We start from the raw sequence: 101,685 nt of genomic DNA on the forward strand, positions 1-101,685 counted from the left end.
GGGGAACAGAATCCGACGGCAAAAAAACAGCCGTCGGAATCCGTTCCCCCTGTATTTTTTACACAAGGAGGATCTTATAATATCTATCAAAGTGCTTGATCATTGTGCTCTCCTGTAGCTCAAACAGTAGAGCCTTGGTGCTTGCAATGCCAAGGTCATAGGTTCGATTCCCAGGGAAAGTGAAATTTGTCCAGTGGTCAGTCCGTTGACATATAGAGCTGTTGACACAAGTTCAAGTCCCGGTTTCTAGAAATTTTTTTAATCCCATATTTTCCTATCATAATAAAAGTAAAAACTCCTAAATATATTTCTTTAGACTGGTGCCAGATAAGCTCCATCCCCACACAAAATAAAATATGATTTTTTTTAAGCCAGTACATCAACACCTCTCATAAAGGGAGTGGCGGAACGGATTCCGTCAGATTTTATTTTTTTAACAGGGGGAACAGAATCCGACGGCAAAAAAACAGCCGTCGGAATCCGTTCCCCCTGTATTTTTTACACAAGGAGGATCTTCTAATATCTATCAAAGTGCTGCCAATTATAAAGCCCCCACAGCCTAGTGGTCAGTTCGCTGACATATAGAGCTGGTGACACAAGTTCAAGTCCCGGCTTGTAGAGTTTTTTTAATCCCATATTTTCCTATCATAATAAAAGTAAAAACTCCTAAATATATTTCTTTAGACTGGTGCCAGATAAGCTCCATCCCCACACAAAATAAAATATGATTTTTTTTTAAGCCAGTACATCAACACCTCTCATAAAGGGAGTGGCGGAACGGATTCCGTCAGATTTTTTTTTTTTTTACAGGGGGAACAGAATCCGACGGCAAAAAAACAGCCGTCGGAATCCGTTCCCCCTGTATTTTTTACACAAGGAGGATCTTCTAATATCTATCAAAGTGCTGCCAATTATAAAGCCCCCACAGCTTAGTGGTAAGTTCACTGACATATAGAGCTGGTGATTTTTAGGTGAGACAAGTTCAAGTCCCGGTTTGTAGAGTGTTTTTTAATCCCATATTTTCCTATCATAATAAAAGTAAAAACTCCTAAATATATTTCTTTAGACTGGTGCCAGATAAGCTCCATCCCCACACAAAATAAAATATGATTTTTTTTTAAGCGAGTACATCAACACCTCTCATAAAGGGAGTGGCGGAACGGATTCCGTCAGATTTTTTTTTTTTTTACAGGGGGAACAGAATCCGACGGCAAAAAAACAGCCGTCGGAATCCGTTCCCGCTGTATTTTTTACACAAGGAGGATCTTCTAATATCTATCAAAGTGCGGCCAATTATAAAGCCCCCACAGCCTAGTGGTCAGTTCACTGACATATAGAGCTGGTGATTCTTAGGTGACACAAGTTCAAGTCCCGGCTTGTAGAGTTTATTTAATCCCATATTTTCCTATCATAATAAAAGTAAAAACTCCTAAATATATTTCTTTAGACTGGTGCCAGATAAGCTCCATCCCCACACAAAATAAAATATGATTTTTTTTAAGCCAGTACATCAACACCTCTCATAAAGGGAGTGGCGGAACGGATTCCGTCAGATTTTTTTTTTTTTTCAGGGGGAACAGAATCCGACGGCAAAAAAACAGCCGTCGGAATCCGTTCCCCCTGTATTTTTTACACAAGGAGGATCTTCTAATATCTATCAAAGTGCTGCCAATTATAAAGCCCCCACAGCCTAGTGGTCAGTCCGTTGACATATAGAGCTGGTGACACAAGTTCAAGTCCCGGTTTGTAGAGTGTTTTTTAATCCCATATTTTCCTATCATAATAAAAGTAAAAACTCCTAAATATATTTCTTTAGACTGGTGCCAGATAAGCTCCATCCCCACACAAAATAAATTATGATTTTTTTTTAAGCCAGTACATCAACACCTCTCATAAAGGGAGTGGCGGAACAGATTCCGTCAGATTTTTTTTTTTTTTACAGGGGGAACAGAATCCGACGGCAAAAAAACAGCCGTCGGAATCCGTTCCCCCTGTATTTTTTACACAAGGAGGATCTTATAATATCTATCAAAGTGCTTGATCATTGTGCTCTCCTGTAGCTCAAACAGTAGAGCCTTGGTGCTTGCAATGTCAAGGTCATAGGTTCGATTCCCAGGGAAAGTGAAATTTGCCCAGTGGTCAGTCCGTTGACATATAGAGCTGGTGACACAAGTTCAAGTCCCGGTTTCTAGAGTTTTTTTTAATCCCATATTTTCCTATCATAATAAAAGTAAAAACTCCTAAATATATTTCTTTAGACTGGTGCCAGATAAGCTCCATCCCCACACAAAATAAAATATGATTTTTTTTAAGCCAGTACATCAACACCTCTCATAAAGGGAGTGGCGGAACGGATTCCGTCAGATTTTTTTTTTTTTTACAGGGGGAACAGAATCCGACGGCAAAAAAACAGCCGTCGGAATCCGTTCCCGCTGTATTTTTTACACAAGGAGGATCTTCTAATATCTATCAAAGTGCGGCCAATTATAAAGCCCCCACAGCCTAGTGGTCAGTTCACTGACATATAGAGCTGGTGATTCTTAGGTGACACAAGTTCAAGTCCCGGCTTGTAGAGTTTATTTAATCCCATATTTTCCTATCATAATAAAAGTAAAAACTCCTAAATATATTTCTTTAGACTGGTGCCAGATAAGCTCCATCCCCACACAAAATAAATTATGATTTTTTTTTTTAAGCCAGTACATCAACACCTCTCATAAAGGGAGTGGCGGAACGGATTCCGTCAGATTTTTTTTTTTTTTACAGGGGGAACAGAATCCGACGGCAAAAAAACAGCCGTCGGAATCCGTTCCCCCTGTATTTTTTACACAAGGAGGATCTTCTAATATCTATCAAAGTGCTGCCAATTATAAAGCCCCCACAGCCTAGTGGTCAGTTCACTGACATATAGAGCTGGTGATTCTTAGGTGACACAAGTTCAAGTCCCGGCTTGTAGAGTTTATTTAATCCCATATTTTCCTATGATAATAAAAGTAAAAACTCCTAAATATATTTCTTTAGACTGGTGCCAGATAAGCTCCATCCCCACACAAAATAAATTATGATTTTTTTTTTAAGCCAGTACATCAACACCTCTCATAAAGGGAGTGGCGGAACGGATTCCGTCAGATTTTTTTTTTTTTTACAGGGGGAACAGAATCCGACGGCAAAAAAACAGCCGTCGGAATCCGTTCCCCCTGTATTTTTTACACAAGGAGGATCTTCTAATATCTATCAAAGTGCTGCCAATTATAAAGCCCCCACAGCCTAGTGGTCAGTTCGCTGACATTTGGAGCTGGTGACACAAGTTCAAGTCCCGGCTTGTAGAGTTTTTTTAATCCCATATTTTCCTATCATAATAAAAGTAAAAACTCCTAAATATATTTCTTTAGACTGGTGCCAGATAAGCTCCATCCCCACACAAAATAAAATATGATTTTTTTTTATGCCAGTACATCAACACCTCTCATAAAGGGAGTGGTTGAACGGATTCCGTCAGATTTTTTTTTTTTTTACAGGGGGAACAGAATCCGACGGCAAAAAAACAGCCGTCGGAATCCGTTCCCCCTGTATTTTTTACACAAGGAGGATCTTATAATATCTATCAAAGTGCTTGATCATTGTGCTCTCCTGTAGCTCAAACAGTAGAGCCTTGGTGCTTGCAATGCCAAGGTCATAGGTTCGATTCCCAGGGAAAGTGAAATTTGCCCAGTGGTCAGTCCGTTGACATATAGAGCTGGTGACACAAGTTCAAGTCCCGGTTTCTAGAGTTTTTTTTTATCCCATATTTTCCTATCATAATAAAAGTAAAAACTCCTAAATATATTTCTTTAGACTGGTGCCAGATAAGCTCCATCCCCACACAAAATAAAATATGATTTTTTTTAAGCCAGTACATCAACACCTCTCATAAAGGGAGTGGCGGAACGGATTCCGTCAGATTTTTTTTTTTTTTACAGGGGGAACAGAATCCGACGGCAAAAAAACAGACGTCGGAATCCGTTCCCCCTGTATTTTTTACACAAGGAGGATCTTCTAATATCTATCAAAGTGCTGCCAATTATAAAGCCCCCACAGCCTAGTGGTCAGTTCACTGACATATAGAGCTGGTGATTTTTAGGTGACACAAGTTCAAGTCAAGGCTTGTAGAGTTTTTTTAATCCCATATTTTCCTATCATAATAAAAGTAAAAACTCCTAAATATATTTCTTCAGACTGGTGCCAGATAAGCTCCATCCCCACACAAAATAAATTATGATTTTTTTTTTTAAGCCAGTACATCAACACCTCTCATAAAGGGAGTGGCGGAACGGATTCCGTCAGATTTTTTTTTTTTTTACAGGGGGAACAGAATCCGACGGCAAAAAAACAGCCGTCGGAATCCGTTCCCCCTGTATTTTTTACACAAGGAGGATCTTCTAATATCTATCAAAGTGCTGCCAATTATAAAGCACCTACAGCCTAGTGGTCAGTTCACTGACATATAGAGCTGGTGATTCTTAGGTGACACAAGTTCAAGTCCCGGCTTGTAGAGTTTTTTTAATCCCATATTTTCCTATCATAATAAAAGTAAAAACTCCTAAATATATTTCTTTAGACTGGTGCCAGATAAGCTCCATCCCCACACAAAATAAAATATGATTTTTTTTTAAGCCAGTACATCAACACCTCTCATAAAGGGAGTGGCGGAACGGATTCCGTCAGATTTTTTTTTTTTTTACAGGGGGAACAGAATCCGACGGCAAAAAAACAGCCGTCGGAATCCGTTCCCCCTGTATTTTTTACACAAGGAGGATCTTCTAATATCTATCAAAGTGCTGCCAATTATAAAGCCCCCACAGCCTAGTGGTCAGTTCACTGACATATAGAGCTGGTGATTTTTAGGTGAGACAAGTTCAAGTCCCGGCTTGTAGAGTTTTTTTAATCCCATATTTTCCTATCATAATAAAAGTAAAAACTCCTAAATATATTTCTTTAGACTGGTGCCAGATAAGCTCCATCCCCACACAAATTAAAATATGATTTTTTTTTAAGCCAGTACATCAACACCTCTCATAAAGGGAGTGGCGGAACGGATTCCGTCAGATTTTTTTTTTTTTTTCAGGGGGAACAGAATCCGACGGCAAAAAAACAGCCGTCGGAATCCGTTCCCCCTGTATTTTTTACACAAGGAGGATCTTCTAATATCTATCAAAGTGCTGCCAATTATAAAGCCCCCACAGCCTAGTGGTCAGTTCACTGACATATAGAGCTGGTGATTCTTAGGTGACACAAGTTCAAGTCCCGGCTTGTAGAGTTTATTTAATCCCATATTTTCCTATCATAATAAAAGTAAAAACTCCTAAATATATTTCTTTAGACTGGTGCCAGATAAGCTCCATCCCCACACAAAATAAATTATGATTTTTTTTTTTTAAGCCAGTACATCAACACCTCTCATAAAGGGAGTGGCGGAACGGATTCCGTCAGATTTTTTTTTTTTTTACAGGGGGAACAGAATCCGACGGCCAAAAAACAGCCGTCGGAATCCGTTCCCCCTGTATTTTTTACACAAGGAGGATCTTCTAATATCTATCAAAGTGCTGCCAATTATAAAGCACCTACAGCCTAGTGGTCAGTTCACTGACATATAGAGCTGGTGATTCTTAGGTGACACAAGTTCAAGTCCCGGCTTGTAGAGTTTTTTTAATCCCATATTTTCCTATCATAATAAAAGTAAAAACTCCTAAATATATTTCTTTAGACTGGTGCCAGATAAGCTCCATCCCCACACAAAATAAAATATGATTTTTTTTTAAGCCAGTACATCAACACCTCTCATAAAGGGAGTGGCGGAACGGATTCCGTCAGATTTTTTTTTTTTTTCAGGGGGAACAGAATCCGACGGCAAAAAAACAGCCGTCGGAATCCGTTCCCCCTGTATTTTTTACACAAGGAGGATCTTCTAATATCTATCAAAGTGCTGCCAATTATAAAGCCCCCACAGCCTAGTGGTCAGTTCACTGACATATAGAGCTGGTGATTCTTAGGTGAGACAAGTTCAAGTCCCGGCTTGTAGAGTTTATTTAATCCCATATTTTCCTATCATAATAAAAGTAAAAACTCCTAAATATATTTCTTTAGACTGGTGCCAGATAAGCTCCATCCCCACACAAAATAAAATATGATTTTTTTTAAGCCAGTACATCAACACCTCTCATAAAGGGAGTGGCGGAACGGATTCCGTCAGATTTTTTTTTTTTTTACAGGGGGAACAGAATCCGACGGCAAAAAAACTGAAGTCGGAATCCGTTCCCCCTGTATTTTTTACACAAGGAGGATCTTCTAATATCTATCAAAGTGCTGCCAATTATAAAGCCCCCACAGCCTAGTGGTCAGTTCACTGACATATAGAGCTGGTGATTTTTAGGTGACACAAGTTCAAGTCAAGGCTTGTAGAGTTTTTTTAATCCCATATTTTCCTATCATAATAAAAGTAAAAACTCCTAAATATATTTCTTTAGACTGGTGTAGAGGTCTTCAGGTGAACCCGTTGACCCGTTGACCCGGGACCCGACCCGGGACCCGTACGGGTTCGGGTCTATATTTTAAATGATCAGCCGGGTCCGGGTCGGGTCGAATCTATTACTTCGGGTCCCGGGTCTGTTTAACATTGTGTGTAATACCCGTGCGAGTCATCAAATCTCAAAAATGCGTCTTGTCACACTCATATTTAATATATTTTAAATCAGTAACATAATCTGAGGTGAACTGTCACATGAATGTTTACTTTGACACTCAAAATAAATTGCGTTAAAAAGCATATTTTAGGTTGATCCATCCAGCTAGCGTGCATTTGCAGTCAAGCGCGTGTCATGTTTCTATGGCAACCAGTTACCAGAGGCAGAGCTTCAGTGAGGGACAGCCAAACCGCGCTTTAGATTTTACAATGTCAATTAATCGTTTTGTTCAATCTTAAAGTTTTAGTGGTCAGATTCAGACTCGATGATGCAGAGCAGAGAGCACGGAGATGATATAACGTCAACGCAGCGGCCATGGCACTGAACGAGCAATCGTTATTATAGTTCAAAAAGGCAAACAGCCAAAAGTTATTGTGCGAGTTAGCAGCTAACGTTAACTCGTTTAATTTGTCATCCGTCACCGTGAGTCCGTGACATCATGTGGACTTTTGAAGCTGAAATAACAAGGATTAAGCTTGGACTTGGTGGAATAACGAGAGGAATAACATGGATAACTTTCTTGTCGGAGCCGAAGGATTGTAATGCATCACAGCCAGGTAACGTAACGTTAACGTTACAAGGAAAGGATGGAGAGACTACTAACTTTACGCTGCTACGGCTCCTTAAATTAGGTAAGACAAAAAGTTGTAATTTTTCGCAACAGGTTTATTGACTTGTAATAGCAGTTTAAGGTGGAAAATGTGACAATCGGGTCCAGTCGGGTCTGTGTCTTCCCGGCAGTTTCGGGTCCAGCTTACAAAAATAATCGACGGGTCCAGGTAGGGTCTTGTTAGGCATTTATCGGGTCTGCACGGGTCCGGGTCCAGCTTTTGAAATAATAGTCGGGTCCGGGTCGGTTCGGTGTAGCAAATTACGGGTCCCTTCCGGTTCGGGTAAGAATTTTTGGACCCGTGAAGACCTCTAGACTGGTGCCAGATAAGCTCCATCCCCACACAAAATAAAATATGATTTTTTTTTAAGCCAGTACATCAACACCTCTCATAAAGGGAGTGGCGGAACGGATTCCGTCAGATTTTTTTTTTTTTTACAGGGGGAACAGAATCCGACGGCAAAAAAACAGCCGTCGGAATCCGTTCCCCCTGTATTTTTTACACAAGGAGGATCTTCTAATATCTATCAAAGTGCTGCCAATTATAAAGCCCCCACAGCCTAGTGGTCAGTTCACTGACATATAGAGCTGGTGATTCTTAGGTGACACAAGTTCAAGTCCCGGCTTGTAGAGTTTATTTAATCCCATATTTTCCTATCATAATAAAAGTAAAAACTCCTAAATATATTTCTTTAGACTGGTGCCAGATAAGCTCCATCCCCACACAAAATAAATTATGATTTTTTTTTTTTAAGCCAGTACATCAACACCTCTCATAAAGGGAGTGGCGGAACGGATTCCGTCAGATTTTTTTTTTTTTTACAGGGGGAACAGAATCCGACGGCCAAAAAACAGCCGTCGGAATCCGTTCCCCCTGTATTTTTTACACAAGGAGGATCTTCTAATATCTATCAAAGTGCTGCCAATTATAAAGCCCCCACAGCCTAGTGGTCAGTTCACTGACATATAGAGCTGGTGATTCTTAGGTGACACAAGTTCAAGTCCCGGCTTGTAGAGTTTTTTTAATCCCATATTTTCCTATCATAATAAAAGTAAAAACTCCTAAATATATTTCTTTAGACTGGTGCCAGATAAGCTCCATCCCCACACAAAATAAAATATGATTTTTTTTTAAGCCAGTACATCAACACCTCTCATAAAGGGAGTGGCGGAACGGATTCCGTCATATTTTTTTTTTTTTTACAGGGGGAACAGAATCCGACGGCAAAAAAACAGCCGTCGGAATCCGTTCCCCCTGTATTTTTTACACAAGGAGGATCTTCTAATATCTATCAAAGTGCTGCCAATTATAAAGCCCCCACAGCCTAGTGGTCAGTTCACTGACATATAGAGCTGGTGATTTTTAGGTGAGACAAGTTCAAGTCCCGGTTTGTAGAGTGTTTTTTAATCCCATATTTTCCTATCATAATAAAAGTAAAAACTCCTAAATATATTTCTTTAGACTGGTGCCAGATAAGCTCCATCCCCACACAAAATAAAATATGATTTTTTTTTAAGCCAGTACATCAACACCTCTCATAAAGGGAGTGGCGGAACGGATTCCGTCAGATTTTTTTTTTTTTTACAGGGGGAACAGAATCCGACGGCAAAAAAACAGCCGTCGGAATCCGTTCCCCCTGTATTTTTTACACAAGGAGGATCTTCTAATATCTATCAAAGTGCTGCCAATTATAAAGCCCCCACAGCCTAGTGGTCAGTTCGCTGACATATAGAGCTGGTGACACAAGTTCAAGTCCCGGCTTGTAGAGTTTTTTTAATCCCATATTTTCCTATCATAATAAAAGTAAAAACTCCTAAATATATTTCTTTAGACTGGTGCCAGATAAGCTCCATCCCCACACAAAATAAAATATGATTTTTTTTTAAGCCAGTACATCAACACCTCTCATAAAGGGAGTGGCGGAACGGATTCCGTCAGATTTTTTTTTTTTTTTACAGAGGGAACAGAATCCGACGGCAAAAAAACAGCCGTCGGAATCCGTTCCCCCTGTATTTTTTACACAAGGAGGATCTTCTAATATCTATCAAAGTGCTGCCAATTATAAAGCCCCCACAGCCTAGTGGTCAGTTCGCTGACATATAGAGCTGGTGACACAAGTTCAAGTCCCGGCTTGTAGAGTTTTTTTTAATCCCATATTTTCCTATCATAATAAAAGTAAAAACTCCTAAATATATTTCTTTAGACTGGTGCCAGATAAGCTCCATCCCCACACAAAATAAAATATGATTTTTTTTTAAGCCAGTACATCAACAACTCTCATAAAGGGAGTGGCGGAACGGATTCCGTCAGATTTTTTTTTTTTTTACAGGGGGAACAGAATCCGACAGCAAAAAAACAGCCGTCGGAATCCGTTCCCCCTGTATTTTTTACACAAGGAGGATCTTATAATATCTATCAAAGTGCTTGATCATTGTGCTCTCCTGTAGCTCAAACAGTAGAGCCTTGGTGCTTGCAATGTCAAGGTCATAGGTTCGATTCCCAGGGAAAGTGAAATTTGCCCAGTGGTCAGTCCGTTGACATATAGAGCTGTTGACACAAGTTCAAGTCCCGGTTTGTAGAGTGTTTTTTAATCCCATATTTTCCTATCATAATAAAAGTAAAAACTCCTAAATATATTTCTTTAGACTGGTGCCAGATAAGCTCCATCCCCACACAAAATAAAATATGATTTTTTTTAAGCCAGTACATCAACACCTCTCATAAAGGGAGTGGCGGAACGGATTCCGTCAGATTTTTTTTTTTTTTACAGGGGGAACAGAATCCGACGGCAAAAAAACAGCCGTCGGAATCCGTTCCCCCTGTATTTTTTACACAAGGAGGATCTTCTAATATCTATCAAAGTGCTGCCAATTATAAAGCCCCCACAGCCTAGTGGTCAGTTCACTGACATATAGAGCTGGTGATTTTTAGGTGACACAAGTTCAAGTCAAGGCTTGTAGAGTTTTTTTAATCCCATATTTTCCTATCATAATAAAAGTAAAAACTCCTAAATATATTTCTTCAGACTGGTGCCAGATAAGCTCCATCCCCACACAAAATAAATTATGATTTTTTTTTTTAAGCCAGTACATCAACACCTCTCATAAAGGGAGTGGCGGAACGGATTCCGTCAGATTTTTTTTTTTTTTACAGGGGGAACAGAATCCGACGGCAAAAAAACAGCCGTCGGAATCCGTTCCCCCTGTATTTTTTACACAAGGAGGATCTTCTAATATCTATCAAAGTGCTGCCAATTATAAAGCACCTACAGCCTAGTGGTCAGTTCACTGACATATAGAGCTGGTGATTCTTAGGTGACACAAGTTCAAGTCCCGGCTTGTAGAGTTTTTTTAATCCCATATTTTCCTATCATAATAAAAGTAAAAACTCCTAAATATATTTCTTTAGACTGGTGCCAGATAAGCTCCATCCCCACACAAAATAAAATATGATTTTTTTTTAAGCCAGTACATCAACACCTCTCATAAAGGGAGTGGCGGAACGGATTCCGTCAGATTTTTTTTTTTTTTCAGGGGGAACAGAATCCGACGGCAAAAAAACAGCCGTCGGAATCCGTTCCCCCTGTATTTTTTACACAAGGAGGATCTTCTAATATCTATCAAAGTGCTGCCACTTATAAAGCCCCCACAGCCTAGTGGTCAGTTCACTGACATATAGAGCTGGTGATTCTTAGGTGACACAAGTTCAAGTCCCGGCTTGTAGAGTTTATTTAATCCCATATTTTCCTATCATAATAAAAGTAAAAACTCCTAAATATATTTCTTTAGACTGGTGCCAGATAAGCTCCATCCCCACACAAAATAAATTATGATTTTTTTTTTTAAGCCAGTACATCAACACCTCTCATAAAGGGAGTGGCGGAACGGATTCCGTCAGATTTTATTTTTTTTTACAGGGGGAACAGAATCCGACGGCAAAAAAACAGCCGTCGGAATCCGTTCCCCCTGTATTTTTTACACAAGGAGGATCTTCTAATATCTATCAAAGTGCTGCCAATTATAAAGCCCCCACAGCCTAGTGGTCAGTTCGCTGACATATAGAGCTGGTGACACAAGTTCAAGTCCCGGCTTGTAGAGTTTTTTTAATCCCATATTTTCCTATCATAATAAAAGTAAAAACTCCTAAATATATTTCTTTAGACTGGTGCCAGATAAGCTCCATCCCCACACAAAATAAAATATGATTTTTTTTTAAGCCAGTACATCAACACCTCTCATAAAGGGAGTGGCGGAACGGATTCCGTCAGATTTTTTTTTTTTTTACAGGGGGAACAGAATCCGACGGCAAAAAAACAGCCGTCGGAATCCGTTCCCCCTGTATTTTTTACACAAGGAGGATCTTATAATATCTATCAAAGTGCTTGATCATTGTGCTCTCCTGTAGCTCAAACAGTAGAGCCTTGGTGCTTGCAATGCCAAGGTCATAGGTTCGATTCCCAGGGAAAGTGAAATTTGCCCAGTGGTCAGTCCGTTGACATATAGAGCTGTTGACACAAGTTCAAGTCCCGGTTTCTAGAGTTTTTTTTAATCCCATATTTTCCTATCATAATAAAAGTAAAAACTCCTAAATATATTTCTTTAGACTGGTGCCAGATAAGCTCCATCCCCACACAAAATAAAATATGATTTTTTTTAAGCCAGTACATCAACACCTCTCATAAAGGGAGTGGCGGAACGGATTCCGTCAGATTTTTTTTTTTTTTACAGGGGGAACAGAATCCGACGGCAAAAAAACAGCCGTCGGAATCCGTTCCCCCTGTATTTTTTTACACAAGGAGGATCTTCTAATATCTATCAAAGTGCTGCCAATTATAAAGCCCCCACAGCCTAGTGGTAAGTTCACTGACATATAGAGCTGGTGATTTTTAGGTGACACAAGTTCAAGTCAAGGCTTGTAGAGTTTTTTTAATCCCATATTTTCCTATCATAATAAAAGTAAAAACTCCTAAATATATTTCTTCAGACTGGTGCCAGATAAGCTCCATCCCCACACAAAATAAATTATGATTTTTTTTTTTAAGCCAGTACATCAACACCTCTCATAAAGGGAGTGGCGGAACGGATTCCGTCAGATTTTTTTTTTTTTTTACAGGGGGAACAGAATCCGACGGCAAAAAAACAGCCGTCGGAATCCGTTCCCCCTGTATTTTTTACACAAGGAGGATCTTCTAATATCTATCAAAGTGCTGCCAATTATAAAGCACCTACAGCCTAGTGGTCAGTTCACTGACATATAGAGCTGGTGATTCTTAGGTGACACAAGTTCAAGTCCCGGCTTGTAGAGTTTTTTTAATCCCATATTTTCCTATCATAATAAAAGTAAAAACTCCTAAATATATTTCTTTAGACTGGTGCCAGATAAGCTCCATCCCCACACAAAATAAAATATGATTTTTTTTTAAGCCAGTACATCAACACCTCTCATAAAGGGAGTGGCGGAACGGATTCCGTCAGATTTTTTTTTTTTTTTACAGGGGGAACAGAATCCGACGGCAAAAAAACAGCCGTCGGAATCCGTTCCACCTGTATTTTTTACACAAGGAGGATCTTCTAATATCTATCCAAGTGCTGCCAATTATAAAGCCCCTACAGCCTAGTGGTCAGTTCACTGACATATAGAGCTGGTGATTTTTAGGTGAGACAAGTTCAAGTCCCGGCTTGTAGAGTTTTTTTAATCCCATATTTTCCTATCATAATAAAAGTAAAAACTCCTAAATATATTTCTTTAGACTGGTGCCAGATAAGCTCCATCCCCACACAAAATAAAATATGATTTTTTTTTAAGCCAGTACATCAACACCTCTCATAAAGGGAGTGGCGGAACGGATTCCGTCAGATTTTTTTTTTTTTTACAGGGGGAACAGAATCCGACGGCAAAAAAACAGCCGTCGGAATCCGTTCCCCCTGTATTTTTTACACAAGGAGGATCTTCTAATATCTATCAAAGTGCTGCCAATTATAAAGCCCCCACAGCCTAGTGGTCAGTTCGCTGACATATAGAGCTGGTGACACAAGTTCAAGTCCCGGCTTGTAGAGTTTTTTTAATCCCATATTTTCCTATCATAATAAAAGTAAAAACTCCTAAATATATTTCTTTAGACTGGTGCCAGATAAGCTCCATCCCCACACAAAATAAAATATGATTTTTTTTTAAGCCAGTACATCAACACCTCTCATAAAGGGAGTGGCGGAACGGATTCCGTCAGATTTTTTTTTTTTTACAGGGGGAACAGAATCCGACGGCAAAAAAACAGCCGTCGGAATCCGTTCCCCCTGTATTTTTTACACAAGGAGGATCTTCTAATATCTATCAAAGTGCTGCCAATTATAAAGCCCCCACAGCCTAGTGGTCAGTTCGCTGACATTTGGAGCTGGTGACACAAGTTCAAGTCCCGGCTTGTAGAGTTTTTTTAATCCCATATTTTCCTATCATAATAAAAGTAAAAACTCCTAAATATATTTCTTTAGACTGGTGCCAGATAAGCTCCATCCCCACACAAAATAAAATATGATTTTTTTTTATGCCAGTACATCAACACCTCTCATAAAGGGAGTGGCTGAACGGATTCCGTCAGATTTTTTTTTTTTTTACAGGGGGAACAGAATCCGACGGCAAAAAAACAGCCGTCGGAATCCGTTCCCCCTGTATTTTTTACACAAGGAGGATCTTATAATATCTATCAAAGTGCTTGATCATTGTGCTCTCCTGTAGCTCAAACAGTAGAGCCTTTGTGCTTGCAATGCCAAGGTCATAGGTTCGATTCCCAGGGAAAGTGAAATTTGCCCAGTGGTCAGTCCGTTGACATATAGAGCTGGTGACACAAGTTCAAGTCCCGGTTTGTAGAGTTTTTTTTAATCCCATATTTTCCTATCATAATAAAAGTAAAAACTCCTAAATATATTTCTTTAGACTGGTGCCAGATAAGCTCCATCCCCACACAAAATAAAATATGATTTTTTTTAAGCCAGTACATCAACACCTCTCATAAAGGGAGTGGCGGAACGGATTCCGTCAGATTTTTTTTTTTTTTACAGGGGGAACAGAATCCGACGGCAAAAAAACAGCCGTCGGAATCCGTTCCCCCTGTATTTTTTACACAAGGAGGATCTTCTAATATCTATCAAAGTGCTGCCAATTATAAAGCCCCCACAGCCTAGTGGTCAGTTCACTGAAATATAGAGCTGGTGATTCTTAGGTGACACAAGTTCAAGTCCCGGCTTGTAGAGTTTATTTAATCCCATATTTTCCTATCATAATAAAAGTAAAAACTCCTAAATATATTTCTTTAGACTGGTGCCAGATAAGCTCCATCCCCACACAAAATAAATTATGATTTTTTTTTTTAAGCCAGTACATCAACACCTCTCATAAAGGGAGTGGCGGAACGGATTCCGTCAGATTTTTTTTTTTTTTACAGGGGGAACAGAATCCGACGGCAAAAAAACAGCCGTCGGAATCCGTTCCCCCTGTATTTTTTTACACAAGGAGGATCTTCTAATATCTATCAAAGTGCTGCCAATTATAAAGCCCCCACAGCCTAGTGGTAAGTTCACTGACATATAGAGCTGGTGATTTTTAGGTGACACAAGTTCAAGTCAAGGCTTGTAGAGTTTTTTTAATCCCATATTTTCCTATCATAATAAAAGTAAAAACTCCTAAATATATTTCTTCAGACTGGTGCCAGATAAGCTCCATCCCCACACAAAATAAATTATGATTTTTTTTTTTAAGCCAGTACATCAACACCTCTCATAAAGGGAGTGGCGGAACGGATTCCGTCAGATTTTTTTTTTTTTTTACAGGGGGAACAGAATCCGACGGCAAAAAAACAGCCGTCGGAATCCGTTCCCCCTGTATTTTTTACACAAGGAGGATCTTCTAATATCTATCAAAGTGCTGCCAATTATAAAGCACCTACAGCCTAGTGGTCAGTTCACTGACATATAGAGCTGGTGATTCTTAGGTGACACAAGTTCAAGTCCCGGCTTGTAGAGTTTTTTTAATCCCATATTTTCCTATCATAATAAAAGTAAAAACTCCTAAATATATTTCTTTAGACTGGTGCCAGATAAGCTCCATCCCCACACAAAATAAAATATGATTTTTTTTTAAGCCAGTACATCAACACCTCTCATAAAGGGAGTGGCGGAACGGATTCCGTCAGATTTTTTTTTTTTTTACAGGGGGAACAGAATCCGACGGCAAAAAAACAGCCGTCGGAATCCGTTCCCCCTGTATTTTTTACACAAGGAGGATCTTCTAATATCTATCAAAGTGCTGCCAATTATAAAGCCCCCACAGCCTAGTGGTCAGTTCACTGACATATAGAGCTGGTGATTTTTAGGTGAGACAAGTTCAAGTCCCGGCTTGTAGAGTTTTTTTAATTCCATATTTTCCTATCATAATAAAAGTAAAAACTCCTAAATATATTTCTTTAGACTGGTGCCAGATAAGCTCCATCCCCACACTAAATAAATTATGATTTTTTTTTTTAAGCCAGTACATCAACACCTCTCATAAAGGGAGTGGCGGAACGGATTCCGTCAGATTTTTTTTTTTTTTACAGAGGGAACAGAATCCGACGGCAAAAAAACAGCCGTCGGAATCCGTTCCCCCTGTATTTTTTACACAAGGAGGATCTTCTAATATCTATCAAAGTGCTGCCAATTATAAAGCCCCCACAGCCTAGTGGTCAGTTCGCTGACATATAGAGCTGGTGACACAAGTTCAAGTCCCGGCTTGTAGAGTTTTTTTAATCCCATATTTTCCTATCATAATAAAAGTAAAAACTCCTAAATATATTTCTTTAGACTGGTGCCAGATAAGCTCCATCCCCACACAAAATAAAATATGATTTTTTTTTAAGCCAGTACATCAACACCTCTCATAAAGGGAGTGGCGGAACGGATTCCGTCAGATTTTTTTTTTTTTTCAGGGGGAACAGAATCCGACGGCAAAAAAACAGCCGTCGGAATCCGTTCCCCCTGTATTTTTTACACAAGGAGGATCTTCTAATATCTATCAAAGTGCTGCCACTTATAAAGCCCCCACAGCCTAGTGGTCAGTTCACTGACATATAGAGCTGGTGATTCTTAGGTGACACAAGTTCAAGTCCCGGCTTGTAGAGTTTATTTAATCCCATATTTTCCTATCATAATAAAAGTAAAAACTCCTAAATATATTTCTTTAGACTGGTGCCAGATAAGCTCCATCCCCACACAAAATAAATTATGATTTTTTTTTTTAAGCCAGTACATCAACACCTCTCATAAAGGGAGTGGCGGAACGGATTCCGTCAGATTTTATTTTTTTTTACAGGGGGAACAGAATCCGACGGCAAAAAAACAGCCGTCGGAATCCGTTCCCCCTGTATTTTTTACACAAGGAGGATCTTCTAATATCTATCAAAGTGCTGCCAATTATAAAGCCCCCACAGCCTAGTGGTCAGTTCGCTGACATATAGAGCTGGTGACACAAGTTCAAGTCCCGGCTTGTAGAGTTTTTTTAATCCCATATTTTCCTATCATAATAAAAGTAAAAACTCCTAAATATATTTCTTTAGACTGGTGCCAGATAAGCTCCATCCCCACACAAAATAAAATATGATTTTTTTTTAAGCCAGTACATCAACACCTCTCATAAAGGGAGTGGCGGAACGGATTCCGTCAGATTTTTTTTTTTTTTACAGGGGGAACAGAATCCGACGGCAAAAAAACAGCCGTCGGAATCCGTTCCCCCTGTATTTTTTACACAAGGAGGATCTTCTAATATCTATCAAAGTGCTGCCAATTATAAAGCCCCCACAGCCTAGTGGTCAGTTCACTGAAATATAGAGCTGGTGATTCTTAGGTGACACAAGTTCAAGTCCCGGCTTGTAGAGTTTATTTAATCCCATATTTTCCTATCATAATAAAAGTAAAAACTCCTAAATATATTTCTTTAGACTGGTGCCAGATAAGCTCCATCCCCACACAAAATAAATTATGATTTTTTTTTTTAAGCCAGTACATCAACACCTCTCATAAAGGGAGTGGCGGAACGGATTCCGTCAGATTTTTTTTTTTTTTACAGGGGGAACAGAATCCGACGGCAAAAAAACAGCCGTCGGAATCCGTTCCCCCTGTATTTTTTTACACAAGGAGGATCTTCTAATATCTATCAAAGTGCTGCCAATTATAAAGCCCCCACAGCCTAGTGGTAAGTTCACTGACATATAGAGCTGGTGATTTTTAGGTGACACAAGTTCAAGTCAAGGCTTGTAGAGTTTTTTTAATCCCATATTTTCCTATCATAATAAAAGTAAAAACTCCTAAATATATTTCTTCAGACTGGTGCCAGATAAGCTCCATCCCCACACAAAATAAATTATGATTTTTTTTTTTAAGCCAGTACATCAACACCTCTCATAAAGGGAGTGGCGGAACGGATTCCGTCAGATTTTTTTTTTTTTTTACAGGGGGAACAGAATCCGACGGCAAAAAAACAGCCGTCGGAATCCGTTCCCCCTGTATTTTTTACACAAGGAGGATCTTCTAATATCTATCAAAGTGCTGCCAATTATAAAGCACCTACAGCCTAGTGGTCAGTTCACTGACATATAGAGCTGGTGATTCTTAGGTGACACAAGTTCAAGTCCCGGCTTGTAGAGTTTTTTTAATCCCATATTTTCCTATCATAATAAAAGTAAAAACTCCTAAATATATTTCTTTAGACTGGTGCCAGATAAGCTCCATCCCCACACAAAATAAAATATGATTTTTTTTTAAGCCAGTACATCAACACCTCTCATAAAGGGAGTGGCGGAACGGATTCCGTCAGATTTTTTTTTTTTTTACAGGGGGAACAGAATCCGACGGCAAAAAAACAGCCGTCGGAATCCGTTCCACCTGTATTTTTTACACAAGGAGGATCTTCTAATATCTATCCAAGTGCTGCCAATTATAAAGCCCCTACAGCCTAGTGGTCAGTTCACTGACATATAGAGCTGGTGATTTTTAGGTGAGACAAGTTCAAGTCCCGGCTTGTAGAGTTTTTTTAATCCCATATTTTCCTATCATAATAAAAGTAAAAACTCCTAAATATATTTCTTTAGACTGGTGCCAGATAAGCTCCATCCCCACACAAAATAAAATATGATTTTTTTTTAAGCCAGTACATCAACACCTCTCATAAAGGGAGTGGCGGAACGGATTCCGTCAGATTTTTTTTTTTTTTACAGGGGGAACAGAATCCGACGGCAAAAAAACAGCCGTCGGAATCCGTTCCCCCTGTATTTTTTACACAAGGAGGATCTTCTAATATCTATCAAAGTGCTGCCAATTATAAAGCCCCCACAGCCTAGTGGTCAGTTCACTGACATATAGAGCTGGTGATTTTTAGGTGAGACAAGTTCAAGTCCCGGCTTGTAGAGTTTTTTTAATCCCATATTTTCCTATCATAATAAAAGTAAAAACTCCTAAATATATTTCTTTAGACTGGTGCCAGATAAGCTCCATCCCCACACAAAATAAAATATGATTTTTTTTTTAAGCCAGTACATCAACACCTCTCATAAAGGGAGTGGCGGAACGGATTCCGTCAGATTTTTTTTTTTTTTTCAGGGGGAACAGAATCCGACGGCAAAAAAACAGCCGTCGGAATCCGTTCCCCCTGTATTTTTTACACAAGGAGGATCTTCTAATATCTATCAAAGTGCTGCCAATTATAAAGCCCCCACAGCCTAGTGGTCAGTTCACTGACATATAGAGCTGGTGATTTTTAGGTGACACAAGTTCAAGTCAAGGCTTGTAGAGTTTTTTTAATCCCATATTTTCCTATCATAATAAAAGTAAAAACTCCTAAATATATTTCTTCAGACTGGTGCCAGATAAGCTCCATCCCCACACAAAATAAATTATGATTTTTTTTTTTAAGCCAGTACATCAACACCTCTCATAAAGGGAGTGGCGGAACGGATTCCGTCAGATTTTTTTTTTTTTTACAGGGGGAACAGAATCCGACGGCAAAAAAACAGCCGTCGGAATCCGTTCCCCCTGTATTTTTTACACAAGGAGGATCTTCTAATATCTATCAAAGTGCTGCCAATTATAAAGCACCTACAGCCTAGTGGTCAGTTCACTGACATATAGAGCTGGTGATTCTTAGGTGACACAAGTTCAAGTCCCGGCTTGTAGAGTTTTTTTAATCCCATATTTTCCTATCATAATAAAAGTAAAAACTCCTAAATATATTTCTTTAGACTGGTGCCAGATAAGCTCCATCCCCACACAAAATAAAATATGATTTTTTTTTAAGCCAGTACATCAACACCTCTCATAAAGGGAGTGCCGGAACGGATTCCGTCAGATTTTTTTTTTTTTACAGGGGGAACAGAATCCGACGGCAAAAAAACAGCCGTCGGAATCCGTTCCCCCTGTATTTTTTACACAAGGAGGATCTTCTAATATCTATCAAAGTGCTGGCAATTATAAAGCCCCCACAGCCTAGTGGTCAGTTCACTGACATATAGAGCTGGTGATTTTTAGGTGAGACAAGTTCAAGTCCCGGCTTGTAGAGTTTTTTTAATCCCATATTTTCCTATCATAATAAAAGTAAAAACTCCTAAATATATTTCTTTAGACTGGTGCCAGATAAGCTCCATCCCCACACAAAATAAATTATGATTTTTTTTTTTAAGCCAGTACATCAACACCTCTCATAAAGGGAGTGGCGGAACGGATTCCGTCAGATTTTTTTTTTTTTTACAGAGGGAACAGAATCCGACGGCAAAAAAACAGCCGTCGGAATCCGTTCCCCCTGTATTTTTTACACAAGGAGGATCTTCTAATATCTATCAAAGTGCTGCCAATTATAAAGCCCCCACAGCCTAGTGGTCAGTTCGCTGACATATAGAGCTGGTGACACAAGTTCAAGTCCCGGCTTGTAGAGTTTTTTTAATCCCATATTTTCCTATCATAATAAAAGTAAAAACTCCTAAATATATTTCTTTAGACTGGTGCCAGATAAGCTCCATCCCCACACAAAATAAAATATGATTTTTTTTTAAGCCAGTACATCAACACCTCTCATAAAGGGAGTGGCGGAACGGATTCCGTCAGATTTTTTTTTTTTTTACAGGGGGAACAGAATCCGACGGCAAAAAAACAGCCGTCGGAATCCGTTCCCCCTGTATTTTTTACACAAGGAGGATCTTCTAATATCTATCAAAGTACTGGCAATTATAAAGCCCCCACAGCCTAGTGGTCAGTTCACTGACATATAGAGCTGGTGATTTTTAGGTGAGACAAGTTCAAGTCCCGGCTTGTAGAGTTTTTTTAATCCCATATTTTCCTATCATAATAAAAGTAAAAACTCCTAAATATATTTCTTTAGACTGGTGCCAGATAAGCTCCATCCCCACACAAAATAAATTATGATTTTTTTTTTTAAGCCAGTACATCAACACCTCTCATAAAGGGAGTGGCGGAACGGATTCCGTCAGATTTTTTTTTTTTTTACAGAGGGAACAGAATCCGACGGCAAAAAAACAGCCGTCGGAATCCGTTCCCCCTGTATTTTTTACACAAGGAGGATCTTCTAATATCTATCAAAGTGCTGCCAATTATAAAGCCCCCACAGCCTAGTGGTCAGTTCGCTGACATATAGAGCTGGTGACACAAGTTCAAGTCCCGGCTTGTAGAGTTTTTTTAATCCCATATTTTCCTATCATAATAAAAGTAAAAACTCCTAAATATATTTCTTTAGACTGGTGCCAGATAAGCTCCATCCCCACACAAAATAAAATATGATTTTTTTTTAAGCCAGTACATCAACACCTCTCATAAAGGGAGTGGCGGAACGGATTCCGTCAGATTTTTTTTTTTTTTCAGGGGGAACAGAATCCGACGGCAAAAAAACAGCCGTCGGAATCCGTTCCCCCTGTATTTTTTACACAAGGAGGATCTTCTAATATCTATCAAAGTGCTGCCACTTATAAAGCCCCCACAGCCTAGTGGTCAGTTCACTGACATATAGAGCTGGTGATTCTTAGGTGACACAAGTTCAAGTCCCGGCTTGTAGAGTTTATTTAATCCCATATTTTCCTATCATAATAAAAGTAAAAACTCCTAAATATATTTCTTTAGACTGGTGCCAGATAAGCTCCATCCCCACACAAAATAAATTATGATTTTTTTTTTTAAGCCAGTACATCAACACCTCTCATAAAGGGAGTGGCGGAACGGATTCCGTCAGATTTTATTTTTTTTTACAGGGGGAACAGAATCCGACGGCAAAAAAACAGCCGTCGGAATCCGTTCCCCCTGTATTTTTTACACAAGGAGGATCTTCTAATATCTATCAAAGTGCTGCCAATTATAAAGCCCCCACAGCCTAGTGGTCAGTTCGCTGACATATAGAGCTGGTGACACAAGTTCAAGTCCCGGCTTGTAGAGTTTTTTTAATCCCATATTTTCCTATCATAATAAAAGTAAAAACTCCTAAATATATTTCTTTAGACTGGTGCCAGATAAGCTCCATCCCCACACAAAATAAAATATGATTTTTTTTTAAGCCAGTACATCAACACCTCTCATAAAGGGAGTGGCGGAACGGATTCCGTCAGATTTTTTTTTTTTTTTACAGGGGGAACAGAATCCGACGGCAAAAAAACAGCCGTCGGAATCCGTTCCCCCTGTATTTTTTACACAAGGAGGATCTTCTAATATCTATCAAAGTGCTGCCAATTATAAAGCCCCCACAGCCTAGTGGTCAGTTCACTGAAATATAGAGCTGGTGATTCTTAGGTGACACAAGTTCAAGTCCCGGCTTGTAGAGTTTATTTAATCCCATATTTTCCTATCATAATAAAAGTAAAAACTCCTAAATATATTTCTTCAGACTGGTGCCAGATAAGCTCCATCCCCACACAAAATAAATTATGATTTTTTTTTTTAAGCCAGTACATCAACACCTCTCATAAAGGGAGTGGCGGAACGGATTCCGTCAGATTTTTTTTTTTTTTTACAGGGGGAACAGAATCCGACGGCAAAAAAACAGCCGTCGGAATCCGTTCCCCCTGTATTTTTTACACAAGGAGGATCTTCTAATATCTATCAAAGTGCTGCCAATTATAAAGCACCTACAGCCTAGTGGTCAGTTCACTGACATATAGAGCTGGTGATTCTTAGGTGACACAAGTTCAAGTCCCGGCTTGTAGAGTTTTTTTAATCCCATATTTTCCTATCATAATAAAAGTAAAAACTCCTAAATATATTTCTTTAGACTGGTGCCAGATAAGCTCCATCCCCACACAAAATAAAATATGATTTTTTTTTAAGCCAGTACATCAACACCTCTCATAAAGGGAGTGGCGGAACGGATTCCGTCAGATTTTTTTTTTTTTTACAGGGGGAACAGAATCCGACGGCAAAAAAACAGCCGTCGGAATCCGTTCCCCCTGTATTTTTTACACAAGGAGGATCTTCTAATATCTATCAAAGTGCTGCCAATTATAAAGCCCCCACAGCCTAGTGGTCAGTTCACTGAAATATAGAGCTGGTGATTCTTAGGTGACACAAGTTCAAGTCCCGGCTTGTAGAGTTTATTTAATCCCATATTTTCCTATCATAATAAAAGTAAAAACTCCTAAATATATTTCTTCAGACTGGTGCCAGATAAGCTCCATCCCCACACAAAATAAATTATGATTTTTTTTTTTAAGCCAGTACATCAACACCTCTCATAAAGGGAGTGGCGGAACGGATTCCGTCAGATTTTTTTTTTTTTTTACAGGGGGAACAGAATCCGACGGCAAAAAAACAGCCGTCGGAATCCGTTCCCCCTGTATTTTTTACACAAGGAGGATCTTCTAATATCTATCAAAGTGCTGCCAATTATAAAGCACCTACAGCCTAGTGGTCAGTTCACTGACATATAGAGCTGGTGATTCTTAGGTGACACAAGTTCAAGTCCCGGCTTGTAGAGTTTTTTTAATCCCATATTTTCCTATCATAATAAAAGTAAAAACTCCTAAATATATTTCTTTAGACTGGTGCCAGATAAGCTCCATCCCCACACAAAATAAAATATGATTTTTTTTTAAGCCAGTACATCAACACCTCTCATAAAGGGAGTGGCGGAACGGATTCCGTCAGATTTTTTTTTTTTTTACAGGGGGAACAGAATCCGACGGCAAAAAAACAGCCGTCGGAATCCGTTCCACCTGTATTTTTTACACAAGGAGGATCTTCTAATATCTATCCAAGTGCTGCCAATTATAAAGCCCCTACAGCCTAGTGGTCAGTTCACTGACATATAGAGCTGGTGATTTTTAGGTGAGACAAGTTCAAGTCCCGGCTTGTAGAGTTTTTTTAATCCCATATTTTCCTATCATAATAAAAGTAAAAACTCCTAAATATATTTCTTTAGACTGGTGCCAGATAAGCTCCATCCCCACACAAAATAAAATATGATTTTTTTTTAAGCCAGTACATCAACACCTCTCATAAAGGGAGTGGCGGAACGGATTCCGTCAGATTTTTTTTTTTTTTACAGGGGGAACAGAATCCGACGGCAAAAAAACAGCCGTCGGAATCCGTTCCCCCTGTATTTTTTACACAAGGAGGATCTTCTAATATCTATCAAAGTGCTGCCAATTATAAAGCCCCCACAGCCTAGTGGTCAGTTCGCTGACATATAGAGCTGGTGACACAAGTTCAAGTCCCGGCTTGTAGAGTTTTTTTAATCCCATATTTTCCTATCATAATAAAAGTAAAAACTCCTAAATATATTTCTTTAGACTGGTGCCAGATAAGCTCCATCCCCACACAAAATAAAATATGATTTTTTTTTAAGCCAGTACATCAACACCTCTCATAAAGGGAGTGGCGGAACGGATTCCGTCAGATTTTTTTTTTTTTTCAGGGGGAACAGAATCCGACGGCAAAAAAACAGCCGTCGGAATCCGTTCCCCCTGTATTTTTTACACAAGGAGGATCTTCTAATATCTATCAAAGTGCTGCCACTTATAAAGCCCCCACAGCCTAGTGGTCAGTTCACTGACATATAGAGCTGGTGATTCTTAGGTGACACAAGTTCAAGTCCCGGCTTGTAGAGTTTATTTAATCCCATATTTTCCTATCATAATAAAAGTAAAAACTCCTAAATATATTTCTTTAGACTGGTGCCAGATAAGCTCCATCCCCACACAAAATAAAATATGATTTTTTTTTTTAAGCCAGTACATCAACACCTCTCATAAAGGGAGTGGCGGAACGGATTCCGTCAGATTTTTTTTTTTTTTACAGGGGGAACAGAATCCGACGGCAAAAAAACAGCCGTCGGAATCCGTTCCCCCTGTATTTTTTACACAAGGAGGATCTTATAATATCTATCAAAGTGCTTGATCATTGTGCTCTCCTGTAGCTCAAACAGTAGAGCCTTGGTGCTTGCAATGCCAAGGTCATAGGTTCGATTCCCAGGGAAAGTGAAATTTGCCCAGTGGTCAGTCCGTTGACATATAGAGCTGTTGACACAAGTTCAAGTCCCGGTTTCTAGAGTTTTTTTTAATCCCATATTTTCCTATCATAATAAAAGTAAAAACTCCTAAATATATTTCTTTAGACTGGTGCCAGATAAGCTCCATCCCCACACAAAATAAAATATGATTTTTTTTAAGCCAGTACATCAACACCTCTCATAAAGGGAGTGGCGGAACGGATTCCGTCAGATTTTTTTTTTTTTTACAGGGGGAACAGAATCCGACGGCAAAAAAACAGCCGTCGGAATCCGTTCCCCCTGTATTTTTTACACAAGGAGGATCTTCTAATATCTATCAAAGTGCTGCCAATTATAAAGCCCCCACAGCCTAGTGGTCAGTTCACTGAAATATAGAGCTGGTGATTCTTAGGTGACACAAGTTCAAGTCCCGGCTTGTAGAGTTTATTTAATCCCATATTTTCCTATCATAATAAAAGTAAAAACTCCTAAATATATTTCTTTAGACTGGTGCCAGATAAGCTCCATCCCCACACAAAATAAATTATGATTTTTTTTTTTAAGCCAGTACATCAACACCTCTCATAAAGGGAGTGGCGGAACGGATTCCGTCAGATTTTTTTTTTTTTTACAGGGGGAACAGAATCCGACGGCAAAAAAACAGCCGTCGGAATCCGTTCCCCCTGTATTTTTTTACACAAGGAGGATCTTCTAATATCTATCAAAGTGCTGCCAATTATAAAGCCCCCACAGCCTAGTGGTAAGTTCACTGACATATAGAGCTGGTGATTTTTAGGTGACACAAGTTCAAGTCAAGGCTTGTAGAGTTTTTTTAATCCCATATTTTCCTATCATAATAAAAGTAAAAACTCCTAAATATATTTCTTCAGACTGGTGCCAGATAAGCTCCATCCCCACACAAAATAAATTATGATTTTTTTTTTTAAGCCAGTACATCAACACCTCTCATAAAGGGAGTGGCGGAACGGATTCCGTCAGATTTTTTTTTTTTTTTACAGGGGGAACAGAATCCGACGGCAAAAAAACAGCCGTCGGAATCCGTTCCCCCTGTATTTTTTACACAAGGAGGATCTTCTAATATCTATCAAAGTGCTGCCAATTATAAAGCACCTACAGCCTAGTGGTCAGTTCACTGACATATAGAGCTGGTGATTCTTAGGTGACACAAGTTCAAGTCCCGGCTTGTAGAGTTTTTTTAATCCCATATTTTCCTATCATAATAAAAGTAAAAACTCCTAAATATATTTCTTTAGACTGGTGCCAGATAAGCTCCATCCCCACACAAAATAAAATATGATTTTTTTTTAAGCCAGTACATCAACACCTCTCATAAAGGGAGTGGCGGAACGGATTCCGTCAGATTTTTTTTTTTTTTACAGGGGGAACAGAATCCGACGGCAAAAAAACAGCCGTCGGAATCCGTTCCACCTGTATTTTTTACACAAGGAGGATCTTCTAATATCTATCCAAGTGCTGCCAATTATAAAGCCCCTACAGCCTAGTGGTCAGTTCACTGACATATAGAGCTGGTGATTTTTAGGTGAGACAAGTTCAAGTCCCGGCTTGTAGAGTTTTTTTAATCCCATATTTTCCTATCATAATAAAAGTAAAAACTCCTAAATATATTTCTTTAGACTGGTGCCAGATAAGCTCCATCCCCACACAAAATAAAATATGATTTTTTTTTAAGCCAGTACATCAACACCTCTCATAAAGGGAGTGGCGGAACGGATTCCGTCAGATTTTTTTTTTTTTTACAGGGGGAACAGAATCCGACGGCAAAAAAACAGCCGTCGGAATCCGTTCCCCCTGTATTTTTTACACAAGGAGGATCTTCTAATATCTATCAAAGTGCTGCCAATTATAAAGCCCCCACAGCCTAGTGGTCAGTTCGCTGACATATAGAGCTGGTGACACAAGTTCAAGTCCCGGCTTGTAGAGTTTTTTTAATCCCATATTTTCCTATCATAATAAAAGTAAAAACTCCTAAATATATTTCTTTAGACTGGTGCCAGATAAGCTCCATTCCCACACAAAATAAAATATGATTTTTTTTTAAGCCAGTACATCAACACCTCTCATAAAGGGAGTGGCGGAACGGATTCCGTCAGATTTTTTTTTTTTTTACAGAGGGAACAGAATCCGACGGCAAAAAAACAGCCGTCGGAATCCGTTCCCCCTGTATTTTTTACACAAGGAGGATCTTCTAATATCTATCAAAGTGCTGCCAATTATAAAGCCCCCACAGCCTAGTGGTCAGTTCGCTGACATATAGAGCTGGTGACACAAGTTCAAGTCCCGGCTTGTAGAGTTTTTTTAATCCCATATTTTCCTATCATAATAAAAGTAAAAACTCCTAAATATATTTCTTTAGACTGGTGCCAGATAAGCTCCATCCCCACACAAAATAAAATATGATTTTTTTTTAAGCCAGTACATCAACACCTCTCATAAAGGGAGTGGCGGAACGGATTCCGTCAGATTTTTTTTTTTTTTACAGGGGGAACAGAATCCGACAGCAAAAAAACAGCCGTCGGAATCCGTTCCCCCTGTATTTTTTACACAAGGAGGATCTTATAATATCTATCAATGTGCTTGATCATTGTGCTCTCCTGTAGCTCAAACAGTAGAGCCTTGGTGCTTGCAATGTCAAGGTCATAGGTTCGATTCCCAGGGAAAGTGAAATTTGCCCAGTGGTCAGTCCGTTGACATATAGAGCTGTTGACACAAGTTCAAGTCCCGGTTTGTAGAGTGTTTTTTAATCCCATATTTTCCTATCATAATAAAAGTAAAAACTCCTAAATATATTTCTTTAGACTGGTGCCAGATAAGCTCCATCCCCACACAAAATAAAATATGATTTTTTTTAAGCCAGTACATCAACACCTCTCATAAAGGGAGTGGCGGAACGGATTCCGTCAGATTTTTTTTTTTTTTACAGGGGGAACAGAATCCGACGGCAAAAAAACAGCCGTCGGAATCCGTTCCCCCTGTATTTTTTACACAAGGAGGATCTTCTAATATCTATCAAAGTGCTGCCAATTATAAAGCCCCCACAGCCTAGTGGTCAGTTCACTGACATATAGAGCTGGTGATTTTTAGGTGAGACAAGTTCAAGTCCCGGCTTGTAGAGTTTTTTTAATCCCATATTTTCCTATCATAATAAAAGTAAAAACTCCTAAATATATTTCTTTAGACTGGTGCCAGATAAGCTCCATCCCCACACAAAATAAAATATGATTTTTTTTTTAAGCCAGTACATCAACACCTCTCATAAAGGGAGTGGCGGAACGGATTCCGTCAGATTTTTTTTTTTTTTCAGGGGGAACAGAATCCGACGGCAAAAAAACAGCCGTCGGAATCCGTTCCCCCTGTATTTTTTACACAAGGAGGATCTTCTAATATCTATCAAAGTGCTGCCAATTATAAAGCCCCCACAGCCTAGTGGTCAGTTCACTGACATATAGAGCTGGTGATTTTTAGGTGACACAAGTTCAAGTCAAGGCTTGTAGAGTTTTTTTAATCCCATATTTTCCTATCATAATAAAAGTAAAAACTCCTAAATATATTTCTTCAGACTGGTGCCAGATAAGCTCCATCCCCACACAAAATAAATTATGATTTTTTTTTTTAAGCCAGTACATCAACACCTCTCATAAAGGGAGTGGCGGAACGGATTCCGTCAGATTTTTTTTTTTTTTACAGGGGGAACAGAATCCGACGGCAAAAAAACAGCCGTCGGAATCCGTTCCCCCTGTATTTTTTACACAAGGAGGATCTTCTAATATCTATCAAAGTGCTGCCAATTATAAAGCACCTACAGCCTAGTGGTCAGTTCACTGACATATAGAGCTGGTGATTCTTAGGTGACACAAGTTCAAGTCCCGGCTTGTAGAGTTTTTTTAATCCCATATTTTCCTATCATAATAAAAGTAAAAACTCCTAAATATATTTCTTTAGACTGGTGCCAGATAAGCTCCATCCCCACACAAAATAAAATATGATTTTTTTTTAAGCCAGTACATCAACACCTCTCATAAAGGGAGTGGCGGAACGGATTCCGTCAGATTTTTTTTTTTTTTACAGGGGGAACAGAATCCGACGGCAAAAAAACAGCCGTCGGAATCCGTTCCCCCTGTATTTTTTACACAAGGAGGATCTTATAATATCTATCAAAGTGCTGCCAATTATAAAGCACCTACAGCCTAGTGGTCAGTTCACTGACATATAGAGCTGGTGATTCTTAGGTGACACAAGTTCAAGTCCCGGCTTGTAGAGTTTTTTTAATCCCATATTTTCCTATCATAATAAAAGTAAAAACTCCTAAATATATTTCTTTAGACTGGTGCCAGATAAGCTCCATCCCCACACAAAATAAAATATGATTTTTTTTTAAGCCAGTACATCAACACCTCTCATAAAGGGAGTGGCGGAACGGATTCCGTCAGATTTTTTTTTTTTTTACAGGGGGAACAGAATCCGACGGCAAAAAAACAGCCGTCGGAATCCGTTCCCCCTGTATTTTTTACACAAGGAGGATCTTCTAATATCTATCAAAGTGCTGTATTCATTGTGCTCTCCTGTAGCTCAAACAGTAGAGCATTAGTGCTTGCAATGGCAAGGTCATAGGTTCGATTCCCAGGGAAAGGATTCCGTCAGATTTTTTTTTTTTTGCAGGGGGAACAGAATCCGACGGCAAAAAAACAGCCGTCGGTATCCGTTCCCCCTGTATTTTATACACAAGGAGGATCTTCTAATATCTATCAAAGTGCTGCCAATTGTAAAGCCCCCACAGCCTAGTGGTCAGTTCACTGACATATAGAGCTGGTGATTCTTAGGTGACACAAGTTCAAGTCCCGGGTTGTAGAGTTTTTTTAATCCCATATTTTCCTATCATAATAAAATTAAAAACTCCTAAATATATTTCTTTAGACTGGTGCCAGATAAGCTCCATCCCCACACAAAATAAATTATGATTATTTTTTTTTAAGCCAGTACATCAACACCTCTCATAAAGGGAGTGGCGGAACGGATTCCGTCAGATTTTTTTTTTTTTTACAGGTGGAACAGAATCCGACGGCAAAAAAACAGCCGTCGGAATCCGTTCCCCCTGTATTTTTTACACAAGGAGGATCTTCTAATATCTATCAAAGTGCTGCCAATTATAAAGCCCCCACAGCCTAGTGGTCAGTTCGCTGACATATAGAGCTGGTGACACAAGTTCAAGTCCCGGCTTGTAGAGTTTTTTTAATCCCATATTTTCCTATCATAATAAAAGTAAAAACTCCTAAATATATTTCTTTAGACTGGTGCCAGATAAGCTCCATCCCCACTCAAAATAAAATATGATTTTTTTTAAGCCAGTACATCAACACCTCTCATAAAGGGAGTGGCGGAACGGATTCCGTCAGATTTTTTTTTTTTGCAGGGGGAACAGAATCCGGCGGCAAAAAAACAGCCGTCGGAATCCGTTCCCCCTGTATTTTTTACACAAGGAGGATCTTCTAATATCTATCAAAGTGCTGCCAATTATAAAGCCCCCACAGCCTAGTGGTCAGTTCGCTGACATTTGGGGCTGGTGACACAAGTTCAAGTCCCGGCTTGTAGAGTTTTTTTAATCCCATATTTTCCTATCATAATAAAAGTAAAAACTCCTAAATATATTTCTTTAGACTGGTGCCAGATAAGCTCCATCCCCACACAAAATAAAATATGAATTTTTTTAAGCCAGTACATCAACACCTCTCATAAAGGGAGTGGCGGAACGGATTCCGTCAGATTTTTTTTTTTTTTACAGGGGGAACAGAATCCGACGGCAAAAAAACAGCCGTCGGAATCCGTTCCCCCTGTATTTTTTACACAAGGAGGATCTTATAATATCTATCAAAGTGCTTGATCATTGTGCTCTCCTGTAGCTCAAACAGTAGAGCCTTGGTGCTTGCAATGCCAAGGTCATAGGTTCGATTCCCAGGGAAAGTGAAATTTGCCCAGTGGTCAGTCCGTTGACATATAGAGCTGGTGACACAAGTTCAAGTCCCGGTTTGTAGAGTGTTTTTTCATCCCATATTATCCTATCATAATAAAAGTAAAAACTCCTAAATATATTTCTTTAGACTGGTGCCAGATAAGCTCCATCCCCACACAAAATAAAATATGAATTTTTTTAAGCCAGTACATCAACACCTCTCATAAAGGGAGTGGCGGAACGGATTCCGTCAGATTTTTTTTTTTTTTACAGGGGGAACAGAATCCGACGGCAAAAAAACAGCCGTCGGAATCCGTTCCCCCTGTATTTTTTACACAAGGAGGATCTTATAATATCTATCAAAGTGCTTGATCATTGTGCTCTCCTGTAGCTCAAACAGTAGAGCCTTGGTGCTTGCAATGCCAAGGTCATAGGTTCGATTCCCAGGGAAAGTGAAATTTGCCCAGTGGTCAGTCCGTTGACATATAGAGCTGGTGACACAAGTTCAAGTCCCGGTTTGTAGAGTGTTTTTTAATCCCATATTATCCTATCATAATAAAAGTAAAAACTCCTAAATATATTTCTTTAGACTGGTGCCAGATAAGCTCCCACCCCACACAAAATAAAATATGAATTTTTTTAAGCCAGTACATCAACACCTCTCATAAAGGGAGTGGCGGAACGGATTCCGTCAGATTTTTTTTTTTTTTACAGGGGGAACAGAATCCGACGGCAAAAAAACAGCCGTCGGAATCCGTTCCCCCTGTATTTTTTACACAAGGAGGATCTTATAATATCTATCAAAGTGCTTGATCATTGTGCTCTCCTGTAGCTCAAACAGTAGAGCCATGGTGCTTGCAATGCCAAGGTCATAGGTTCGATTCTCAGGGAAAGTGAAATTTGCCCATTGGTCAGTCCGTTGACATATGGAGCTGGTGACACAAGTTCAAGTCCCGGTTTGTAGAGTGTTTTTTAATCCCATATTATCCTATCATAATAAAAGTAAAAACTCCTAAATATATTTCTTTAGACTGGTGCCAGATAAGCTCCATCCCCACACAAAATAAAATATGAATTTTTTTAAGCCAGTACATCAACACCTCTCATAAAGGGAGTGGCGGAACGGATTCCGTCAGATTTTTTTTTTTTTTACAGGGGGAACAGAATCCGACGGCAAAAAAACAGCCGTCGGAATCCGTTCCCCCTGTATTTTTTACACAAGGAGGATCTTATAATATCTATCAAAGTGCTTGATCATTGTGCTCTCCTGTAGCTCAAACAGTAGAGCCTTGGTGCTTGCAATGCAAAGGTCATAGGTTCGATTCCCAGGGAAAGTGAAATTTGCCCAGTGGTCAGTCCGCTGACATATAGAGCTGGTGACACAAGTTCAAGTCCCGGTTTGTAGAGTGTTTTTTAATCCCATATTTTCCTATCATAATAAAAGTAAAAACTCCTAAATATATTTCTTTAGACTGGTGCCAGATAAGCTCCATCCCCACACAAAATAAAATATGAATTTTTTTAAGCCAGTACATCAACACCTCTCATAAAGGGAGTGGCGGAACGGATTCCGTCAGATTTTTTTTTTTTTACAGGGGGAACAGAATCCGACGGCAAAAAAACAGCCGTCGGAATCCGTTCCCCCTGTATTTTTTACACAAGGAGGATCTTATAATATCTATCAAAGTGCTTGATCATTGTGCTCTCCTGTAGCTCAAACAGTAGAGCCTTGGTGCTTGTAATGCCAAGGTCATAGGTTCGATTCCCAGGGAAAGTGAAATTTGCCCAGTGGTCAGTCCGTTGACATATAGAGCTGGTGACACAAGTTCAAGTCCCGGTTTGTAGAGTTTTTTTTAATCCCATATTTTCCTATCATAATAAAAGTAAAAACTCCTAAATATATTTCTTTAGACTGGTGCCAGATAAGCTCCATCCCCACACAAAATAAAATATGAATTTTTTTAAGCCAGTACATCAACACCTCTCATAAAGGGAGTGGCGGAACGGATTCCGTCAGATTTTTTTTTTTTTTACAGGGGGAACAGAATCCGACGGCAAAAAAACAGCCGTCGGAATCCGTTCCCCCTGTATTTTTTACACAAGGAGGATCTTCTAATATCTATCAAAGTGCTGCCAATTATAAAGCCCCTACAGCCTAGTGGTCAGTTCACTGACATATAGAGCTGGTGATTCTTAGGTGACACAAGTTCAAGTCCCAGCTTGTAGAGTTTTTTTAATCCCATATTTTCCTATCATAATAAAAGTAAAAACTCCTAAATATATTTCTTTAGACTGGTGCCAGATAAGCTCCATCCCCACACAAAATAAAATATGAATTTTTTTAAGCCAGTACATCAACACCTCTCATAAAGGGAGTGGCGGAACGGATTCCGTCAGATTTTTTTTTTTTTTACAGGGGGAACAGAATCCGACGGCAAAAAAACAGCCGTCGGAATCCGTTCCCCCTGTATTTTTTACACAAGGAGGATCTTCTAATATCTATCAAAGTGCTGCCAATTATAAAGCCCCCACAGCCTAGTGGTCAGTTCGCTGACATTTGGAGCTGGTGACACAAGTTCAAGTCCCGGCTTGTAGAGTTTTTTTAATCCCATATTTTCCTATCATAATAAAAGTAAAAACTCCTAAATATATTTCTTTAGACTGGTGCCAGATAAGCTCCATCCCCACACAAAATAAAATATGATTTTTTTTTATGCCAGTACATCAACACCTCTCATAAAGGGAGTGGTTGAACGGATTCCGTCAGATTTTTTTTTTTTTTACAGGGGGAACAGAATCCGACGGCAAAAAAACAGCCGTCGGAATCCGTTCCCCCTGTATTTTTTACACAAGGAGGATCTTCTAATATCTATCAAAGTGCTGCCAATTATAAAGCCCCCACAGCCTAGTGGTCAGTTCACTGACATATAGAGCTGGTGATTCTTAGGTGACACAAGTTCAAGTCCCGGCTTGTAGAGTTTTTTTAATCCCATATTTTCTTATCATAATAAAAGTAAAAACTCCTATATAAATGGTATATTTATAAGTGATGTATACTTGTTATTTAGATATTAAAGTGAAAAACGTCTTTTATTCAGATGTGCAGCAGGTTTACTTTTACAGGTAAAATAAGCCATAAAAGGGATTTAACTCGCACTGAAAATTCAAAAATGATTAAATGTCCATGAGAAGGATGGAATATAGAAATGTCCTTTGTACAAGATATGCTCATTGGGGCAGCGGGGTCACATACACAAACACGCTCAAATTTATGGACTGCAAAAGATTAAGGTGATGAATTAGGTTTGAAATTCTGCTAAGGTAAAGGATCCTGAAACGGGTCCGGGTAGATGGACTTACTGCCAGATTCTGGAAGATAAAGTCTTCAAACACAAGAGGATGTGGTGCTGGTCCTTTAAGAGTCACTCTCAACCTATCGGTCTATAAAGCTTTTACAAATATATGATCAGAATATCGACTTGCATAATAATTACGCATGCACTGTAGTTTCAGTGATGGATGTGATTCTGCTACTGATGTTGAAGTAGACAGTGATGATCTGATACTGTGGATGTTTGCACTGGTGCTTGTGTGATATTGTTTAGTTAATATATCTTCCCAAATGATGTGGTATTTGTGCCTTTATTGCTGTTCTAAACTAGGAGGACACCAGATGGTACCCTATTTTTTTGGAAAGTCAATTAAAAATAAAGTCCATAATAACATCATCTCATAAACCATTATGTCAGGGTAAATTGTATTTGAGGGTAATGAGACAGTTGTTCAACAACTATATTGTATCAGTGAGGGAGTGATGGTGATGTTCATGTGCTCTCCTTTCCTGATTCATTTTATTAGATCTGATGTCATAAACCAGCACAGCAACAGTAGCCACGCCCACCAGAGCAGAGACGACCAATCGGATCACAGCTTCAGTGAAACCACAACACTGGACAGAGTCTAAATAAAAATAAGAAAACATTGTGCATATAGTTGTGCTTTTAAATAAGCGTAGACTATTGTACTTTGACACTAAAGTAAAGGCAATAATGCCAATGATGTAGGCTACTTGTTTATCATAAATATGGCAACACCTCACTTACCTTCACATGTGTGACAGAGTCGACTGATGTCCAGATGTGTGCTTTGGTTCGTGATGGTATTGTTCAGCACACAGCTGTAGGTGTTGTTATCCTGATATTCCACCTCCAGAGGTAGAGAGAGACTGATGCTGAGATCAGACACACTGATGCTGGACAATACACTGATTCCTGCGTACCAGGAGAGAGTCACATCACTCACATTCAACACTGAACACACCAGTGAACATCTGGACTCTGATGATGATGATGAACACTGTGAAGAATCACTGGTGATGACAGGAATGGGCAGAGGAGCTGGAGAAGAGAAGGGAGATTGTTAATAGGCAGTATCAGTACAAATCAAGTTAAATATTGGGTTTTATTGCCTTTACATGCACATGACCTTTAATGACATCCCATTCTTAATCTGTAGGGTTTAATATGGAGTTGGCCCACCCTTTGGAACTATAACAGCTTCAACTCTTCTGGGGAAGGCTTTCCACAAGGTTTAGGAGTGTGTTTATGGGAATTTTTGACCATTCTTCTAGAAGCACATTTGTGAGGTCAGGCACTGATGTTGGATGAGAAGGCCTGGCTTGCAGTCTCCTCTCTAATTCATCCCAAAGGTGTCTATCGAGTTGAGGTCTGGACTCTGTGCAGGCCAGTCGAGTTCCTCTACACCAAACTCGCTCATCCATGTCTTTATGGACCTTGCTTTGTGCACTGGTGCGCAGTCATGTTAGAACAGGAACTGACCATCCCCAAACTGTTCCCACAAAGTTGGGAGCATAAAATTGTTCAAAATGTCTTGGTATGCTGAAGCGTTAAGAGTTCCTTTCACTGGAAATAAGGGGTCAAGCCCAACCCCTGAAAAACAACCCCACACCATAATCCTTCCTCCACCAAAGTTTACACTTGGCACAATGCAGTCAGGCAAGTACCGCTCTCCTGGAAACCGCCAAACCCAGACTCGTCCATCGGATTGCCAGACAGAGAAGCGTGATTCGTCACTCCAGAGAACACATCTACACTGATCTAGAGTCCAGTGGCGGCGTGCTTTACACCATCTTACGTAAAGCGCATCTTACGCTTTGCATTGCACTTGGTGATGTAAGTCTTGGATGAAGTTGCTTGGCCATGGAAACCCATTCCATGAAGCTCTCTACACACTGTTCTTGAGTTAATCTGAAGGCCACACAAAGTTTGGAGGTCTGTATTGACTCTGCAGAAAGTTGGCCACTTCTGCGCACTGTGCGCCTCAGCATGCGCTGACCCCGCTCTGTGATTTTACGCGACCTACCACTTCATTGCTGAGTTGCAGTTGTTCCCAATTACTTCCACTTTGTTATAATAACAGTTGACCGTGGAATATTAGTGAGAATTTCCCATATGGACTTATTGCACAGGTGGCAAACTAGTACAGTACCACGCTTGAGTTCACTGAGCTCCCGAGAGCGACCCATTCTTTCACAAATGTTTGTAGAAGCAGTCTGCATGCTACTACTTGCTATTAATACAATTGAATTACCATGATTTCAACTTGCAGGTATTTGCCTGCTATAGTGCTCTGGTTGTAACCTGCTAATTTCTTGTCAAACTGTTGGCTCTTATTTTTCCTTTAATCACTGTATAAAAACAGCAGTTATTCGTTTGAATTAAAATATGTTTAACACAGTGAGCTTAAAAGAAATAATCTTCATGCTATAATGCTATGAGACTCACCTGGATAGTGGCTAACTTGTGGGATTGTCTGAAGGACAGGTGTTGAAACCGGTGCTTTATACCAAAAAGAAAACAAACAAAAAGAAGATGAAGGAACCACCAAAGTGTAAAACCACATTTAACATTAATGATGTAAAGGCACATTTATATGCAAACACCATATAAAAGTGAATTCTGTCAGGACCACTATCGTCAAATACGATTGACAATTAGCATACAGTTTGGATTGGCGGTATGGTTACGTTTTGGGCGAGAACTCCCTGTGCATCCATGCAGACTAGCATGAATAAGAGCAGGGAGAGCAGCAATAACTCCCCTTAGGGTAAACAGAACAGAACCAACATGAATGTATGAAGATATATTTAATTCAAGATTTTAAAGTACAACATAATTCGAGAATTTATTCTGACTCAAGGGGAATCAGAAAGCCAAATCCTGACCGGGCGAGAGGTGGAGCTGGGGATGGAGGAGGGTAATTCGCTCCTGAGAAACATGATATCTGCTGATAATACTGAAGGAACTTATATATGTTTATGGTGAAAGGCGTCGTATTCCTATTGGTAGATGTGGATCAGCTGACAGTCAGCTGATGGTAGCTTGACTAACGTAACCTGTCAGAACTGACCCTACGCTTGATTTTTGCATCTGATGACCCAGATGCAAAAATAATCTTTTTTTTTTAAATAATCTTCATGCGATAATGCTATGAGACTCACCTGGATCATGGCTAACTTGTGGGATTGTCTGAAGGACAGGTGTTGAAAGAGGTGCTTTACACCAAAAAGAAAACAAACAAAAAGAAGATGAAGGAACCACCAAAGTGTAAAACCACATTTAACATTAACGAGTGAGTGAGTGAACTAACTGCATCACATTCCCAGAATAGTTCCCCTCTGAAAAATAAATAAAACAAAAAATGTGATGGATGAGGTATATTTCACTTACCAAATACAGTAACTGTGAATGTTTTGTCTGAAACTCCTCGTTGGCTGAGAACAATTAGTTTATAAAGTCCAGAGTTTGCGGTTCTGATGTTCTTTATGGTGAGAGATCCCGTTTGACTGTCGAGCTGCAGTTTGTCTTTGAATCTCTCGCTTTGGTCATATATAGTGATGACCTGATCATTAATGTCAGCAATACGAATCTCTGAAGGTCCAAAACACCAAAGAATGTAATCAGATTTAAGTGTTTCAGTAACACCGGAGTTCAGAGTGATAGCATCTCCCTCCATCACTGACACTGAAATCATTTCATCTGCCTTAGCATCTGGAACACATTAAAATGAGGTTGGTGGTTAGAAACAGCAGTTCAAATGAATTGTTTAATTGTTTTTCAAAAGAACCACAAAGGAAGTGTTCAGCAACAGGATATAGTTTCATTTTGTTTCCACTATAGCCACTTGTTTGCCATTTATAAATAAATGATCAATGATCAGTTTATTATTCATGTTCACAGGTATTTCCTCTTTTACCGCAACAAGTTGTAAATACTAATGATTTATCATAGCAGAGTTGCTTACATCAGGATAAATCTCTTAACAGAGGCAAAATAACTAATGATAAATGTAATATTAAATAACTCACCATGGACACAGATGAAAAACAAGATGACAGTCCAGATGGGCATTGTATAAGACTGACTAGTATCACTTTAGTTGAGTCTCTGTAAAGTTTCGTGGCTCAGGAAGAGCAGGTTCAGCCAGTGACTCTCATTACTGCAACCATCCAGTGGGTGTTACTTTCACAGTCCTGTGGTTTAGGGGTTTTATGTTGGTGATGCACTCACTGCACATCCGTAGACACAGCTGACTTTTTATTGTATTTTCTGTGCTGATTAAAATAAGTCACATCAAGCTAATACACTCTTATTGAGATTTGAAAGCATGTTCAAATGATTCCTAATATTTATTAGAATAAAATCTCCAGAGAAGTTTTGCAGGAAGAGATTCTGCGTGGGCATATGCACGACAGAACTGAAAGTAAAAAAAAAAAAAAAAGAGGAAAAAAGAAAGGCCTGAATGAGAGTGGCTGGTAAAGGTCTATCTGTGCTTGAGTGCAAAGCATCGCCCACTGCTGTGGTTTAGACACTTTTTTTTCTGTCCAGATGTGACACAGACACATTTTTCCATTGAACAATTGTCATAGTTCTCTTACTTTTGTCACAATAATAATCCACGGATTCCTATGGATCGGACTGTCTTTTTTAACCCTCAGACGGTCTTTTTTTCGGAGTCACCTCCTGGGCCTTCCCGGTCAGAAGTGACCGGACACCTAAAAATTAAATTTCCTCCATCCCAGTAAAACCAATGCAATTTATTTTTGTTCTATAATATTTTTTCTTTTTAATTTTGTATTTTGAGAGAATTTTATTGAATTTATTAATATTTATGCAATATTTATGGTCTATTTTTGCCATTGAAAATAATACAAAATGTTTTTTTTTTTTTATGCAGTATTTTAGTTTAATATAGAGTCTAGGGCTAGGCCTTCAAAAAAAATGGTTGAAGCAGATTAGCGCCATCTGGTGAGAGTATGGAGAGAAAGCGTAGAACCATGTTGTAACCACTAGATGGCATAAACAGCACTCTATGGAGAGGCATGTGACTTCCCCAGCTGTTTATGGACACATTTACTTTTTTTTTTTTTTTGGGTGGATTTGAATAAATATATTTAAACAATCTCAAAAACTATTTCTTATCAAGTTTTATATTTTTTTTTTTAGAAATAGTGATTTAAAGCGTTAGTTTTTGCATTATGATTAGTCAAACCTAAACATTGTGTTAGAAAGAGAAGCTTGCCTATAAGAATTATCCTAGAGTGGAAATCACATAATCCACCTAATATGTCATCATGGCTTAGTGATATAATGATGTTTAATATAAATATATATATATTTTTAATATATATAATATAAAAAATAAAAATCTATTGATGTTTTAGAGTGTCACCCCTTTACTGCTGTGTACTTAAATTTTTTGTGTGTTTTTGTCAATTTCCCATTCATTTCCTATGGGGGTCATTTTTGACCAAAGACCACAAGTGTGACTATTTTTTTTACGACCACTTAGCATGCTATTTTATATTCAATGTTTGTGTGTGTTCACATACATAATGCCATAAAAGTCACCAAGTTTTGTAACATTCCGATGAAGCTGTGATTTTTAAAAATTCAAAACATATTTTTTGTAATCAGAATTTATTGGTGTGTATGTGTATAAAAGTGTGTTTGTATGTACAGTCGTGCTCAGAATTAATCATACCCCTGGTAAATTTGATCAAAAATGGCTGTAAAAAATAAATCTGCATCGTTTATCCTTTTGATCTTTCATTCAAAAAATTGGCAAAAGTCTAACCTTTCATTTAAGTAAAATAATTGAAAGTGGGGGGGAAATCACATTATTAAATAAATATTTTTCTCCAAAACACGTTGTCCACAATTATTAATACCCCTAGAATTTTTTTATGAGTAATGTATCTCTGAACTATATTCCCATTAATATTTACCTTTTTTTAGCAGACCAGGGTGACTAGGAACATGAAATTGTCCAGCCATGACTTCTTGTTCACAGGAGTTTGAATATGAGGAAACACAAAGGCCAAATTCCCTTAATCATCCTTCACAATGAGTAAAACCAAAGAATATAGTTCTGATGTGCAGCAAAAGATTGTTGAGCATCACAAAATGGAAAGTGGCTGTAAGAAAATAGCTAAAGAATTGAAAATCCTAATTTTGACCATCAGGGCAATAATTAAGAAGTTATAATCAACTGAAGATGTCACGAATCTGCCAGGAAGAGGACGTGTGTCTATTTTGCCTTAATGGACGGTGAGGATGATAGTTTGAATGGCCAAAGACTCTTCAAGGATCACAGATGGAGAATTGCTGAGATTAGTTGAGTCTTGGGGTCAGAAAGCCTATTAAAAAAAATCAAACAACCCCTACATCACCACATGTTGTTTGGGAGGGTTTCAGGAAAAATGCTCCTCACTCATCCAAAAACAAACTCCAGCATGTTCAGTTGTCAGACACGACTGGGTCTTCACACGGCACAGGTTCTGTGGTCAGATCAAACTAAAAAAAGAGCTTTTTGGCAGAAAACACGCTAGATGGGGTTGGTGCACACAAGGATAAAAAGTGCCCCATGTGTACAATTTAATATACCGTTGGATCTTTAATGTTGTGGGCATATTTTTATGCTGGAGGTCCTGGACTTCTTGTTCAGATACATGGCATCGTGGATTCTATCAAATACCAACAGATAAAAAATCAAAACCTGACGGCTTCTGCTATAAATCTAATAATGGCCCGTGGTTGGATCTTCCATCAGGACCACGATCCAAAACAAACATCAAAATCAACACAAAAATGTGTTAAGGAGCACAAAAGGAAGCTTTTGCCATGACCGTCCCAGTTCCCTGACCTGATGAGTGGAGTGAACTGAAGAAGAGAAGCAGCAACATGGATCTGGGAATCTGCAGGATCTGGAGAGATTCTGTATGGAGGAATGGTCTCTGATCTCTTGTCAGTTGTTCTCCAAACTCATCAGGCATTATAGGAGAAGACTCAGAGCTGTTATCTTGGCAAAAGGAGATTGCAAAAGGGTATTTAATAAAAGGGTATGAATAATTGTGGCCAACGTGTTTTGGAGAAAAACATTTATTTAATAATGTGACTTCCCCCCCACTTTCAATTATTTTACTTAAATGAAAGGTTAGACTTTTGCCAATTTTTTGAATGAAAGATCAAAAGGATAAACGATGCAGATTTATTTTTTACAGCCATTTTTGATCATATTTACCAGGGGTATGATTAATTCTGAGCTCGACTGTATGTGTGTGCGTGTGTCTGTTTTGCACTCTTGATGTTGTAGAGTGTCCCCCCTTTCCTGCTGTGTACTTTTTTTTTTAGGATCGTGGCCGATTTGTAGATTGTACACACAAAAATTCAGAGAATTTTTGAATTTTTGTCAATTTCCCATTCATTTCCTATGGGTCGGTCATTTTTGACCGAAGACCACAAGTGTGACTATTTTTTTTACGACCACTTAGCATGCTCGGATCATGACCTACATTTTTTTTTGTATTCACATACCTAATGCCATAAAAGTGATTATGCTGCCGCTAACCCGGACGTCGAGGTCACTTCCGTGATTTGGGGGAAATCCGTAAAAGTCCTTTGCAAAACTCACAAGTGTAAGGGAAAAGCTAGTGAATTTATAAAAAATTTGTGTTGACAAATTTGTGTTAACTAATAATTGTTGCAAACTGGTAGTACCAACAAAATATTAGTGCATTCTTGGAACTGGGCGTTGTTACACTACATCCTTATGCATCGCTTTCTGTCAGGACTTTTATGGGCTTTTCCCAAATCACTGAAGTGACCTTGACGTCTAGGTTGAGATTACTCTGAACCATCCCTAGTATAAGGGTAATCCCTTATAAAGAATCCAACCAGTAGGCTACCAGACTTGATATGAAAGTTTAAGCATTGGTCAATTTTGGCATTATACATCCATTTAAATATAATTAATAAGATTTGATGTATAATTTAATGTGTAATTGCTGTCTTCTATTGGCTACATGGGGTAACAGGCTTGTAATAACATTTATTTCTTTGTGCATAATACACAACAATGGCATGCTAATGGTATTGTCTTTTTAAAGAAAACATTTTTTGCTTGTTTTTTTGTCTTTCAAAATTGTTTAGCATGTCGGGACAATTCCAACTACTTTGAGTTTTGCTGCCATCCTAATGGAAACATTGTTCTTCAAAGAGGAAGTTGTTTGTGTGAAGCATCAATGTTTCCACTGTCACTGGAAGGGTACTGTGGAGGAATGTTGAGGCCTATGTGAGATTTTTGGGTCATATTTATTTAGTTGAGGATAAGTTACCCTGGTTTTTGCAGATGGCATATTTATGAAATGCTTTCCAATGGAGAATGGGAAGAATAATTATGTTAAGATAAAAAAAGAAGTTGTGAGTAAATTGAGTGACTGAGACTTGTCTTGAATGTTTTTCTTCAGGTGTGTTTGCTGTCGAGGCGGATGGAGTGGAGTCAGTACCAGCGACTGAGGGAGATTCTGTCACTCTATTCACTAGTGTTACTTTAAAAGACCCCAAGGATCTAATACTGTATTACTGGACATTTGGACCTAATAAGACTTGTTGGGCTAAAGTTCAGCTGCTCAACACCAATATATATGACGATATATGTAATGACACATTCAAGGACAGATTTCAGTTGGACCGTCAGACTGGATCTCTCACCATCATGAATATCAGTACCACAGACGCCGGACTTTATCAACTGAAGGTCATTGTCAATAGCAGCATCACAACGAAGACTTTCAATATTTCTGTAAAGGGTGAGTGGAGAATTTCAATATATTCATATTAGGCCAATGATTATTCAAAAGGTTTATGAGACACATTCGGATTCATTAATATGCTTTTAATAAACCCTGTTAGTTTAGTTTGCAGCCATGACCATATCTCGCTTGATATTAGATATGTTTTTGTTGCAGATATAGCAATTAATTGGACAGAAATTTGAGCCCCTCATTGCAAGATGAATGATCAATATTTATAGGCTGATATTCCCAGAAGAGAAAGAATCTACATTTTAAAATTCATTCAGTAAATAATGGGATAGTTCATTCAAACAATGCAAATTCTGTCATCATTTACTGACCCCCATGTCTTTTCAAACCTGTATGACTTTCTTTCTTATGTGGAACACAAAAGATTATATTTTTTTAAGTTTCAACTGTTAATGACTTTCATTGTATGGACAAAAAAAAATCTATGTCTTCTTTTATGTTCCACTGAATGAAAGTCATGCAGGTGTGGAACGACATAAGGCATGTAAATGATGACAGAATTTGCATTTTGTTGTAAGCCAAAATGCCAAAAAATCTCATTGGGTCTTAAACATGTCTATTTAATGAACTTTATATGAAATAAAAGCCTACATATTATATAATATATGTATCCATCTATCCAGCCGTGACTGCAGCAGGTCGTCCACCAGGTCAACGCTCGCGATGGCCGATGTATGTAGTCTTTGTTCTGGTTGGACTCACAGTAGGGATACTCCTGCACTGTTATTGGAGGAAGAGAAGACGAGAAGGCAAGTATTACCCATGACTAATAGGGTAAAAGAAAAATAACTTTTTTCCCCTACAAAAATATTGTTACATTTTTTTTTTATATTTTCCTAATTTTCAGTATTGTTGTATTGCAAACACATTTTCTAATTTAATGAATACAATTTTATTGAATTTTAAAATGAATTTTAAAATGAATTTTAAAATGAAAATGAATTTTAAAATGAATTTTAAAATGAAAATGAATTTTAAAATGAATTTAAAAATGAAAATGAATTTTTAAATGAATTTAAAAATTATTTTTTAAATTAATTTTTAAATTAATTTTTAAATTAATTTTTAAATTAATTTTTTAATTAATTTTTAAATTAATTTTTAAATTAATTTTAAGTTTATTTGCATTGTCAATACAGTCCCGAACAACCCAGAAGAAGAACAGCCGTTACAAGAGTGCAATAGAGATGGTATTGTAATACTTTGAACACATAATCTCTGCATTGTTTTTTTTAAAATGATTTGTATTTTTTTTATGAATGATTTTTTCGTTTTTTCATTTTTTTATTATCGTAAAACAGGTCCAGTTCCTGGAGTCAAGTGGAATTGTTTCAAACTAAAGTTTTGGAAGAATCAAACGTATGTATAAACAATTTCCATAGTGGTGCACTTGCAATGTTTTATGAAAGTAAATTTTATCACAGTTTTTATAGGCTACTTATATACTTTTATCTTTTCCCCTTTGCCACTCTCCCTTTTTCATAAGGAAACAGCCCAATGAGCACCAACCCCAAGTCGTCTGATGACCATACCTGTCAACGCGGTCAAAACCTTTTTCCCGGAGTCTCCCATATTTCACACTCATCTCCCGCAACCGTCCCCTTCTGTTTTTTCATCCGGGGAACTCCCGTAATTTGTATGGTCCAAACCTCGTCATGCGAATAATCACATCAAAATACTGTACTATTCCAAGGTTGTCCAGCTGCCAGATCTTGTATGAAACATCCTACTCACACAATCGACACATCATACAAACTTCAACCCATATGTGACCTCAGCCTGGCAACCTACACTACAACAGAGTTGAGCTCTTGATGTCTGCGCAGGACGCGGGAAGTGGATTTAGGCATCACTGGTACAAATGGGAGGAGAAGGTGGTGCTCCGGCGTAATATATAGGGACGTCCCGCGTGACGTCACGCCATTTGGAGCAGCCATCTTGACGGAATAGAAAATGCTAAACCGCCGGTGATACTACAGCTTGTCGCGAAATATTCCTATCATGCCCGAGCGATGCTGTGCAGTTGGATGCGATCAGATACGTGATCATACAAAAGGAATATCTTTGTACCGTATCCCAAAAGAAATAAAAGGGACAAACAAGTGGTTGGTGGCAATAAACAGGTGATTTTATTTTGTGTTTTTCCTTGTAAACTCAGTTTAAAAATTATTACAGGTAACGTTACTATAATTTGGTGATTAAAATACTTTGACCAACCTTGCGGTGGTGATTGAAAAATCCTTCCCTGCTGGTGTCCAAATCAAATAGTTGCTGACCCAGCCGGACATGATACCGATAGCCTGCTATGCTTTTAATGAAGCTCCGGTGTAAAGTTTGCGTGATGGGAAGTGAATAAGCTAGCTATAAATGTCACCGAACTCAATGTCAGGAAGTTTTACTACACATTTAATGCCTGTAAAAAAGAACTTGTGGTGCTTCATATGGATCTATGATTCCTAATTCCTTTATCTTCCTCTTGTATCTTTTTCTGATGCTAATAAGTGCGATGATATGACGTGAAGAGTTAGCTGATGGCCGCTGTGCTAATAATAGATAACGTTAGTGGTGGGGGAAAAAATAGATTCTGTTCAATATTGAGATATTTTGCGCACGCAATTATATCAATACTGTAGTGCAAAGTATTGCAAATACTTAGGCTAATTATAAAATAATTATACTAATAACTTTATTATAAGTATACTAATAATATATATTACACACCCCTAATAATAGATCCATTGCCACTGAGTAGCTGACGGATGTATTCCGTCAAAATGGCTGACACGCGGCTAGGGGTCACGTGACTGGGAGATCCCTATAGGGAAGGGGGATCTTATTGTAAATATGAGATTATTGTATCCCTTGCACTGATATATATTGAATAACGCCAAATGAAAAGCTACTTGAATTCATAAAGTGCATTAGCTTAGCCATAATGTCACGTTAGTTTGGACTTATGTTATGTTTTGTCATCAACTGAATTTGTCACTCATCAGTCACCAATCACCATCATTAAGTTCAAGTTCAAGACCTTTATTTGTCCCCGAGGGGCGATTAGTTTTGCTGCAGTAGCAAGTTAACATACAGTACATGACAACAAAGACGACAACATCGATAAAAAAACAAAAACAAGATCAAACAAATGTATGAATGAATACCACAACATTTAAAAAATGTAAGTTCAAGTATGCCTTATGTGCAGACGTTACCTATTGTTTACAGAGTTAAGCAGAGAGATAGCAGAAGGTACAAAGGAGAATTTATATCTATTTGTTTTGGCGGATGGCTGACTGAAGTGGGAACCAGAAGGCAGCATCTTAAATTCTGCATGCAGAGGGTGAGAACTATCAGACATGATGGATTCAGCCTTTTTAACCCTCTATGGTACGCAATATGATATCAGTGAGGAAATAATTGTTTGTTATGTTTTTCCTGCTTAAAAATGGACACTATAACAATATCAATAAACATTATCATTATTTTATTTATTTATTAATTAAAAGTTTGTTGCCTCAAGGCAACATTGTACCACAATGGACAAATTTAAACATTTGACATTTACATGAAGAAAAAATTTATATATTTATTGAAAACATCAATTTATTTAACTAAACACTTGAACAAACATATTTATCAAGTTTTTAATGAATTACACATTTCATATTTAATAAAAAGTAACATTTATTATCCAGTTGTTGCCCTCAGGCAACATTGTACCATCGTGGAACGCAAGTACTACAAACCATCATATCATCAAGTTATCATATCAAAACATTACAATCGGTGTTGTTTCAAGGTAAAACATTAACAATCACCATAACCTTATCCTAATATGAACCTCATCCTAACTCTGCTGTCTCTCCGGTAGAGGAGCCAGGCCTCAACAACAGCAAGATCAAACATGTGGAAGACCTCCCCGGCCGACCTAATGACCCGTGTGGGGTCAGGGGGGGCCTGAACCCCCCAGGGGCCCGACGGGAGTCCCCCGATTTACGAGACCCCCAGAAGAAGCGTCGCCTTGATCCTCAGTTTGGCGCCACTCGCCCCTGTCCCACGGACCCGCTATTTGTCCGATTGCCCACTATCGTGGCCAAATGTCCCGTCGACCCCTGCTGACCACTCACAAGTCACGCCCCTGTCCCACGGACCCACTATTTGTCCGATTACCCACTATAGTGGCCAAATGTCCCGTTGACGACCCTGACCGGTCCCAAGCCACGCGCCCTTCCCACAGACCCACTATATGTCCGATTACCCACTATAGTGGCCAAATGTCCCGTTGACCACCCTGACCGGTCCCAAGCCACGCGCCCGTCCCACGAACCCACCATTTGTCCGATTGCCCACTATAGTGGCCAAATGTCCCTGTTGACCCCCCTGACCGGTCCCAAGCCACACCCCCGTCCCACGAACCCACCATTTGTCTGATTGCCTACTATAGTGGCCAAATGTCCCTGTTGACCCCCCTGACCGGTCCCAAGCCACACCCCCGTCCCACGAACCCACCATTTGTCCGATTGCCCACTATAGTGGCCAAATGTCCCTGTTGACCCCCCTGACCGGTCCCAAGCCACACCCCCGTCCCACGAACCCACCATTTGTCCGATTGCCCACTATAGTGGCCAAATGTCCCTGTTGACCCCCCTGACCGGTCCCAAGCCACACCCCCGTCCCACGAACCCACTATTTGTCTGATTACCCACTATAGTGGCCAAATGACCCGTCGGGCCCCACTGACCACTCACAAGCCACGCCCCTATCCCACGAACCCACTATTTGTCCGATTTCCCACTATAGTGGCCAAATGTCCCGTCGAACCATGCTGAGTTTACAGTTTTACAAAAATGCAAATACATTTAGATAATTCAAACTTCTTTCCTTACTAATAAAATATACTTGTGTTCAAACCTAGTATGCCTGGTATGGCCTTATGTGATTCCATTATGGTACAATGTTGCCTCGAGGCAACATGCAGTTTTATGTAATTTCCTATGAAACATGTCATGATATATAATAATGTAAAGTTTTTGAAAATACTTCTTTACTTACCAATGAAGGTGACTGATTTTTTTGTAACTGATTATCTGGACAGAAATTAGTGAAAAATGCCCTTTTCAGTGGAGAAAATATGGACCCATGTGACATGTGCACGTGTGCTGAAAGAGGGGCCAAAATGGACCCCTGTGGGTCATGTGGCCACTCTTTTGCATTTTCATTGGTTAGTATTTGAGTTCCCCTCCCCTTAGAGAGCATTGACCAATTAAATTTTATTAAGTTTTTATTATAAAAAAGCTAAAATAGACTATGTTGCCTGGAGGCAACACCGTACCATAGATTAAGTACATGACATCAGGGATCTGTCCACTTGAAACTTAGCTTGCTTTCTGAGACAGAAGAGACGTTTTTGACTTTTCTTACTCAGCATGTCTGTGTTTAGATCAAAGGTCAACTTGTTATCAATAATGATTCCCAGATACTTGTACGACTCAACAATTTCAACCTCTTTTCCATCTAAAATCGTCTTTTCAGGAGTTAGATGGTGACGTCTAAAATCAATGCACATGTCCTTTGTCTTTGTAACATAAGTTTAAAAAAGCTTCTTTGCACCAGTTTAAAAAATATGGTATTACAGGGCCGTGAGATGTTTCAGTGTTATCCATTAGACTTACTATGACTGTGTCATCTGCAAACTTTACGATATAATTATTGGTCAGTTAGTGTACATAATGTATAGAAGAGGAGAGAGAACACAGCCTTGAGGGGAGCCGGTCCTGTTAGTGAGAAATTCCAAAATCCAGCCTACCAAGTTACAGTCCAACCCGAAGTTTTCTATGAGCTTCTGCCATACAGTAAATGGGGCTGGATGGTGTTAAAGGCAGATGCGAAATCCACAAACAGCAGTCTGACATGGTTTTTGTTACCCTCTGTCTAAGTGCTTGTATAAGAGGTTTAGCAGAGTTATGGTAGCGTCCTGCACCCCCCTATTGGCTTCTTTCTTTATAATTTTTTCAAAGGACTTCATAACTAATGAAGTTAGAGCCACTGGTCTGTAGTCATTAAACATTTTTGGTGGTTGCTTTTTTGCAATGGGAATAATTATAGATTGTTTCCATAATTTTGGTACTCTGTGTTGGTACAAATACAAGTTCAAAATATAATAAAAGATGAAACCTAATTGATCCGCACAAAGGGTCAGCAAGCGGCTACTAATGTTGTCGGGGCCAGGGCTTGAACAAGCCTTGCTAGGTTTAAAAGTGTTCACAATATTGCGTTCAGAAAAAAAAAAGAGTATAGGATCAGAGTTAATTAGACTGTCCCTTAATGCAGTCGTTTCTTTACTGTAATCGTGGATATCGAACCTAGAATAACACCTGTATATATGTTCTGTTTCAGTTCAGTATCTGGTATTGTCTATGCTAAGTATGTTGCTATCCGTTTGCCTTTCTGATAGACCTTTAGAGAATAAACCTTTTGAATTGAAATACGTCTTCATCATCTGTCTGCCAGCAACCACCCGTGACGCATACATTCACTCATTGGGATGTGGAGACAGATGTTAACTCACTTTTGTTTTGTTTCTCAAGATCAAAGCTGCTGAGGTTGTTCCAACCATATCACTTTAAACATGAAATCTCTGAGAATTCAGTGGGTTAAAAAAAAGTGTTAATTTTTTTAAGGCACTTTTTTTTTCTGGGGACAACTTTTTTTAAGGCACAAGTTGTTTTATGCTTGTTGTTTGTCTTGTATATGTATATATATATATATATATATATATATATATATATATATATATATATATATATATATATATATATATATATATATATATATATATATATATATATGTATATATATGTATATATATATATATGTTGAGTGATCAGTGGCAACCACTCACCCTAAATGCCATGAAGATAAAATAACTAAAAACAAATGGCTCATGAGTTGGTGGAAGAAAACAGTTTCTACAAGACCTCACAAGAATGATGTCCTCACTTGTGGCCCATTAAATCCACACCAATTACTGTCACAGTAAGACTTAATCCACCATTACACCACTTTTGTCCACCATGTGCACTATATGACTAAACTCTTCTTCTATAGTGATGTAAAGGATGTTAAATGCCACACTACAGCACACAGAGAGTTTTAGTTTTTATTGAAATGATCCCCATTAGCTACAGCCGTGCTGCAGCTATTCTTCCTGGGGTCCTGAAAAATATGTACAGAAAAAATAAAAAGTAAATCCACAAACACATACACACATACATATACACATGTACACACATATCAACGTACATATGTACCCTCATACGGGCATGAGATATACACACATAAAAACACATTCTACACATGTGCATGTACATACATATTCACACACATCTATAAATAAATAAATATAAACAGTCAGATGTATTATTTTGATAGATGCTGTTTTACATTTAATTTAAATTTATTAGCATTGTTAGTAAGCATGACATGTCTCGGCAGTTTATTCCATTCCTTCATACCTCTGAACATAACAGTGTTTTTTATGGCATTTGTTCTTGCTATGGGTAAGGTGAAGTTGCCTTTAGTTGCATGTCTGGTACTGTACTGATGATTGTCTACACTAAAAGAAAGATGCTTGAACAAAACAGAAGGCAATTTTGAGATGGAAATGTTTCTTATGAAAATTAACAGTGAATACAACAGTCTATCTTCGACCAACAACCAATTAAGATCTTTGTGCATTAATATAATATTTCTCCTATAGCTGCACCTAAGTACTACACGAGCTGCTCTATTCTGTATAAGTTGTAATTTATTAATATATTCACCAGTGGCATTCGACCAAACTGCTGGGCAATAGTCGAGGTATGTCAATGTTAGTGCTTTCATCGCATAATTCATAATATTTGTAGTCAAAAAATGTGCATGTCTTCTCATAATAGATATACCTCTTCCCATTTTTGCAATAATATTATTAATATGTTTTTTCCATGATAATCTAGAGTCAACTATTACACCCAGCAGTCTAGTCTCATGCACCTGTTCAATAATTACGTTATTAATTTTAATATTAATTACAGGATTTTGATTAATGTTATAATTTGAATCTAAAATCATGCAGTTAGTTTTTACTGTGTTTAATGCCAGTTTATTTATTTATTAGAGTGAGGACTGTCCTGTTAGATAAACACTGATTTCAGATCATTTCCATAAAACACACACAATCATGTTTGAAAAAACCATAATACAGCAAATAGGATAGCAAATGGTGTGATTAAGCATTATTGTGATTCAATATAAATGAACTTAACATAATCTGTCTCTCATTAAGTCTTGCAAACTTCTACAGGATCAGTTTTTGGTTCACAAAAAATAAAAAATGAGAATCTTTGAATAGCATCTGCTCCAACAGGCTTTTTCAAAGTGTTTTTGTTTTGTTACCTCATCCAATCTTCTGCATTATCTCATTTTCACCCTCCGTGTCCCGAGCATATAGTGCCGAAGAGCTTCAAAAGCAGTCTGAAGTTGTTAGGTGGTTTATAAACTGGTTTATAATATTCATGTGCTGCTGGAGGACATCTGACATATATAAACTCACAGTGGAGAAAACAGATGTAGAGAAACTATGAAATTGTCTCTTCAAATGAACACTCTGTTTTGTCCTTTGAGTGGCAGTAAAAGCACGTTTTACTTTCTTGAACGCATGTGGTTAAAAGCCAAATAGGTCTTATAATAATGTTCAATTGGCTTCATAATTATGTATGTGTTCACCATCATATCAAATAGTTCAAAACAGGTCATCTTATAGGCTGCAACACTTATAGGACAGACATCTCATATGGTTGCCTGCCTTTATATTTATTTATCAGTTCAAATGGCATGTTGAGAAAAATATGCATGAAGTTTACATTGATAAATTGCTGTCTAGAGGAGACAGGGGCAGAAAAGATAAAATCGTTCTGATAGATGCTTCGTTACACCCTGTTTTTCCTCATTAAAATGGCCTTTATACACCTACCAGCAGATTAAACTGAGCTCAGACCCCAGTATGCGTTAAATGATGGACCAAACAGCGCATGCGCTTGAACAGCGTGGCAAGTGAATATTTTAATAAAGAAATTGCATTGTCCTACTATTCTAAATATCTTCAGTCAAACCTCTTCTGTGATCTTAATAAATTCACGTATGGTTCAATAAAGGCCATAGCCAGTAATCGCTTCTCTTGTAAGGAGTTCCTCGGTTGCTGAAGATCATTAATGTGTTGTGACGTCATCACCGACACCTGGCGAAACCAACTTTTTTCTACACACATTCGAAAAGCTCTGCTCAGCGTGCAACCATTACTGTTTATTTTGTTGTTGTGTTATTGTTTTTGTCGTTATGATTCAGCGAGTCTTCTGAGGTGAGTTGCGCAGTTTACAGAGATTCGTACATTTACCATAAAACACACAGGCTACTCACGGGTCATTTCTGCATTGTTTTCATTGCGTCGTTTCTGATGTTGCAAGCTAAATAATCATTTAGTGGCAGGTTTGCATTTAGTAGTTTTGTATACTTTAAAAATATGATTCAAATAATCGGTTACCTAAATAGGCCTAGAAAATAAAGCAGATCTCGTCGTGTTTGGCTTGTTTTAGGAGTGTCACTATTAACAGAGCTGCTGATTTCTTGTTGTCATGTTTTTCACCTCGTTCATTATGTTGATGTCTTAAATCACATGAAAACTGCCACTTAAAGCTCATTTCAGTACTGACAAAAACTACACCATATCACTTTTGTAATCGACAAGATAGCCATCTCATCATTTCATTTCAGTCTGTGATAAACTTTCATGCAAAAACAACACAAATCTAAAAACTAAGCTATAAATGAAGTTGAACTGAATTGGCTTGTTATTTGTTGCTTACAACTTTATTTATCCATCTGTTTTATTTTAATGTATTATTGGTAGGCTATATTTTTATATTTGAAAATGACATATTTCAATTATGGTAGGCCTATTTATGTCCAATTTTCTATTTCATTGTCCATTTAATATGACAGATAAAATAACTTTATTTGTAACTTTATCTATATATGAAAATGCAAACAAATCATTGAATGATTAAAATATGTGCAATAACTGGTTATTTTTTGTTTTAGCTGATCTGCTGTTACAGAATGTGAAGCTCCTCCGACAGCAGTTCACCTATAAATGCTGGAATATTCCCATCAAGTGAAGAAGACAGTTGAACATAGAGAACATGAGTGATCCAGAGCCCTGCAGAATGGAAGATGAAGATACTGAAGAACAAAGAGGTTGGAGTTTATTCTTGATTCGTCATTAATGAATAATGAATATTACATTAATAAAACTGAATTTACTGAACTAAAAGAGCTGTGCAATAACATGGTTAAAGTATCAAATAATATACAAGACACTGGAGCCTGAAACTGAAACGTTCTTTTCTATCTTTTTTTCCCAACAAACTAAATAATGTTCTAAATGTCGTAAATTAAACAAGTTACTGATACACTTATCCAGTTTGTGTAAAAGCTGTGACTGGCTTAAATTGGCTCACTGATTCTTGAGAGTCGGGACAAAACATGTCCCACATAGAAAAGTCTAATTTATAGCAAAAATTAAGAAATTCATCATGATTGGCATACTTACAAAGTTAAATCTAAAGGATTTGTATATACCTATCTGATTTTTAGAATAAACTTTTTATCTTTTTGGGGAAAATTTGAAGGTTTTCTACAGGTCCATGTAGAAGGTCCATGTTATTGCACTTGTCCTCAGCAAGAGGTCACAACATTAACCATCCCAAAAAACTTTAAAAAAGCTCTACAATTGTGAAAACATATATATCAAATACAAAATAAGGGGTATACATATAAAAAACAATGCATGAAGTGAACATCAAACAATATTTTCCATAGAAATCTGCCTATTAAAGTTGTGTCCTCAGTTTCTGTCAACTCCGTCAGATATTTTCATAAAGCTCTTTAAATCAGGAAATAGCACGGTCAGCTATATCCCTGAGGACCCCTTTTCATCTCCCTGCCTGTGGTGAATGCAGCAATACCACACATGCTCTAGTACGTTTTACATTTTTTTATATTTTAGACAAACAATGTCAATATTCCTATGGTCACAGCTGCTCCATGTCAATACCATCGTTCTGTTAAGATACTTTTTTTTAACCATAGTGGATTGAATTTAAGCATTTTAGTGAGGTTATTGGGACAGCTAGCAACTGAGGAAAAACTACCTAGCTGCAGTGTACAATACATGTTTTGGTGGAAAATACATGCCCTTACGTCAACTCCGTCAGACGTCAACTCCGTCAGGTTCTGTGTCTGACGGAGTTGACCTGTACGATGACGGAGTTGACAAATCCACCAATAACCTCTTAATGTGCGAATATAATATTATTTGGGAATATAGTGAAGGGTTAAACTGTTATTTCAGGGTTTTATTTACACATAAATGCACATACATAGCATGCATTACATTATTTAACCATACGCATCTGACTTGTAGAGAATGGGCAGGCCGTGGTCTTTAAAGTGGAGCACTTTAATATATATATATATATTTATATATATAGAGACAGATAGACAAATGAGAAGCCAGTGTAGGGCTGGGCGATATGGCCAAAAAAAATTATCACGGCAGAGGGTAGCCCCTGGTTTCCCTTATTGTTTTTTTTTTGTTTTTTATAGTTGGAAACGGTTTAATTTAAAATAGTTGGAAACGGTGTATGTGCAATATGTTTATTATAGTTTGCTTTACAGTAATTCAATACTCTAATAACAAGGAGTAGTTTTAGTAGTAGTGTTTAAAGAGCACATCTGTTCAATAATCAGCAATGCACACATTTTGTGTCAACACCGTCAGTTTTTCGTCAACACCGTCAGTTTTTCGTCAACACCGTCAGATCTTCGACGTTTGGATGTATGTTTTTGTTAATTTTTTTGGGAAAAAAATATTCTTCCTTCAGTTGGTGTTGTTTTTGTAATAAAGGACCATCTGATCTACATCCTCTTAGGTTTTATTTATTTAAGGAATTTGTTTTTACAATATTGAAATTAAAATCAAAGTTTGAAAATGCAAATATTTAGAAATCTGAGTTTTCAGAATAGTGTGAAATCACAACTTAAGTTTATATATTGTATTTTGTTTACATATCAGAGTAACTAAACACTATTACAATATACTTCATAACTTTAGATTCTTGTTGGATTGGAAGAATTTAAATTGTTTACTTTTTAGTGTGTCTGACGGAGTTGACACAAATCCAGTTCTGAAGGGAAACATGTAAATTTGTTTAAAATGTGTTTTTATTTAGAACCTGTTCCTTTACATGGTTAAATAGCCAAGACCTTTCTCTGCAGAAACGTATAACTCTAATTGATATAGTGTGTATTTAAAAAAAAAGTTTTTTAAAACGTGTTTTGTCCCGACTCTCAAGAATCAGTGGGCTAATGCTTATAATGGGATAGGCCTAATTAATAACAAAAATGTAATCTATGTAAGCTCCTTGTGTTGTGACAACACAACTGAATGAGAAAAAATCTATGTGAAATAGTAATGTCCAAACAAATCAATGAAATTGCTTCCCTGTACCGGTAACTTAAGTCGGTTAAGTTTAGTGAACATGCAATAGTTTATTTAAAACCGCACTGAAAAATAAAGTGTGATGGATTTACATGATTTCTCAATTGAACTTAATCTAGACTATAGCTAGCTATTAACTAATAAGAGAACACTAATGTCTTAAATGTTGAGATTTATATACTCCTTCAGCCACAAGAGTTACACTTATTCGAATCAGTCCACATCCTAACCAAATGCTCCACTCTTCTCCACAATGATAACTGTAATTTAAATGGTTCTAATAATTCCAATGTAATTTAACATTAAACACAATTACACACTATCAAGTCTTCTTCTTTTCTAATTTTCTCAAAAACACATAAAATAACACTTAATTTTAACATTTATGTTAAAATGAATTTATATAATTCAGCTATATGCAAAGCATGCTGGGAACTAAGCAGTTTCATTTAATGCAACACAAATCATTCATGTAATCCAGCACAAATGGATTAAGTAAACTTAAATTGTACATATGTTTAAGCAGATTGAAAACAATCAAATTAAGTTTGGACAACATGTATAGCAATTGTGTTGCTTAAAGGACAAGTTCGGTATTTTACACTTAAAGCCCTGTTTACAGATCGTATCTGATGAAATAGAACGGTTAAGATAAAAATTTGGACACATGCTGCTGTCCTGAGAATTTTAGGTTTATTTAGCTTTTGTGGACCTATTTTGCCAAACGCGTCACACCCGTGATTCTTCCGTTGAGAGCCAGCCCAGTTGGTGGCGATAATGCACCTTTGCCAATTGCAAGCAAACCACGGGCATATACACAGAAGAAGCAGAAGATCGCTGTCTTCATTGAAAGCATTACAAACAGACAGCTAATAATGTGGCGAATTTGTGCAGTTCCGAATTGCGGGAAGATTTGTGGCAAAAGGAACACCACCAAGTGCCTGTAAGCCTTGAGACAGCAGCAGCTTCGGCAACAGGCGTAACACTGGACTCCGTTGTCAACTGCCGTTCAAACTCTGCCTTTCTTTGCAGAAATTCCTCCTCTGAATATTCAGGCTCAAACCTGTATCCCTGTCCATCAAAATCGATCTCAAAACCGTCATCCTCCCATATAAATGTCTCGGAATCCATTTCTAAGTTGACACAGATAGCTTCGATCTTGTAAAAATGTTTAGATAGCTAGCCTACGATACCGCGTCCGCGACTGCATAAGACTACAAAAAGCATACAAACAACCCCATTTCCGTTTCCCGCGGCGGAGTAATACCGTAACGTTACCTCACACAGCAAATCCAATACAACTTAATGGAGTTGGACAAAAACTAAGATAACTCCTGTTGGAATGCATCTTTTTCAGCTATTTTTGAGTGCACATACCAGTGAACACCCCTGACCACTCGGTGAGTTTCACGTCTTTGTAAACGAAAGTTTAATGTGTTTTAGGAAGGAATCTTCCAGTGCACATAGACAACCATTGTGGGGGTGGGGGGGGGAAGCGAACTAAACCTAAAATTCTCGGGACAGCAGCATGTGTCCAAATTTTTATCTTAACCGTTCTATTTCATCAGATACGATCTGTAAACAGGGCTTTAAGTGTAAAATACCGAACTTACCCTTTAAGCTCATTTTAATGAAGCAATTTTTAACAAGCAGCCAAAATATTTTTTTCTGTGCAATATATTAAAACTATCCCAAAACAGACTGTCCAAAATACTAACAGAAATGAAAGACTTTGCCCTTAGATTATGTTCTGGTGTTACATTAGTGTTAACTTTATGATATATTTTAAATTTTTAAAATGATAATTTAAAACAAAAAAATGTTAAGGATACACAGAAAATAAACTCCCTCGCGACTCTACATACTAACTGGTTTGGAGAACAGATGAATGCAAATAAAACTTTGTTTTAATTAATTTTAGGCTTAATTGAACAGAATGATGAGAGTGAAGAACTGAGTGAAGGAGATGAGAAACATCATAATGTCAAAACTGGAGAAAAATCTTTGAACAGAGCCAAAAATTCTTGCCCTCAGTGTGGAAAGAGATTCCTACACAAAACAAGTCTTAAACTTCACATGACAGTTCATAGTGGAGAGAAGCCGCACACATGTGATCAGTGCGGGAAGAGTTTCAGACGAAAACATCACCTTAATGAACACCTGAATATCCACACTGGAGAGAAGCCGCACACATGTGATCAGTGCGGGAAGAGTTTCAGACAAAAAAAAAACCTTAATGAACACATGAATATCCATACGGGCGAGAAGCCGCACACATGTGATCAGTGCGGGAAGAGTTTCAGACTAAAAAATCACCTTAATGAACACATGACGATCCACACTGGAGAGAAGCCGCACACATGTGATCAGTGCGGGAAGAGTTTCAGACAAAAAAAAACCCTTAATGTACACATGAAGATCCACACTGGAGAGAAGCCGCACACATGTGATCAGTGCGGGAAGAGTTTTACACAAAAACATCACTTTAATGATCACATGAAGATCCACACTGGAGAGAAGCCGCACACATGTGATCAGTGTGGGAAGAGTTTTGCACAAAAAGGACACCTTAATGAACACATGAAGATCCACACTGAAGAGAAGCCGTTCACATGTGATCAGTGTGGGAAGAGTTTTGCACAAAAAAGAACCCTTAATGATCACACGAAAATCCACACTGGCGAGAAGCCGCACACATGTGATCAGTGTGGGAAGAGGTTTGCACAAAAAAGAACCCTTAATAATCACATGAAGATCCACACTGGAGAGAAGCCGCACACATGTGATCAGTGTGGGAAGAGTTTTTCACATGCATTCAGTCTTAAATCACATCTACGTTTTCATTCTGGAGACAGATATTACTGTGATCAGTGCGAGAAAATGTATTTTACAGCATCATCCCTAAAGGTCCACCTGAAAGTTCACACAAAGGAGAAACCTCACATGTGTTCTTTGTGTGGGAAGAGTTTTAGTCGGCTGAGTGCTTTAGAATCCCACCAGAAAATACACAGCGGTGTGAAGAATTATATGTGCTTTGATTGTGGGAAGACCTTTATTAGAGGTGCTGAACTGAAGCAGCACAAGAGAATTCACACTGCAGGAAAACTGTGTGACAATGTGACAAGAGATTCAAACCTGAAAAAACTGAATAGGATCCACACTGGAGAGAAGCCGTGCATGTGATCAGTGCGGGAAGAGTTTCACATGAAAAGAAGCCCTTAATGATCACATACGGCCACGAGTACCTGGGTATTCGAAAGAGACAACCGTGATCATTTGTGAAAACACTATGAGAACACTGTTGTTTAAATTATTTGTGCTTTTAGCTTTTGGGTAATATTCTCATAATTTTAATGAACAGTGTTCATTTTTTATTAAAATCTTTTAATAACTGTTATGTTGACTTTTTAATGTTTTAGTCTTAGCGAATAAAATTTGGTATGTTTTTTTTGATCGCCTCAAGAGTATTATGTTACTACTTACACCCTCACTCACTCGAGCCGTCATTTCTTTGTTTTATCCACTGATAAAAATTATTTTGTGGTAAAGTAAATGCTACAGAAAAAACGAATGTAATTTCTATATGCAGAGGTGGACAAAGTACACAACTTCCTTACTTAAGTAAAAGTACAGATACTACTGGTCAAATATTACTCCGTTACAAGTAAAAGTTGTAAAGACCCATTTTTACTTAAGTAAAAGTACAGAAGTACTCGTTTTTAAAAGTACTTAAGTATCAAAAGTAAAAAGTTAATGTCAATGCATTGTTTTATTATTGTTGCATTGTTGCATGTAATACTTACAGTGCCTTATGCCTCTGAATCTATGCCTGCCTACCCTCATATCAATATCACATGTATTTCTATAACACAGTTCCAGTAGTGGGATTGAATAAGTGTACTCAATAACGTCCACAATGGTTTCGGACACCCAAATGGCTGTTCCCAGTTTTTTGGTGTTTAGTATGAATATGTTAGCCTTGTTATCTATAAGCTAGTGTCCTCCAAAACAATGACAAAAGTCACATTTAGAAGTCCAAACCCAACATTGAAAATTAAAATCATGTTGATGTCAGAATCCAATGTCAGATTGACGTTGTATTGTGGTTGAAAATCGTGTTGATGTCAGAAACCAACATCAGTCGAGTTCTGACGTCAACCAGACTTTAATTTCCAACCAAAATGCAACCCAAATCATCCCTGACGTTACTACTTTCTACTCAAGGCCCTTGACAGAAATGTAGTGGAGTAAAAAGTACGATATTTGTCTTTCAAATGTAGTGAAGTTAAAGTAAAAGTTTCCAGAAAAAATAATACTCAAGTAAAGTACAGATACTCAAAAAGTGTACAGTAAAGTACAGTACTCAATACACACAGTAAGTACAGTATATATCTATGGCATTGCTGTCCAGGAGTAATTAGCTTTTGAAGTGGATTTACTTAATGTAAAGTTAACGAAAGTTATTCGTTAGTGATTGTAATGTTTAAAGCAGATGTCTTAACAAATGTCAGTAGACCGGGAAGATTTTAAAACGAGCTGTTCATTCATGAATACGCAAGATCACTGTGAAAATACAGACCGGAAGACAAAAGACAACGAGCCCAGCAATAAAAAGGGGTGGGGCTACATAAAGTCTATAATAGTACTTAATTCAATATTGTGCTATTTTGTGCATTTTCTGACTGGAATACATTTAGCACTGCAGGTTATATATAAGGAACTAATGTTAAATGCATTATGATGTTAAGACCTGACCGCGAGACGACTCTTCTGTTTATAGTTAGAGCCTTACCTGGCCAAATCCAACATTGAAGAAGCTGTGTGTCGGTGTGTGTGTTATAGTCTTTTTGGTTACAGGTTAAGGAACCACTGGCATTATTGGAGATTGTCTGAGTTGTTGTTCGGGACATGCTGGTGCCCAGCAACCCAATTCTGCGACCTGGAAGGTCACGACGTGCCTAACGTCAGGGTCCGAGTGTCAGCTGCATAATCGATGGAGATATGCTTCCGTCTATCTGTATATGTGTGGAAAATTATGTTTATCTATTCTTAGCCAATCAGAAACTGCAACCTGAAGCAAGGACGTAGCTTAGACCTTGGTATAACTGCTGTTATCTTTGTAATTGTAAGCGGGGCGTCCTACAAACTCCTGTATGAGTCCTTGAGTCCAAAAACGGTTACCCCCTAACACAACCATCTCACCCTAAATGCCATGAAGATAAAATAACTAATTTTGGATGTACTGAAAATAAAATGGTTCATGAGTTGGTGGAAGAAAGCAGTTTCTACATGACCATCAATGGTGTCCTCACTTGTGGTCCATTAGAACCACACCAATTACTGTCACAGTAACACTTAATCCCCCATTCCACCACTTTGGATGTTAAATGCCACATCTAGTGTGCCCTATAAAACTGATTTCAGATCATTTACATACAACACACACAGTCATGTTCGAAAAAACATAATACAGCAAATAGCATGGCAATTGTTGTGATTAAGCATTATTGTTATTCAATATAATGAACTTAACATATATGTTGCTCTCTCATTAAGTCGTGCAAACTTCTACAGGATCAGTATTTGGTTTACAAAAATTGAAAAATGTGAATCTTTGAATAGCATCTGCTCCAACAGGCTTTTTCAAAGTGTTTTTGTTTTGTTATCTCATCCAATCTTCTGGATTCTCTCATTTTCACCCTCCGTGTCCCGAGCTTTATCATTGTCCATAGTGCCGAAGAGCTTCAAAAGCAGTCTGAAGATGTGTGGTGGTTTATAAACCGTGTTGCTGGATGACATCTGAAATAATGGCAATATAAATTCACAGTGGAGAAAACAGATATAGAGGAAATATGAAATTTACAGTTTTTTTAACCAATTTTACTTTAAAATGTAGATGTTTGAAAACCGCCGAACTGACCCCAAACCAGCCCAAATTTTGTCCACATGGCCAAACCCTTTCCGCACAATCAAATTCAAAACCGCCCAATCTGGCAACACTGGTAATCAAGTTCCTCTGTTGCTGAAGATCATTAATGTGTTGTGACGTCACGTCATCACCGACACCTGGCGAAACTAACTTTTTTTCTACACTCACAGAGCTCTGCTCAGCGTGCAGTCATTAGGCTACTGTTTCTTTTTTTGTGTTATTGTTTTTGTCTGATTCAGCGACTCACGAATCTTCTGAGGTGAGTTGTGCAGTTTACAGAGTTTCGTATTTACCATAAAAAAAACACGGTTATTAACACGGTCATTTCTGCATTGTTTTCATTGCGTCGTTTCTGATGTTTGCAAGCTGAATATTCATTTAGTGTCATTTTAGTATTCGTTTAGTAGTTTTGTATACTTAAAAAAAATATGACTCAAATCATCTTTTTATGCCAAAACCACTTACATAAAGTCAGATCTGTGCTGTTGATCGTGTAAGGCTAGTTTCTGAACAGCTGATTTTATGTCAATAGTTCCTGTTTTTTCCACCTCATTCATTATGCTGATGTCTTCAATCCTATGTAAACTGCCACTTTAAAGCTAATTTCATCGACTATCTCTTTAAAAAATAATTTCATTTTCACTCTGTGATAAACCATCTTTCATGCAAAAACAAAACAAATCTAAAAACCAACAAACAAAAACTAAAAAAGTTGAACTGAATTGGCGTGTTATTTGTTGCTTACAAATGTATTTATCCTTCTGTTTTATTTTTATGTAGCCTATTATTGATATATTTTTATATTTGAAAATGGAATATGTTGATTATGTTAGGCCCTATTTATTTACATTTTTTTCTATTTCTTTGTCATTTGTTCATATGATAGATAAAATTACTTTATTTGTTACTTTATCCATCTATGGAAATGTAAACAAAACATTGAATGATTAAAATATGTGCAATAATGAAAACATCAGTTTGCTAACTGATTATATTTTATTTTAGCAGATCTGCTGTTCCTGCCACAGAGCTTGAAGCTCCTCCCACATGTAGTACACCTATAAATGCTGGAATATTCCCATCAAGTGAAGAAGACAGTTGAACATTGAGAACATGAGTGATCCAGAGCCCTGCAGAATGGAAGATGAAGATACTGAAGAACAAAGAGGTTGGTGTTTATTCTTTTTATTCATTAATGATAAATGAATATTAAATTAATAAAACTGAATTTACTGAACTAAAAGAGCTGTGAAATAACATGTTTAAAGTATCAAATAATATACAGGACACTGGAGCCTGAAACTAAAATATTATTTTCTATCTTTTTTTATTTTTTTTCCCCGATAAAGTTACTAAATAAAGTTTAAAATAAATAATAAATAAAAAGTTATAAATTAAACAAGTTACTGATACACTTCTACAGTTTGTGTAAAAGCTGTGACTGGATTCAATTGGCTAATGCTTATAATAGGATAATTTAAAGGAACACACCGATACTTTAGCTTATTCACCGTATCCCCCAGAGTTAGATAAGTCCATACCCTTTTCATCTCCGTGTGTGCCGTAACTCTGTCTGACGCACCCACCGCTAGACTAGCTTAGCACAAAGACTGGAGGTAAACGGCTCCAGCTAGCATACAGCTCTTAATAAGTGACAAAATAACGCCATTTTCCTATTTACATGTTGTGATTTGTATAGTCACAGTGTGTGAAAATAACAAGGTCACATGAGACACAGCCATCGTCTGACCGTATACATACTGGGAACTATATTCTCAGAAGGCGAAGCACTGCTACTTCTGCGGAGTATAGTTCCCAGTAAGTATACGGTTAAAAGATGGCTGTGTCTCATGTGACCTTGTTATTTATACAGGCTGTGACTATAATAATAATAATAATCTTTATTTTATATAGCGCTAAAGAGCATCTCAAAGCGCTTCACAAAAACATAAAACATACAAGTAAAAAAACTGACAAATATGAATACATTAATAACAGAAAAAACCTGATAAAATACAAAAATTTTAAACAATGAAATGTACGATAAATAACAATAATACGGCAATTTTAAAGAATTCTATAACATTATATAAAAGCTACCCTAAACAAATATGTTTTCAAGGATGATTTAAAAACACTAAGTGATTCAGCTTGCCTAATCTCCACAGGCAGGGAATTCCAAAGTTTTGGAGCATTCGCCGAAAAGGCCCTATCACCCATGGATTTAAGTCTAGTATTAGGGACAATTAAAAGGCCATCCGAGGAGCGAAGATCACGTACAGGTGTGTAAGGGGTTAAAAGTTCAGTGATATAAAGAGGTGTCAGTCCATGCAAAGCCTTATAAATAAGCATTACATTTTTAAATCAATGTGAAATCTGACAGGGAGCCATAAGGATTCAAGTACAGGAGTAATGTGATCCCTTGTCCTGTTTCCAGACAGAATTCGAGCGGCAGCACTCTGTACCAACTGTAGTTTGTTAAGGGTAGCTTTTGAGACCCAGGCCAAGCATTACAGTAATCAATTCGAGAAAATACAAAGATGTTAATTAGCTTTTCAGCCACAGGGAGTGACAACATGGAACGCAATTTGGCAATATTTTTTAGATGAAAAAATGATGTCTTGACAGTTTATTGAGTTCTCTGAACATAGTGAACAAATGTAAGGTTACTATCAAATATTCAAATATTCATATATTAAAATGTTTCATTTTGTTTGAAATTGAAGTGTAGAACCTTCTACACTTAAAGTTGGAGACCCAGCCTTACGTAGCTGGTGGGGTGAACCAACGAGCATTAATTTGGTCTTGTCACTGTTCAGACAAAGAAAGTTACTGGACATCCATTTTTTATTATCTCAGAAGTGCATACAGAAATATAGGACACAGCCACGTTAACATCAGGTTTTGAATGTATATAAACCTGTGTCATCTGCATAAAAGTGAAAACTAAGACCAAGTGATCTTAAAAGTTGACCCGCAGAGGATAAAGGCAAGTATACGGTCCAAGATAGAACCTTGAGGAACACCAGATTGCACTATACCAATATAGTAGACCTGCAACCACTCATAGCAACAAACTGCTTTCTATCAGAAAAATAGGACTTTAACCAGCTGAGTGCAGTATCAGAGACACCACAAACAGATTCTAACCGAATCAGTAAAACATTATGATCAACAGTGTCGAAAGCGGCACTAAGATCAAGAAGAATTAGAATCGAGAGACAGCCAGAATCAGAAGCAATTAACAAGTCATTTGTGACCTTAACTAATGCAGTTTCAGTGCTGTGGAGTTTCCGGAATCCTGATTGAAGGGGCTCATAAAGATTATTTGCAGCTAGATGGGAGTGCAATTGAGTACCAACAATTCGCTCTAAAATTTTGGCGAGAAAGGGAAGATTGGAAATGGGATGAAAATGATTTAGATTGTCAACGTTTGTGTCTTTTTTTTTGTTACGGGAGTCAAAGCAGCAGTTTTAAATGTTGCTGGCACCACACCAGTGCTCAGAGAATCATTCATAATATTCAGTACAACAGGACATAAGGTAGCAAAACTAATGGAACATTGGAACAGATAAGTTGGTAGAGGATCAACAATGGAAGTGGCAGCTTTCATTTTTGAAACCTCATTACAAAGTGAATCAAAGTCCAATGTTGAAAAATGTGAGAGAAGGGTACCGGAAAATTCAGTAGTGATCGTGTGAGAAAGAGATGAAGGCAGAGCAGAGATGATACATTTACGGAGGTTTTCAATCTTCGAGCTAAAAAAATCAAGAAACTTATTACAAAGATGAGTCGAAGCAGGAGCAGTAGAATAACTGTTACATTTAAGTAGTTTGTTAATAGAATTAAACAATTGTCTTGGGTTATTCTGATTGTTGTCAATTATCTGTGCAAAATAATCAGACCTGGCCAATGCAATTTGGGACTTCTATTCAAGTAAGTGTTCCTTCCAGGCCTGGTGAAAGACAGTCAAGCCAGACATGCGCCACCTGCGCTCCCTTGAACGACAGGATGCCTTCATAGCATGCAGGTTCTCATTATACTAGGGAGAGGAACGACCAAAGGAAACCAGTCGTGATTTCAAGGGAGCAAATAAGTCCAGGCCAGATGAGAGAACATAATTAAACGTGAGAACTTTGTCCTCCAGTGCATCAGATGACGAAAACACGCTCAAGGAGGAACCAATAAAATCAGAGAAATCAGAGGGTTCAATCGATCTCCATTTACGATAATTAAGAATGCGAGAACAGGTAGTGTTTATGTCAGGCAGTTCCATATTTTAAAAAAATAGACAGATGATCAGACAGCCCTAAGTCAGAGGTGTACAACTGTGACACAAATGAGCCGTTTAAAATCACCAAGTCATGAATATGGCCTTTATTATGTGTGGGACAGTCCACGAGCTGGTTCAGATCGAAGCACTCCAATAAAGATAAAAACTCTTTTGTTGTTGTAGAATCTTTTTTGTCCATATGGATGTTAAAGTCCCCCAAAATTAAAGTTCTCTCAAATTTGAAGAATATCAAGGACAACATATCTGCAAATTCAGATAAAAAGTCTTTATTGTTGTTAGGAGGCCTGTAGACTGTAGCTATGGCAGTAGAAGTGGGGGCAGATACACTCAAAACAAGACATTCAAATGAGTTAAACTGTGGAAGAACCACAGGACTCATGTTGATTTGGTTATTATATAGTACAATAATACCCCCACCTCTGCCAGAGGAATGCATGAGATCAAATAATCCATATCCAGCAGGAGTAAGTTCATTAAAAAGAAAACCATCGGACTCTTTGTGCCAGGTTTCTTGTTAAACACACAAGATCCAGTTTCCGTTCTGTAATAATGTCAGATAGTATCATAGCCTTGTTAATGACAAATCGTGCATTGAAAAGCGCCGAATTCAACAGACGGGGAGCAGATGAAGCCAGAGAGGCCGCTTTCTTGCGCTTAAGAAGCGACAGGTTTTTGAAATTAACCCCCCTAGGCCTACACAACAGCGTTTGAGATTTGCAGAGAAATGCAGGATAAGTAACAGTGGATGCAACAGATAAGGAAAAACTGCGTCTTGAAGAGCGATGTATATAGCGCGTCGGTCTCAGTATTCCAACCTGACAGAGTGCGTGTGTGTCATTCGCCAGATAAAAGTTACCCTAAAGGTTCGACAGTTGGCGAGCAGTGTACTTTAAGGCCATGTTAGGGAAGTCCACACCAGCCGGGACTCCACAGTTGTGCAAATCCTGGGAGGGACAGCAGAAAAGGCGATTCCAGTGAAGAACAGTCAACGACAAAAGCAGTAATCCAAAGAGTGAAGCGTGATTCCACATCATACAAATCGTAATCCAACGGGTGAAGCGTAATTCCTCCTCACGATAAAATAGGCTTTCTTCGTGACGTATACTCCAAAAACTCTTAATAAATGCTTATCAATAACAATAAAATTATAAAAACAAACGGAAGAAAGGAGCGGCAGCCAAGACGTGCCAGCGTACCCTCTCAACCGGAAATCAAGTGTGGCGGACAAATCACAACATGTAAATAGGAAAATGTTGGCGTTATTTTGTCACTTATTGGGAGCAGTATGCTAGCTGGAGCTGTTAACCTCCAGTCTTTGTGCTAAGCTAGGCTAGCGGTGGGTGCGTCAGACACAGAGTTACGGGATGCACGGAGATGAAAAGAGTATGGACTTATCTAACTCTGGGGGATACAGTGAATAAGCTGTATATGAATGTAAAAAAAAATCATTACATTAATTAAATATCCAAGAGATTTAGTCAGAAACATGATATTTGTGTCTATGTTCTTGTTACATTAGTGTTAACTTAATGACATTTCCTTTTAAATTTTTAAGGATATACAGAAAATAAACTCCCTCATGACTCTACATAGGATAACTGGTTTGAAGAATAGATTAATGAAAATAACATTTTGTTTTAATTTATTTTAGGCTTAAATGAACAGAATGAGGAGAGTGAAGACCTGAGTGAAGGAGAAGAGAAACGTCATCATGTCAAAATTGGTGAAAAGTCTTTGAATAGAGCCAAAATTTCTTGCCCTCAGTGTGGAAAGAGATTCCCAAACAAAACAAGTCTTAAACTTCACATGACAGTTCATGGAGAGAAACTGCACACATGTGATCAGTGCGGGAAGAGTTTCAGACTAAAATCAACCCTTAATAATCACATGAAGATCCACACTGGAGAGAAGCCACACACATGTGATCAGTGTGGGAAGAGTTTTGCACGCAAACATCACTTTAAAGAACACATGAAGATCCACACTGGAGAGAAGCCACACACATGTGATCAGTGTGGGAAGAGTTTTGCACGCAAACATCACTTTAAAGAACACATTATGATCCACACAGGAGAGAAGCCGTACACATGTGATCAGTGTGGGAAGAGTTTTGCTTGCAAATATCACTTAAAAGAACACATTATGATCCACACAGGAGAGAAGCCACACACATGTGATCAGTGTGGGAAGAGTTTCACACGCAAATATCACTTAAAAGAACACGTTATGATCCACACAGGAGAGAAGCCACACACATGTGATCAGTGTGGGAAGAGTTTTGCTTGCAAATATCACTTTAAAGAACACATTATGATCCACACTGGAGAGAAACCACATACGTGTGATCAGTGTGGGAAGAGTTTCACACATAAAGGATCCCTTAATGGACACATGAAGATCCACACTGGAGAGAAGCCGTACACATGTGATCAATGTGGGAAGAGTTTCACACATAGAGGATCGCTCAATGGACATATGAAGATCCACACAGGAGAGAAACCACATACGTGTGATCAGTGTGGAAAGAGTTTCACACATAAAGGAGCCCTTAATGGACATATGAAGATCCACACCGGAGAGAAACCACATACGTGTGATCAGTGTGGGAATAGTTTCACACGAAAAGGAGCCCTTAATAATCACATGAAAATCCACACTGGAGAGAAGCCGCACACATGTGATCAGTGTGGCAAGAGTTTTACACGTGCATTCAGTCTTGAATTACATTTGCGTTTTCATTCTGGAGACAAATCGTTTTACTGTGATCTGTGCGAGAAGACTTATTTTTCAGAATCATCCCTAAAGATCCACCTGAAAGTTCATACAAAGCCTCACATGTGCTTTTTGTGTGGAAAGAGTTTTTCGCGGCTAGACACTTTAAAATCACACCAGAAACGACACAGTGGTGTGAAGAATCATGTGTGCTTAGATTGTGGGAAGACCTTTTTTAATAATGCTGAACTGAAACAGCACCAAAGAAAACACAGTGTAGAGAGAACTTACAAGTGTTAACACTGTGATACGAGAATCAGTCAGTCAGGAAACACGAATAAACCGAATAGGATCCACACTGGAGAGAAACCGTGCATGTGATCAGAGACAACCGTGATCAATTGTGAAAACTCTATGAGAACACTGTTGTAAATTCCTTGTGCTTTTAGCTGCCTGTGTAATATTCTCATAATTTTCATGAACAGTGTTTTTAAATGTTTCTTATTAAAATCGTTTAATTACTGCTATGTTGAATTATCAATGTTCTGGTCTTATATAGCGAATACAATTTGGCTTTTTTTTTATCGCTTCACAAGTATTATGTTACTACACCCTCTCTCACTCGAGCTCTCATTTCTTTGTTTTATCGCACTGATAAAAATGATTAAAAGTAAATCCTATATTAGTATTCAATTCACTGTTGCGCTATTTTGTGCATTTTCTGATCGGTCAGAAAACGATCAGTCAATTAAAAAAAAGAAAAATAATTATATATATAATACGATGACGTAATGCGAGGCGCATCTCAGAGATGGTACAAGACGGGCATTTGTGGTTAAAAAATATATATCTCTTTTTATATATATATATATATATATATATATATATATATAGAAAATGATAGATCGTTTCGCTAGATAAGACCCTTATTTCTTGACTGGGATCGTGTAGAGACTTTGAAGCTGCATTGAGACTGACATTTGAACCTCCTTCGAAGATTTGAGTGGTTGGTTGCCATTGAAGTCCATTATATGGAGAAAAATCCTGGAGTGTTTTCCCCAAAAAACTTAATTTCTTTTTGACTGAAGAAAGAAAGACATGGACATCTTGGATGACATGAGGGTGAGTAAATTATCAGGAAATCTTTATTTGAAAGTGAACTAATCCTTTAAGACCTGACCAAATTTGTGTTTTATTTTGTATGTTTGGTGTGGATGATTATTTCAGTGTTTGGAGTGATCATTTTACAGTCAGAATGGGAATTGGGAATCGATCACAAACTGGTGAAGCCATTGTATAGTTTCATTTCTCTTTTGACATTTACATTTGCAAATCGAATTTTAGTTACTTTTAGTTTAGAGAGTTTCACTGTTAATATAGCAGCGTAAAGGCCTCTGTTAACCGCAGTAAACTACACCATCACCATAAATCTATTAACAGTATTTAATTATAATCTGTGATAAATCATGTTCAATGTAAAAACAACAAAAAACTAAATGACAAGTTAAATGATGATGAACTCAGTTAGAATGACATTGACACTTAATTTGTTTATCGGGTCGCGGGGGCAGCAGTCTAAGCAGAGATACCCAGACTTCCCTCTCCCTAGCCACTTCCTCTAGCTCTTCCGGGGGGACACCGAGGCGTTCCCAGGCCAGTCGGGAGACATAGTCTCTCCAGCGTGTTCTAGGTCTTCCCCGGGGTCTCCTCCCGGTGGGACGCGCCCCGGAACACCTTCCCAGGAAGGCGTCCAGGAGGCATCCGGAACAGATGCCCGAGCCATCTCAGCTGACCCCTCTCAATGTGGAGGAGCAGCGGCTCTACTCTGAGCTCCTCCCGAGTGACCGAGCTTCTCACCCTATCTCTAAGGGATCGCCCAGCCACCCTGCGGAGAAAGCTCATTTCGGCCACCTGTATCCGGGATCTTGTCCTTTCGGTCATGACCCAAACATCGACCGCATTACTGCAGAAGCTGCTCCGATCCGTCTGTCAATCTCCCATTCCATCCTTCCCTCACTCGTGAACAAAACCCCAAGATACTTAAACTCCTCCACTTGAGGCAGGAACTCTCCACCAACCTGAAGTAGGCAAGCCACCTTTTTCTGACTGAGGACCATGGCCTCGGATTTGGAGGTGCTGATTCTCATCCCAGCTGCTTCACACTCGGCTGCAAACTGTCCTAGTGCATGCTGAAGTTCCTGGTCTGAAAGGGCCAACACGGCAACATCATCTGCAAAGAGCAGAGACGAAATCGTGTTGCTCCCAAACCAGACACCCTCCGGCCCCTGGCTGCGCCTAGAAATTCTGTCCATAAAAATTATGAACAGAACCGGCGACAAAGGGCAGCTCTGCCGGAGTCCAACAACAGAAGTCTGATTTACTGCCGGCAATGCAAACCAAGCTCCTGCTTCGGTCGTACAGGGATCGGACAGCCCTTAGCAAAGGACCCCAAACCCCATACTCCCGGAGCACCCTCCACAGGCCGCCACGAGGGACACAGTCGAATGCTTTCTCCAAATCCACAAAGCACACGTGGATTGGTTGGGCAAACTCCCATGATCCCTCCAGCACCCTGTAGAGGGTATAGAGCTGGTCCAGTGTTCCATGGCCTGGACGAAAACCGCACTGTTTCTCCTGAATCTGAGGTTCTACTATCGGCCGTATTCTCCTCTCCAGTACCCGGGCATATACTTTCCCAGGGAGGCTGAGAAGTGTGATCCCCATGTAGTTGGGACACACCCTCCGGCCCCCCTTCTTAAAAAGAGGGACCACCACCCCGGTCTGCCATCCCAGAGGCACTGTCTGCAACTGCCACGCGATGCTGCAGAGGCGTGTCAGCCAAGACAGCCCCGCAAAATCCAGAGACTTGAGGTACTCAGGGTGGATCTCATCCACCCCCGGTGCCTTGCCACCGAGGAGTTTTTTGCCTACCTCGATGACTTCAGCTTGGGTGATGGAAGAGTCCACCTCTGAGCCCTCAGCCTCTGCTTCCTCAATGGAAGACGTAACTGCGAGATTGAGGAGAACCTCAAAGTACTCCTTCCACCGTCTGACGACATCCCCAGTTGAGGTCAACAGCTGCCCACCTCCACTGTAGACAACGGTTTGCCAGAATCTCTTCGAGGCCAGCCGATTGTCCTTTTCCATGGCCTCACCGAACTCCTCCCAGGCCCGATTTCAGATCAGGGGGGCCGTTCCTCCCAATCACGCCCCTTCAGGTAACACTGTCGTTGCCCACGTGGGCGTTGAAGTCCCCCAGTAGAACGACGGAGTCTCCAGTCGGAGCATTTTCCAGTATCCCTCCCAGAGACTCCAAGAAGGTCGGGTACTCTGCACTGCCGTTTGGCCCGTAGGCACACACGACAGTGAGATACCTATCCCCAACCCGTAGGCGCAGGGAAACGACCCTCTCGTTCACCGGTGTGAACTCCAACACATGGCGGCTGAGTTGGGGGGCTATAAACAAACCCACACCAGCACGCTGCCTCTCACCATGGGCAACTCCAGAGTGGTGAAGAGTCCATTCTCTCTCAAGGAGTGTGGTTACAGAGCCTAAACCGTGCGTAGGGGTGATTCCAACTATCTCTAGTTGGAACCTCTCAACCTCACGCACAATCTCAGGCTCCTTCCCCGCCCGTGAGGTGATATTCCACGTCCCTAGAGCTAGTTTCCATGTCCAGGGATTGGGTTGTCGATGCCCCCGCCTTCGACTGCCGCCCGATCCTCTCAGCACCGACCCATTACCCTCCCTCCTGTAGGTGGTGAGCCCACGGGAAGGCAGCCCTACATCGCTCCTCCGGGCTGAGCCCGGCCGGATCCCGTGGGGGGAGGCCCGGCCACCAGGCACTCGCATACGAGCCCCCACACCGGGCCTGGCTCCAGAGTGGGGCCCCGGCTGCGCCATACCGGGCGACGTCACGGTCCTCGATTTATTTTTCCTAATAAAAGGTTTTTTGAGCCACTCTTAGTCTGACCCGTCACCTAGGACCTGTTTGCCTTGGGAGACCCTACCAGGGGCATATAGCCCCGGACAACATAGCTCCTAGGGTCATTTGGGTACTCAAACCACTCCACCACGTTAAGGTGGCAGTTCAAGGAGGGGTCGTTTTAGCATATACCACAAATTCTGTAATGTGAGTGACCAGCAATATTAACTTTAACCTATACCTTTGGTATTAGGGCCTTAATATAGACATGATAAAAATGTACTGAGACCAAGCAAAAAAAAAGAAGTCCAGTTTCTTCCTCTACTCAACGTTTCCATATGCCCAGTCGTCGTTGAGGCGATGGCGCACTTTCTTGTATATCTCTGACATGACTTGCTTTTTCTCCATTGCCGCCCCAGATACTTTGTCTAGACTTTGAGCAGCTTGAGCACATATAGCTGCATCATGGCCTGGTTGACCTTCAACGCCCTCTTCAGGATGGCAGTTGATTTGAACACCACCAACATCTTGAAATAAGAGACTAATTGAATTGATCACTAATGGATGGATCTATCCAGCTTATGTTATTGGTTTGAATGCTTGGTTTGTGTGGTGTCTCACCATGGTCCTGGAGTGCTTCCATTTGGTGAGTTTATTGAAGATGCGCAACAGATTAATACAGGAGAACTGATTAAAATCACCAGCTTCCTGTAATCGAAACACATCAAATTGATGAAAGATGCAGTGTGGTGAAATCCAGAGCCCAGATACTGCCGAAGAGAGATGCAGGACGCCATTTTTTTCTAATGCATCCCATAAAAATAAATAACATTTTGTTTTATATCTAATAATGTAAACCAGTTCATGTGAGGGTTTTGAGTAGAACCAATATCTAGACGAGCTCCTCACTATGATGTGCGTTTGTGTACCTGCTAGATGTGGTCGAATTTGAAGTAGCACTACTGTTTTTCATACTCTGAAGAAGTGTACTGCTAGTGTACTGCCATAGTGCGTCTCCTTTGCTCGTTCTGCCATGCGTTTCTAATCCATGTTATTTTTGAAGTTGAGGTTTATATTTGAAGTTTATTAATCATATTAGGCTGTATCGCTGTTTTCCATTCACAAATTAAAGACCTCTTAAAATGATAATTAAGACGTTTGTTAAATCATTTGAGATATTGAAGACATTTTATTTGCACTTGTGCTCTTAAATAGATTTTACAGTTTGCACGCATCTATTTTTGGTCGCAAATGCGAGTGAAATGCTCACACTGTCGAGCCCTTTGTTCAAGTTAATAGAATAACTGATTGATTCAGTGTCGTCTGACTCATTCAGATTACTAAATCATTTAACTCCACAGAAGAAAATCAGATCAACTATCACTTTAAATATAATTTACCATTGCACAGATGCATTAACGCTTTCTGATACTTGTTTCAATTATAATTTATTTATAACATTTCAAAATGCCTTGGAAACCACAATGAGAAGGAAGATGTGCTTTAATAAAGAATAAGATTTTTTTAACACAATTACTACAATATACATCTCCATACAGCACAAAAGAAAAATCCAATCGATACTTCAAAATATAGTTGTGTTTTAAACTTTATTGATAGGATGATTTGTAAATTGACATTGATTTGCAAAACATAAAGAAAAACTCTATTAACACCTATTCACATTGTATCATAAGGGTTGTTTAAGTTCACCATCTATTGACCACATGGGAGAATCGATTAATCATACAGATGGAGATTGAATGTTTTCTGTCTGTTTCCTCATTTTCTGTTCAACTTTCATGGATCTGAAGTGATCAACCAATACAGCAACGGTAGCCACGCCCACCAGAACAGAGAGGACCAATCGGATCACAGCTTCAGTAAAACTACAACACCAGACAGAGTCTGAGAGAAGAAAAATAAAAACACCCAACCATTAGTGCGCTCAATAGCTCATAAAATGTCGTAATATGCTTGCACCAAAAGCAAAAGGTATTTAAATAATATTAGCAAAATCTATTTTTTATGGTGTTTTCCTAAATAATGCCTCACTGCCTGGAAAATACCATATCACACGCATTGATATACCTGAACATGGTTGACAGAGTTGTGTGATGTCGTCCAGATGTGTGGTCTGGTTGCTGATGGGATTGTTGATCACACAGCTGTAAGTGTTTTTATCCTGATATTCCACCTCCAGAGGTAGAGAGAGACTGATGCTGAGATCAGACGCACTGATGCTGGACAATACACTGATTCCTGCGTACCAGGAGAGAGTCACGTCACTCACATTCACCACTGAACACACCAGTGAACATCTGGACTCTGATGATCCAGATGATGATGAACATTGTGAAGAGTTACTGATAATCTCAGGTACAGGCAAAGGAGATGGGAAAGATGTAGGAGATGGAAAAGATGTGGAAGATGAGGGAAGCTCGATGAGGTGAGACTCGTCTCGATCACTTGGAGTTTGACTCTCCTCGTTTTGTGTGATTGTAGTGATGACAGGTGTTAAAACAGCTGCTTTCAAACAAAAATCAACAATTGAAAGATACACAACAAAATGCATGAAAGTAAGAGAAATAAAGGGTAAAAGGCAATGTGACAGTGATATTTATCTCACCAGTGATATTTATCTCACCATCTACAATAACCATGAATATCTCCCGCAAGGTTCTTCTGGAGCTGCTGATAGACACTGTATAATATCCAGCATCACTGAATCTGGTGTTTGTGATGGTCAGAGATCCAGTCGGATGCAGTTTCAGTCGGTCTCTGAATCTCCCATCCGCATCAGGATACGTATGAATACTGTGTTTATAGACTTTAGCAATACATAATTTATCAGTTCCGAACTCCCATGTTATGTCATCATTTCTCTGAATGCTAACATCAGTGTGTAGAGTGACAGAATCTCCCTGCATCACCAATATTATCTTTACTCCATCCGCTTCCACATCTGCAATATATTTATATAAAAAGAGTTGATGGGGAAAAAAACTTTTAAAATGTTTAAAAAAGGAAATGTTTGTCACCATAATTTTTTACTGCATGTTCATAAATCTGAGAACACAAATTCTAGATGGCATGAAAGCAAAGCGAGATTCAAGATAGCCAAGAGATTCATCAATGCACTTGCAAAACGCATTTATTAGAAGCAGAATAACTAATAATAATAATTTAAAAATACACTCACCATGAACACATATAAAACAAGTCAACAAGGTCCACATAAACATTTTTGAAAGACTTGACCGGTGTTGTGTTCTAGTGTCCGAGTTTAGTGGATTTAGAAGAGCACAGAAATATATCTGATAACCCTCTTACTGTTATGAGAAGGTTTCCACTGAAAATTACCACAAGATTAGAAGAATTGGGTTCGCTACAGTCTCTGATTTGCAGAGTAATCAGACTGAAGGTTTGATCTCAGGTTATCATCATTATTACTCACACACTGCAACTGAAACTAAAGTAACCGCTTCTTCTTCTGGGCAACTTTCAAAAACAACAATGAAAGGTCTTGTGTTACTACTATTACTGTGTTACTATTGGCTCATTTCACCATGGTTCACTCTCGCATGCTTTTCAAAACCTTCTCTCTTCTCAACCCTCCTCCTCCTCCTTCTTCAACCCTGACGATCTTGCCACATTCTTGATAAATAAAACAACCTAAATCAGCGGCCAATTTACCAATCCACAAACTGACACACACATTTTACCAGCTAACACACTAATTCTACCCTCCTTCTCTCTACTTTCAGAGGCCGAAGTCTCCAAACTCCTCCGTTCCAATAGCCTTATCACCTGTCCCCTTGATTCCCACTAACCTACTTCCAACCATTTTATCCTCATTTGTACCCGCACTCAGGCACATCATAAACATCTCTCTTCACACTGGTATCTTTCCCACAGCATTTAAGCAGGCTCGGGTAACCCCACTGCTTAAGAAACCCACTCTAAATCCAACACATCTGGAAAAATACAGACCTGTATCTCTTCTTCCATTCGTCGCGAAAATACTTGTTTTCAACCAGATCTCTTCCTTACGCAGAACAACCTCTTGGACAACAATCAGTCTGGTTTCAAAAGCGGACACTCAACTGAGACTGCCCTTCCAAATTCTCAGTTCTCATCCTGCTGGATCTGTCTGCTGTCTTTGATACAGTTAACCACCAGATCCTCCTGTCAATCCTAAAGATGAAGGGCATCTCGGGAACCGCACTCCAATGGTTCAAGTCTTACCTCTCAGGTAGATCTTTTAGGGTGTCGTGGAGGGGTGTGGTGTCTAAGACCCAACATCTAGCTACTGGAGTGCCTCAGGGCTCCGTGCTTGGACCACTTCTCTTCTCCATCTACATGACATCACTAGGATCTGTGATTCAGAAACATGTTTTTTCCTATCACTGCTACGCTGATGACACACAACTCTACCTCTCATTCCAGCCTGACGATCCGACGGTACCTGATCGTATCTCAACCTGCCTGGCAGACATTTCTGAATGGATGAAGGACCACCACCTTCAACTAAACCTTGCAAAGACAGAGCTACTTGTGGTCCCGTCCAACCCAACACTTCATCACCACTTTACCATTCAGCTAGGCTCGTCATCCATTACTCCATCAATGTCAGCCAGGAACCTTGGAGTTGTAATTGATGATCAATTGAACTTCACAGACCACTGTTAGGGGGTCACAGCTTAAGGACCCAGGACCAGATATGATGAAAGAAGACCAGGAGTCGTGAGGTTCAATCAAATAGATAATTTTTTTACTGAAGTATAGTTTGCAGTTTCATCGGTAGAGCCAGCGTCAAAGTCTCACGAGGAGGTCGCAAGCCAACTCTACCTTACACAAAATCTCACACCAGTTATACCATTTCCAAGGGCAGGAATGACATCAGTATACATGTTGGCAACTTCTGATTGGCTAAGAAAACAAAGTCTAAACAATTCTACACTTATGGATAGATAGGATGGTAAGTGACATTGTTACGTTCCTAGAATAGCTAAGGGCATGACGGAACGCGACATGAAATAAATAAATTCCAGGATATGTTAACCCTGCATGGGGACGATGTTGACCACTGCAACCTTAACTTAGTCAGCAGAAAACAGACATAGAGTCATCTGATGAGGGTCTTCTTTTATTAGCTTATTAACTGTTTTCCCAATACAAAGGGCTTGTTATCAAGGTTCTCGTTCAGGGCAATAAAGATAAGTCACAGACACATGAATGCACTTAGAAAGATATTAGTAAAAATGCTCACAGCAGCACTTGATCAAAAGTATATGTGAATCACTCATTGAATATAAAAATGATTATATGAGCATGCTTATACTTGATTATTAATTTTATAAGAATGATGTAAGCACTCAAAATTATATATGTAGGCCTAGATATATTGAAGAGACAAGGGATTCTGACCCCAACCTTTCACCACATTGCTAGAACTGCCCGGTTATGTAGATTTGCCTTGCACATTAGGAGGATCAGGCCCTTCCTATCAGAGCATGCTACACAACTCCTTGTCCAAGCGCTTATTCTATCCAGACTGGACTATTGTAATGCTCTCCTGGCTAGTCTTCCAGCTTGCTCTGTCAAAACTCTGCAACTGATCCAGAATGCTGCAGCAAGAGTGGTCTTTAACAAGCCGAAGAGAGCACGCTAAATTTTCAAAATTGACAGAGTGTGTTAAAGATATAAAAGATTGGATGACGCGTAATTTTCTTCTATTAAATCCAGACAAGACAGAGGTACTACTTATCGGTTCAAAAAACCGCCCACAAAACCTCTCACAATACAACTTTAACATAGTAGGATGTCCTGCTACTTTATCCTCTACAGTAAAAGACCTGGGTGTCATACTAGACTGCAACCTGTCTTTAAAAATCATATTTCATATGTTACAAAAACGGCCTTTTTCCACCTTAGAAACATTGCTAAGCTACGTAATATGCTATCAGTTTCTGATGCAGAAAAGTTAGTTCATGCATTCATGACCTCAAGACTAGATTACTGTAATGCTCTATTAGCTGGTTGTCCTGCATCCTCAATAAACAAGCTACAGTTAGTCCAAAATGCAGCCGCTAGAGTTCTTACTAGATCAAGAAAATATGATCATTGTAGTGGAATTTTCCTTATTACTCTGTATTTCAGTGATTTTAATGAAGGCCCATCTGTTTTCTCACTTACAGTGAGAAGGGGCTTTGTGTGGTAATTTACTGTGGTGGGGAGTCAGTGAGGATAAGGAGAAGCACATGGTCAAAGGGGTCATCTTGAGTGCATTTGTACTTTATAGCCTAAAGGTTAAGAGGGCATTTACCCCTCGTGAGCCGGTTAAAGAATAAGGAAGACAGACTGGTATCTATCTGTCTCTCTCGGAGGGGAGGGAAACAAGTAAAGGCCTTGAGGGGAATAAGATATAAAACAGACAGAGACTGCTTTTCCCTTATCTCTCCTCACTGACTCGCTTCGGGGTATTGGTGACGAGGATCACTCTTGCAAGAGGAATAAATACTTTTATAACTTTTAAAGATTCTGAGTGTCCCTTATTCAGTGATGATGTTTGTTTGAATATTTGCCACAACATCATATAACACCGATCTTATCATCACTACATTGATTACCTATAAAGTTCCATATTAGTTATAAGGTATTGTTACTGACTTATAAAGCCCTAGACGGCTTAGCTCCAGTCTATTTAACGGATCTTTTATCGCCCTATAATCCATCGCGCTCTTTAAAGGATTAGTTCACTTTTAAAATGAAAATTCTGTCATCATATACTCACCCTTAAGTTGTTTCAAACCTGTATGAATTTCTTTCCTCTGCTGAACACAAAGGAAGATATTTAGAAGAATGTCAGTAACCAGACAGTTTTTGGTTCCCAATGACTGCCATAGTATATTTTTTTCCTACTATGGCAGTCATTGGGAACCAAAAACTGTCATGGTTACTGACATTCTTCTAAATATCTTCCTTTGTGTTCAGCAGAGGAAAGAAATTCATACAGGTTTGAAACAACTTAAGGGTGACTATATGATGACAGAATTTTCACTATAAAAGTGAACTAATCCTTTAAGATCACTAAATTCGAGGCTTCTGGTCGTACCTAGGATATCTAAGTCCACCAAAGGAGGGAGAGCATTTTCACATTTAGCTCCAAAACTCTGGAATAGCCTTCCTGATACTGTTCGTTGCTCAGATTCGCTCTCCCAGTTCAAAACTAGATTAAAGACGCATCTCTTTAACCAGGCATTCATATAAATGTTTTAATCTTACAGTTAAATCCGGCCTCTAGTTCATAACCGCCAGAGGAGAACTGTCCCCCGACTGAGCCTGGGTTCTCCCAAGTTTTTTTTTTCTCCATTAGGTGACCTGATGGAGTTTTAGGTCACCATTGGGTCACCTGATGGAGTTTTTCGTTTCCTTGCCACTGTTGCCTTTGGCTTGCTCAGTTGGGGATATTCAATTTAATGAATCAATCAATAATACTATTGATTAGCATTACCAAACATGGACGTTTTATTATTATTTTAATTTAATACTGTGAAGCTGCTTTGATACAATCTGTATTGTGAAAAGCGCTATACAAATATTCTTGACTTGACTTGACTTGACGTCACTCCTCTCCTCACAAAATTGCACTGGTTGCCGCTTGCATTAAATTCAAGTCACTGACGTTTGTTTGCCTACAGAACAACCACTGGCTCTGCTCCCTTTTACCTAAACTCATTACTCCAGACTTACGTGCCATCCAGAAACTTGCGCTCTGCAAACAAGTTGTCTTGTGGTACCATCTCAAACATGCACAAAATTCCTTTACCATGAATGTTCCCTGCTAGTGGAATGATCTGCCTAACTCAACCAGAGCTGCTGAGATAGCCATTTTCAAGAAACGGGTGAAGACGCATCTTTTTCGGCAGCACTTGATCCAGTAATACTAACACTTTCTCTTCTCTTCTATTTTTTTTAAATAAAAATTCATAAAAAATTAAAATAGTTTTTTTTACATGTACTGCATTAGAATAAACAGAGAATGATCATATCACTTGCATATTGTTGTCTTACTGTTAGTTTAACTGCTTCTATTGTTCTCATTTGTAAGTCGCTTTGGACAAAAGCGTCTGCTAAATGAATAAAAATGAATAAATGCAAATAATCTGTTTCTACCACAAAATCTTATAATAAAGTGAACTGTCTGCTGATGATCCTGTAAGGCTTGTGTTGTTAGGAGTGTCACTATTAACAGCTGTAAGGCCTCAATTTCATACCAATACAGTTCTTGTTTTCACCTCATTCATTATGCTGATATTTTCAGATCACCTGTGAAATGCTACTTAACATGCATTGGTGTCAACAGACTCATGCAAACGTGATAAACCATTAACAGTATTTGATGCACAAAAAAAAGAAAAAACATTTGCTCCTCCAGCAATTCTCCTCCTAAAACAATTTACCAGTGAAGCTCCTCCCACAAGAATTTACCAATAAATGCTGGGCGATGTTCATCAGTCTTCAAGTGAAGTAGAACAGCGACAACATCAGGAGTGATCCAGAATCCTGCAGGATGAAACCTGGAGATACTGAAGAACAAAGAGGTTGGTGTTTATTTTGGATTATGATTATTTATTAATGATGCTGAAGAACATTAAGATTATGAAACTTAAAGCAATTATACAAGCTGTGAAATAACATTATTAAGGTAGCCAATAACAATTTTATCTTGATCGATATACGGCTTATGCGATAAACGCTGATGGAAGCGTTATTTGCCGAATAAATAATGAATTGCATTTTGTCTAGCAAAATGTAAGTTAATGTATGTTTGATAGAACCACATTTTATATAGAAATACACACGCATACTCATAAGATCTTTTTGTAAAATCTTGTCACTTCCAATGCTAATTCTAATTGTAAAATTATGCACCCATTGTATTATTTTTTGTGTTACGTTTATGTTAGATGGAGTTGGTCAAAATTATTTAATTGTTCTCACTACAAAAACATGGGATTTGTTCCCACTAACCAACGTAAAAAGAAAATGGTTTGGAGAATGGAGGGACGGATGAAAATTAATCTGTTTTTACTTTCCTATTAGACCTAATGGAAGAGAACAAGGAGAGCGAAGAACTGAGTGAAGCAGAGGAGGAACATCATGATGACAAAACTGGAGAAAAATATTTGAGTTCCTCACAAACAGCAAGGAATCTTTTACTAAAAAAAACAAAACAATCTTTCACCAGCCCTCATTGTGGAAAGAGCATCTTATGCAAAAAAAGTCTTAAACATCACATGAAAGTTCATAATGGAGAGAAACCGCACACATGTGATCAGTGTGGGAAGAGTTTCACACACAAAAAAACCCTTAATAATCACATGAGAATCCACACTGGAGAGAAGCCACACACATGTGATCAGTGTGGAAAGAGTTTCTCACGAAAAGAGCACCTTAATGTTCACATGAAAATCCACACTGGAGAGAAACCGCACACATGTGATCAGTGTGGGAAGAGTTTTACACACAAACAAACCCTTAATGATCACATGAAAATCCACACTGAGGAGAAGCCGCACACATGTGATCAGTGCGGGAAGAGTTTTACACGGAAAAGAACACTTCAGAGACACATGAGAATCCACACTGGAGAGAAGCTACACAAATGTGATCAGTGCGAGAAGAGTTTTGCATATTCAGACAGTCTTAAATTGCATCTACGTCATCATTCTGGAGAAAGACAGTTTTACTGTGATCAGTGTGGAAAGTTGTATATTTCAGCATCATCCCTGAAGAGTCACATGAAAGTTCACACAAAGGAGAAGCCTCACACGTGTTCTTTGTGTGGGAAGAGTTTTAGTCGGCTGAGTGCTTTAAAACTACACCAGAAAATACACAGCGGTGTGAAGGATTACATGTGCTTTGATTGTGGAAAGACCTTTCTTAGAAATGGCTCACTCAAACAGCACCAGAGAATTCACACTGGAGAAAAACCTTTGAAGTGTTCACACTGCGACAAGAGATTCATTTGGTCAGGTGACCTGAAAACACACGAGAGGATCCACACCGGAGAGAAACCTTATGAATGTGAGAGAAACCTTATGAATGTGATCAATGTGGGAAGAGTTTCACACATAAAGGAAACCTAAGGATTCACATGAAAATCCACACTAGAGAGAACCCGCACGTGATCAGCGCTTGAGTATATCTGTGTTCATTTGCTCTTCAGCTTCGTCTCACGCAGCTCAAATTACATTTTACATTATTGACTATGAGTGGGTTATTTGAAACAATCGTACATTTTAGATGTTTCTTTTCAAAAACATAGAACTAGCAATGTTCATTTTCTCTCATCATATTTTTGTCAACAGAATCGTGTCACTGACATGGAAATGATTTCCGTAAACATGTTTTCTACTGTAGCCATACAAAACAAATAAAACCACAAAATGATTCTTGCTGTTGGTTCTTCAAAGTTTGCTGAAAAGATAGTCAGCTGCTGTATTGATGCGTTGTAGTAGCGTGTCATTTAGCCTACATACGTTTATTTTTATTTTTTTACATTTTGGGAGGAGTGCAATTTACAAATGTGGTTTCAACAACCAGAGGCATTTACACTTGTCTCGTTTCATTTGGAATGAGTCTCAAACCACTTCCTGATGCGGCGGATTTAAATCCGTCTCAAAAGTGTTTCGGAGGGCATTTACACCTGGTCTTTACACAAGCGGATAGCTATCCATTCAAAGAAAATGCACAAAGTGATCAGGTGTTAACAGGCCCGTTGATGCATATACTGTTTTTGTTTTTGTTTTTTTTAAATGGTCTCCCACACAGAAAGGAAGCAGAAAAACTGTATAAAGACGAGTGTGATTTGTATTTGCTCTGATATATTGATATATTGCTGATATAACAATAAAAATATATTGCAGTTTTATACTCTTTTAGCAGTTTTCTTGACTCAAAGTAATGCTTCTAACTCACACTAGATCTGTGCTGATGGTCCGCTTGTTTCAGGAGTGCCACTGTTAACAGCTGCTGACTTCATGTCAATAGTTCCTGTTTTCACCTCATTCATTATGCTGATGTCTTTAAACATCTGCATAATGCAACTGTAAACTGCCACTTTAAGCTTGTTTCATAGGTTTCAATGGATGAAATAAACTACAACATTACCATTTTTGAAATCTAGGCTACATGATATAAATCTCTTACAGTATTTTTTTTTTTCATATGATAAACTGCTTCATGGAAAACTGAATTTGTTTATGTTTATGCTTCGGTTTCATTATTTTATATTATTCTGTTTTATTACATATTTTTTTATAAATTAAATATTTTTATTACGGCATTTATTTGTATTTTTTCTTTGTTATTTGTTCTATTTATTTTATCTGTTCATATGACAGATAAAAGTATAAAAAAAAGTTTATATTAAATCGACCAATAAACAAAACAAAAATATAGAGAATGAATTTGTATCAATCCATCTATAAAAATATAAACAAAAATTGTAATTATTAAAATGTGTGCAATTTTAAAAACATTGATATTAGCAGATTTGCTGTTCCTACCACAGAACTCGAAGCTCCTCCCACAGCAATTCAGTGAAGCTCCTCCCACAGCAATTTGACAGTGAAGCTCCTCCCACACCTATAAATGCTGGATTATTTCCATCAAGTGAAGAAGACAGTTGAACATTGAGAACATGAATGATCCAGAGCCCTGCAGAATGGAAGATGAAGATACTGAAGAACAAAGAGGTTGGTGTTTATTCTTTATTCGTCATTAATGATTAAAGGGGTAGTTCACCCAAAAATTAAAATTAGGCCATGATTTACTCAACCTGAATTCATCCTAGGTGTATATGACATTCTTCTTTCAGACAAATACAATCGGAGTTATATTTTTTTTTAAATGTCCTGGCTCTTCCAAGCGTGATAAACTGAACTGAATCGAATCTAGAGCCTGAAACTGAAATTTTCATTTCTATCTTTTGTCAAAAAATGGTCAGTGAAAAGTTTTTTTTAGGAAAAATGCACACCAAATATTATTTACATTTATTTGATATCTGGTTCAGAATTTTTGCAACTGCGTTACTAAAGTTTTGAATGTGTAAAATTAAGCAAAACCTGATTTAACTGGTAAATGTTTTCCATTGTATCAATTTACAAGTAACCTGAAGTTATTTTTCTGAAATTTTGGTAACAGGTTTGATAAATGCGTCTAAAAAAAACTACAGTTTGTGTAAAAGCTTTTTTGTTAAAAGTTATATATCTGAGAGATTGTGTTGGAAACATGGGATTTGTGCCTATAATAATTTTTTTTAAATTGAAGAAAGTTCATGGAAAGTTCCAATTACATATAAATGATTTCATTTTGATATTCAAAATTCATCGTACCATAGTATTGTAGTTGTGTTCTGGTGTTATGTTAGTCTTCACTTCCTCGTTTCCTTTTCATTTTTTTACAGATATACATGACAAACTTTTTTTTATTATTATTTCAGAATTAATGGAACAGAACAAGGAGATTGAAAAACTGAGCAAAGGAGAGGAGAAACATCATGTCAAAACTGGAGAAAAATCTTTGAAGAGAGCCACAAATTCTTGCCTTCATTGTGGAACGGGATTCCCAAACAACAAAAGTCTTGAAATTCACATGACAGTTCACACTGGAGAGAAGCCGCACTCATGTGATCAGTGTGGGAAAAGTTTCACACAAAAAAAAAACCTTAATGTACACATGAGAATCCACACTGGAGAGAAGCTACACACATGTGATCAGTGTGGGAAGAGTTTCACACACCAAAAAAAACTTAATGTACACATGAGAATCCACACTGGCGAGAAACCACACACATGTGATCAGTGTGGGAAGAGTTTTACACAAAAACAGCACCTTAATGTTCACATGAGAATCCACACTGGAGAGAAACCACATACATGTGATCAGTGTGGGAAGAGTTTCTCACACAAACAAACCCTTAATGATCACATGAAGATCCACACTGGAGAGAAGCCGTACACATGTGATCAGTGTGGGAAGAGTTTCACACAGGCCATCAGGTTTAAATCACATCTATTTTCTCACTCTGGAGAAAGACCATTTTACTGTGATCAGTGTGAAAAAACATATTTGTCATCATCATCCCTGAAGAACCACCTGAAAGTTCACCACACAAAGGAGAAGCCTCACGTGTCTTTGTGTGGGAAGAGTTTTAGTCAACTGAGTAATTTAAAATTACAACAGAAAAGGCACGGTGGTGTGAAGAGTTATATGTGCTTTGATTGTGGGAAGTGTTTTATGACAGAAAGTGAAGTGAAACGGCACCAGAGGATTCACACTGGAGAAAAACCTTACAAGTGTTCACACTGCGACAAGAGATTGAGGTTTGCAGGAGATCTGAAAGTACACGTGAGGATCCACACCGGAGAGAAACCGCACACATGTGATCAGTGTGGGAAAAGTTTCACACGAAAAGGCCACCTTAATATTCACAGGAAAATACACAATAGAGACAAGCCACACATGTAAGAGCTCACATTGTCATTCTGGACAAAGACAGTAGGCTACTTTTCTTTTTGCATTATCCCAGAAGAACATGAAAGTTCTTACAAAGGAGAAGCCTCACATGTTTTAATGGTTGGATTGTGGAATACAAATTCAAGATTGTGTTTGAGATCTACTGATTCTATGGCCTGACATGACATCGCACGATAAACTAAGGTGAATCACATTGTATCGCACTGATACAGTGTGAAGGTGAACATAATGGTGTCAGTTTACTGATTCAGTTGAACAGAGATTCCAGTGAGGGACTTCTGACGGTCTCTGATCTTCCTACTGAGAGTCCGGCTATGTGTGGATGCTCACATGTTGTAGCTCCCTCCAGTAGTCAACACGAAGCACGAGGTCTTGTTTAAAAAACGGGGTTTATTTTCTCCAACATATCATGTCAACCCCGTTTTTTAAACAAGACCTCGTGCTTCGTGTTGACTACTAGGCTGCTTTATACTTGGGACTAAAGCTTAGTCTTCTTCATTGTCTTCTTTCTCCTCAGATAATAAACGTCCAGATCCGTTTATACCACTTTTTTTTATGATGTTCAGTGTTGATGTTTATCTAAATAAAAAAATGTTGATTGTTACCATTGTTTAGTTTTGATGTATCCCAGGGCTCAATGCATTATTGGGAGATGATTTCCGTTCTAACAGCAGTTTTATTATCATTTCAGTAATGTTTCAAAGTTTGAAACATTACTGAAATGCTATTAAAACTAAGTTAAAATAAAATCGCATAAACATAAGTGAGATTTAGAAAAACAGATGATTTTATGCCACTTATTCAAAGGTCATACGCACCCTAATTTAACATTGAAACCCTTAAACATAATGTAGGCTATGTCATTTGTGTTCCAAGAAGCCAGATGTAGTCAGATGGATGAACCGTGATTATTTTTTATGTTCTGTTTTGTACTTTAATTATGAATACATTTTGTATGGCAAATAGTTGTTTTTGTGTTTATAATCCAATATTATAACAAGAGAGATGTCTACCTGCGTCGTTGATTGGAGTTGTGGATGATTTAACTGCCAACAATGGATCCTTTTCAGACTGTAATGATGCGTTACAGGTAGACTATCAACATTGCAAATCTAGTAGGCCTAAAGTTTTTCATATTTTTTTAGTTAGAATAATAATACATTTATAATGCTATACTTTTTACCTTGGCAGTAACAATCTGATTAAAACTGCCGCAAGGATATTTCAGTGGCTGCATGACAGTGACTGATTTTTTTTTTATAATAGACTATAGTCGATCTCTCTATATGTAATAATGTTAGCTTTAGACTTTCTCCCTATTGAAAAAAAACAAACAAACAATCAGCTTAGGTACCAAATTACCCATAAGACAAACCTCCAAACAAACCTACCAACAACACTATTTCCGACTTAAAAATGTGAGCCGACATTCCTTAACTTTGAATTAAAAAATTTATGACAAAAACAACAATGGTTCACAGAGAAGATTGTTGTATTGCATTAAGTATTGTATACAGAGCCAATGAAACACATCAAAACACTCCAGGATAAATACAGTCTTTCACAATAAGATCAGATTTAATATTCAGTTATAGAGAATCAATAATCAAAAGCAGCAAAAACAGACAAATTACCTCTTAGCACATCTGTCAAAGTTCCCTTTCTAAGAGTAAAATAAAAAATAATATTCGCAAGTTTACTACAGGCGAGCCGTTATGTTATAGAAACAGACACACAGGAAATGGTCCCTGTTGTTGAACTCTATGAAGCGTAGTGTTGTTGGAAGAGTTTTACTCTGGTAATGGTCATTTTCACAGCTGCTGAAAAACTACAGGCGTTCACTGCAGGAGCTCTTCCCAGGAAATGGGTTTGGAAAAGACCTCACGCTCTAGCCAGAGGTCATAGTTCATTTGGAAGTCTTCTGGAAGGTCGATCCGCTGTCCCAGCACACTTTGCAGGCAGTTATCCACTGGGAGGAATTCTGGGTTGCTCTGGTTCTTGTCATAGCGTCGGCTGTTAAACCGTTCAATGTTGGCACGTAGGGCACATTCTTCTGCCTGGAAATCCCACGGGCGAGCGTCCAGGTCTGCTGTCGGAGAAACAAAGAGCACGTTTAATTCTGACACCCAGGTGCTCCTAAAATTTCAGGTTTAATAATGACGCATCAAATTGTTCATGTTCAGTGAAGATCCCAGTCCAGTTTCTTCCCCTACTCACCGTTTCCATAGGCCCAGTCGTCGTTGAGGCGATGGCGCACTTTCTGGTATATCGCTGACATGGTTTTCATGTTGCTTTTCCTCCATTGCCGCCCCAGATACTTCGTCTGGACTTTGAGCAGCTTGAGCACATAGAGCTGCATCATGGCCTGCTTGACCTTCAGCGCCCTCTTCAGGATGGGAGCTGATTTGAACACCACCAACATCTAGAAATAAGCAACATTTGAATTGACCCCTAATGGATGGCTCTATCCAGGTACATTAGATGTTCTTGGTTTGCATGCTTGGTTTGTGTGGTGTCTCACCATGGTCCTGGAGTGCTTCCATTTGGTGAGTTTATTGAGGATGCGCAACAGATTAATACAGGAGAACAAGTTCCTCCAGCAGAACTGATTATTATCACCAGCTTCCTGTAATCAAAACGCATCAAACAGCTCAAAAACCGCCTCAGAGGAGCATTAGACGCATTCAGGTGTGTTTTTCTCACCAGACTCTCAGCGGTCAGCTCTGGAAGCTCGTGAACGACGCAGTTCGGGAAATCCAGAGCCGAGATACTGGAGAAGAGATACGATATGACAGATGTCATTACCCATAAAGTGTCACATGAAAAATTAACACTGGTTAAAGCAAGTGCAAAGTAATGATGCAATCTTCATTCTCTGGGTCATTTTGACGCATGAACCGATGTTTTGTGAGCCTGAAATGAACAAAGGTCGACTTAAAGGTTTACCTGTTTTTAGCGGTGATGTAGGACATGATGTTCTGGTTGAAGAACTTCAGGATCAGCGGGATGCAGTTGGCAAACACCAAATGCTGCGCCATGTATTCAAACTGCAGAAGAAAACTTGTCAACATTCTCTTTGTACTTGCAGCTGTTTTACTAGAATTATGAAGCCCAAAACGTTGTCACTAGTCAAAAATATTGATATTACTATGGAGCAAGCTGACAAAAAGTGTGCCGGACCTCACTATTTAAAAGGCTTACAAACGCCTAAAATCACATTTTGTATAATATAATATTGTCAAATGGTTTGTGTGAGTTGGATGTATTGGTTAGGGTAAAACAAACATCTAGAAAAGCTCCTCACGGACAGCTTCAACAATGTGTTTGTGTACCTGATAGACGTGGTTGAGTTTGAAGTGTTTCAGTAGCAGCAGCAGTATGGCTGAAATGGCTTTGACAATGATTTCTTTATGGCGATTCACATCTACGCCCAACTTCATACTCTGGAGAACCGTAGTGCTAGAAAGAGATACCAGACAGGCCGTGTTAAACCATGCACAAGTAAGGTATGATCACATTAGCGAAATTGTCTATTGTCAATTGCGTAGTTGTATGAAGCACAGCTAACACAAAAGTCACTTAAAAAGCCTTCAGCTTTCTGTTGTGCAGCGCACAGAATTCATGTGACCTTGAAACTTGAAAATAAGCAACATTTGGATGAAATGGAACTTTTTGGATCACATGTCTGGATTTCACCCACGAAAATTCACTGAGCAACGGTAAATGTGACAACACATTTAGTTAAGTAAGTAAGTCTATGGAAAGTGTTAAAAATACAATTACACAGCTTAGTGACATTTTAGTTTCTGTCCTTGTGTGAAACTCCCAATCAAAAACTAATATATCAATAGTGATATACAATATACAAAAAGTGATATATATTAGAAATGGATTGATGTATTGGCCAATAATCCGTATCGGTTGATAAAAGCAATTATTTACTATCGGCCAATTGTTTAACAGCCGATGATCAAGGCCAATTAAATCCTGTCAATCAAAAGGGGTCGGAAAAAACGTGTTCAGACTGCAACTCATAACCTGTGCTACTCATCTTTTTTTTTCATCAATCTCATCTCTAACTAACAAAATGAAAAGAAAAAACATTACAAAAAAATGTAAATGTAAAAAGAACACTATATAAAATAATCTTATATATGAATAAATGCTATAACATTATCTCAAATGATCCTAAAATAGGTACACGCATATTTGACAAATCACAATCAATAATTCTAGAGAGAATGTCATGAATATTTATTACCCAGGAGATATTTTTTACAGCATCTGATGCCACGAGCTCACGGTTGCCATGGCAACAAAGTTGAGCGATTCAGCCAAAAACACACGAACACAAGTTGTTCGGAGAATCACTTTGATTCAGTTAGTCAGTGATATGATTCATTTACATCATAAGCTTACAAGCTCCACTGAAGAATCATTCAGTTTGATTCACGGAGAGCACAACTACATCTGTAACCGCGCTGTTTAACAGTGTCTTACGGCATTTCCTCGGGCAGCACGTCCGCCAGGATGTTGATGGAGTCGGTCTTGGCTTTGGATGTGGGAGCAGCAGCCAACAGGATCTTGAGCAGAGCGATCTGAACACACGAACACACACACAAACAAGGTCTGTCACTATAAGAACGGCTCAAATGCAGTACGACTGGTGTGTGAACTGTCAGTCTCTCACCATATACTGTGGTAAACTGGGTAAAATACCCTGGTACAAGAGCTCTGTGGCACACAACTCCAGCTCCTCCTCACCCTGAACACACAAACACACACAGAGGGTTATTAAACTCATCATCAGATATTTGTATATCTGTATATCTATATCTGTAGACATTTTACAGTTCTATCAGTGTACGGTCACTCACGCCAGAGAGAGGGGTCTTCTGATACTCCTCTTCTTTAGCGATCTGGACCTCAGCGATGGACACATACTTGTGCTGAAACAAACACACAAACTAAATGTTACAATGAATGATATGCATCTCAGAGCATTTAGCCACAAGAGTGATTTTACTATAGTTAAGGCGAGACACGGCAGGCAAAAACATAGTTTTTTTTTTACTGGTCAATTTTGAGATTTTGGGCTATTTGTCTTCAATAACCTGTCTTCTTTCGGACTTGTGGTGAAAAAAAGTCCAAAATACACATTTAGGTCTTTATTTTACTAAACTTTGTCTATTTGCGTCTGTAGATTTCTCCGAAATTCAACAAAAGTTGGCGTTCTAAATCAACGCGCTGCTCCGCGATCTCTGTGTTCTTCCTTTAATCAAGCACACGTCTTAAAAGCTCTCTCTCTTCTGTACAATGCTGTCGGATCCAAATATGGTCATTTCCTTTTAATCAGCAACCAATCGTGAAAGTAAAATGGGCATTTAACCCTAAAAGCGAAATCTCATTGGCTGATGTCAATTTCTGACAACGTGATTGGTTCAGATGCATCACGTGACGCGCTCTGACATTTAGATGTGTGTTTTTGACTGTTTTTCTGCTCAGTTAAAGGCCATAAATGCTGTGTTTACAAGTTTTGATGTGATCTAGGTGGTTTGTATTGTTGTTGCTAATGATTTGATAAGATATTGTGTCAGTAAATAGTTGTTTCTACTAAAAAAGTATGATTTTTTACATTACAAATCTTTAAATGCCTTTTTCTCAAAATGGGTTTTTTGTCATCCTCCAGTAGAAACATCTCAGCCTATGTAGCACCGATGTACACCAAATTTTCCAGTTATACACTTAGCAGTATTCTGAAGATATGTTCAGAGGGATTTATTAATAAATCATTCCTGGCCTGATTTATGGGACATTTTAATCCCAAAAATATGGCGAAAATCGATTTTTTAAGGCTATGGACAGTATATTTTGATTTCCTAGGTAATGAAAGCATATATTCTGAAATCCCTCTGAACATCTCTTTTCATCTTGTGTGTAAACAAAATGAAAAAAGAATTTTGCACCTGGCTTTATCATATGTTCAGATCTATCTACCGAAAATATATGCAAAAGTGTGCATATTTAATGAGATAATACCTAATTTGCATAATTAAACATACAAATTTCAAAAACTTGTAATACATTTTTTTTATGAACTTGTGTAAGTAATCAACTGAGGAAGTGTCATGGTGATATCTGTTATTTTAAAATTGTACCCTATTCACCTGTAGTGTCTCACCTTAAGGTGTGTAAAATCAACAAACAACAGCTAGTTGAAATGGTTTACTGTCTTTATAAAATGGTAACAACAATAATGATGAAATAACGTAACAATATGATGTTCAATAAAGTTACATAATGATTCATATAATTAATCATTCAAATCACAATAAACAATTCTTCCACCAAATAATTTTTTTTGTCAGTCTTACAATTTTAACTAATACCATTTTTAAATAGATTTATGATCAATACAAATTTTCACAAACGGTTACAAATATTGTACTAATTAAATGTAGTTGATAATTGTATTCATGCTGATAACAACAACAATACTACTACTAATAGTAATATTCACAATAAACAATTCTTCATTAGTCTTACAATTTTAACTAATAAAATGTTTAAATAGATTTATGATCAATACAAATTTTCACAAACGGTTACAAATATTGTACTGATTAAATGTAGTTGATAATTGTATTCATGCTGATAACAACAACAACAATACTACTACTACTTATAATAATATTCACAATAAACAATTCTTCATTAGTCTTACAATTTCAGGCTAACTAATATTTGACGTTTGATTTACGACCAAAACGACATTGTTGATTTTTTTGTCATAAGAACAACTTACAGTAAAAAAATAAACATGGATTGCAAATATTGTATTATTAATTGAATTTATTCAAAACTTTTATTATTGTTAAAAAATGTTTTTATGGAGGACTAAAATGCTTCTTAAAGGAACACTCCGACTTTTTGGGACTTTAGCCTATTCAACGTATCCCCCAGAGTTAGATAAGTCCATACATACCTTTTTCATCTCCGTGTGTGCTATAAGTCTGTTTGACGCACCCACCGCTAGCCTAGCTTAGCACAAAGACTGGATGTAAATGGTTGCAGCTAGCATACTAATCCAAATAAGTGACAAAATAACGCAAACATTTTCCTATTTACATGTTGTGATTTATATAGTCACAGAGTGTGCAAAAAACAAAGTCACATGAAACACAGACATATTTTAACCGTATAAATACTGGGAACTATATTCTCTGAATATAGGGCGGAGTGATAACCGCTGCGCACCTGAGACGCGCTCTGAACGAACTCTCTGCTCCTCACCACGGCGCGTCTCAGGTGCTGCGGTTATCACTCCGCCCAAGTAGCAGTGCTTCGCCTTCAGAGAATATAGTTCCCAGTATTTATACGGTTAAAATATGTCTGTGTCTCATTTGACTTTGTTTTTTGTACACTCTGTGACTATACAAATCACAACATGTAAATAGGAAAATGTTTGCGTTATTTTGTCACTTATTTGGATTAGTATGCTAGCTGCAACCATTTACATCCAGTCTTTGTGCTAAGCTAGGCTAGCGGTGGGTGCATCAAACAGACTCATAGCACACACGGAGATGAAAAAGGTATGTATGGATTTATCTAACTCTGGGGGATAAGTTGAATAGGATAAAGTCCCAAAAAGTCGGAGTGTTCCTTTAAAATGAAGGAATCAATGATTAATGTATTTATAAAAATAAAAAAAAGTGAATAAATCACAAATGACAAGACATTTACAACCATTTTAACTGAAACATTGAAACCATGTAAAAAAATAAAAAAAATAAAAGTGTAATACAAAAATGAAATGTAACAAATAGACAAATTTTAAATTGGTCAAACTGAATATTGGTCTTGCCTAATTCAATAAGAATGAACAAAACTATTAATTTCATATTCACACTTTTTCAGTTCAAAGCAAGTATTGCAGCGTGAAGAAAGGGTGGAGTTAAGTTAATAAGTCATGGATGATGTTAATTACCTGTTTGAGAGTTTTGATGCTTTCATGTATCGGTCTGGGCAATCCGACCACTGTATCCGTGTCACTGCAACACAAACACAAACATGCATCACTGAGGCTCACGGGAAATGAGCAATTGAGTGGCATACAACAGACTCACTTTCCCAGTGTGTAACCGATGAATTTACTCCTGCTGGAGTCCAGGAAGTTCTCAATATCCTTTTCCCTGTTAAAATCAACATAGACAACTTATATTTGAGAAAACCATCAGATAAACCATATCAAACGGATGAAGTCAAGCTTCTACCTGACTTTCGGAGCCCACGGCAGACCCTTGGGAAAACAGACCCTCTCAGAGGGGGGGTGCGGGATGGGCGGCGGCATGACCTCATCGCGCTCCAGCGGGAAAGGCTCCGCCTCTAGAGAGTTGTCGTTGTCGTCGTTTTCCTCTTCGTCTTCGCGGGCGTCGTCGGCTTTATATGGGTCCTTCTCGTTAAACGCATCCAGATTGTCCTGCTTAATAAGAGCCTGAAGAAATAGATTTAAAGGGTTCACTTTATCGTTTTATTTTCCACTCCACAGGTTTCCGTCAAATATATATGCGTCAGTGACCTTGTGTTCTCTCCGGGCACGTCTCTGTTGTTGCTCGATGAGGTCAGAGGCGGACGCCGGCGGGGACGCGGCTCTCATGCTCCGCACCACACGGATACTGTCCTCCGGCAGCGGCGGGAGACCCAATGACACCCGTCTACTGATCTTACAGCCCTGCAGCTGCTCGAACCCTCCCAGAGTGAACTGGGATGAGACAGGAAACACACAGACCATAAATACTAGGACTATTCCATTTTTGAGTTTGTTGGAATCTACGCCAATTCCTTGTTCTCAATTCCAAGAATAGATTTTTCTCTGTTGGTTTCAAATCTTATTTTTTATTTTTTTTTATTAATGTTCACCTAGTCTTACTGAGACAACATAATATGAAGGCTTACCTCTTTTGAAAGTATTCATTGAACATTATCAGCATCTATTATCTCTTAATGTCAACGGCTGCAATCGTTTTTGAACAGATCCAAAGAAACGAAACATCTGAAAGTAGTGGTTCGCGGAAATGAATCAGACTTTGCATCACTATTAGCGAGTGACAGAGGCGAATTAAGATCTAGCTCTATTGAACTGAAAAAGTCTGTTAAAGAGCAACAGATTCCCTTTGAAAGAATGGATTCCAACCTTTAGAATCGATTCAATCCTTGGAATTATTTTTGGAAGCGATTCCCAACTTTAACAAACACAAGAATCTATCTAAACCCAAAATTCAAGTTAAGAGGTCCGTCATTCTCACCAGGATGGTCTTCCAGAGAAGCAGCAGGACTTTCTTCATGGGGAAATGGGGCGCGTGGCCACTGCAGAACTTGGTCACCATCCCGAACAGCATGACAGAGACGGGCTCGTGGTTATAGAGAGGAGAACCTGCCAGGAAGCGTTACAGGGACATTCATAACATTTCTACTCTTCCATACTCAACGCGCATCTTCAAACAGTCATTTTTTCAGATAATCTTAGTCTAACTAACACTGACCAAGCTCAGATTTGAAGGTTTCTCTGATGGTTCTCCATTCTGGACTGTCTGTGGGTTCTTCACGCTGGATGGTCTCCACTATCAGATACATGATGTTCAGCAACACCCTGCAAACACAAGCATGCACAGGGTTATGGAGGACTATGAGTGCGTCTTAAAGGTGTAGTATGTAATATTGACAGCTAGCCGATAAAATGGGTATTCCTGGCGCCCACCGCAAGGTTTGGTTTCACACTCAACTTGATTCTATCGAATCCTGGTGAATTTGCGTGCATATTACGTCATCGCAAACGTGCACGGCATATGATAGAAACAGAATGCGAGTCAATATATTGTTTTTTTATTAATTCTGTGTTATTAATTCTGTATTTTATTTTATTTTTATTTTTTACTCTAAACTGTTTTAATTATTCTTATTTCTTTTGATTATTTTAATTTCTTCTATGTAAAGCACTTTGAATTACCATTGTGTATGAAATGTGCTATATAAATAAACTTGCCTTGCCTTGCCTTGCCTATTATGCGCAGCTGAGTGAACAACACAGGTTTACTGTGTGTGTGTGTCGTATAAAGTGGGCTTCTGCTGCTTGCAAACAGACTCTTTTGAGGAGACAGTGGATTTCCAAATTTGTTGCCCTGATTCCACGCGCTATGCGTGAATACACTGCAGGCTCACTCTCGCTAGTATCCAAGGTAAATCATCAACACTATCATCCCTTACATGCGTTTTATTTAACTAAATACATCATAATCAGCTAAAACGCATGCGCAGGTCACTTTACTTCCTGAGCAAGTGCAAAACCGAATCCGTGTTGCTTTCATATTCACGCGAACCGCGGCACGGTTCGGGAGCAACCGAACTCAGACCACCTCCTCCAGGTAGTCTGGGGTTCGCTACCTCAGCGCGCAACCAGGTCCGCATGACAGCGTTCACATTAGCGATTTTTCATGTGAACTGTGCCCTGTTCCGAACTAAACTGCCAGTGTGAAAGCCCCCCAAGTTGATCAGTTAATGTATTTACAATGTTTTTATTGCTGAGGCTATTTAAGGAAAGTAGAAACTGCTTCAATGGCTCTGTTTCTACTAACTGGCAACACGGTGTGTCGAAATACTACTGGGTAAATTTATAGTGGGCGGGATCACACAGACCAAAACAAAAAAGACATTCCAACACATGGTTTTGCGTTCTCTCGTAAATGTCACATGGAAAGTGCGTGGATGGCCAAAGTGTGATAAATGCATGTAACGTGTGTTGTACCTGAGGTCAGTGCTGTCGGCCAGTGAGATGGCGGGTTTCCTGACCGCACTGCTGCACGCAGCGCTGTTACTGCGAGACATTTAACAAGAGTTATTTAAGTTTTCACATGTGTAATATGAATGTTTGCATGCGCAGTTCATCTCACTCGATCTCCATGTTGAGCAGCTCCATTAGCGCAGTGAACGCTCCCACATCCAGCAGCAGGAAGACGTTATACCTCATCCAGTGCTGCACCTCCAGTTCTGAAGAACACTCACCAAACGTGCCTAAAAAAAACCCACACACCATCAACCCGAGTCAGAGCTTATTAACACGAGACTCAGGGGATTTTCCAATCAAAGCAATGCATATATAATGCATAGTTTACCTTGAGCCATGTACAAGATGGCTCTGGCAACTTTTAATCTGCGTTCTCGGCCGATCACGTCCAGTCCGTCCAGCAGACGCATGGCATGAGTTTTGTGCTGAACCAAATCCAGTTCGGTCCATTTCTGTTCGGGCACTGCAAAACCACATGAACATTTGCTCTTTTGTGACTTACTCATCATCTTGCAAAAACAAAAAAAGCGAGTTTGTATAACAATCGAGTGAAAAATAATTAGATCAGTACTTACTATGAGTGTGGAAATCTTCTTCGAAGCACTTTCTGTTGAGTAGAAACTCTGGTCCCTCTGTGTAACTGTACAACTCTACAGTTTAAAAGAGGAAAATGCATTATTGTAGTCACAGTTGGTCCAGGAAGGCTGAAAGTTTAATATGATATTAGTACAGAAGAAATGAGCAGTGGACCAAATGAACGAACTCTCACCTGACAGTTCGATTGTCCATTTATCTGCATCTGAATATTCAAACTCCAAATCAGGAGTTTCTGAAAAACCCTGAGACACAAACACTGAGTCAGTGTAACTGCCCAATAGGAGCTGACAATTCAGTCACAACATTTAAGGACAGACAGAACAGGCCGCATTCACATTATGGATCAAGTGACCCAATTCCGATTCTTTTCCATCCCGTGTGGCACAGATTGGATATGACCCACAAACGTGTAAGCAGGGAAAAAGTACATGGTATTCTCTGATATTTTCAGATTGGTTTCAGGCCTATAAATCTGATATGAATTTGATATGTGCATTTGCATCTGCCCTGTAAGCAGACAGACCGGATATTCCTGTCCACGTGACCAATGTCAGATATTCCTGTCCAATGTCATACGTAACGTCATAAAAAAAAAAAACCTACAGTGGCGAATGATGTCTACTCAGGTGCAATCAAATGACAGCGGCACAATGGAGGACGAATGATCAAACCACTTAAGAGACCAATGTTTCGCTGACCTTTAAAGATGGTGCGGAAAGCAAAAGCAAAAGCTTGTATTATTTCATCTGCGTCCATTGCAAATCAAAAGAAGTGCACTTAACTTTATGGAATATGCACTTGTAGTGCATTTAAAATCTAAAAAGTATATTTAAAAATGTTTTAGGCTACTTCTTGCAGATAATATAATATTAATGAAACAATACAAGTAAACTTAAGGTACACTTTCATGACTCAAAAAAAATTGTTTTAATAATCTTTTGTTGTGCTATCATGTAAACTTATTTTGATGTATTGACTAATACAATGTTATTTGATATTGCATTTAAAGTTAATATATTTCAAATGCACTAAATTGCAACTTCATCATTAGAAACTTGTAATTTATAATATATTTAAATGCACAACATTCAACTTTCAATGGAAATTAGATTAAAGTATATTTTAGTATAGTAAAATATGGTATGTATGTACATACATTGTATATGGTATATATATACATGGTATACCATACCATAAATGCTTGTCAGTACATTCAGCAGTACACCCAACTTTAATATTTCAAAGACAACAGAATTACGAAATTGCATATAAAGATGTACTTATTTAAGCATGATAAAAATGCTTAAATGCACATAAACATGCACTTACGTGTCAAAAAACATTACATTTATTTCGCACTCAGGACATTTTTAAAAGTAAGTTATGCTAAAGTCTACTTTTTCACAAGGGCAGACAGAGCGATATTCATGTTCATCAGTCAATCAGCTGATGTAACGTTAGAGTTAAAAAACCGATCAGAATCAACACGAGAAGAGATAGACTTCACAAAGAATCATTCATGGGCAATGTTAATTAGCACATTAACGTTAACGTTACTCAATCATTTCAATGTGTTTGTCATTAACGTGTTTGTGCATTAATGAATAAGAGTGGTTTCCTGAATATTCAAAAATAACTGTTTTATTAACGAGATAATTACTAAACGTTGACCATGAATACTTAAATTTTAATATTTGATTAATGAGTCACTTTTCATATTATCACCAGATGTTTATTTAATCAGCGTTGTTTAATCACTTTATACATTTTATTCTTGGATTTTCTGATGTTTATGCTAACATTGCTGTCAAAACAAACATTAAACTGCAAAAATACAAATCATAGGGATTTAAAAAGCTTCGTTTGACTCTTACCTCAGAGTCTTTCCTCTGGTTTCTGGTGAACTCGCCGCGCATTTTGTTCGGTAACATTTGATTTTGTTTCTGTTTGTTGTTAGCACATAATCCGACACCCTCCATCTTCACTGCACTTCCTGCTCCCGCTCACCTCTCGCGCTATTTGCACACATCTCGCGATGCTACAGCCTGTGGCGAAGTGACCACTGACGTGAGGTTTCAGACGGTTACAGAATAAAAACAAATATTATTGTTAGTTGAATGTTTTATTCACGCAGACAATTTTTTAAATATTTCAGGGGACAGGATATTCCTTCAAGGTAAAACACTTGATGTGTGAAACAATCATCATTAATCATTAACTCATCGTAATCATTCCAGCCATATTGATAAGAGCACCAGAGATGAGGAAAATACCAGAAAATACTGTCAGGATCTATTCTGCATGAATTAACCATACTGTCAATGGAATTAACTTACTTCTATGCCCACCAGGGCTCGCTAGAGGATCAAATCATTGCTGCCAACCCACTGCTGGAAGCTTATATGGTAATGCAACTGCGAGGCATTGTTTTGTAAGTCTATGAGGTCATGTGAAATACGTTTGTGTATTTCATTAAACCTCTGCAAAACAGTTCTGAATCATTTCCTTCTCCTTAGGGTAAATTCATTAGGATTCACTTTGGATCCACTGGAAAACTGGCCTCAGCTGATATTGAAACTTGAGTCATGTTGTTTTGAGAGTTTGAGACAAACATGTTTTTTTTAGTTGGGGTGACATTAACTGCATATTCAAAGTCAATGTTCTATGTCAAAGATCTGCTGGAAAAGTCAAGAATACCATTCCAGTTGTTCAGTCATTTCACTTAATTTCTTTGTCATCTTGGGCTATGGTTTAGACGTCTATTACATTTTCACTGGCAGCCCAAATTTTGCCTTGTTTAGGACGTCTGAGCTGTTTGGCCAGCTATTAGACGTCTTTTAACGCACAATTGTGTGATTCCCCATGTAAACTGGTGTTGTAGCTTATTGAAGATCAGCACTGTAACTGTACTTGAGCAAGAGGAGTACAAGAAAGAAAAGAAGGCATAGAATGGGAGTTCATTGACTTTGGTACATGGCTCCCTGTATTGAACTCATTGAGAAGTTTGAGTAAATTTGAGTAAAAAAACTAATTTGAGTAAAATGAATAATTCACATAATGTTTAAATTGACCTTTTGCATGTATGTGAGTGTGATTATTTCTCGAGTAGCTAATGGAGATCCTTGAGCAGGAGTGCATGTTCCCCAAGGCTACAGACACAAGCTTCAAAAACAAACTCCATGATCAAATCTTGGCAAAACCCAAGCATTCCAGAAGCCCAAGCCTGCCAAAGATACACCGGTGGACTACAACATTGTTGGCTCTTTGGACAAAAACAAGGACCCACTGAACGAATCAGTCGTGCAACTCTATATGCAGTCAATTAGTTAAGTTGACTAACTTTATTAAAGGTGCATGAATTGAAGGCTGAAGTTGAAGCTGAACGGAGACGTGCTGCTAAAGCACGCTGTTAAAGGTTTGCAAGTATGAGAGAAGAGTGAAGGAGCTCACCTACCTACTTCCTATCTGTGCAGGGGAATCAAAAGATTTAACAATTGACAGTGCTGGATGGGATTTTAAACCATTTCAACTTTACAGAGGAAGAAGAACGTGACCAGACTGCGGGATCAGGTCGACAAGCTCCAGCTGAAAGTGAAGGCCTACAAGCGTCAGGCTGAGGAAGCTGTGAGTGATGATTCTTTGTCATGGTTTTCCTTTCAAAGCTTTATAGGGAAAAACGTTCATAGCCACTCAGAAACTCGTTCGGCTTGCGAATCCTTTTGAGCATTCTGGTTTGCTGAGGGCGCATGTTCTTAACAAAATGGCATAAGTTAGCAAAGTGGATACATTCACTAAATGGCACCTTCACTTCTATGTCAAGTCAAGTCATCTTCATTTAGCGCTTTTAACAATGTAGATTTCAAAGCGGCTTTACAGAGATAAACGGATAATTTAAGGTAACAGATTGTTTTGGCTTTATAGCGGTTCTTGAATAAAGATATTTTCCAGCTAAAGGTAGTTTTGATTGATTCACTTCTGTTGCAACGATCATTAGTTATTAAATTAGAGGCCGCTAAGACGACACCGTTCTTTCTAAACAGACTTTAAACTGATGGCGCTCACGTGCGCATTAAGAATTAATTCTATAGTTATGCGCATTTGAATATATGTGCGCAGGTTTGTAATTCCCTACAAACCAAGCCTTAAACTACTTGTCTGGCCTTAAAAATTTTGATACAGAATTGTATCACTTCAGGGTAGATACGCGAAACCGAAATTACCCCGACAACGCTTTATCAGTAGAGTGGT

The 101,685-nt window shown here is 38.5% G+C and overlaps 5 protein-coding genes across 14 annotated transcripts; 2 read left to right on the top strand and 3 right to left on the bottom strand.

The window, feature by feature from the left end:
* Positions 1 to 33,877: 33,877 nt before the first annotated feature.
* Positions 33,878 to 38,366, bottom strand: LOC306988472 (uncharacterized protein). Of its 3 annotated transcripts, XM_079593470.1 has the most exons (6): positions 38,200 to 38,334; positions 37,562 to 37,882; positions 37,333 to 37,386; positions 36,617 to 36,670; positions 34,916 to 35,209; positions 33,879 to 34,772 (listed from the first exon to the last, which is right to left on the bottom strand). In XM_079593470.1, exons 1-6 carry the CDS (start codon positions 38,240 to 38,242, stop codon positions 34,603 to 34,605), a joined length of 936 nt encoding a protein of 311 aa, XP_079449596.1. In that variant the 5' UTR covers positions 38,243 to 38,334; the 3' UTR covers positions 33,879 to 34,602. The 3 variants fall into 3 exon arrangements, with proteins under 3 accessions (XP_079449597.1, XP_079449596.1, XP_079449598.1); XM_079593471.1 differs by lacking the exon at positions 37,333 to 37,386 and having other exon boundaries at positions 33,878 to 34,772; positions 38,200 to 38,366; XM_079593472.1 differs by lacking the exon at positions 36,617 to 36,670 and having other exon boundaries at positions 33,886 to 34,772; positions 38,200 to 38,328.
* Positions 38,367 to 52,070: 13,704 nt separating this feature from the next.
* On the top strand, positions 52,071 to 59,048 carry LOC306988261 (uncharacterized protein). The gene is made up of 3 exons (XM_079593066.1): positions 52,071 to 52,390; positions 53,131 to 53,286; positions 57,513 to 59,048. Exons 2-3 carry the CDS (start codon positions 53,232 to 53,234, stop codon positions 58,772 to 58,774), a joined length of 1,317 nt encoding a protein of 438 aa, XP_079449192.1. The 5' UTR covers positions 52,071 to 52,390; positions 53,131 to 53,231; the 3' UTR covers positions 58,775 to 59,048.
* Positions 59,049 to 61,649: 2,601 nt separating this feature from the next.
* Positions 61,650 to 69,342, top strand: LOC306988483 (uncharacterized protein). 4 transcript variants are annotated; one of them, XM_079593484.1, is made up of 4 exons: positions 61,650 to 61,779; positions 62,526 to 62,688; positions 63,689 to 63,802; positions 67,466 to 69,052. In XM_079593484.1, exons 2-4 carry the CDS (start codon positions 62,634 to 62,636, stop codon positions 68,824 to 68,826), a joined length of 1,530 nt encoding a protein of 509 aa, XP_079449610.1. In that variant the 5' UTR covers positions 61,650 to 61,779; positions 62,526 to 62,633; the 3' UTR covers positions 68,827 to 69,052. The 4 variants fall into 4 exon arrangements, with proteins under 4 accessions (XP_079449610.1, XP_079449612.1, XP_079449613.1 ...); XM_079593485.1 differs by having other exon boundaries at positions 61,699 to 61,779; positions 62,529 to 62,688; positions 67,466 to 69,058; XM_079593486.1 differs by lacking the exon at positions 63,689 to 63,802 and having other exon boundaries at positions 67,466 to 69,342.
* A 4,595-nt stretch (positions 69,343 to 73,937) lies between these two features.
* LOC306988361 (uncharacterized protein) lies at positions 73,938 to 75,916 on the bottom strand. Of its 2 annotated transcripts, none has more exons than XM_079593296.1 (4): positions 75,655 to 75,916; positions 75,082 to 75,417; positions 74,544 to 74,978; positions 73,938 to 74,360 (listed from the first exon to the last, which is right to left on the bottom strand). In XM_079593296.1, exons 1-4 carry the CDS (start codon positions 75,695 to 75,697, stop codon positions 74,197 to 74,199), a joined length of 978 nt encoding a protein of 325 aa, XP_079449422.1. In that variant the 5' UTR covers positions 75,698 to 75,916; the 3' UTR covers positions 73,938 to 74,196. The 2 variants fall into 2 exon arrangements, with proteins under 2 accessions (XP_079449422.1, XP_079449423.1); XM_079593297.1 differs by having other exon boundaries at positions 75,082 to 75,282; positions 75,655 to 75,860.
* Positions 75,917 to 87,559: 11,643 nt separating this feature from the next.
* On the bottom strand, positions 87,560 to 99,501 carry strip1 (striatin interacting protein 1). Of its 4 annotated transcripts, none has more exons than XM_079594171.1 (21): positions 99,312 to 99,501; positions 97,610 to 97,679; positions 97,416 to 97,490; positions 97,169 to 97,303; positions 96,947 to 97,067; positions 96,802 to 96,870; positions 95,543 to 95,649; positions 95,306 to 95,433; positions 94,579 to 94,761; positions 94,274 to 94,494; positions 94,127 to 94,192; positions 93,988 to 94,051; positions 90,878 to 90,949; positions 90,691 to 90,765; positions 90,501 to 90,598; positions 89,333 to 89,459; positions 88,947 to 89,047; positions 88,704 to 88,770; positions 88,522 to 88,626; positions 88,218 to 88,422; positions 87,560 to 88,086 (listed from the first exon to the last, which is right to left on the bottom strand). In XM_079594171.1, the coding sequence occupies exons 1-21, from the start codon at positions 99,414 to 99,416 to the stop codon at positions 87,839 to 87,841; spliced, it is 2,442 nt and encodes an 813-aa protein (XP_079450297.1). In that variant the 5' UTR covers positions 99,417 to 99,501; the 3' UTR covers positions 87,560 to 87,838. The 4 variants fall into 4 exon arrangements, with proteins under 4 accessions (XP_079450297.1, XP_079450296.1, XP_079450295.1 ...); XM_079594170.1 differs by having other exon boundaries at positions 87,560 to 88,089; XM_079594169.1 differs by having other exon boundaries at positions 96,802 to 96,864; positions 99,312 to 99,466.
* Positions 99,502 to 101,685: the final 2,184 nt, after the last annotated feature.

This window comes from Phoxinus phoxinus, assembly GCF_949152265.1.
Source record: "Phoxinus phoxinus genome assembly, chromosome: 20".
Lineage (NCBI taxonomy): Eukaryota > Metazoa > Chordata > Actinopteri > Cypriniformes > Leuciscidae > Phoxinus > Phoxinus phoxinus.

Excerpts from the sequence above, each read along its gene's own strand:
- LOC306988472 (XM_079593470.1), bottom strand. The coding sequence starts at position 38,242 with ATGCCCATCTGGACTGTCATCTTGTTTTTCATCTGTGTCCATG. Across the intron at positions 37,883-38,199 it reads GTTTTTCATCTGTGTCCATG|ATGCTAAGGCAGATGAAATG; the intron begins GTGAGTTATTTA and ends AATGTGTTCCAG. Across the intron at positions 35,210-36,616 it reads ACAAGTTAGCCACTATCCAG|CTCCTCTGCCCATTCCTGTC; the intron begins GTGAGTCTCATA and ends TCTCTTCTCCAG.
- LOC306988261 (XM_079593066.1), top strand. The coding sequence starts at position 53,232 with ATGAGTGATCCAGAGCCCTGCAGAATGGAAGATGAAGATACTGAAGAA. Across the intron at positions 53,287-57,512 it reads AGATACTGAAGAACAAAGAG|GCTTAATTGAACAGAATGAT; the intron begins GTTGGAGTTTAT and ends AATTAATTTTAG.
- LOC306988483 (XM_079593484.1), top strand. The coding sequence starts at position 62,634 with ATGAGTGATCCAGAGCCCTGCAGAATGGAAGATGAAGATACTGAAGAA. Across the intron at positions 62,689-63,688 it reads AGATACTGAAGAACAAAGAG|GCAGGGAATTCCAAAGTTTT; the intron begins GTTGGTGTTTAT and ends TAATCTCCACAG. Across the intron at positions 63,803-67,465 it reads GGAGCGAAGATCACGTACAG|GCTTAAATGAACAGAATGAG; the intron begins GTGTGTAAGGGG and ends AATTTATTTTAG.
- LOC306988361 (XM_079593296.1), bottom strand. The coding sequence starts at position 75,697 with ATGTTTATGTGGACCTTGTTGACTTGTTTTATATGTGTTCATG. Across the intron at positions 75,418-75,654 it reads TTGTTTTATATGTGTTCATG|ATGTGGAAGCGGATGGAGTA; the intron begins GTGAGTGTATTT and ends AATATATTGCAG. Across the intron at positions 74,361-74,543 it reads ACTCTGTCAACCATGTTCAG|ACTCTGTCTGGTGTTGTAGT; the intron begins GTATATCAATGC and ends TTCTTCTCTCAG.
- strip1 (XM_079594170.1), bottom strand. The coding sequence starts at position 99,416 with ATGGAGGGTGTCGGATTATGTGCTAACAACAAACAGAAACAAAATCAA. Across the intron at positions 90,599-90,690 it reads CCAGTTTACCACAGTATATG|ATCGCTCTGCTCAAGATCCT; the intron begins GTGAGAGACTGA and ends TCGTGTGTTCAG. Across the intron at positions 88,090-88,217 it reads CGACTGGGCCTATGGAAACG|CAGACCTGGACGCTCGCCCG; the intron begins GTGAGTAGGGGA and ends TTTCTCCGACAG.